Here is a 107,198-nt window from a genome sequence, read left to right as displayed (position 1 = left end):
AAAGTTTGTCGCTATGTTAAGTCTATGGGATTTTTCGGGCACTTTTTTGCCCCTGGGGCAAACACCGTACCCCCGATCGCTTATAAAAGTCATAGCACACGTGTCCTCAATAGGCCGTTCGATTTGACACCTCATTCGTGGGTCTACGCCAAACGGTGCGGGACGAGTTAGGTGCCGAAGTTTTGTACGGACATATAATAATAAAAAGAAAAAATAAGTATGTGAGATTACAATAGTGATGCTTTGCAAGCACCACTAATAAGTATGGCGAATAACAATAGTGATGCCTTTGCCTTTGGCAAGCACCACTAACTAGATAGGTACATTTCCTGAAGAAAATGTGAGTGGTGCTTGCCGTGGCAAAACTCGTCAAATAGCATGTTATAACTTGAAAAGAACAAAAATTATGGTCATAAATAAATCAACCCAGAAGTCTGTATGATTTTCTGGTGCAGAAATATGTGATTTGTTACTCGGTTGCTAGGGTAAGCCCATGTGGTTGCTATGCAGTTACCAAGGTAATACAATACATGGCTCCTTTCCATCCTGAGTGAAATAAGTCAACCCGGAAGTCTCTACTATTTTCTGGTGCAGAGGTATGAAATAGTATTCCCAAGCTATTTTTAATAGAATAACAGTTAAGCACACTGATGGAATGAAAGTAGAATTTTTGGTACTAGTTAATGTGCAATATCAAATATCAGGCATGAAATAGGATTTACAAACTATAATAGAATCGTTAAGCAAAAGGACAAACCATCCCATATTCATCCAAGGAGCTGCCCTCAAGGCAGGGTCACGAGAATTATTATTTTTTTTTAAAAAGAGCAATTTCCACAGTGAACAGTGTGGATTGGGTGAGTGTAGTCTGACACTTTTAGCAGGCTTTTTTAGGGGTCTTGATGTTACTGACTGAAGGATAAAGAAAGGGTTCCAGTTGTCAGTGATGAAAATAAAGATCTGTCATTCCATTTGAATGGCATAAGGTCATACACATCTACTTAAATATAAAAAAAATATCCAACTTACTTTGAACAATGGTCTTCAGGAACATGTCTCTAAAACATGCTTTATCCCCTACACCAGTCCAGGTTGTATTGATGGAAAGGTGATTAGAGAAGATACTCTGGAGCATTCGCTACACGGTTGTCTTTAGGTCCCTCCCACATTTGATTGCCAAAAACCGAAGCTGAAAATACAAAAAAAACATGTTACAAATTACATTTCTCTGAAGCTTCTCATAAATTTTAAATGTGACAGGCTGTGGATTCAGACTGTAGAATATGCAGTGTACAATCTTAATTTTACTTTTTAGATTACCCTATGGCATTATAAACGAAATCAGCACACTTACAAATCATTGCTGGAGCTCTTTATCCTGCCTCAAACTGTTGTCAAGCAACGCCAAATCTTCCTGGGTGTCTAGGGGGAGTAACAGATCCCCTGGCAGGGATAACTCTCCAACAGACACATTGGCACTGAAATGTTGCATCATAGTGTCCATTTTGTTGTCCATGCTACGCGCAACATCACAAACGTCTTCAACATTGTCCCAACTTGCTTCACCTGCTCTTGAAGTGAGCCGCAGTCACCTGGGAAGTAACAATATATTGATTGATTAGCAATACACTAAATATAATAGTAATATAATATAACCACAATTATCATACCAGTAACTTTCCCTGTAATTTCTATCCACAGTATGTTATGCATGGCATACAAATTCATAATGAAGGACCCTTATGAGAACATCAATTCAATTAAATTTTTTTTCTTTGAAGCAGAATATTTGTTTGTAAAAGGGGAGGAAAAAGAAAATAATGAAATATTGGTATACAGATTTTGGTTGATATATCATACTGTACAGTGAAATTTGCTATTGTTATATCCCTACTCACCTGAAGGACTGATAGATCAGGCAAATCTCCAGTCAGGCCTTTGTAGAGTGTGCTCCTTTGTAGAATATAAAACTTTCATGAGTGGGAAGTGGCATATCCACAGGTATTTTAATACTTATTTATATAACTTGTTCACAGTTTAATCATGATAGCCTAATACTTATAACACAAGATTGCATCTTAAACGAATGACTGAGTTGAAAACTTGAATAAGAACGCATTTTACCCGGAGGGGACCAGCTAGGGAAACTTACCTGCCTACAATAACTATTTTCATTTGATTTGAGTTACATTAAACATAAATAACCTTAGCCGAGTCCCCAGGAACATCGGGCTATTAAAGTAACAAGCCTATAACTGCTGTCTTATCAATTCTAGCTTCACCATACACTCAAACTGTGAGATTTCTCTGCTTTCCTCATGGACCTGTAGCACAATGCCCTGACAGTGACTTCACCTGTGCCCTGATCTTTATTAGAAACTGAGAGGAGAGCAAGTTAATACAATTGATTTTACAATTATCACAAAAATTAACAAACAGTTTGCTTTACAACTAAGAAAAAACAAGCTTCTATACTAACGTTACATTAAAAATTAACAAGTGGCGAACTAGCTTAGCCGCTATCTGCCGGCACACCACATTAGATTAAAATACTTACCCTTGTAGTTGTGCAGATAACTCAATATGTAGAGTTTAAAGCCCTTGTCCCTCTTGCTTGTCGGAGCAGGGGACCCAGGCATCAACAATGTGATGAACATCGCTGATGCTTATTTTCGGAAGATCCTGGAGACATCGAGTAAAAACAGACATTTTGGGCGACGCGCAAGTAAACCGGAAACAGATATGCAGACTTCTGGCGACAGTGGAAGTTCGTCACTACGCTTGTGCACGTAGGCTATTCAGTACTTCACAGTTCACAGTCTTTGTAATGTGTTTTAGCAATACATTTTTAACATTTATAATGTGTTTAGATTTTTTTTTTTATTGCCTTTACAGGGACTTTAACACTTTCAAAAACATTTGTACAGGTCATAATTGCAAATGAATCCCTTACCTGTAAAAGGTAAAATAACAAAAAAATCAAGGTTGGAAAAAATTTATAGACATAAACAACATTTTTGCGCAACTGTGAAACCAGAGGATAATTTAGCTTTTTCACTGAGTTTATCCTTCAGGTCAAAACAGGGATTTTCATGTTTATGATAGATATTACCATGGTTGCAAATTAATAAAAAAAAATATAAGTATACCCAAGATTTTGGCCATGTTGCAGATGTCTTTCACTGTTCACTGATAGTCAAGCATTGGTGAAAAGTCTAACTTCATCAATTTATTCTGCTAAATTGTTCATACCATGAATTAAATATCTATTTTAAAACCTAATCAGAAAGATATTTATTGCCAAGTAAGTTTAAACTTTCATTTAAGCAAAGGAATTATTTTTGGTTTATTGGTGCATGTCTCAAATGTGCATCAATCAAAGAAATGTAAACAATTTTCACCTAAGTGCATAAACTAATTCAATATATTTTACATATATTACTGTATAATCGCTTCAGAGTTTCAAAGTAATTTAAATGTCATTTCCTAAACCTTACTTTATCATGGAATCAAGAGTCAAGTATCTGTTATAAACCCTAATGGCTTTGGAGAAAAAATAGCCAACATGGCTGGTCGATTTTGAGAGTAGAAATCCTCGTATTTCAAAGCGTCTTGCCGCCAGCCGGCTGCAGTCCATTAGACGGAGGCAACCGCCAGAAAAAATGAAGCAGTCGGCCCGCCAACTGTTTGCTGGCGGCATCTCGCAAGAAATGGGAGTGACGAATTCAGCGGCAAACATGTCATCCCCGCCAGTGGGACGCACCTATAGCCGATAGCTTAGGGTCGGCGGCAAAAAGAAGCAGTGCGGATATTTTTTGCTATCTGGGCCTACGTATGAACTAAATATTTACAGCGGAATAAAAAGCAGACTTATATTTTATGACATCAATGAGCAGTTTTGCATGACAGGCATCAACCATTTCAACATAAAGATGTTGATATTAACAAGAGAGAGAAAAAAAATTCTAGGTTACGGATGTAACCTCCGTTCCCTGATGGAGGGAACGAGACGTTGTGATGAAGCGACACTAGGGGTCTCTCTTGAGCGCCAAATATACCTCTGAACTATGAAAAAAGGCCAATGAGAAGTTGGCAGACAGAATTTGCATGTCCCGCCCCCGGACATACGGGTATAAAGGCGGGGAAAGACGTCTGTTTCATTCAGGATTTTTCTGAGGAGCCGGATATGGTCCGGCCACAACAGTGGCTCAGCGACGTGGCCAGGAGGACACAACATCTCGTTCCCTCCATCAGGGAATGGAAGTTACATCCGTAACCTAGACGTCTTTTTGGGGTAAAGTGACACTAGGGGTCAAATTTAAATCACGCCATGCGCTGAGCCGTGTAAGTGTACTGCTGACACGGGAGCTGGCAGGTACTTGACTTGCCAAAACGACCAGCTGTATCAGACCGCACGTACTCTTCCCCAATGCCCCATAAAGTTGTCGGAAACCCTTATAATTACCCTAGACAGGGGAACAAGATGACGCTTGCCAACATGGGAATGGGCCGAGCCTAGCCGGGCCTCTTTTCTCTCTATGTTTCTCGCATAGAGCAAAACGGCTGGGGCCGTTTTCCTCTATGCACATCGTGGGAAGGGGGTCTTACCCAGAGACCACACCTGCCCAGAGAAGGGGAGGTAAAAGTGGCGAAATACACCACATGGGCTTTTAGGTCACATGTGAGATGTGGCAGGTGGTAGATCCCGCCTCTTCGGAGGGAGGAGTTGCTACAGACACGGCTACCGGGGGACAGCGGGAACTGCCCAAAGGAGACGCATGTCCACTCGTAGGTACCCTAACCTGCGGAGCACCTATTCCAGTAAGGGGTAGATTTGAGTACCTGCAGTGGATTGGGTCGGCGAATTCCTCCGCCGAATTGCGGACCCACATGGCTAGGGAGTCGTCATCCAGGTAGCCGAGGGAAAAGGCGCTAGGTGCAAGCGATTTAATCCATCAGGGTGTTACAGAGTTCTACCAGCTCGGACCTGAGAAAACACGGGACGAGACTGACTCTACCCTGAGAATGTAGTATCTCGCAAAGGTATTAGGTGTTGCCCAACCCGCTGCTCTGCATATGTCTGCCAGGGAGGTGCCTCTGGCCAGTGCCCATGAAGACTCAACACTCCTTGTTGAGTCTGCTCGGACCCGCAAGTGGGGGGCACGGCCTGGGTGCGATAGGCCAGTGAAATGTCATCTACCACCCAATGGGAGAGCCTCTGTTTGGAGACAGCGTTCCCTTTCCGCTGTCCACCGAAGCAGACAAAGAGCTGCTCAGAACGTCTAAAGCTCTGCGTGCGGTCCAAGTAGGTACACAAAGCACATCCTGGACACAGCAATGAAGGGGCTGGGTCTGCCTCCTCCCAGGGCAGCGCTTGCAGGTTCACTACCTGGTCTCTGAAGGGGCGTCGAGGAAGCGTGTTTTGTCCGTCTTGCGCATCTCGACCAAGTTCAGCCACAGATGATGTTCCTAAACCACAACTGTGGCCATCGCATGCCATGCGCTGTGGCCTTCGTAGCCCTGATGGTGAGGTCGGACGCTGAGGGCAGTTCCTGCAGTACGTCAGGATCAGGACTACCCTCGTGTAGATCTTTAAGTGCCTTGGCCTGGTGGACTTGCAGGAGGGCCATGGCATGCAGGGCGGAAGCGGCCTGTCCGGTGGCGCTGTAGGTTTTAGCGGTCAATGATGACGTCAACCTACAGGCTTTGAAGGGGAGTACAGGGCGACCCCACCAGGTGGTGGCATTTTCGGGGAACAGGTGGAACGCAACCGCCCTATCCACCTGGGGAATCGCCATGGGCCTCTCCGCCGTCGAGGGTATTGAGAGTGGATGAGCGAGGGGCTTTGTGACGAGCAGAGAGGGGTGCTCTCCATGTAGTCATCAGCTCAATCCCATGGGAAGGAGCGACGTGGGGGAAAGTTGAAGGAAAGCCATGACCGCAACGTTGCTATGGTCATGTTCTCGCAGTGAGAACATGAACCATCCACAAACGCTGCCTCGGTGTGATCGCAGCCCAGACACACAAGACAGCACCTGTGGCCGTCTGAAGTGGAGAGCACTCTACCGCATCCAGGAAATACACAGGGGCGGAAGGGCATCTTTATAAAGACGCATCCTGAAAAGGACATTCAATGCCGCTGTGTATTGCTCTTTTAGAGAGAATTACTCTTTTAGAGAAAATCACTCTTTATACAACACTCTTTTAGTATTGTGCTGTCGAAGCGCCCAGGGGCAAACTGCACTTCCGTGCAGAGAAGGAGAAAGCCGCTGAAGTGTGCCGTAGATCCAACAGCAGTAATCACTCAGAGATGAGAGGACACAACGTCGAAGTGAGCGACAGACGGGGAACTTTCATTTAAGCATCTCTTCAGCAGGAAACCGTTCTAACGGTGCAGTTTTCAGGGTGCGTTGACCGGTGTCATGTTTCAACACAATATACGATGGTGTGGCCGCAGATGGCCGCCTCGGTGTGGAGCTCTCCAATTCTTTTGTTGTTTTTCTTTGTTTGTCCTATGTTTAGTAATCTTTTTCTAGTCAGTTTTACCAGGGACGAAATGCTGAACATTCGGCAGCACATACCAGATAATCTTTTCCCAGTTTTTGAATATTCAGATGTTTGCTGGACATTTTAGTCGGAGGCACAGCTGTGTTGTTTAAACACGCTACAAGACGCAGCGGCCCGTTCGAAGAGCACTGCCGAGCATTCATCTAGCGAATCTCCGCTCTCTTCCCAACAAAACTGAGGAACTACATCTCCTCACACGCACTAATATGGACTTCTCAAACTCTGCTGAACTGTGCTTCACAGAAACCTGGCTGAGTGAAGCCATTCCGGAGAGCGCATTTCATCTGCCGAGCTTCAAGCTGTTCAGAGCGGATCGCATCGCAGAGTTAACGGGGAAAATGAGAGGCGGTGGAACATGCTTTTACATCAATGAAAGTTGGTGTACGGATGTAACAACGTTAAAGAGGATGTGCTGTCCTAATCTGGAAGCGCTCTTTATTAACTGTAAGCCGTTTTCTTTGTTTATTCTGGTGTGTGTGTGTACATTCCTCCAAATGTGTCTGGAAACATAGCGCTGCAACAGCTGGCTGATCAAATCGTGCTCTTTATTAACTGTAAGCCGTATTCTTTGTTTATTCTGGTGTGTGTGTGTGTACATTCCTCCAAACTTGTCTGGAAACATAGCACTGCAACAGCTGGCTGATCAAATCAAAGACACAGAACAACGACTCCGTTATTATTATTCTTGGGGACTTTTAACAAAGCAAATCTCACACGTGAACTGCCCAAATACAGACAGCACATTACATGCCCCACCAGAGACACGAATATACTGGATCACAACTACACAACAATAAAAGATGCATATCGCTCTGTCCCACGTGCAGCTTTGGGACTCTCTGATCACTGTCTGGTTCATCTTCCGACCTACAGGCAGAAATTAAAATCAACAAAGCCAATTGTAAGGACTGTAAAGAGATGGACTAATGAAGCAGAGCTGGAACATAAACCCTGCTTTGACTTCACTGATTGGAGTACTTTTGAAGCTGCAGCTACAGACCTGGATGAGCTCACAGATTCTGTTACTTCATACATCAGTTTCTGTGAGGGCAATGTGCATCCCTACTAGGACATTTTTATCATTCAACAATGATAAACCATGGTTCACAGGAAAACTCAGACAGCTTCGTCATGCCAAAGAGGATGTTTACAGGGGTGGGGATAAGTCTTGTTACAATCAGGCCAGGAACACACTGAATAAGGAAATCAGAGTGGCTAAAAGAAGTTACTCTGAGAAGCTGAAAAACAAGTTTTCAGCTAACGACCCTGCATCAGTGTGGAGTGGCCTACAGCTCACTAATTACAGGACTTCTACCCCCAACCCTGTGGTGGACCAATGACTGGCGGACGACCTGAAAGTGTTCTACTGCAGATTCAAAAGGCCCAATCTCACACCCCACACGCACTCGGACCTTCACTTCACACAAACATTAACACGTCCTGCAACCCCCCTCCTCCTGCTACACAACCTGCACTCAATATCTGTGAAGACTATGTGTGGCGTGTCTTTCGGAAGCAAAGGTCAAGGAAGGCTTCAGGCCCAGATGACATCTAACCAGCGTGCCTTCATTCCTGTGCTAACCAACTGGCCCCCATCTTCACACAGATCTTCATAGATCACTGGAGCAGTGTCTAGTCCCATGCTGCTTCAATTATTATCCCTGTCCCTAAGAAAACAAAAATCATAGGACTTAATGACTACAGACCTGTTGCCCTGACATCTGTGGTCATGAAGTCATTTGAGAGACTGGTGTTGGCCCACCTGAAGGACATCACTGGACCCTTTCTAGATCCCCTTCAATTTGCTTATCAAGCAAACAGGTCTGTGGATGATGCAGTCAACATGGGATTGCATCATGTCCTGCAACATCTGGACAGACCGGGGACATACGCAAGGATCCTTTTTGTGGACTTAAGCTCAGCTTTCAACACCATTATCCCAGCTATTCTCCGGACTAAGTTAAACCAACTCCCTGTTCCCATGTCTATCTGTCAGTGGATTACCAGCTTTCTGACGGACAGGCAGGAGCTTGTAAGACAGGGAAATTTCACTTCCACCACCTTTACCATCAGCACTTGTGCCCTCCAGGGATGTGTGCTCTCCCCACTACTCTCCTCCCTCTACACCAATGACTGCACCATCAAGGATCCCTCAAGCTACTGAAGTTTGCAGATGACACCACTGTCATCATCCGAGATGACAATGAGTCTGCATATAGAAAGGAGGTTGAACGGTTGGCTGTCTGGTGCAGTCAAAACAACCTGGAGCTGAACACGCTCAAAACGGTGGAGATGATTGTGGACTTTAGGAGGAACACCTCTGGAACACTGTCCCCCCTCACCATTCTAAACAGCACTGTGGCAGCAGTGGAGTCATTCAGGTTCCTGGGCACTACTATCTCACAAGACCTGAAGTGGGAGACACACATTGACTCCATTGTGAAAAGGCCCAGCAGAGGTTGTACTTCCTTCGCCAGCTGAGGAAGTTCAACCTGCCACAGGCGCTGCTGAGACAGTTCTACTCGGCAGTCATTGAGTCTGTCCATTGCACTTCAATAACTGTCTGGTTTGGTGCAGCTATGAAATCGGACATCAGAATACTACAGAGGACAGTTCTGACTGCTGAGAGGATTATTGGTTGCCCCCTGCCCCCCCTTCAAGAACTATACATTTCCAGAGTGAGGAAAAAGGCTGGTAAAATCACTCTGGACCCCACTCACCCAACCCACTACCTTCTTGAACTGTTGCCTTCTGGCCGATGCTTCAGAGCTCTGAGCACCAGAACCGTCAGGCACAGGAACAGTTTTTTCCCTCAGTTTTTTCGCTATCCATCTCATGAACAGGAAAAATTGCCCCATTGAGCAATAATTATGGTCAATACACAGTTAAGTCTATTTATATTATCCAACATATCCACTTCTGCCACATTGCACTGTACATAATATACTGTATTTTTGTTGTTTATATAACGGATTTGAAATGGATTTACACTATGTGTGTGTATGTGGGTATACACAACATGTGAATACAACAAGTGAAGGTGTGTGTCTGAGTGTATGTACGTATATGTATAATTATTTATTTTTATTATTATTTTTTTTAATTATCTATGTCTTGCTGCTGTTTTTGTATTGTTGTACACTGGAAGCTCCTGTCACCAAGACAAATTCCTTTTATGTGTAAGCATACTTGGCTAAAGCTCATTCTGATTATGATTCAAGATATATAAGATATTAAATGAATAAATGTCGGTTTTTCCAGCCTGTTGTATTAGTTTTTATTTACCACCCCTTGTTTATTTTAGATACAGTTCCTATATATTGTTATTTACACAGGGCAAATATACTATTTATTAAATCAACTTTTATTATGTATAATTTATTAATGGGGATATAATTTATTACAGCTGACAGTTACGTGAACAAACAAGGTTTGAACATCAACCTTAACAAGATCAAATTGAAGTTAATGGCTTAACACTTCTGTGTACAAATATGAAGGCTGCTTATTGGATAATTTAGGTAAACGTCATATTATGCGACTACGCTTTATGGAGAGTTTACGACCTACTAGTTAAGTCTTGCCTTAAGAACAGGTGGTTCAACCAAATTAAGCACTGTCTTAATTACAAAATATCTAGTAGTTACTAAGCCCTTAGTGTGAACATTACGTCCCAACTTATCTAAGACCTTACACACAGCTGTCAGGTCATGAAGTCAACCCGGAAGTCTCTTCGAATTTCTGGTGCAGAGATCACATATCTCTGCATCAGAAAATCGTAGAGACTTCTGGGTTGATTTATTTCAATCAGGATGGCAAGGAGCCTTGATAAGTATCACTATGGTAACTGCTTAGCAACCAGATGGGGTTATCCTAGCAACCAAGTAACAAATCATATATCTCTGCACCAGAATATCGTAGAGATTTCCGGGTTGACATATTTTACTCTGTGGTGGAAGGAGGCTTGATAAGTATCACCCTGGTAACTGCCCAGCAACCAGACTGGGTTACCCTAGCAACCAAGTAACAAATCACATATCTCTGCACCATAAAATGGTAGAGACATCCGGGTTGACATATTTCGCTCAGGATAGCATGGAGACTCATTAAGTATCACTCTGGTAACTGCCTAGCAACCAGATGGGGTTACCCTAGCAACCAAGTCATATCTCTGCACCAAAACAACATAAAGACTTAATGGGACTCAGGGTAGCAAGGATCAATCTAGCTATCTATCTATCTGTCTGTCTGTATGTCTATCTATCTATCTATCTGAGGGTCAATATCTATCTATCTGTTTGATAGACTGAATGGTCTTGTGATCTTTAAACTTTGAAAACTACAAAAACTTGTAACTACATCAAACTAAAAACCTTCAAGCTTTTACAACTAATTCAAACTTTCATGCTAAGCTTTCTCAAGCCAACAAAGTTTGTACTCAAACTTTTTAATCTAGTTTTGTTATAAATCTTATCAGCGTCATATTACATGTCTCTCTCGTTTTCAAGAACCACTGAGAAGAATGTAGAAATTTCCTCGATTATTTGAAGGATTCAGTGTTCATGTTAAATAATTTGGTTGTCAAGACACCACACTAAAAATTTATTACACGCAGTCTGCGCCGTTTATTATAAAGAGAGTGCTCTCTTTACGTTGAATGCAATGTTGACACAAGTTACATATAAAAACGTCCTGTCATTTTAAAAGCAATAACCTAAACACACCGAGCCAGAAAAACACAGTTGTTTCACCACCTAAACAATATGATGAACTTAAGACGATTTCTTGTATGAAGTGTAGTTAACCAGTTAGCAATTAAGTTATATCAAGATGGCAATTTTAGCTAACAGTATGAAAAAATTAGCTAATCCTTAAAAAGCATAACTTTTACTTTAACGTATCCCAAAGTAAATAAATAACAACAAAACAAAAATAATACTTATGACAATAATTCCTGTACTGTCGGGAGACCAAATTACTATGTAATTAGGCACATGCCTAAACCAGTGCGTTCACGTCTGCAGTGCGCATGTGTGAGTCTGAGACTGCATGTCTGAGAGAGCATCTCAATGCGCATGTGTGAGTCTGAGAGTTTATTGCGTGTCTCAAATCGCCCAGTCATTCAATATTTCCTATATAGTTAATGGTTAATGATTTGTAGTGTTTTCTGTTTATATTTATGGGTATTTTGATTGTTTTATGTCCGTTTGGATGCACTCTACTATCTACTAAAGAGGTGAAATGTATTTTGAATAGGTGGAGCTTAAACAGTGTGACTTACTATCTTTCTCTTTCACTGCTCTGTGTGCAGGTAAATGTTTTTAATCATATAGTGTTTAAGAATTTACTCTGTTCATGTTGTTGTATTTTCTGTGTTAAGAAATATTGGGTACAAACCGTGTTGTATAAAATACTTAATTCATGGTTTTACAAAAAAATACCTGATGTTATTTCCATAAATTTCATACATTTATGAGTAACATAAAGTGGATGATGTAAACTGTGTAATCAGTTTTATACAATCTCAAACCAAGCCGTTTAAGAAGGAAAAGACATTTTACAAAGTCTGTAATTTTCCTGGAGCGATTATTACATTTCAGATTTGTTTTATTTGTTTACTGTTTTGTTAAGTACAATACAGTAAACAATGTTTACTGTGACATTGAGAGGAGCAAGGAGCCTGAAGAGAACTGCTGTGGGTGGAGCTTAAACAACAGTGTGACTTAATATCTTTCTCTTTCACTGCTCTGTGTGCAGGAAAATAAATTCTGCTATCATCCACGTTCTGAGTGAGTGTGCTGATGAAGGGTGGGACAAACCGGGTCAGAGAAAAAAAAAGGTCACATTGGTGCCGTGACTCAGGACTTCAGTCAAGGTGGTCGAAGATCATCTGAACATCGGACCAGCGGGCCTGTCTTCATTCTTCACTACACAGGACCTTTAGCTAAGCTTTAAAGTTATTCCAGGAATCAAAAAAAAAAAAAAGAAAGAAAAAAGCCTGGAAAGAGACTATTGAATAGACACTCTGAAGTGGTTTGATTTTATTACTGAATTCAGGTATCACTGCAATTTTTTTCTTTTCTAACTTTTATGCTCTTATTACCTGATTATGGAGCATGCAAGGTTAACTGGATCTCAGTATATGGGCACTCCAGTTATTGTTGGTCGAGGGAGAGGTCTGTTAGCAACACCAATTCCCTTCCTAGACATTAGCAATGGAATGGGGTTAGAAGCTAAATCTAATCCAGATTTTAATGAGAGCCCAAATTGTGTAAATTTTAGCAGTTCTGAAACTACACAGCCAATTAGCACATCAACTCCACTCCTTACCAGTGACATGATGAGTCAGACGGGTATCATAGTGCAGCAAGTAGGCCTGCAACTGGCAGACAGTATTATTGAACATTTGAATTTGCACAGTCAGACAGAAGTTACATCTAAGCATACTCAAAATAGCCACAATAGTAGATACATGCCTGAGCAGAGCTCCACATCAAGTGCATCACAGATTCAAGTAGTGCGCCAGAGAGAAGTTAAAGATCCTCCAATTTTCAGAGGCAACGCATCAGACACTGTTACACTCGATGAGTGGGTGGAGCTCATGGAAAACTTCATAAGAAAGGGATTTCTGCCTACTGAAGAGCAGGGTGAAGAAATTTTAATCCACCTGAGAGGCAAGGCCAAAGATGTTGTTAAAGTGGGGATGCTGTCTAGCGGTTTGAATATCAGAACAGATCCTGATGCAATTTACACCATATTACGTAAGCATTTCAGTTGCCAACAGTATTCTCCTATCCCATTGCAAGAGTTCTACACTACTCTTCCAGAACCTCAGGAGGATCCCTTTGATTACTGTTTGCGCCTGAACCGTACTGTTGACATCACAGCTGAGTGTCTAAAACAGCAGGGTAAGGTGCTAGACAATCAACTGATTGAAGTCACGTGTTTGTTCATTAGAAATTGTCAAAATTCAGATCTAGCGCTGACCTTTCGTTCAAAAACCATTGACAAACTGACAGCTTATGAAGTGCAAGAGATCCTAAACGAGTATCATTCAGAGAAAAGTCTCAGAGCCACGGGACAAGGAAATAAGCCAAATTAATGTGAAAAGAAAATTTCTACGAATGAGATGCGTGTAAGTCCTGGCCCATGCCCAGTGAAAGCTGAACAGGATTCGCTCCAGTCAAAACAGTCAGAAAATATGGCTTTGGAAAAGGTGATTGATATGCTGGAAAGAGTTCTGATGAATAATAGTGGTAATGCACAGGCAAGCAAGGAGGACAGGAAGAGAAGCAGCATGTCTAGAATTCCATGCTTGAATGAGGCACCATGCTTGGTGTGCAAGGACATCTCACATTCTGCTTTTACTCACTGTAAAGCCAACAGGCTTTGTTTCCAGTGTTTTTCACCTGACCATCCCAGAAACCGGTGTCCAAAGGAAAGGAAGAATGCTCCCACAGGCAACCAGCAGTCAAACTAAATGATCTACGTGTGAGGGCGGATCACGTAGATCTTGAGAATGAAGCTCCCATATCCAGTTTTGATGATATGAGGGATTATGAGTCTTTATGTGAAATGTTCAGTGATGTAACTTCGGACAAAACAGTCATCTTTCCGGGTGTTCAGAGAGTTCCACAAGCTGATAACTTGTTTTACACATCCGTTTCAGTTGAGAATCTCATTCTTAAAGCTTTAATTGATAGTGGATCAATGGCATGTACTCTTAGTGAGTCTGCTGAAGAAAGGTTGTTGAAAAGTAACCCAGACATGACAAGCCAGTTAGCACAAGATATTGTCATTGTTGGTTGTGGTGGCCATCATGTTGCCCCTACTGCAGTGTATGATCTTAAAGCTACAGTGTACGGCTGCTCCATGGCAATTCCTGTTTTGGTTGTGCCTGGGCAGACTGAAGAGATGATTTTGGGCACAAACATCATAAAGAGACTCCTGATGCAATTGAGAGAAACTAACGGTTACTGGAGGCTCATGTCTAAGTCAAGTAATAATGAGAGTGATGAGTGTTGTATGTTTCTATCCCTTTTCTCAAATGCTGAAAGGTGGAGAGGTGAATCCATACCTGAGAAAGTCGGTACCGTAAAGTTACAAAGGAGTGTGACGTTAGAGCCACAAACTGAACATCTAGTTTGGGGTAAGCTACCTCAGTCTTCTGTCTTGTCAGTTGGCAGCACTGTTATCATGGAATCAACCGAGTCCAGATCGAGACCAAGGCAAATATTGGTCGGGAGGGTCATAACACCACTATGGGGAGATGGTTCTATCCCCCTGAAAGTCATCAACCCCACTAATCAGAGAGTTGTGTTGAAGAGAAATGCAAAAATAGCTGACGTGTCACCTTGTATTGCTGTGCAAGATTTGCAGCTACCGAAAACAGATTCAGTCAAATCTGCAGTGTACTGAGGAACCCTTACCACCTAGATCCAGTGAAGAGATGAAGCATGTCTTGAGTGAATTGAACCTTGGTGAACTTAATTTGGAGTCATGTGAAGTATCAGCCCACTGGAAAGATGAGATGTTGCACCTTATTGAGAAGTATGAGTCCGTTTTCTCAAGAGACAAAATGGACTGTGGAGAGGCCAAATGCGTTGTCCATCGGATTAACCTCACTGATGACAGACCCTTCCGTTTTCCATACAGGCGCATACCACCGAGCCAGTATGCCAAACCGAGGACAGCATTAAATGAGATTGAGGAAAAAGGAATCATCTGCAAGTCACATAGTGACTATGCGCCCCTCTCGTACTAGTTTGGAAGAAGAATGGCGATCTCGGGATCTTCACTGACTTCAGGTGGTTAAATGCGAGGACTGTCAGAGATGCCTACCCATTACCACACCAGTCCGATGTGTTGGCTGCATTGGGTGGCAACACGTTCTTCTCAACTATGGATCTTACCTCAGGGTATTATAATGTTCCCTTAGAGCAGTGGTTCTCAACCGGTGGGGTGCGCCCCCCCACTCTCCCGGGGGGGCGCGAGTAGGCTACGATGGAAGGGAAAAAAAAACTGGAAAAAAATTTTTTTGGGACACATTTTTTTTATCACTAAACTACTGTCATAAAAAGTTATAGTTTTGTATATACATAACTCCTGAATAAAAATTTAAATGTGTTTGGACTGATTTTAAAAAAAAAAGTTTTGAACAAATTTGATTGGTTTGTCGATAGTAAGCGCAAATGCAGGTGATAAGCATAAGCGGTTTCATTAAGCAAGTCATTGAATCTTTGAATCAACCGATTCGTTCACAACACTGAATCATTCAAAACATGATTGAGTATTGCTGTGAGATGCGCTATGCTAAATAAATAACAATACATTGTTGTAACAGCAATATCTCCAAGTTTTGTTTTTCACTGTAAAAATGTCATGATTTTCCAATGCAAAGAGAGTGCCGCCAACTTTTCCCCCCACTTCAAGCACTGATTATAACACAAACAAATCATCCTCCTGGCGGCTTTTTTTTTTTGTCAAAAGCGACAAATCCAGCGACTTTTACTGGTGTTTTTGGAGACTTTTGTGGTGTTTGGAGACTCGAAAGCACGAATCACTCTGCAGTTAGGCCTACTGTGCTCAACGAACAGCGGGTGCTGCCGTGAGCTCCTCTCCCGTCCAAAAGCACTCACAGGCGGTCAGTCTCTCAGTAGCCTCGCGCAGCAGTCAGAGCAGAGAGGAGACACACACCCCTCCGCGTCCAGGCTGCAAATGAATCGCGCATGCGCATATCTGCCGACGTTCCCGCCCTGGCTTACAGAGCGGGGTATAAATGTAAATGTTCACTCACTCTCACACAAAAATAAATCACTGCATTTAAATTGACTCACGACATAGCTTTCCATTCACTCTAGTCTAGTCTCTTGCCAAGTTCGCTTGTGCCAGCTCTCGCTAGTCTTATCAATCTCGATTTACATAGGCCTTTACTACAAAACCCCAACATTCTTTTTAAAGACTAAACCCACAAACATTCTTTTTTAAGATTAGATCAAATCTCAGCCCTAGCCAGTATTTTTTTTTAACTGCTAGGCTACACTTAGCTAAAACTACCCACACGACTAAGACACATACACACACACACTGACGAGGACTACAATCGTTAAGTATTAAAATAAAATCTGAATTGTCTGCAAAATAATTATTTTGTTCGTTTAATTAAAGATTGTGCCTAAGTCCCGACTGATTAGCCCCTGATACGTCTCTCAACATACACCACACACACAGTTACATATTGCCTAAACTTTATTGAAAACACATAAAAATTGAGAAAATTCTTGTGAGGACCAACAAGCCAACCGACGCACCACCAGCTGCAAAAAAGCTTCGAAGGTACGATGAAGCATACCTGCAATTTGGGTTTACAGTCACGGCTGATCTGAGACCTCAGTGTGTCGTGCGTGCCGAGGTGCTGGCAAACGACAGTATGAAGCCCTGCAAATTAAAAAGGCACCTCGAAACAAAGCATGCTGGCATTAAAAATAAACCAGCTGAATATTTTAAAAGAAAGCTTGATGGCCTCCATCAGCAACAGGCAACCATTTCAGTGCACAGCACTGTGTCTGTGTTGGGAGGCATCGTATGTAGTGGCCAAAAGGATCGGTAAACTGGGTAAACTGCATACAATCGCCGAGACTCTCATTTTGCCGGCAGCGCAAGACATGTGCAGAATAATGATAGGTGATAGTGCAGCAGCCAAACTCTGTGCAGTACCACTGTCCAATGACACAGTCGCTAGGAGAATTGTAGACATGTCCAATGATATCAGAGAGCAACTGATAGAGTTCGTAAAAAAGAGTCCTTACTATGCGCTGCAGCTGGACGAATCCACTGATATTGCTGGGCAGGCACAGCTCCTCACCTATGTCAGGTATCTGCGGGACAAGGCGATTGAGGAGGATGTCCTGTTTTGCCGGCCTCTTCAGTCGCACACTACAGGAGAAGCCATTTTCAGTGTCCTTGATATTTTTATCCGTGAAAATGGTTTGACTTGGGACCGATGCGTTGGCCTATGCACGGATGGTGCGCAGGCAATGACGGGGCGTGAGCGTGGCCTAGCTGCTCGCGTTCAGCAAGTAGCTCCACTTGTGAAATGGACACATTGCATGGTCCATCGCGAAGCACTAGCTGCTAAAAAAAAGACTGAAGGAACTCTTTAGCTCCTGCCCTCTTTCGTCATTCTGGGCAGCATTGATGCAGGAATACCCTGAACTCTGTGACGTCGCCTTGAAGATTCTCCTTCCTTTCGCGTCGACATATTTGTGTGAGGCAGGATTCTCAAAAATGACTGCACTCAAAACGAAATACCGCAATCGTGCACAAATCGAGGATGATTTGAGCTATGTTTATCAAACATTGAGCCAAGAATTGAGGATCTTTGCAAGGCAAAGCAGGCTCAGGTCTCACATTAACATCACCTACCAGCAAGCTTCTGTAAAAAATGCAGATGATGCCTACTATTAGGCCTAGTAATAATAACAATAATAAAGCATAAATTAATATCAGAGGTCTGGTGCCAATTCCCAATTATAGCAATAGCCTGGTAATGATAATAGGCCTACTGATGATGATCATAATAATAATAATAACAACAATAAAGCATGTAACCTCATAATTATATAGCAATAGCCTAGTAATGATGATAGGCCTACTACTACTCATAATAATAATAATAATAATAATAATAATGCCTGCAAGCTCACATTAGAAGTCTGGTGCTACTGCCAATTATAATAATAATAATAATAATAATAATAATAATAACAACAACAACAATAAAGCATGGGGCGGGTCGGGGGGCACTTGCAAAAGGTTGAGAACCCCTGCCTTAGAGGAAGAACACAAAAAGTACACTGCATTCTCTTCCCCATTTGGTCTCCATGAGTATAATAGGCTTCCTCAGGGTCTCTCTAATAGCCCAGCCACTTTCATGAGAATGACGATGTCTATTTTTGGAGATGAGAATTTCAGCAGCGTTCTCTGTTACCTTGATGATTTGATGGTGTTTTCCCCTTCTGAGTCAGTAGCCCTTCAACGCCATGAAATGGTCCTCTTGCGGTTGGCACATCACAATATAACGTTGGCTCCAAAGAAATGTTTTTTCTTGAGACGATCTGTGAAATTTCTTGGACACATTGTATGTGAAGGGATTAAGACTGATCCTGGTAAAGTTGAGGCAATTAATAATATTCAAGCTTCTGATTTGATGGAACCCGATGGAAAAACACCATATCAGAAAAAGATCAGGTCCTTTCCTTTCTATATTATCAACATTTTATTGAAGGATGTTCAGCAAAAGCTAAGCCTCTATTCAAGTTAACATCAGGGGCCGGTTGCATAAACATAGCCATTAACTTAAGACTGCATCTAACAATTAGTTTTGACTAGCTAAAGACGCCATAGAAAGCCTGTTGCATAAAACAAGCTCACAGTTGTCTTTAGTAAGACAGTCTAATTTGCATTGCATTGTGGGAAAAATAAGACACTGAACATCTTTAAAAAAATGGCCGACAGTGGACGCTCAATAAATTTTTTATTCGCTGAGAATATTTGCTTATTAGAGGACTACAATGCTTCAAAATGTATTTTAATGAACACAATTAGTGATTTAACCCAAATAATAAAAAACACAACATTTTGTTACCATTTTTGAAGTCAAAGTCTTCAACCAAGTCTCAACTCAAGCCCTTTCAGCCCCCACTGGCTCAGCTGACAGTTATTTTCATTGGCAAAATGGAATGTAAACAAAATTTAGCCTGAGGTGTGCTGTCTTAGATTTTGGTCTTTAATTAGACTGATCTAAGTTTTATGCAACTGACTGAAAAAATGAAGACCAACATTTTAGACGACTAAGTAGTAAGACTAGTCTAAAACAGTTTTATGCAACCGGCCCCAGGTTCAGTCAAAAAGATTCCTGTCACGAAAGGACGCAAACCAAGAAAGTTAGTTACCTCAAACTTTCTCCAGCTGATTGGACAACTGATTGTGATGAAGCTTTGCACGCCCTAAAATTAGAACTAACAAGAAATGTGACATTGGCTCACCCAGACTTTAACCAACATTTCATTTTGGCTGTAGATGCATCTTTTGATGGAGTGGGAGCTGTATTGTCGCAAGTTCTGCCAGGTGAAGAGATTGCCAGACCTGTAGCCTTTGCAAGCAGAACTCTGTCTCGCTCACAAATTAACTATCCAGCTCACAGGTTAGAGTTCTTTGCCTTAAAGTGGGCTATCTGTGAGAAGTTTAGCCATTTGCTGAGAGGACGGCACTTTACGGCATGGACTGATAATAATCCTCTTACATATATTCTGACTAAGCCACGGCTTGATGCATGTGAACAGAGATGGGTGGCAAAACTTGAGTCGTGAGCCATTTGTCCAGTCTTGCATAGGACATCGCCTTATCACTGAACCATACCTGTCTCTCTTGAAAGATGTCAGTGGTGTTGTTGACAATTCTATCCAAGATGCTTTCAAGTGCACAAGTAATCATCAGGTGGTGCAGAAGGGTGGCAAAGGTTCTTGTGACCCAAACAGTGATGGACTCTTGCCTTCAGGTTCTTCCGGGAGCCAGGAAGTTTCTGCGGTGTTGGCAGCACATTCTACTGGCAGCTTGGGTGAAGTAACGGGGACAGTACCAGCCATCTCACAACCGCAACAGTTAAGCCCTTCGTTGCAGCACAGCAACATTGTTAATGAGCAGGACAGCACCTTGTGTTGGATTCGGTACTATATTGAGAGATGTCGGAAACCATCTAAGAACGAACAAGCAAAGGAATCTACAAGTTTGCGGAGATTGTTGAAACACCACGATAAACTGGTCATCTGTGATGTGTGCAAGGTGAAAAGAGATCCGAAGCTGAACAAGAAACTGCACCTGTTTGTTGTACCTGCTTCTTTAAAAACACAAGTCCTCCATGGAATCCATGATGCAGCAGGACATCAAGGACGTAGTAGAACACTGTCACTAGCGAGACAACGATTCTTCTGGATTGGAATGAGAAAAGATATTGATGATTATGTGAAGAATTGTTGTCGCTGTGTGGTTGGTAAAACCTCAGAACCCAATGCTTGTGCTCCGTTAGAAAGTATCGGAACATCAGAGCCACTTGAGCTGGTCTGCATCGACTTTTGGTCGGCAGAGCTCAGAGAGGACGTGCTGATTGTGACAGATCATTTTACAAAAATGACTTCTTTCTAGTTTATGGATTTCGCAAGAGAATTCATTCTGACCAGGGGGCTAATTTCAAAAGCAAGCTAATCAAGGAACTATTGACCATGGCGGGTGTAGACAAGTCACACACAACACCATACCACCCCATGGGTAATGGCATTGCTGAGAGGTTCAATAGGACTCTTGGAAGCATGATCAGAACATTGCCTCCTAAAACAAAATCAAAATGGCCACAGATGCTACAGCAACTTCTGTTACAACTGCACGGAACATGAGACAACGGATTTTGCGCCATTCTTTCTTATGTTTGGCAGACTTCCTCGTGTCCCAATTGACATCCTGTTTCAAAATGTGCTTCTAAATGAGGATGTGATGGATTTAAAGGATTTTGTGTCCAAGTTGAAGAATGACTTGCGTGAAGCTGCACATATAGCACAGGTGCACACTTTAAAAGAACAGGAACGACATGGCAGACATTACAACAGGAAGGTGAAGGGATGTCCACTGGCTGTTGGTGATAGAGTGCTGGTTGAGACAGAGGTGAACGAGGTAGAAGAAAAGTTGCTGACAAATGGGAGTCATCTCCATATGAAGTCATGAGTGTGTACCCTGATATCAATGTTTACAGGATTTGGTCAATCAACTCCGACAAAGTGAGGGTAGTCCATAGAAATCTTTTGTTACCTGTGAACTTCCTACCGATTGATGAACAGGATCAAAGGTACGATGACGTGAATTAAATTGTTCAAGAAAAAAACAGAGAAAACATTGTCAGAGAAAAAAACAAAGGTCACAAGTGCACTTTATTTCAGCAGTGAGTGAACTAAATGAGTGAGCGATTTCAGACGCTGACGTAAATTCCATGCGTCAGAGAGCACAGGGAGCTGTCGCAGACATTTTTATGTCATGATCAAATTCATGAAACCACACAGGTGAAATGTTCATCTCGATATTAAATATGGGAATTATGAAGGCAACGTAGGTTTCTTGATTGGCAATATTTTGTTGTTGGCCAAACATTTTATACACAAGTGTGTGTATGTATATTTATGCATATATAATTCCATTTTATAAAAGTGTGTATGTATATGTTTTTCTGTGCATACCCCTGGCATTCTGTTATATTTTTGCATTAATAAAAAATGAATCACAACACAATTGATCTTTTCACAACTGTTCATTTGTTATGCTTATTAAGTTAATGATAAAGCAAAAATACTTGAAATTGTCATGTTTATGTATTTTTTTATTAATATAATTGAACGGTTTACTTTACGTCATTAATGATAAAAAAGGATGCAAACGCTACTGTTCTACAGTTTTAATTTTTAGTTTATATAAAAGTAAACTAGCAACAAAAACTAACACAAGTGCACGAGCACACATTTTCACGTGGTTCTTGTCCTCCACCCGAGCCCGGAGGAAAACTTGGTGCAAACAAACTGTATTCTTTCTCATAATAAAGAAATTGTGTAAAATTATGTTCTATGAAACATTTCACAACAGATTTGAAATGTTCAAATAATTTTCAAAAACTGGTTTAATTGTATAAAAAACAAAGACAACAAATATAAATTTGTATACATTAACATTTTCATGCAAAATTATGAAGCCTCAAATTAAATGTATGTGTCTGTATTTTATAACATTAACAGTATATGAGTGTCCACTGTCCTGATTCTCCAACTGTGAAGTGAACAGATTGCATCAAGTTATTATTTTTAATTGTTATTATATTATGAGAATATCCTAATACATTCACTTTCACTACTTCATGCAACTGAATTTATTTTATAATCTTTGCTCTAAAGCTGATAAGTGTGTAATTTCCCACCAAGGAAAATTGCTAAAATATCCATGTTTTTATACAAACATCAGAAGAGCCAACCAAGCATGTTGTCCTGAATGTGTGCCTAAAACAATATTGTGCCACTGCTGCCACAGTGCAAGCGTTAGACCTTAAGGTAAGGTAAGGTATAAAGAAAAGATAAAAACATTTAGGCCATGTGGCTTGGATACTACAGCATCTAATGCCATTTTATAGCGTTATGAGGAACAGACAAAATTATCTATTCATTGAAAATCTTGCTTTGCACCTTAAGCCTGTTTTTTTGAGTTTGCATAGTCACTTTACCCTAGAGTCTACATTCTAATATATGTATGTACAAGAACAGCTTGGATGCTGTACTACATTTTTATGTTCCATGGTGAAACAATCCTTAAAACTGTGAGAAATCTTTCGATTGCAAATAGCATTAAAATGAACCATCTTACAACCCATTTTAATTTTTGAGAAAAAGAGAAAAGTGCAAGAATATTTTGAACAGATTAAGACTAATTTAAACTGAAACACTTTTTATAAAAATAAAACTTGTAATTGTAATATGGTAATTTTGGTCAAAGTTACACAACAGACATAGATGACTAGTATAAATAAATATCACTGACTGCTCGGGGAAGGTTATGGAGTTAAAATCACATATGTGCATTAAGCCTTGCCAATATGCCAGTAAGTCATCGCCCACCATGTGGTAAACATCCATGTTGTAATTAAAACTTACCCTTGTTCCGCAAACTTTAAGGTCCCTGCAATGCACTCAACACCTTAATAGACACCTTTGGATGCATCTTGTGGCATGCCTCTAAAAATATATTTTTCATAAATCCTTTGTTTGCATCAAAATAAAAACTTTTAAACACTTTTCACACCTGAGAATTTTAACCCAAGGTCATTCTTTTTTCAACTGACAGTACAATAACACCGTTTTTACACTGTGCAAGGCAGATTGCACATGAGCTTGAGTTGGTCTACACTGGCACATTGATAAACTTTTACATATTCTTCTCTCCCTGTTCTTGCCTGTACTTTTCTGAATCACTTTGGAACCTCGTATTGTTATCACTTCTCTTGTTATTGCTGATAAATAGCTTGTTGGATTTGGATAAAAACTTCTGTTAAATTTGACAATTCTGTTGATTTTAATTAGGTTGTGAATTTTTTTATTTACTTGCTGCCCATTTATGCCAGGACACTCCTGTAAAAGAGATGTTTAATCTCAGAGAGGTTATCCTGGTTAAATAAAGGTTATAATAAATAATTGTACATTTACATAAAGCACAGACAATCAGCTTTGAACTTAAATTTTTTAAGGCAACCGGTTTCCTCCAATTTTTTTTTAAGTAATGTGTACTTAAAAATTCCAGCACTTTTATTTGAAATGAACTTCACTCAAGTTATAAGTTCAATACACTAAATTCTAAGTTTATTTAACTTGAAATAATTTGTAATATCAATTGATCTGTCCAGCTACTCCACTTAGTTTCTTAAGTTAAATTAAGTTTATATAAAAAAAAATAATTAAACTAGATAATTAAATAAAAAAAAGCAAATAACAAAAGTACATTCTTTTTCTGTTTTATTTCAATTTAGAACGTTTCATTTGAAAATACAACAGACAGCAATACAGTCAAAGGACTTGCCAACTTCAAGTTTCAGAGATTTCCAACCTTTGTCTCTATGAAACGGTGCACAACAGTAAACTTTCAAACTAACCACCAGGTATTTGGAGCAGAGGTATAACTATTGGGAAGCTCGTTTTACACGGCAAGCTGATTTTTCAAAGAATGAATTTTGGGTGTCAGCTCACCTTTTCCCAGGTTGAGCATTACCTGCAGAATAAAGGAGAAGGTGTTTTTCATGCACTTGGGTTAGTTCAGGTGCAGGGCATAAATCAGTCCGAAAAGGACACAGAAGGCCAGAGGCAGGTTGGCCAGTTCACCCATCACCAAACTCCCTTCCAAGAAGATCCCCACTCTGGATGGGTTTAGTTGAGGACTTTCTTGATCAACGTAGAGGATTTCCACTGGAGTCTGACTGTACAAGTCCTTGTCAGTTACATCCTAACAGAGAAAGAAACAGATAGATAATGCCATGTTGTCCACCAAAATTTACCTCCGACTGTATAATGAAAAGCACCATACAATATGAACTGCACGAAAACTAATTATTAAAAGGACAATCCCAGTCTTAAATTGACTTTCATCAACTGCCATATTTGGATCTGTACATTACAAGAACTGACTGCAAAACTGTGCACCAAATATGGTTTTGTAGATTAGCACTAGAGGTCGACCGATTAATCGGTCGGCCGTGGAATGCACGCTGCCCCTAGAGTCATTTTCCAGCAGAGTGAGCAGACCTCAAGGAAGGAGTTAAGTTCCTTGGAGAAAACAGTAAGGATTAAATTTGTATAACTTCTTTATATTTAATTAAAAACTTTTGATATGTTACTGCCAACTTCAAGAAAAAACGCGACAAACGCGATAGGTGACATGACGTTCGGCTACTTAGGATATTGATAGCGTAGTTGAAGTTGCATTATCACAGCAGAAGGGTGGCTATCATGTCACAATAAGTAAGCAAGAATTTTGCAATTACAGACAGCGAATCTGAGACTTTTATTTGTTCGGTTTGTGTGTCTTATATTTGAGAGGGTTGTCACTCAATGCAGAGAAATAAGTAATAAAAAAATATACCAACGCACTATAGGCTATTGAAGGACTGGCTTGGACGTTATCGGTTCTGCTGTCGGTACTGGAGAAATTAAGAAAATACATTTAATACTGCTATAAAGAGAAAGTTATTTTATCTCGCCAGCCATTTCTATGTATAATAATATGAAACCATTTGTCTGTGATGCAATTTAGCTATTCGCAGTCAGAGAGAGAGAGAGAGAGAGAGAGAGAGAGAGAGAGAGAGAGATCGATCTCGCTGACGTGGTGCAACAGCGAGATCTGTGATATTAGTCCGATTTTATTTTAGATTTCACCTTCCAAAGATTATAAAAAGAATATTTATACATAAGCCGCATTCTGTCTAGCACAACTTCCTTCCCTTCACAGCGGTGCACTGACATTTCTCCCTAAAACTCAAACTTAACGTCAGAATCAGCACGATCGTTGGTTGTTGTAAAATGCTACTGTTGCTAAATTGCGGGACGCGTTTAATAATAAAAAGAGCGCAAGAGATACCGTTCCCAAGGCGGCGCGCACAACGAAACACACCGCAAAGAGACAAGCAAAGTATAGGCTACTTTGGGTTTCATGTGCGCGTCTAAACGATCAAATATACACAAAAATATGTCAAAACGACCGGCTTGGAGATTCACTTAAACACAGTTTATGTCTTAAATGGACGTAGTTATGGAAATAGTTGGGAGAAAATATGCTGCATCAGGAGCCTATTAGACTCGGTCTTAAAGGGGAAGCAGTCTAATGAACATGCTGACGATTGAGCTATTACTGCTAATCAAACATGTAGCGTCTGGAGGAATCAATGAAGGATAATCATTAACTCAGCAGATTCATGAATACAAAGAACTCCCTGTAAGACCACCGAAATAGCACCAGCTAGCCTGTGATAGTACAATGAACTATTGACAGAGAACCCTCGTGGTGCTTCCTAAAAACCCCCGCACATGTGACACCCTCGTGTTTTACAATGTGAGGAAAGCCATGTGAGACTTTGAATGTAAAAATGTGTGTGTCTTCCATTTAAACCTAAAAATGCTTATTTTTAAAGAAATATGTCTAACCCCTGTACGTTGTGTATTTCTGCTGTATATCAGAAACGTTAGAATTGTTTCGTTGTGTAGTTTAAACTCTGAGGCTTTATATTTAATAGCCTGAGAGTGTATATCTACTTTTAAGGGTACCAAATACATTTTTCTTGGTATCAAATTAAACCTTATGATTTGTCCTAGCTGAATATGAATATAAGATCACCTTAGAATTGTGTTCTGCTATGTTTTACCATCTTTTGAGTTATTCAACCCAAAGCCGGACCCGGTCATGCAAATGAGCCTTGACGGGACAAAGGACCCCCTCTCATGCCCAAAATAAGGGAGATTTTTACGACCTCCAAAAGGAATGTGCAGAGATTGCTGACGCTCACTTAATTCTTACTGAGAAGGAGAAATGAACCCTTTTAATCCTATATATTCTATATATATATATATATCCATGTGATAAATGTATTGACATGTATCTAATGTCCCATCTCATGATTTCCCTTCATGTTGTTTGGTCTATGTTTTCTCGCAAACTCTAATGGGTTAATGTTTCAGACTTTGCATACTATGGTTAACCGAAATCATATGTGTGGCACATTTGGGCTCTATAACTTGGTATTTTGAAGATCGAAATGACTGTGTACAGGATATGTCGATAAAAACAACATATTAGTATTACAAGAATATTTCCTAGTTCTAAGAGGAGCACTCTTAGAACAAAGAGCAATAAACCAAATTCCCGCCTGGAACTTCCACCCTTCTTATTGGTCGAGCCAATGAGAGGTGGGACACGTTTTCTAAGGTTATAAATTGCATCCTCTCTTACCCTTCGCTCTCTTACTCTTATCTCTTTTTGCTGCCCCCACTTCATCTCACCTATTCCCCTGGGACGCTCCCGGATCTCAAGCTTTCTTACATCTCTTTTTACTTCCCTACTTCACTTCTTCTGGATCTCGTCAAGCCATATTACCCTCTCTCACGTCTTCCCCCGATCTTCTGCAACCCTCCGGAACGCTCAACAGTCACCCTCTAAGACGCCTCGAGTTTCCAGCAAGCAAACCACGCTCTGGAAACACCGAACCGAAATCCTCCATCTCAAGAACACCACGAGGACACGATACCCACGCAGCCTTGCTCAGCCACGCAAAAGGTCCTTTTGTGCAAGTATTATTCCATTGAAATTCAAATGCATCACAGTGTGTAATTTCCTTGCTGGCTTCAAAGGGTTAATTGTTGTAATAAGTTTGCCATACCTCTAATAATTCTTTACTTTCCCTTACTGTGTTTATTTTGCTTATTTTATGTTTATTTTATGTTACATGTATGTCTGTCAAGTGTAGTGATATATCATAGTGCCTTATATTAAAATCAATTATACGCTGGATTGTCTGTGTTTGTTGGTCATAAAGCAAAGCCTCTTTAATGTGCGATTTTAAGCTACGAGCTGATATTATCAAAGTAAGTTAACGTGCTTTTGATGAATAAGCTTATAACTAAGAATAACCCTTCTGGAGAATTGATCAAGAGTATCGAATAAAGTGGTTCGGCGGACGAACTGACTGGTTGCGGTAGCCTACGGGTCAATTCCATTAAGGTGTTATTAAAATGTATATAGCCTGTCTGCATATGATGTATATCGATAATTAATTATAATTCATTGTGTTTAATTATCTATATATATTTGAAGCAGACTCTTGGACTATATAAGCCCTTTTTGGGGCGTTTTCATATGTATTGGTATCTGGGTCACACCGTATGATTAATCATTGATTACGATCATTGGAATTAATTGTACATTCCCCAAACCTGACCTGCATACCCTACAAACAACAAAAAGGCAAAGAGAAAATCACTTACAGCTCTTGAATGAATAACTTCTGCATTAATAAGCATTAATCTATCTATGATAAACTATGCAGTGTTATTTTACAATTGATTACTTTATTAGATTTCTTTTTAGACCACACCTGAACAGTAATGTTAGTAGACCTTCCTGAAATTAAATCACTGTGCCTATATAACGTTTATCTTTGTGTAATATATATATATAAACACTAACAAAAAGAACTGTTAAGAATACCATTAAAGTACCGGATCGATAAGCAGTATCGGTAAGAGTAGTAATACCATTAAAACCTTAATGATACCCATCCCTAGTTATGCCTGTGCTGCTCTTGGATGCTCTGAATATTGGATTACGTGTCTGGATTGCCCCTTAATTAAAGCTGCATTTGGATCTCAACCTTCGTGTCTCGGAGCAGTTCGTAACACCTGCTTTGTTTATTTAATATATTTGTTATACATTATTTATACAATATGTTTTTTACATTATACATTTTTAATTTAAGTGTACAAGTGCAGATTTGTAAAGTGTTCAATAAATGTATTTGTTGAGAAATTTTGTCTATCTTAAGTAATTATTTGTGTTACATTTTATCTTTCAAATAAAAGGTTCAAATAAGAGGTTAAAAACAAGCATATATCGGCCAAAATAAATCGGCAGCAATAATCGGCCATCCCGGATTTCAAAAGATCGGCATCGGCCTGAAAAAAACAATATCGGTCGACCTCTAATTAGCACCTATGGAGAGTTTACCCACTTTTAGCCTCAGTCACGCTCAAAAGATGTGGAATAACTGTTCTCAGAAACTTCTATGTTGCCATGCAACATTTTTGAGAATCATGTGACTCCAAATACATTTGCTTAAACTACTTTACTGTCACCAGTGGAAAGTTTTGCAGATGTCTTTGGATCCCAAACTGAAACAGGAGTTTTGAGTACACTTGTTGGCATAACCAGGATTTAACAACAAGCAGACCCAAAACTCATCTACAAGACATATGTGTAAATTCCAACTGGTGACAGTAAAGTAATACAAATTAGGCAAATGTAAAGGGAGTCATACACCATAAGTTTCTGGAAGCAGTTTTTCAAATCTTTTCATCACAACTGTGACAATGGGAAAGTTCTCCTGAGCTGCCAAGCTAACAAACCATTTTCAGTGCACAGTTTTGCAACCAATACTTTTAATGTACATATCCAATTATGGCAGTAATGTCCTTCAACTTCAAAAAACATGAAACAAAGTTTTTCCTTTCATTTGTACTGCAACAGCAGAGAAAAGAAAAAAGGTAATTTGAGCCCATTTTTACTGAATTTATAGAGAAATCTTTTCAGTTTGTCATGTCAAGTATCAATAATACAGATATTCAAAAAAGCATTTAGTTAAAATTTGCTTGGCCATAAATAAAAGTCTGGGAAAAACTGAATGCTGATAAAATTACTCTGAAAATTAGTTGCAGACAGTCTTCACTAATGGCTTAAAATGAAAATAAATCAAAATAACTATGTACCTGCATCATTTACAACAAATTAATTACTTACGGAGCAGGTCTTGAAGGCGGCAGAAGGATCATCCCCCAAAATGACCGGCAGTCCCCGAAGACAAAGGCAGCTATTGTCTGTTGGCTCAGTGGTCTGGAAGATAGTGCACATATTGTACAACAGTTTGCTAAGGATACTCACATGTATTAATTAAATTCTCAAACATCCCCAGAATTCCTTACTTTCCAGTCCTGGAAATTTGCAGTGAAGTCAAAGGACAGGACAAGAGGAGATAACACAGGGGGAGACCGGATGCAGCGGAGGAGAGCAGACGTGTGTTCGTGAGCTCTCGGTGGTGGTACCTAGCATCCGCCTTTATCCTGATTTAACCTCTCATCACTTTAATTTGTTCGCAAGAGGCAAAGCCATTAAGAACACATATGGCAAGCTACGATCTTCGAAAAGAAAGAAAACTACAACTCAAACTTTGCGACAACTCCACGCGGTAACCACAAGAAACATGGCGGACGGGGAAAAGGAAACATCCTTCAGCAAACTTCGACGCTATTCAAGAAACTAAAGACGACCTCACAAAGCATATTGACAAGAAAACAGCCGACATACAAACAACATTAACGAAAATCGAGTCCTCACTCTCCACACCGGCGGAACAGGTAGAGGAGATACAGACACGAGTGAGGACAAATGAAGACAATATCAAAGATATTGGAGAATGAAATGGAGAAACTGATAATCTCAAAGACAAAACTGACGACTTAGAAAACCGCAGCAGGAGGTCTAACATTAGGATAATAAAGGTGCCGGAACAAGCAGAGGGTCGTGATACTGTAGGATTTTTAGAAAAGTTTATACCGCAAATCCTGGGTAATGAAAACTTCACCTCACATGTCACCCTGGAAAGAGCACACCGCATCGGGAAGAAGTCTGACAGACCGCGGCCCCTCATCGCCAAATTCCTGAACTTCAGAGACAAAGAAAAAGCCCTTAGACTGGCCAGAAGTAAAGGAGAGATGACATACGAGAACAAAAGGATATCGTTTTATCCAGATTACAGCGCAGACCTGCAGCGTAGTAGAGACGAGTTCCGTGACGTGAAGCAGATACTGTGAGAGAAGGAGATGGAATACGCGCTGATTTTCCCAGTTCAGCTTCGCATCAAACATCTGGGAACAGTCAAGTTTTTTTCCACTCCAGCCGAAGTGCAACGCTTTTTGAAAGATCTCCCAAGCGAGTAGCATAAAGCTAACTAAAGTGTCTGCAGTACATAGTCCACCGTTATAGACACTGATGAGAAGGGTTGTGATTCAAGTTACGACATGATAGCCTAATCCTGTTATATTCAAATGTTCAAAATAATTGGGACCATGGCTGATGATAAACTGTTGACCCTGCGTGCAGGCTAATGAACGTGAAGTTGGGGTTTACACTATAATGGTAGAATGGGATCACACCTCATTTAACCAACTTATATTTCTGCCTTATCTCTAATATTGTAAAATTGCAAACTTTTTCATATACAAACTGTTATGAGTGGTTAGTTTTTCATTACAGCAGTTGCTGGAGCCACCTCTGTTGTTTAAGAGAGTTACCTACCTAATGTGTTTTTGTTACAGGGGTTTTACTTTAATGTTTTTTTTTATTATTATATTTATTGTAGGTTTTCAGACAAATAGACAATACAATCACAGGACAGAACCAAACACAAACACACACACAAAAAAAAAACTCATTCAGTTGGATTCAAATGTGCAGAAAACCACATCACCAGGCACAGGCAAGGAAGGTCAAAACAGATGTTTGCCTAGTGAGACATTATAAACCAGGTGAGATTGTACAACTTGACCACATGAGATATACATAGGTATCTTTACATTAAAGAGGTCAATGGAAATAACAATAAAATCCTTATAAAAAAACAATTTAAAAAATGAATAGAAAAACATATTTAATAGCTTCATCATTGTTGATTTTTAACAAGTGATTGAAAAGAGGCCTCCAAGAGGCTTCAAATTTCTCTCTTGTCTTTCCACGTGCAGAGTGGAGGAAAGTTCTGACAACCAAAACTTGAATAGTGGCTTCGAATTTTTCTTCCACACGCAGAGTATAGATTTTTTGGCAATCATCAAACCATACTGTATAGGCAGTCGGGTAGCATTATTAAGGCGCAGCAAAGAGGCAGACCAGCCAAGAATGGCAATAGCAGGATCCAAGGGAAGCTCACAAGCATAAGCTTCAGAAAGAAACTGAAAAACTTCTGACCAGAATTCACCCAGTTTTGGGCATGCCCAGAAGAGATGACCAAGAGAGCCCTCCGTAGACTCACACTTATTGCAGAGAGGGGAGATAGTAGGATAGAAAGAATTAAGTTTAACCCTTGAGTAGTGTAATCTGTGCAACACCTTATACTGAATAAGTTGGTGCCTGGCATTAATAGAACAGGTGTATATATTTTTAAGACATTTTTCCCAGTCCTCCTCAGAGAGCTGAACATCTAGTTCCTCTTCCCAAACGTTTTTCAGATGAATAGTGGAAAAATCTAACTGACTTGTGAAGAAGTCAACAAATTTTGTAACTAACTTTGGAATGTTGGGAACGCAAGTAAGCAATTTATGTAATTCACTATCGGCTGATAATATTTCAAAATTTGGCACAGTGGAACGAACATCATTTCTAATTTGTAGGTATCTAAAGAAATGTGAAGCAGGAAGGTCATATTTCTCTGTTAGTTGAGTGAATGTGGCAAAATTATTGTCAATATATAAATCTCTCAAGGTAAGGATTCCTTTTCTAGCCTTTTCTGTGAACACTGGGTCTAATAGTGAAGTTTTAAAGGCATGGTTACGACAGACAGGAGCAAGAAAAGAGGTATTTGGCAATTTAAATGCCTTATCTGAAGCCATATTCTAAGAGAACTATTAATCATAAAATGGGATCCTACTGTGGCTTTAAATGTCGCTGGGACAGCAAAAAGTAATGAGGAGATTGATGAATTTGAGGCACCTTGCTCAATCATAGGCCATGAAGGGATATCAGTTGAGGGACTGTCGGGGTGCGGGTCCTGCCAGTAAGTTAAGGCTCTACAATTGGCAGCCCAGTAGCAATGATAACGACCTAGGCTTACACACGTGTATTTTAGATATTCTGTGTGCTTTGAAGCCCCAGACAAAAGGCCAGGAATATTTATCCAAGAGAGCCACCTCACTGACTCTGAACATTTAAACTGCGCAGAGACTGGGTGGGTAATGTTTTCTATTCTTCCTACTCAAAAGCAAGAGGTGTCGCCTTGCTCATTAATAAACATCTGAACTTTAAATTAAATTCAGTTGAAAAGGATAAAAACAGCAGATTTTTGCTTGTAGATTGTGAAATAAATAGGAACAAGATATCCTTAGTGAATATATATAGGCCCAATTATGATGACCCGTTGTTCTTTAACAATCTGATTATGAAACTGGCGAAAATTGGGGCTCAATGTGTTGTGGGTGGAGACTTTAACTTGGTCTTAAACCCTCTTTTGGATCGATCATTACACAAAACATCTTCACTATCAAAGGCGGCAATAGCACTAAACCAAGGTATGAAAGACATAGGCATAATTGACGTGTGGCGAAATCTTTATCCAAACCAGAGGGATTTCTCTTTCTTTTAACCTATGCATAATACACACTCTAGAATTAACATGTTCCTGGTGCCACTAGCTATGATAGCCACAGTGATAGAATGCTCCTATCTAGCAGCTACCTTCTCAGATCATAATCCCATCAAATTCTCCTGGTTGACTGATACTCCACAGCCCACAACCCGCAGGTGGAGATTCAAAAATTACATGTTGAAAGACCCTGAGTTTATTTCATATATGACTACTAATATTGAAATATTTCTTGATGCCAATACAAATTCCTCTTCACATGCCAACATTTGGGAAGCTCTTAAAGCCTATATGAGAGGTCAAATTTTATCATACAGTGCCCACAAGGTAAAACAAATTAGAGAGAGACTAACCAAATTGGAAAGAGATATTAAAAAGCAGGAACAGGAATACATTGCCACCAAAAAGGAAGAACACCTTAACACACTAACAAAAACAAGGATGCAATATAATAATCTATGCACTAGCAAAGAGGAAGCAGCTATGGCCAGAACTAGATATCACTATTACGAATTCGGGAACAAAACAAGCAAACTCTTGGCTTGGCAAATTAAAAAGGAAACATCTGATAAATGTATACACTCAATATTAACAGAGGATGGCAGACTCCTTGATAATTCGCCATCTATTAATGCAGAATTCAAACAATTTTACGAAAATGTATATAAAACTGGGCAGGATGCTGATAATATTGGAGCAAAAAGGTTCATGGATGGAATAACTCTTCCCAAATAGCAAGATGAGGATAGAGATATGCTTGATGCAGATATATCAGAAACAGAGGTACTCCAAGCCATTAATTCTTTACAAAATAACAAGACTCCTGGGCCAGACGGCTTCCCTGTCGAATATTATAAGGCCTTTTCAAAAAAATTATTAACTCCACTCACGAAGATGATTAAAGAAGCTCTAGAAAATAAAAAATTACCAGACTCATTGGAAATCGCAACAATCACACTGCTTCCAAAACCGGGCAAGGACAAACAGAAATGTGACTCATACAGACCCCTCAACCTCTTAAACGCAGACTATAAGATACTATCCAAACTAATTGCTCTCAGACTGGAAGACGTTATACTAAAGATAATACACGCTGACCAAACAGGTTTTGTTAAAAACAGGTATGGAGCAGACAATGTGCGACGACTGCTCCACATACTGAACACCGCTAAAAAAAAAATCAAAATCCTATGCTAATAATGTCTATGGATGCAAACAAAGCAGTTGACAGGATCGAACCAAGCTTTTTATTTCGGACTCTAGAGGCTATGGGCTTTGGAGAGAAATTCACTCAATGTTAAAACACTTTTTAATGCCCCCAAAGCTAATATTTTAACAAATGACATTCTATCTAACACTTTCCTCATTATCCAGAGGGTGCAGGCAAGGATGTCCAAGCTCCCCTCTGCTCTTTGCACTTGAACCATTAGCTATTGCCATCCGCTCTAACACCTCCATAGCAGGAATTAAATTTGGCACAAATGAACATAAACTTCCTCTGTACGCAGATGATCTCCTATTATATATAACTGATCCACAAACATCAGTCCCCCCTCTATTAAAATGCCTCAAAGAATATAGTGCAGTCTCAGGATATACATTAAATTACACTAAAAGCGAGATCTTACCACTAAATACACAGGACAATAATATTAGAGCTCTCACCGACCCATTAAAATGGTGCAGCACTGGTTTCAAATATTTGGGTATACAAATTGATAAATCGGATGAACATATATTTAAACAGAATTATATAAAACTATTGGAACAAACCAAGCTTAACCTTCAAAGATGGATTGATCTTCCATTGTCTCTCACAGGCAGAATTAATACTATCAAAATGAAAATTTTACCTACGTTTATTTATCTATTTCAATGTCTCCCGATGAATGTTCCCAAGAGTTTCTTCAAAGAACTTAACAAAATTGTAACTCCGTTTATATGGCAAAGAAAAAAACCCTACAGTCAAACTCATTTCTCTACAGGCTCCATATTCAAGGGGAGGACTCAACTTACCAAATTTTAGGAATTATTATCTTGCTTCACAGTACAGATCGATTTGGCTCTGGCAGCATGCAGAGAACAATGAGGTTAGATGGGTCCCAACAGAACAACATGAGATGAAGTCTATGCCTTTAAAGGATATTCCATTCATAGGCACAAAAAAATGTTTAGCCACACTCACAAACAACTCAATAATACTTAACACATTTGCTGCTTGGCAAGAATCTCACTCACTTATCGATACAAATATTTCTTTTCTTAGAAGGGCACCTTTGTGGGGTAATCCCAACCTCTCACACCACATAGCTGAATCAGTGTTGCGGGGATGGAAGGAAAGAGAAATCCAAACAGTTGCTGACTTATACGTTGATGATACATTTGCTAACTTCCAACAACTAAATGAAAAATTTTGCCTTTCCAAAAATAGTTTCTTCAAATTCCTACAAATTAGAGACTGGGTTAACGAGAAATCCAAAGAAACATTCCCATATATCCCAAAAGAAACTCCTCTTGAAACCCACCTATGTAACAAATTACACGGATCAGCAAAAGGAATAATATCTTCTATATACGGTATCATCAATGGAAAGTTACTGATTTATGATAAAACATCTACTAAAGGGAAATGGGAAAAAGATCTAGACTGTATTTATGAGGAGGCAGATTGGCGTCATCTATTGGAACAAGCACAGACTGCGCTAACCTCCACAAAACACAGGCAAATTCAATTTAATATATTCCATAGGACATACTACACCCCCTACAGGTTACATAAAATTGACAGCAGCATTTCCTCCAAATGTCAGAGATGTAAAGTGACTGATGGTGATTTTATACACATGCTATGGAGTTGCCCAATGATAGAAGAATTATGGAAACGTGTCACTGAATTAACCTCAAGGGTAATAGGAAGTCAAATTGAACAGGACCCAAAACTATGGATCCTGGGGGACACAAGTTCTATTAATGCTAACTACTACAAGAAATACTTTATCTTACTTGCGAGCACTGCAGTAAAAAAATGTATTCTGATTAACTGGAAATCTGAAAATTCACCATCAGTAAGACATTGGATTAATGAGCTTATATCTTACTGCACACCTGAAAAGATATTATATAATGTGAGGGGGAAGCATGCAGCCTTTAGAGAAATCTGGGGCCGCTTCATAGACATTCTGCCTTCTCTGGAAACTTCCTCATTGATGCATTTGTTGTGAGTAATGTGTAGATTTACATAGGTATGTATGTATACAAATGGGGGTATGTATAAACTGTATATTGACTGTTTAGATATATATAAATGAAAGGAAACTGAGAACCATACATGGGAAGAGGGTGGGGGGTGGGATGGGTAAGTTCGTGCAATATTTGTGTTTTTGTTTTGTATTGATTTTATTTACTTAGCATTTTTTTTTTTTCTTCTCTTGTTTTATCTTCTGATGTTTAAAATTGAAAATCATCATCCTTGTAAGGTGTGTTTGTAGGGTTATACATGTGTATATTCCTTTTGTTAAATACGACTTTCAATGTATCAAAATGTGGATCCTTCCTACACACAATTAACATCTTGTAAGAGCTTCTGTTAATAAAAAATAAATAAATAAAATAAAAAAATAGATGACACAAAAGGAAAGAAAAGGGAGAGGACAAAAGGGTAAAGGAAAGAAGAGTTGAAACAAGAAAAGGGGGAGAGCAAAGTGGAGAAGACAAATGAAAATGAGAAAAAAAGAGACAGAAGATGAAAGGAAGAGATTTAAAGGGATAGTTCACCCAAAAATGTTATTTCTGTCATCATTTACTCACCCATGTATCATTTCAAACCTGTATGACTTTCTTCTGTGGAACACAGAGAAGACATCTTTAAGAACGTTGATAACCAAACAACATTGGTGCCCATTGACTGGCATTGTATGGACCAAAAAAAACACGAGACATTTCTCAAAATATCTTCTTTTGTGTTCCACAGAAGATAGTCATACAGGTTTGGAATGACATGAGGCTGAGTAAATGATGACAGAATGTTTGGGTGAAATATCCCTTTAAGAATGGAGACAAGAGAAGAGGGGTAAGGAGAGAAAAGAAGAGATGAGAAGAAAGGAGAGAGAGGAAAGGCAAAGGAGATGAACAGAGATAGGGAAAAAATGGACTAGACTTACGTAGACAAGTCAACCCACCTTTGTCTAACGTAAAAGCTCAGACAGAAGCTTGGCGGTGAGGCCTTTCTTCTTCCTGAAGAGGTCCATCAGGCTTGGAGAGAAACGGTCAAGTGCATCAAAGAAGATCTGTCTGAGAATTTTACTCACCACTTTGTTGAACTCGTAATAAACCTGAAGCATAAAACATAGCAAATCATGTATAAGCCCATGGTCAAATGACCCCATCTATGACACCCAACACTACATAATTTGGGGCACACAATGTTAACCACTCCCAGATGTGCGTGTGTGTGTATATACATTCACCTAAAGGATTATTAGGAACACCTGTTCAATTTCTCATTAATGCAATTATCTAATTAACCAATCACATGGCAGTTGCTTCAATGCATTTAGGGGTGTGGTCCTGGTCAAGACAATCACCTGAACTCCAAACTGAATGTCAGAATGGGAAAGAAAGGTGATTTAAGCAATTTTGAGCGTGGCATGGTTGTTGGTGCCAGACGGGCCGGTCTGAGTATTTCACAATCTGCTCAGTTACTGGGATTTTCACGCACAACCATTTCTAGGGTTTACAAAGAATGGTGTGAAAAGGGAAAAACATCCAGTATGCGGCAGTCCTGTGGGCGAAAATGCCTTGTTGATGCTAGAGGTCAGAGGTGAATGGGCCGACTGATTCAAGCTGATAGAAGAGAAACTTTGCCTGAAATAACCACTCGTTACAACCGAGGTATGCAGCAAAGCATTTGTGAAGCCACAACACGCACAACCTTGAGGCGGATGGGCTACAACAGCAGAAGAACCCACCGGGTACCACTCATCTCCACTACAAATAGGAAAAAGAGGCTACAATTTGCAAGAGCTCACCAAAATTGGACCGTTGAAGACTGGAAAAATGTTGCCTGGTCTGATGAGTCTCGATTTCTGTTGAGACATTCAGATGGTACAGTCAGAATTTGGCGTAAACAGAATGAGAACATGGATCCATCGTGCCTTGTTACCACTGTGCAGGCTGGTGGTGGTGGTGGTGTAATGGTGTGGGGGATGTTTTCTTGGCACACTTTAGGCCCCTTAGTGCCAATTGGGCATCGTTTAAATGCCACGGCCTACCTGAGCATTGTTTCTGACCATGTCCATCCCTTTATGGCCACCATGTACCCATCCTCTGATGGCTACTTCCAGCAGGATAATGCACCATGTCACAAAGCTCGAATCATTTCAAATTGGTTTATTGAACATGACAATGAGTTCACTGTACTAAAATGGCCCCCACAGTCACCAGATCTCAACCCAATAGAGCATCTTTGGGATGTGGTGGAACGGGAGCTTCGTGCCCCGGATGTGCATCCCACAAATCGCCATCAACTGCAAGATGCTATCCTATCAATATGGGCCAACATTTCTAAAGAATGCTTTCAGCACCTTGTTGAATCAATGCCACGTAGAATTAAGGCAGTTCTGAAGGCCAAAGGGGGTCAAACACAGTATTAATATGGTGTTCCTAATAATCCTTTAGGTGAGTGTATATATATATATATTTTTTTTTTTTTTTTTTAAAAGATGCCTCTGTGCTCTTTTCGCTGCACCTTGATACACATGCAAAGGCTAGAATATACACTGCTTTTAAAGTTACAGTATTTATAAGGCACCTGACTTTATGGTTTACTTTAAATGTGCAGTATGCAGGTGAATAAAGTAATCAGCCTCAGAACATGACACAGCAAACCCACATAACAGAAAGCAAAACTTAACTGGTACCAGATTCATTTGGTTGCTGATCTGGAGTTTTGGTGTAATAACAGTACTTTTAGTGCATTTAGTGATTTGAATGTACATAAACATTTCTGATGTTAACAAGGAAATTGTTCCATTCTTCCATGTTTGAGCCTAACATTTTTAAAAAGCTGTGCTCTCTTTTCACAGTTATAAGAACAATAATTCCAAAGCATCTCTTCCTGAGACCTGCAACACAAAACAAGTTAGTTAATCATAGAAAAGCCTGTTAGAGAGCTGGGTCATTCTTCAATTGGGGTTAATGAGAGGCAGAAATTGTAACAATGCTTTTTTGTTTTCTTTTAATAAAATGTATTGCTATGCATTTAAAATTAGTTTAATATTCTATATCAATTAAAATTGAAGCTTAATAACATTTATATTTTTAAATAATTTGAATCAAACATTGGTGAAACACTTATGTCTATGGTGTTACCAATATTTGAAGTAAAATTTTGATTTATTCTAAATAAACAGGCATATGCAACTTTAGGTAATAATTAATAAATAAATAAATTACTTTAAGGACTCAGTTTCATTGATAATTTAAATATCATTTTTGAAATAAATGTTTAATTGTTCATCTTGTACCCTATTTTTGCCAAAGAAGAGTTGTTTTTTTTTTTTATTGTATATACATTAAAAAAAGGCAGGAAAAATGGTCTGTGCTAACTTAAATATTTTTATATTTAAAAATACAACATTACTGGTATATTGTCTGTGGAGTTACTATAGAGTCTGTGGTGTTACCAGGAAAGACTGTAACACCACAGACAGCAACACCACAGACAAATTAGCCTAAATCCAGACTTTTCTAAAATGGAGGCTGCCATCATGATGATTTCAAGATCAGAGGACATTCTAGAAATATTAATAAGTATGCATTTATCAAATTTTTTATTAAAATATGTAAAATCTGCAAGTTATCAACATAACACCACAGACACTAATAAAGTGCAACACATGAAATTGTCAGGAATTTAGCTAACTTTAAGAAAATGAATAAGAAAGAATGTACTCACCATGCACCCCTCAGATCAACCAGCACCTGCAATGACCTTTACACACAGGAAGTAGTCCAAACAGATTTCCCCCTTTTCTTAAAGGGGCGACATCCATTGATGTAACACCACAGACATGAATTTGGGGAACACTACTTTTTTCGTGAATATTACAAAATATGTATTTTTTAAAACAATTTAATAAAGTTGTACATGTTAAATAAAAACTATATTCATATAACCACTTCTTTTTGTTAAAAATGTTATATTGTTGTAATTAAATTCCATGATATCTCTCTGAGATATGGTGGGAACATACATATTTTGTTATAAATACAATCTCTCAAACTCAATTAAATATGTATTTTAAAACTAAAAATTATCTATTAATAGTGCACAAATTGTGTTTATCCTACAGAATACAAAAATGAAAACATTTTATAATTTATTGGTATTTACAGTTCATTTCAACTGTTGTAAAGTAGAGGGACACCACTTGCCACCACAAATGAAGAATGACCCAGCTATGAACCAAGATAAAACGAGTTAAATCCAGTAGCTACGGTTTTTGTATTTGAACCATTAATTAACTTTTTATTTCAATCAATAGCAGTGTCAAAATACAATGTGGTCGCTAACGTTAACTTAAATGCACCAGATTCAGTAGACCGATGGAAACGCGTCGTCCGTCGCCGAGCAGGTGTTTAAGCGCGCCAGGGAGGAAAGTAACAAGCTAACAGATGACAAATCTCTCTAACAGACGAAAAATGTCTGTCAAAGTCACCGGGCGGGGGTTTAAGCGCGGTTGTGTCCGCCGCACGCGAAAGATAAAAGTAACTAGCTAACAGTTGAAATATGTCCCGTCGAACAGTTTAGAACAAACTTTCCAACTTCTCACCAACAGCTCCTCGAATTCGCACACACTTTTGCAACCACGAGAAAATGGCGTTGCCCGACTCCTCAGCAGCTAACCAGCGTCAGAGACGTTAGTGTGGGGGATGGGCTGGCGAGGTGTGCGTTCACATTCCCAACGTGCATTGCCTCAATAATCTGCCAATCGCTGTATTCTGTTAAAAGATCCAGCCGCTAAGTTCGACAACAATATAATATAATACTGAATGTATTTTAATATATTTTGCGGATCTAGCAGTCGTCTCCACAGTAACGTATGCAGCGCTGTTACTGTAATGTAGTAATTAGTTAAAAAATAATGTTTTACTTTTAAACATGACTTCAAACACTACTAAACAGTATTCTGTTGCTTGAGAGAACTTTCAAATACCCAGGTGCCTAGAAATATTTCTGGTGCCCTTTATTCTATTTATTAATTGAGTGACTCAGTGGTGATGGGGTGCTTCTATGACAACTGCCTGGGTCACTTGGACTTCACAGAAAATTAAATAAAACCAACTCTGCCTGTATTACTTAGGTCACTTGGGGTAGACTTCAAATGGAATAAACTCCTACAACAGTAGCGGGGCTAGTAGTGAGCCCAATATGTGACTTCTTAGTTGCAATGAAACTTAACATCGACAGCCTCCTATGCGCGTTCATGAGAGAAGCTCGCAGAGCAGGTGTACATCAGCTAAACTTATGGACAGCGCTCTGCACATGGATTAAGGTCTGTGCAAGTGTGAACAAGCTTCTCTCATGAACATGCCAAGTAAACTGCTAATGAATAAGGAAATGGTCTCTCAGCCAAAACTGCTTCGGTATTAAACTACTTGAGTCGTATAGATTACCTTTATTCTGCTTTAATATCCTTTTAGGAGCTTGAATGTTTCGGACCACACAGATTTACATTGTATGGACAAAAACTCCTCAATTATCCTTCCTTTTTGGCTGGATCACTGTAGAGAAAAAATATAAATATGAAAAATTAGTGTCGAGACTAGGGCTGCACGATTTGGACAAAAAGTCATATTGTGATTATTTTGAAATGTATTGCGATTTGAACTGCGATTATGATGGTAATGTTTTCCACATGTTCAACTGCAAAAAGTCTACTGGGGTTTTCACACTTGAGCACTCTTAAAAAGAACCAAACTGAGACCTTTTTTCAGATCAACCACAAACAAACAAATATATAATCTGTGAAACAAAGTCTTCTTCATATCCAAATGTTACCATCCACCGTGTACCTGTTTGTCCATTTTGTGACAGGATCTCAGCCCACTAATCATCATCATCATTAGTTTTTGAAACACAGTCAACTTGAATATTAGGGATGCTCCAATCAGGATTTTAACATCCGATACCAATCTCCAATTTTCTTTTCATCTCATCAATCGATGCTGATCATTTAACTTTTAATCAGCAGCTGTCAAAACTGGTTATATGTAAGCTTTCTGCTCAATATCACCGTTAAATAAATTTCCCTGTCAGTAAAACCATAGTTGTTGCCTAGTGTTTGCTGTCAGTCAATAATTCAGTATACACAAAATATAAATTTTACTCTTTATTCTAGGCCTTAAAAACTAGTAGGCTTATATAAACTATTCTTTACTGTATATAAGATAGTCCTAAAGAATGAGGCTTAATGTCAAACTGAAGTTGAACTGATAAACCATTGGTGTATTAAATTTAAAGTGAAAATGTGTATTAGTTTGTCACCACTGCATTTTAATTATTTGTATTCATTATTTTATTATATTTAATTTAGCAATGCACTATATTATAGTAACTAAATATTTGATATAGATTTATTATATGTATGTTCCTTCCTTTTCATTTTGTTGGATGTTGGTAACATTAGTTCCCTGTAATAAGGGCGACACGCTCTCTTGTGAGGGAAACAAATGACAGGAGACTGAAGAGATGTTTCTGGTCTCTACATGTGTTACTGTTAATGCTGTTTGCTCAGCAATAATTTAATAAAGATGTTAGAATTACAGGTGAAACTCGAAAAATTTGAATATCGTGCAAAAGTTCATTAATTTCAGTAATTCAACTTAAAAGGTGAAACTAATATATTATATAGACTCATTACAAGCAAAGTAAGATATTTCAAGCCTTTATTTGATATAATTTTGATGATTATGGCTTACAGCTTATGAAAACCCCAAATTCAGAATCTCAGAAAATTAGAATATTGTGAAAAGGTTCAGTATTGTAGGCTCAAAGTGTCACACTCTAATCAGCTAAACACCTGCAAAGGGTTCCTGAGCCTTTAAATGGTCTCTCAGTCTGGTTCAGTTGAATTCACAATCATGGGGAAGACTGCTGACCTGACAGTTGTGCAGAAAACCATCATTGACACCCTCCACAAGGAGGGAAAGCCTCAAAAGGTAATTGCAAAAGAAGTTGGATGTTCTCAAAGTGCTGTATCAAAGCACATTAATAGAAAGTTAAGTGGAAGGGAAAAGTGTGGAAGAAAAAGGTGCACAAGCAGCAGGGATGACCGTAGCCTGGAGAGGATTGTCAGGAAAAGGCCATTCAAATGTGTGGGGAGCTTCACAAGGAGTGGACTGAGGCTGGAGTTACTGCATCAAGAGCCACCACACACAGACGGGTCCTGGACATGGGCTTCAAATGTCAAACGTCTTACCTGGGCTAAAGAAAAAAGAACTGGTCTGTTGCTCAGTGGTCCAAAGTCCTCTTTTCTGATGAGAGCAAATTTTGCATCTCATTTGGAAACCAAGGTCCCAGAGTCTGGAGGAAGAATGGAGAGGCACACAATCCAAGATGCTTGAAGTCCAGTGTGAAGTTTCCACAGTCTGTGTTGGTTTGGGGAGCCATGTCATCGGCTGGTGTTGGTCCACTGTGCTTTATTAAGTCCAGAGTCAACGCAGCCGTCTACCGGGACATTTTAGAGCACTTCATGCTTCCTTCAGCAGACAAGCTTTATGGAGATGATGACTTCATTTTCCAGCAGGACTTGGCACCTGCCCACACTGCCAAAAGTACCAAAACCTGGTTCAATGACCATGGTATTACTGTGCTTGATTGGCCAGCAAACTCGCCTGACCTGAACCCCATAGAGAATCTATGGGGCATTGCCAAGAGAAAGATGAGAGACATGAGACCAAACAATGCAGAAGAGCTGAAAGCCGCTATTGAAGCATCTTGGTCTTCCATAACACCTCAGCAGTGCCACAGGCTGATAGCATCCATGCCATGCTGCATTGAGGCAGTAATTAATGCAAAAGGGGCCCAAACCAAGTACTGAGTACATATGCATGATTATACTTTTCAGAGGGCCGACATTTCTGTATTTAAAATCCTTGTTTTTTATTGATTTAATGTAATATTCTAATTTTCTGAGATTCTGAATTTGGGGTTTTCATAAGCTGTAAGCCATAATCATCAAAATTATATCAAATAAAGGCTTGAAATATCTTACTTTGCTTGTAATGAGTCTATATAATATATTAGTTTCACCTTTTAAGTTGAATTACTGAAATTAATGAACTTTTGCATGATATTCTAATTTTTCGAGTTTCACCTGTATACCCCATCTTGTATTCTGCGTTATTATTATGATACCTGTGCCTTGCTGGGACGGAGATGCTGCTACCGCAGATAATAATGAAAAAACGCTTCACGCAGGACGGAACAGAACTCTGAGCACTTCTGTTACTCTTAAGTATGAGAGGTAGTTGTGGAGCACAGAGCCTCTCTGAAAACACTGCAACAATGCTCTAACTTAATATAGACTGGGCAGATCAGCACAAATAAACTTTGAAGGGAGCAGACTATTTATTTATTTATCGCACAAGGTCATATCGCGGTTTCGATTTTATTTCGATTAATTGTGCAGCCCTAGTCGAGACCCACTTATTGTGCCCTAACCTTAAAGGCATGCACAGAATTCCAAAACTCATACAGTATATTGCCGTTTTATTAACTGAAGAGTACAGGATTGAGATTTTGAAAGAAAAATTCCATAAAGATGAACAAATCAATTATTTTGTCACCTCTCTATATATTTCTCTCTCTCTCTCCATTAAATTAAATTCAAAGTGGCTTTATTGGCATGACTGTAAACAATACAATATTGCCAAAACAGAGGTTGTGTAAAAACAGAACTACACCTTAATCTTTAATTACATTTAGTTGAACAATTTAACAAATATAAAAATAAATACAAAAACAAGATCAGAACTGCTGAAGACCACAGTGTTTAAATAACTGAAGACCACTTACACATACATTTAAATACACACATAAACTGAGGGTCACTGTGGTGACACACCATCTCTCTCTACCAAAAAAAGTGCGCAATTGTATTGTTTCTCGGTAAATTGTAATTTCACTACTACGGATGTTACAGTATTTATGAAAAAGACTGAACTTTTAATTTAGAAATATAAAAAAATAAAATAAACATCTGCTATATGCAGAATGTCTAGCAAAATCAGTTTTACAAAAACAACTGCGCAAACCACCAACATAAAATGGAGCCCAAATATTAATAGTCCTGATAAGGTGGGCGGGAACATTTTTAAAAATGCTTACCGTCTATGGCTCGTTGCAACATTAATTAATTTATTTTTAATAATTTGGGTCATTCCCCAACTAAAACTATAATGTTTATTTTTAAATCTCTGAATAGGTATTCAAATGAAGTGCACTAAATATAACAAAGTATGTACGCTAGATTTACAATAGACTATCCTGCTAAAAACTTGTAAAATATACTTTCAAACATGAAATACACATTAAGGTAAAACAGCCGTGAACTTGGTAATCAACAAAACAAATAGTTCATAATGATTAGGAAAAGTATAGCCGCCCTTACATTTACCTGTTGATACAATGATCATCAGACTGAACTACTGTTGTTTTCGCCCGCAACTGCGCAATCGCGCTCAAACTGAAATGGTTAAGATTAAGATTAGTGAGCTGTTCTTTTTGAACGGATGTGTGTGGATGGACATGCTTCAGAATGCTGAATAAACTGCTTTTGTGAGGAAACAGCTCATCACTTGAACGCCTTTCCGATAATCTTTAATATATATTAAACAATCGTTTTGAATTTACTTTTAACTGCTGTTTTATAAGAGAAGTCGCGGATAATTTAGACGTGTCAGTTTAAGACCCATTTATTTGAATATAGCATATATGTAGCTAAGGTTAAAGAGGTGATCTTCTAAATGTTAAATAAGACCAAAAAAATTGCTCTAGAGATTAAGAAAATAAGGAAAAGTTCATTGTAATTTCCACTTCCTCCTAAGGTTAAAGAGGTGATCTTCTAAATGTTAAATAAGACCAAAAAAATTTTTTTTATGTGATTGTGTATTTTGTTAAACGGATATAAAAAAAATTAGATAAAGTGTGTGTGTGTGTGTGTATATATATATATATATACACACACACACACAAGGAGTGTGTGTATAGGAAGTGGAAATTACAATGAACTTTTCCTTATTTTCTTAATCTCTAGAGCACCAAATTCCTTAAGCACATATTTCCATTTTACAGGGTTCTGCCTGTAAAATAATATTTGTAATTACCCTGTTGTTACATTTATTGTCACAAAATTCAGTTCCTTCTATGCAGAGTTGCCTCAATTCCGGGGAGACTTTAGAGTACGCTCGCTCGCTCTCTCTCTCTCTCTCTCTCTCTCTCATTTCAATGCATTTTATATTTCTGACAAAAACATTCCATATGGCCATTCCATTTTATTTACAAATTTTTTTTTACATTTAATTTGTATTTACACAGTTTATTTTTTTTATGTGAATAATGTGAATTGTCAATTAACAATTCCTAGCAACAATATTTTAATCAGAGAATGTCCCTGAAAGAAAGTTAACATGTTTAATATATCACCTCAAGGTCAGGTCACATTATGAAACCATGTTCACTGCATGACCTTTTAAATAATGATGATTAAAAGGACATTCCGAGAACATTGTAAGGTTCCCCCCAAACTATGTAAACACACAATTATTTTTAACATCATCATCCTGTCTAGTATGCTGTGCAGCTCTGTGTTCAAGCTCTTGTCATTTCAAGACTGGACTACTGCAACACTCTCTTGGCCAGCTCTTACGAGAAATTACTTGTGATGTTCCTCATTTGTAAGTCGCTTTGGATAAAAGATTCTAAGAATGTTCTCTTAACTTTATGAGAATGTTTATCAGTAATTCGAAAAATCTTGAGGATGTTCCACGAATTCTGTTTAAAGTATATTTTTCCCTATTCTTCTGTTGTTAATAACATCAAAAGGAGGTTTCAAGAATGTTGTTCTAAGAATGTTTTCTCCCAACATTATGAGAACATTCAGTTTTTCATAACATCATATGGACTTTCCAATAACATTGTTCTAAGAAAGTTTTTTAGAACGTTATGTGAACGTTTATCAAACACTTATAACGTCATAAGAACGTTCCATGAACATTATTTTTTAGAACGTTTTATCATAACATTTACAGAATGTTAGCGAAAGTTCATGGAAAGTTCCCTGTTAGCTGGGTAACAATATACATTCAGCTGAAAACGAAATAACTTTAGAATAGATCCATTAAACTCCTGGAAAATTTCTTACAGGATATTTAAAAACTAAACTTAGACTTCAGTTTTTAGTTTACAGTTGAATGTATTTTGTCTACATAAGATAAACTAATAATAGATAGTGTTCAAAGTTGATGTTAATAATACACTGCTGTCATTGGATTATTTGTGTATCTTATGTTTTATATATATATATATATATTTATTTTTTTAAATATCCAGAAGAATGGTTTACACATTTAACATATTTTACCATAACACATTGCCTTACAATATAGATTAAATTATTTTAATGATAACAAATTTAAGTCATTATTTTTAGTTTGGGACCCCAACTCCTTGAACTCCTGAAACCACAAATGCCTGTGCTCAGGTTGTACCTGGATGGGACAAGTGACCTGAGGCCAGACTTTAGGCTTACAAGACAATCCCTGACCTACCTCATAACGACCCTCAGTGAGGATCGTGACCATGGATGGGGCTAAGATCTTGAAATTTTGGTCTTTACTTTTTGGCTGGCAAGTGCAACTTCTTACCGGGTTGTTTACAGAGCATTTGAAATACCCCGTTCGACAGTGCACATGATTGTTCACAAAGTCACAAAAAAGATCCTCCAGATCAAACAAAGTCACAAAAAAGATCCTCCAGATCAAACAGAGAGTAATCCACTTCCCATCTCTGCAGGAGCTTGAGGAAATCAGTGCTGGCTTTGCAAACCTGGCTGGCAGTCCTGTCTTTGGTGCAGTTGCTGGGAGCATTGATGGTTGTCACATTAGAATCAAGCCACCATCTGCTGATTCTATGTGCTACTTAAACAGAAAGCCGTTTTATTCCATCCAGCTACAAGCACTCTGTGACCACCAAGGAAAATACCTGGACATTTTTGTAGGTTATCCCAGATCCATCCATGACTCCAGAGCGCTCAAGAACAGCCCAATCTACACTAAGGCACTGTACCCACCAGAGGATACACATTTTAGGAGATGGAGGTTACCCCTGCCTTAGCTACCCAATCTCTTATTACAACATACAGAGAGCCACTCCAGAATGGAAGTCAGCGTCATTTCAACTACCACCATGCAAAAGCTCGGTCAATAATTGAGAGATCATTTGGCAGTTTGAAAACACAATGGCGATCCATCGTTTTCAAGGCCCTTGAGGTTAAGCCAGTCTTTGCTCCAGAGGTCATAGCTTGTTGTGCTGTGCTGCACAACATCTGTATCACAAATGGGGACATCACGGAGCCAGATGAAGACCAACTAAGCAACGATGACCCTGATGACCAGCATATAATAGACCCGCAGAGTGCTGAACAGACAAGAGACCACTTAGCTGCAGCCGTCTCTGCTCCAGATTTTTATGATCTTCCTCCAGCCCTACAACATCATGATTATTTATAAAATCTGTTTCTATAAATTACTATTTACTAATCTAACATAGTTATTATATAGTTAAACTATGAATAAAGATGTAGGGTGTTTGTTGGTATAAATCATCTCGTGTAAAATAAAAAGAACAAACATGACTCAAATCAAACTTTTTATTCTAAATGTAACTAAATTTTATCCACAATTTTCTCAAGAATTGAGAGAAGTCTCTCCTCCCTCATCTCTTCTTTTCTCATTCTCTCCTCTGCCCTCTCAGCCTCAATCTCTAAAAAATCCAGAACAGAGTCTCTTCTCTGTCTCTTTGCTGACCCTGCATCTCCACTCCCTCTCATGTCCGCCTGCTCTAGGTCCTCTGGTACTGAATCAGGGGAACTCACAGCAGCAACAATGGAGTTTTCCTCTGATAAGGCAATTAGGATGGGAGGCTGGATGGATGTCCTCTCACCTATTGCCTCAACCATGTTCCTGCAGTGGATTACCCCGATTCAGTCCCAACTCCAGTAGGTGGCTTCCTTAGCTCTTTAAAATGATTTAGAAAAAGAATGATACATTTTCATATATAAAGGCTCAGACAGCATAAAGTCGTTCAGTATGGTTTTAAAAGAATAGTTCACCCAATAATTATAATTTGCATTTACTCACCATTAAGTGGTCTCAAACTTGTAAGACTTTCTTCCATGGAGCACAAATAAATATTTGAGAGATATGATCTGTTTATCTCCATACAATGCAAGGCATGAAGGCAGCAAAAGGTTATGCATAAGACTTTCTAATAGCTTTTTGATTAGAACAGACAAAAAATAAATAAAAAAATAACTCCTTTTCACTCTAAATCTTGACATTAGCTCTAGATTTCAAGTTTGATTACACTTCCTGACACTATCTAGCATTCAGAAGACATAGTTTTAACCATTGGAGTCATATGTATTACCTTAATGCTGCCTTTATGTCCTTTTTGGAGCTAAAAGATTTTGTCACCATTCACTTGCATTGTGTGAACAAACAGACATCATATTTCCATTAAAATATCTTTGTTTGAATTCTGTGGAAGTCATAGGAGTTTGAGATGACATAAGGGTGAGTGAATGATGAGAGAATTATTAAAGATGATCATTGTTGGGTGAGCTATTCCTGTAATTCAATGCATGATAGTGAGCATACTACTATAGTCTAAAGTGTATATTTCCCATTAAAACTAAGCAGAATAAAATAACTTAAGACAATGTTTTTGTGAAGCACCTAATGACTTTTGAACAGCACTGAATATATTACGAAGATGGATTTACCTTGTATGTTTTCTTCAAGTTTTCCCACTTTTTGGCAGCTTTGGCAGGGGTTACCACACCAAGCAACCCCAACTCTTTCAGAACAGTTCTGTAGCGCATGTAACAAAAATATGACTAATTACACATCAACTGAAACTTAACTCTACTAATTCCTGAGGAAAGTTATCTTGAAACTCACTCCCATCCAAGCTGGGCTGCGTTCCTGCATCCAGAGAAGAGATGCCCATTGGCCATCCGGCTCATTATGATACGTGTTACGTCTTCATCCGTCCTTAAAACAATAGAAAATCTTCGGTACATATATGTGTTTGCGAATACAGTAGTTACATGTGATAATTGATATATGTGAACAATCAAACAAATTATCATTTGCTGCGTGAAATCTCGACCGTAAAAATACTAGTTCCGAGTCAAAAAATGCATTTAAGCGGAGTTAGTGGCCAATCATAAATTAATCCATCAATATGTATAATTTTACTTCGTTATATTTATTTGTATTAATACAATTCGTCCCCTTGGAATTATAAGGTTCTATCTGACATTTTTGTCAAAATTGAGTTATTCACATATTCTTATTCTGTGACAACTTATTTACATTATGTGATGTTTTTTTTTTAAGTTGTGTACATTCTGGGACTTTTTATTGAAAAAACAAAACAGTTCTATCTACAAAGTCGAACTCTAACTTGGCTCTATAAGGTTCTATCTGCGTTAGCCAATCAGCACTTTGAATGAAAAGAAGAGGACCAATCAGGATCAACTTTATATGTCGTGTCGCCGGCTTTTTCCTTGAATACAGAAAAGATCGCAGAAACAAAATATCTGAGAGGATAATGGCACGCAACGCAAAATTTTTAAGAAACCTCAAGATCGACAATGAAATACTCTACTCCAGGCCACTCCGCAGTGCAGGAGATGCACAGCCATATTGAAAAGGCAATGGCAGTGTCTGAATTCTATTCACTACTGTCTTTCTTGCGCATTTTACTGAAGGTGAACAGGAACAACCCATATGAAATCATACAGATGAAGAGAATAGATTTCTATGCCTTTCAGGCATGTTCCAAGCTGTTTCAGTACAAACAGGTTCCATTTTTTGAAGTGTCACAGCTTGTGTTTGATCAGTGTCCATATACTCTTCATTACACAAAATCACATGCAGAGCCAAGAGTTAAAGTAGACATTTACATCCATTTTACCCAAACCAAGGGTACTCCCCAAACAGAGCATCATCTCAGAGGCGAAGATGAGTGACATTAAGTCCATGTTTAAATTCATGGCACTAGCAGATAGAGAGTATTATAAGTCTGTGTTTTAAAAAATGAGTCACAGGGAGTATTATAGTTCTGTGTTTTAAAAAATGAGTTTGTGATTTTTTTATATAGTCAGTGTATAATTTTTCAATGTATATTAAACTTAATGAATTAATTTGCTGAAGCATGTCTGTTTTCTTGCAGATTTTAAAGTCTTAAAATGTCTTAATTTTTACAATATTAAGCATTAAAGGTCAAATAGTCAACAACTGAATTCATGGGGTCTTAATTACAACAATAAACGTTACCATGTTATTTCAGCCATACTGATGTCTAGAGAGAAAGCCATTTTACCTGGCCCACTTTAGGTGGAATAAAGTCCTGCTCAGACATATTACAGTAGCTGCTTTCTGTCTAAACAAAAGAAAAATTAAAGTAACAATTTCTGCAATAATGTAATTACTCAACAAATTGGTACCAAAAATTAACTGCTCTGGACAAAATATTTAGACCTACCTTGCTTAAATTGAAATGTCCTAAATGCATGAAAGTGCTAAAAATATTAAATAAATGTCATTATAAAGGATAACATTGTACTTTCTAACACATATTGAGACATTGTTACAACATTCATTTTATATTTAATGTTCAAATAATGTTTTGGCAGATAGAACCTTATAATTCTAAGCGAAAAGTGTGTTTTTTTAGAATTATAAGGTTCTATCTGCATTTGACCCATTCCAAAAATCCCCATTTACAAATTTGAGAGGATTTTGATATTGTATATTTAGAATACATATAGGGTCCCTGTTATTTTCATGTTTGAAAGAAACTTGTTCCCCATATAAATTTTCCTATATGTAATGCAAAATCTTTAAAGCTCAATATCTCAAAACTGCTCAGAACGCAGATAGAACCTTATAATTCCAAGGGGACGAATTGTTACTTACATTTGTAAAAGTTGCCGCCTCTAGCGTTTGCATCCGCCATTTGCATTTTTTTTTTGCACTCAGCCGCCGTCTCCGCGTTGGATTATGGGAAATAGGGATTGGAGAGAGCATAGACATTTTTTATTTTTTTTAAATTGCAATATTATCAAACAGAACAAGACGATACATACAAGAAATATAAACAATCTTTCAAAACAAAAGAGAAATTATGGTTCAGAATACATTAAGAGAGGAAATGTGAAAGAAATGTAAATATATTCAACAATAGTCTAAAAAGAAAAGAGAGTAAGAGAAGAAAAACAAAGAAAGAAGCGGGCACAAAAGAAAAAAACATTAAGAGAGAATATTAAACATGGCACAAATTCTGGATGTTTTCATTGCTTTCTTGTTAACAGAAGTTGAAATTGTATTTAAATACATCTTCAATTCTTTGAAAAAGCTAAAGTGGGGTTTACTTTTCATATATTTACATTTATGGATATGAAACTTTCCAATATATAAAAGAAGGTTTATACAAAAACATGCATTCATTAGATTCTTGTCTTTAACATAAAATCCAAAAAGAATGTGTCTATATAGCATAGACATATGTCTATGGGAGAGAGTACATCGAATCAGATTGCATTGTGGGTAAGAATGAGTTAACAAATTTTAAGTGCAGTAGCACCCAGGACAAAATTCGTTTATTATCTCAGTTTGGACAGCAGGCTGTAGGAAAAACTCAGTCGTTTGTTGATTTTTCAAGTCAGTGCACTCCCACTTACTTGCACACATCTACAGTGTATTTTGAGTTTTGCAATTTACACTAATACACGGTTTAAAAAACACATTCACAGCACTGTGTGGCTCAGGATGTTTTTCTGATAAAAAAAAATATTGTGACGTGTGGAATGCTGTCTCTAATTGGGAGAAATGTGCAAATGCAAGATTGGCTATGAGAGCAGCCGGACTTGATTGCCTCCACCTGGGTGTTGTGGCGGAAAGGAGTCAAGTCCATTTTATTTGTATAGCGCCTTTCACAACACGCATCGTCTCAAAGCAGCTTTACAGAAGATCAGGCATTAACAGACGATAAAACTAATGTCGATGAATCATCATCATCATCATCATCGTCGTGTAATTAGATAAAATACGATTGTTTTCGTGTTAAAAAAAACAAGTAATTAAATAATAATTCTATTAATAACCCCCAGTGAGCAAGCTGAAAGCGACTGTGGCGAGGAACACAAAACTCCATAAGATGTTGATTAATGGAGAAAAATAACCTTGGGAGAAACCTGATAGTGGCCTTTATTGGTATCAGACACAGCCAAAGGACATGTGTGACTTCGTTGGCCGCTGGGAATCACCCTCTCCTGCACTTCATACCCCCAGGGAGTGGTCTTGCCGATCCAGGACAAGGGAAGTGTTTTAAATTATTCTATGTAATGTTGTATGGATGTATTGGGTGCGCAGTGATTATAGCGTGAATGAATTGAATGGGACTAGTTCACTTGTTGAGTTCAACGTGTGCTGTGCATCGCTGACTCTTTGCCGCTACCATCCCAGTATTTGTATTGCGACCTGGATTTTTTTTAATCTGCTTATGTTCTTTATGAAATAGTCTGGGTGGTTGTGTGATTAATCTTCTGGCATTTGCAAGTAATGAGATTTTATATGAATTTAACATCTCCGTTTAAAAATAAATAAAAAAATGATCGGCTAATTTTAATTTCACCAACCTGGCGTGATAAAATAATTTTTCATTCATAGTGTAGCACACCGAATGTCCAAACTTTATTTCCCTCTCATATTTGGTGCGGCTGAAGTCCGCGATGTAGGAATACTAAAAAAAATTATAATTATGGTTATTCCGTTTGTAAATTGTGAAAAAGTGCCGTCTCCTGCAGGGAAAAACACCAAAACTGAAGTAGGGGAAAGTGGTGGCTTCGTAGGCTATTCATTGTCAAGTGTCAAATTTACTGCTATATTATACATGACAAAGTTAATTAATTTTATTGACAATAGTTTAGTTTATTTTCTGTTTATTTTAATTAGATCAGATACATTTGTTGGTATCACGGATCCACCTGACCTTCCCAATCCCACCTACTAATCACCCTCAGCTGCCTCCAATCACAATGTCAATCAGCTCCTCTTTATAACCTTCCACTCTTCCTTCATTCTTCATCTGGTATCATCGCAGTATGCAGACTTACTTAACCGCTTATTAAGTTTATTCCAAGTCTCCTCTTCTGCATCTCCTTCCCTTAGTGTGATTCTCCAGCAAATACAATAACCACCATCAAGTACTGTTGTCTGTTCCTGAATCGATTTGCTAATTTTTTTACTCTCTTGCTAATTGCTATCGGTGTTTGTTCCAATAAATACCAAAGATGGGTTCATCACCATCTTTGAGTCTGGGTTACTGTCACAGCTAGAGGGGGATTTTGCACTGCAATATGGTCCTGTTACAATGTGCCCCACACCTGTTACATGTTGTAACATTTCACTTTCCTTTTCTCCAGGTAGATGGTGAAAAATGTAAAAGCTGTATTCATAAAGCAAGACCACCTATTTGTACCAGACATGCGTAATTTCCACTATAATTTTCACAAATTATTGTGGAAAACGAAAAATACTTTTAAACCCCAAGTGAATTTACACAAACTTAGAAAACCAAAAAGTGTTACTTTGTGCCCTGCAGTGGCGGCCTGTGCATTAAGTCTAGGCCTTCGGTGCGACTCATGCTATTAAGAATACTGTTTCACAATGAATATGACACCATATGCCAATATCATTCATTATGTGGCAGTCAACTAATAAACCAATAGACATTTTAAAAACCCGGCCAGGCATGAAAGCCAGAAACATGGAGGTCTAATACCAAGAAAAAGCTCTCATCTAATAATTGCGATTTTAAAATTTTGCTTGCAATAAATTGTTTCGTCAGGGTACATGGTTACTTTTCAAAACTTGATCCGTCGCTGAATGCTCGGGTATCCTAATTTACCCTTAGAAAACTCCTGATGTTGCTATAACAATGCAAACAGCACTTACCAATTTGCTTGAAGTAAAAATCAGCCCTCATTTCCGGTTTAATTAATCAGTTGCTCAATCATGCAGAACATCTCAGGTTTTTTAATCCATAAGGATCTCTTTCTCTATGGGAAAAACAGCAGTTATGACGTCATGAGTTTGCGATGACATTTGTAGAATGTCGGCCATGTGAAAATACAGTAGGTAGGCTAAAGACCCCCTTACATAAGTAAAACAATGCAGATACAGTAAAAGTTTACAAGTTTTGAAATGATTCAATATAGCATTTTAGGTGACTAGCTCACCATAGCTCTTGCAACCTTACAACTAGGGTTGCAACAGAATGAGATTTTCACGGTACATAACGTCTCAGAAAATGGAGAGATGAAACTAATATGTTTCATGGAATTACACTACTATTATTATCAGTTACAATGACCCTTAAAGGAGTGAAAACAGAAGGGTTTTTTTGGGGGCGTTAAACTAAATCTTTATTATTTAATCTTGAAAAATTATTTAAATTGAAGTATGTGTAAAAGTTAATAAAGCTAACCGAAATTTAATAATAAACCGAATTATAAACATGATAAAAAATAGCTTGTAACTATAACATGCTAAATAACTAAAGCATGTTGTGGAGCGGAGGGGGGCGGGGCCGGAATATCTCGCGTTCGGTCCCCAATCTGCCTTATGAGGCGCGTGAGGGATAAAGGCGGCCGGTGACGATGGTTCGAGAGAGAATTATGGGCATGTCCGTCGTGTGTGTGTGTGTTTATGCTTTTGGTTTAAGTTTTCATTAAAATTATGATTTATGTTGACAAGCCGGTTCTCGCCTCCTCCTTGCCCATCCTTAACAGTGTTACATTGGTGCCGAAGCCCGGGAAGGAGGAGGGATGCCCGTCGCAGAGACCTCGACACTGCCATCTGCCGGGTGACTGAGTAGCCCGACTGCCCGCGGGGCGAGTGGGGACTGGATTCCCCGACCTCCTGGAGCGATTGAGCCGCTGCCAGGGGTGGAGGAGTGCCCTGCCATCCCCCAGAAATGCGGAGGGGGTCGAGTGAAGACCACCGTCCGTGAGGGAAGGAGGGAAGTAATTCCCCGATTGCCTGGAGTGGTAGGGCCGCTGCCAGGGGCGGAGGAATGTCCCCAGGTGCCGCCAGAAAAGCGGAGGGGCGTTCTGTCCGCTGGGGGTCGGAGAGTTGACTCCGGTTCGCCCGGAGAGGAGCGGCTGTCGTCCGCCAAAGAGAGTGGAGTGTTCGAGGACCACGCGACGGTACATCAGAGAACCGGTGAGTGAGCTGCTTCTCACTCTCTCGCACCGTGTTGGCCTTTTCCCTCGCCTATTTTTTTTTTTTTGTTGTTTTCCCCCCCTGTCTCCTCCCAGGTCGAGGAAGGCGGGATGACCACACGGGACACAAGATACACCCCGCCCCAGGGATGGGGGGTGGGGGGGGGTGTACGTCATGCCGGTGGCACCCTGGCCTGAGATTACGCCGGGAGGAGTGTGGAGCGGAGGGGGCGGGCCGGAATATCACGCCCGGTCCCCAATCGGCCTGATGAGGCGCGTGAGGGATCAAGGCGGCCGGTGATGATTGTTCGAGAGAGAGAATATTATGGGCATGTCCGTCGTGTGTGTGTGTGTATGCTTATGCTTTTGGTTTAAGTTTTCATTAAAATTATGATTTGTTGACAAGCCGGTTCTCGCCTCCTCCTTGCCCATCCTTAACAGTGTTACACATGTTAATTTGCATGTTTGCATAGCATGTTAAATTAACTACTAAATGGAAAAATGACATCAGCTGTGTGAGCTTTTAAAGTAGTGTCCTATGATTATTAATAATTAACATATATTGTGTGTGTGACAGTGCAGCCAGACTGCTCCTGTCTGTACTTTTTAACTCAGTGGTTCTCAACTGGTTTTGCTTCAGGACCCAGATTTTACATTGGTGGGTCTCCACTTGATTTCCATAGTAAAAACGTAACCTGTATTTAACGTATCCTGAGTCGCATTTCCGTTTTATATTGCATAGATTTGTTCATGTTTTTAAAGTACAATGACATGCATCAAGAACTATATTTTTGTTGTTGATGTCAACAACAAAAGCGACAGGAAGTTTTCTCTCCCCTTTTAAAACTTAGAGAATATTTACTTATGAGCCTTTCAAACAGAACATGCATATAACACAGGAGGAAAGGCTCCTCATTACCACTTTTACGTCAGTGTAGCTAGTCTTAAATAATAGTAATAACAAATTATATTATTTATGAAAAAATAAATACTAGCAGCACACATCTTGGAAACTTTAACTTCAACTGTCACTTGATAAAATGAGGTCTAATAATTCCCCGTCTGTCGCTCACTTCGACGCAGGGGTCTCTCTTGAGAACATCGTGCATCTCTGAACTTGAGAAAAGGCCAATGATAAATTGGCAGACAGAATTTGCATCTAGCACCTTACCCCTCCACTGAGGTGATCATTATCCCAGGAGACCCCACTAACTCTGCTCCCTGGATGACTCCTCCCTAGCCCTCTGGTCTGCAAATTTAGCGGAGGAATTCCCCGACCAGACCTACTACGGCAGAGGTGACCAACCCTGCTCCTGGAGAGCTACCATCCTGCAGAGTTTAGATCCAACCCTAATCAAACACACCTGAAACAGCTTATCAAGGTGTTTAGGATTACTTGAAAATGACAGACAGGTGTGTTGGAGCTAAACTCTGCAGGAAGGTAGCTCTCCAGGAGCAGGGTTGATCACCCCTTCCATACACTAAAATAAATCCCATAAAATTTACGGTAAACGGGCAGCTGTGGTTGCCAGAAATCTACCGTAAAAAATACGGTGAACATTCTTTTTACGGTATACTAAAAGTGAACTGTAAAATTTACTGTAAAACTTGCAGTTTTGGTTGCCATAATTTGCTTTTCATACCCTTTTTTTTTTTTTTTAAATACCACAAGTTTACATAGTAAATACATACTTTGGACAACCATATTCTTAAAACAGCAGTAAAATAATGTACTCCCTGTTGGCTTCAACTTGCAGAACAAACATTTTGAATAATTGCAATCTTTACCAGAAAGCCACACACTAAATAACCTGAACAAGACTGCACACCACTCTATTAACAGAATGGATTAATCATGAACCAAAAGCTTGGAAAGCATTAACATAATGCTTTTTACAATCTCAGATGCACAAAACAACTTCCTGTAGGAACATTTTAATATATAAATTGAAAGGCCATGAAAAGCATAACAATACCAAAAAAAAATCAAATAATTACTGGTAATAGTACCAAAAGTACAATCAGTTTCTAAGAGGACAGGACTCACATTTAAGTCGTTTTTCGACATTCAAAGTTCAAGCATCTTTCAGTGTAAATCCAGATAACAAGGTTGTAAAACATTCTCAGTGCCAACTTAATCTTCAGACATCTGTCAAAGTTTTTGTCCAACCTTAAACTGCTCTCCATTCATGATCAGCAAGGTCTGCTATGAGTGTAAGGACTCAGGGGTTCACTGGGAGCTGTTTGTTTTTCCTCTTCAACTTTGGTGCCCTTCTCTGGGTTTATGCTGAAGAAGCACCTTAAAAAGATAATTGAATGACTGAATTTGTTGCTCATAAATATACACTGATTACAGTTCCAAACATGTATGAATTTCTTCTGTTGAACGTGTTACTAAAGAGTTACTGGTGCCCATTGACTTCCATAGTATGGGAAAAAATGACTATGGAAGTCAATAGGGACTAGAAAATGTCTGGTAACCCATATTTTTCAAAATATCTTGTGTTCAGCTGAAGAAATCGGTTGGGAACCTCTTGAGAGTAAATACCCAGCAACCATTTGGACATTTAATGACCATTGAAAAGACGTCCCTCTGACACGTCTCATCATGGTTGAAAAGTAGTTCCAAAATTAAAGTTATGAAACGTATCTGAATGCATTTTTAGGAAGTGTTCGTTGTAAAATTTTTACTGATTTATGTCGTCCTACTGCAACTAGTTTTGGCCAGGGACACGACGTTGCCGTCGAACCAATGTTTGCTGGGTAATGACAGAATTTTAATTTTTGGGTGGAATTTTTACCATTTCTGTAACACTTTACAATAAGTTAACAATTACTCACCCTCAAATCGTTCCAAACGCGCAAGACTTCAGTTCATCTTCGGGACACAAATGAAGAATTTAATGAAACCTGAGAGCTTTCTGTCACTCCATCGACAGCTATGCAAATACCACTTTCAAGTACAAGACATTAAAGCAATCATGTGACTCCAGTGGTTTAACTTCAATTTTATGAAGCAACATGAGTGCTTTGTTTGGGCAAAAAACAATTTACCACTTTATTTACAAAAATATTGATCTGTAACACTTGTTAATGAGAGCATCATGACACGTGTGTTGTATGGATGCGAGAGCAGACATTGTGTGAATAATCATTTTTTTTTTAATAAGTTTATAGACCCATAAATTATGCTCTTTTGCACAAACGAAGCAATCGCGATGCTTCATAAATTGAGGTTAATCCACTGGAGTCACATGGATTACTTTTAATGATGTTTTTACTACCTTTCTGGACCTTGAAAGTGGTAGTCACATAGCTGCCAATGGAGTGACAAATATCTCCCATGTTCCGAAGGACAGTAAATTAATGACAATTTATAGAATTAACGTTACTTTCAACATTAGTTAATGTGCTGTTAACTAACATGATCGACTGTATTTTTCTTACAAAAACAAAGATTAAATACTGTTACAAATGTAACTCCCATTGTTAGTTCATGTTAGTATGTAATTCCCATTGTTAGTTTGTACATTACCTAATGTTAACAAATGGGACCTTCCTTTAGTGTTACCACAAATTTCATTTAAAAAAATGGTTTAATGCCTACCTTTGCATGAACTCCAGAGTAGAACCCAGTTCAAAAGAAAACAAAGAATGTTAAAACCGTAGTAACTGCCAAACATCGCACAATTCTACATTCATCTCTGCATTGTGCATGGAGTTGTAATCTTTTGGTCGATACTCAGCATGAGCAGTTTTGATGTGTAGCAGGAAGAGCCTACAGACAAAAGCAAACAATAAAATGTCTGTCAGCACAATGAGATTAAAGCTCCAAAATATATTAAAACCATTCACCACCAGCCATTCTGACGATGTAACTGAATTAACTGTAACTTCCCTAGTTAACCCAAAAAAATGAAACTTCTGTCATTTACTCACCCTCATGTTGTTCCAAACCTGAATAAATATCTTTGTACTGCTGAACACAAAGGAAGTTATTTTGAAGAATGTTTATAACCAAACAGTTGTGAGGCACCATTGACTCCCATAGTATTGTTTTCCTGGAAGTCAATTGTGTATACATTTTTATTTTTGGGTGAACTATACCTTAATTTTTTTTATATGACACAATTTTATTCATTCAAGCTTTGGTTGTCTTGAGGGAAATCTCTGCACTTCAGTATTTGGCCATCTGTGCAATCACAAAGATCAGTATAGTTTTTTTTTTTGGCAGGTCCATCAAAATGCAATTCTTCCAAACCTCTGAATTTAACAGACACTTCAATGTCTCTTTCACAGGTACATATTATGCAAATTCCTGTCCGATTCTCATCTCTACTTAAAAGTATATGTGTTACAAACGTTTCAAATAAAAGACATCAGAGCGAATTAGTTTATTTCCAATGTGAGTTTATATATTAAAAGGATAAAAGTTACCATCTAGACAGCCAACAGGTCTAATGTGGAAGATATGAAAATAAAATAAACACAAAAGCTGTATTCAAATAACTAAAACAATTATTGAAATTCAACTTTAGAGAATTCGTTTATTTGTGCTTACCAGACTGATTTCGAGTGGAGAAAAAAGTCATTTCAGCAGCTCGCCGTGGTCGGTGTATTGATGCTTGCTTGCTGTCTGTTCCAGAAATACCGCCAGTTCAAGTTCAAAAGGAGCGAGAACACGTCTCGAGCGCTGATTAGACAAGTCTAAAGGCAATAACTTTAAAACATAAAATGCCTAATAAAAATATGGTTTCTTTATATTATGCAGCGTCGTGGCACATATTGGACAACTAAAAATCCAATAAGAAAATAAAGCCTGAGCTTCAACACATAAAATTATTCTTTTCAACATTTTATTAATGATGCATTACCATATGCAATACGATGCATATGGACAATAAAATAAAGACTGTAAAACATGTCACACATTGCATGTTATATCAATTTAATAATAACGAATCATAAAGTCATGTAATCTAATTAATGAGAGAGACCAGGGCAGGCGTAAAATTATTTCTTTTCATAGAGGTGCACACATATTCTTGTTGACATATCATTGTGATTTATTGTTAAACACAATGGGAAAAACAGTTCTAACAGCATGCATCTGTAGTGTAAACAGTGATTTACCGTTTAGTGTTTGTGTACTTTACTGTTGTTTTAAGGGTTTTTACGGTAAAATAATGCTATCAAATTTATGTTATCAGACTGTGCGAATGGTGTAAAATCGCTTGAATATTTAAACTGGCAAGCATTTAAACGCATACAACCAACAAACCTTCGTGAAGATGCAAGCAAAAATGATCTCGCCTGTGCTACGCAAACATTTATTTGAGTTGTTTTGCCATTTGGTGAGTTGAATAGTGTAAAATCGCTTGAATGTTCAAACTGGTAAGCATTAAAACACACAATTGACATACCTTCGTGCAGACGCAAGCAAAATTCATCTGTCATCCAAGTCTGGAGCTCCACCCGCTAGTAGACAGAATTGCTCCATTAGAGAGATTGCTCCAGTAGAGGTGCATTTGGTAGACAGTTACTCCAGTAGAGGGAGAGTCTTTTCTCAGCCAATGTAAGTGAATGGGATTTTACTTGTAGACCGTATTTATCGCCATCTGAACCAAAAAAGTTTATCTTGGTTTCATCAGACCACAGGACATGGTTCCAGTAATCCATGTCCTTCGTCTGCTTGTCGTCTTGTTTGCCAATTTGATGCAGTGTGCAGCGTATGGTCTGAGCACTGAAAGGCTGACCCCCCCACCCCTTCAACCTCCGCAGTAAAATATTATTTGGGGTTCAGCCATATGCTCGAGGCAACATTTAAATAAATGTCAGAATTTAACTCTTTGGACACTTTTGACCATATGAGTGCAAATGCAAGACAACAGGGTGTAACTTTTCAGATTTGTTTGATAAAGGCTTTGCAATGGCGAAATAGGGGCAAGAACTTCCTGTTCAATACAAAACCAGGGAGGGGATCTCTCAGGAGGAAGCCACCAATGAGCCAAATGTCTGAGACTGAATTCTAAATAAAATCTTAGGTAGGCCTAGCCCACCTTTGTCAATCGGCATATGCAATTTACTGAAATGTAATCTGGGACATTTACCATTCCAAATGAAGGACTTCGCTATGCTATCAAATTGCTTGAAATAAGAGATGGGGACATCTACAGGGAGTGATTGTAGCAGGTAATTGAATTTTGGAATGCAATTCATTTAAATAACATTTAACCTTCCCAATCATAGATAAATGTAATGAAGCCAACCTGCCCACATCACTCAAAGCTTTTTATTAAAGGGTCAAAACTGACTAACTAAATCACACAAATTTGCTGGGAATAAGATGCCCAAATACTTAATGCCCTGTTTGGGCCACTGGAAGGTGCATGGTTGAAAAGCCGACCGGGAAATACGCTGTCAGAGCCACAGCTTTGGATTTAGACCAATTGACTCTGTAGCCTGAGAATTTAGAAATGGAATTAATAATTCTGTGGAGGCAAATCATAAATCTAGTAGGGTCGGAGACAAATACTGTCGTAACACCAGTTCCCTGATGGAGGATTGGCATACGGGTATAAAAGGGAGCTGGAATGCGAATTCATTCAGGTTTTGAAGTGAGGAGCCGAGACAAGGTCCCGACCATTACAGCTGTGTAGGTACAGCCTGTGGCAAGAGGGGACACAATGTCTCGTTCCCTCCATCAGGGAATGGAGGTTACGACAGTAACCGAGACGTACCCCTTCTGTCACTCTACACTAGGGGTCCCTATACAAAATGCCACATGGCTGAACTGTTACACGTGAACTGCCAATGCAGGTGTAGGCAAGCTACTGTGAGTGTAGGAACTATCACTATCCAACCCTGTCACGCTGGTTGGCCAGAACCATCCGACTCGGCTATGCAATTAAATTCGAATGGCACCAACCCTAGTTCCGCGGCGTTCACTTCACGTCAATGAAGGATGAGTGCGCCGCCGTCCTGTGGGTGGAGATTGTGGTCCTTCTGCAGAAGGGTGCGATAGAGCCCGTCCCTCCTGCCAAGGTGAGGCAAGGTTTTTTCCCAAGAAGAGCAGTGGGTTGTGGCCAATCCTGTACCTGTGAGTTCTGAACCGTGCCTTACACAGACTCCAGTGCAAGATGCTGACGCAAAAGCACATTTTGACATGCATCCGGCTTCAAGATTGGTTTGGGGCGATAGACCTGAAGGACGCGTACTCCAGCTGATTTGGTGTCAATTCGGCAAGGCACAGGTAGACCTGTTCACCTCCCGGGGATCCTCCCACTGCCCGCTCTGGTGTGCCTTGATGGGAGCTCCCCTCGATGGAGACGTGCTGGCACACAGCTGGCCCCGTGGGCTGCGCAAATATGCATTCCCGATATTGTTTTTTTTTCAGGCCGATGCCGATCTTTTGAAATCCGGGTCGGCCGATGGCCGATTAATGCTGCAGATTTATTTGGGCTGATATTTGCCCAATATGTGCTTGTTTTTAACCTCTTATTTCAACCTTTTATTTGAAAGATAAAATGTAACACAAATAATTACTTTAGACAAAATTTCTCAACAAATACATTCATTGAACACTTGACCAATCTGCACTTGTACACTTAAATTAAAAATGTTTAATGTAAAAACATATTGTATAAATAATGTATAACAAATATATTAAATAAACAAAGCAGGTGTTACGAACTGCTCTGAGACACGAAGGTTGAGATCTAATTAATTAAAAGCTTTAATTAAGGGGCAATCCAGACACGTAATCCAATATTCAGAGCATCCAAGAGAAGCACAGGCATAACTAGGGATGGGTATCGTTAAGGTTTTAATGGTATTACTGCTCTTACCGATAGTGCTTATCGATCCGGTACTTTAACGGTATTCTTAACGGTTCTTTTTGTTATATATATATATATATATATATATATATATATATATATTTTTAAACAAAGATAAACAAAAGATAAACAATTACACAAAGATAAACGTTATATAGGCACAGTGATTTAATTTCAGGAAGGTCTACTAACATTACTGTTCAGGTGTGGTCTAAAAAGAAATCTAATAAATTAATCAATTGTAAAATAACACTGCATAGTTTATCATAGATTAATGCTTATTAATGCAGAAGTTATTCATTCAAGAGCTGTAAGTGATTTTCTCTTTGCCTTTTGTTGTTTGATTCGCAGTAATGGCTCCATCGTCAGCATGTTTATTAGACTGCTTCCCCCTTAAGACCGAGTCTAATAGGCTCCTGAGTCACCATATTTTATCCCAACTATTTCCATAACTACATCCATTTAAGACAGAAACTGTGTTTAAGTGAATCTCCAAGCCGGTCGTTTGAAATTTTTGTGTATAGTTGATCGTTTAGACTCGCACATGAAACCCAAAGTAGCCTACACTTTGCTTGTCTCGTTGAGGTCTGTTTCGGAGTGCGCGCCGCCTTGGGAACGGTATCTCTTGCGCTCTTTTTATTATTAAACGCATCCCGCAATTTAGCAACAGTAGCTAGACTGCATTTTACAACAATCACCGATCGTGCTGATTCTGACGTTAAGTTTGAGTATTAGGGAGAAATGTCAATGCACCGCTGTGAAGGGAAGGAAGTTGTGCTAGACAGAACGCGGCTTATGTATAAATATTTTTAGAATCTTTGGGAGATGAAATCTAAAAAAAAATCAGACTAATATCACAGATCTAAAGTGTAACCAGGCTACATTTGAATGTTTAGTTCTGTCACTCATTAAGCAGGGCTCGTGTTGTGCTCGCTGTGGCACCGCATGAGAGAGAGCTCTCTCTCTCTGTCTGCGAATAGCTAAATTGCATCAGACAAATGGTTTCATATTATTATACATAGAAATGGCTGGCGAGATAAAATAACTTTCTCTTTATAGCAATAATGTATTTTCTTAATTTCTCCAGTACCGACAGCAGAACCGGTAATGTCCGAGCTTACCAAAGCCAGTCCTTCAATAGCCTATAGTGCGTTGGTATCTTTTTATTACTTATTTCTCTGCATTGAGTGACAACCCTCTCAAATATAAGACACACAAACAGAACAAATAAAAGTCTCAGATTCATTGTCTGTAATTGCAAAATTCTTGCTTACTTATTGTGACATGATAGCAACCCTTCTGCTGTGATAATGCAACTTCAACTACGCTATCAATATCCAAAGTAGCCGAACGTCATGTCGCCTATCGCGTTTTTTCTTGAAGTTGGCAGTAACATATCAAAAGTTTTTAATTAAATATAAAGGATTTATACAAATTTAATCCTTACCGTTTTCTCCAAGGAACTTAGATCCTTCCTTAGGCACTGGAAGAGGTCTGCTCACTCTGCTGGAAAATGACTCTAGGGGCAGCGTGCATCATACATGTTCCACAACAACAATAGGCTGCCCACAGATGCGCCTGCCTAATAATCGGCTTGATATACTTGGATATTGGCCGATGCTGATTATGTTAAAAAATGCAAAAAAAACGGCCGATTAATCGGTCGACCTCTAATCGGGTTTTGTGCAAAAAGTGTTGATCTGCATGGATAGCTCTATTGTTTCTATCGCCAATAATGCAAGGTGATGTCTCAGTAAAAACAGCATGAAAAAGTCAGTTTCTCACATCATATTGGAGGTTGACCGCACAAGCTATCTAGCTCAATACCGAATGGACGGCTAGTCTTAAACGGGAGAGGTTATGGTGCCTGTGAAATAGATGTCAGAGTACAAGGGATCAGAAACAGAGTCAGGGAAGCGTTTACACTTTCTAGCTGACTTGGGACCAGTGCGAGAATGGCCAGCCATACCCAAAATATAAAGAGTAACCGTGTTAGTGTTACTGCGAGTATAAGTCATTTGAGAAATAGAAAAAAAATGCCATTTTTTTTTGCGTCTCTTGCTCCTGTTTGTAATCGACAAAGCTGTCAAACGGGACAATTTGCAAACGTGCAAAGGTCTTTTCACGTTTTAATATTTTGCAGTGTATTCAACATCTACGTTCAAAGAGAGAGGTCCAATATGCAATGGATCCAAAATAATTACCGGTGACCTGCATATTTTCTAGAAATAACTAGCATTATTACTACAAATAAATGTTTCGTACCTAAAACCTTTTGACTTTCAATAGAAAATATAGACAACACATGTTAAAGAACGCTCTTACCTTGCAAAAATCGTCTCAGTTTTTAATTTGAAGTAGTAAGTCCAACACCGGAGTAAATCTCCCGTGATTTCCCCTGTCTCCTCCCAGAAAAAAATTTATTATTCTTGCCCAGTAACCCCTTAACCAATCACATGTGCCTTTAGCGTATATTGTCATGAGTATCTGGGCAGATTTCAGAAATAAAATCGGTGATTGGACGGCGAAGACAAGGAGACAGGAACCATGGGAAGAATTGTTCCCAAATTTGAACGCTCCGGCTGGAAAGGGTTAAAGGTTCTTAAAGATTGCATCCGCACCTCAGTTGATGTATATATATTGAGTGGGGACACATTGTTTGCATTTTTTTTTTATGAGATTCGACTGCAAAAGACCTCAACCAACTCCTGAACTCAGTCCCCGCCCATTCTGGACTCAGACCTGTTGAAAATCATTCAACACGTGAGCTTGGATGCCCTCTATTGGACATTTCTTGTAATTACTACAGATAATTAATAGACAGTGGATTAAACATGTTTTTTCTTGTATTTTTACATTTCAATTTATATTTTTACTATATTTTATTTAAAGTTTAATGTTAATAAACATATTTATTACATTTTATATAAAGTTAAATTATGCCAAATACCACAAAACACATGAATATGCACAAAAATAAATGACTACATTTTATGCATTGCCATGCCAACAAAATTTAAGCTATCAAGAAACCCTTCAGAATTTAAAATGTGCAATGCCTTGACATTAATCTGTATTTTTTTTTGGAAGCAATTCAGGCGAACATAATAGGGATTTGTCAACGTCTGTTAAACGTGACACACTTCCTTCCGCCAGTTGGTGGCACTACGACCGTGACCCACAATCAAAGTGATCAGCCCGGAAGGACAAACTTTTGGCTCAATTTTGATATTTCTAATTATCTGCATGCAGAAGATATGAGACTTTTCCTTTTTCCATTTTTTTACGTTAATTTGTCGCTTCGCCATGGCAACACTGTTCGATATAAAAGAGCAAAGTTCAAGTGCGGGCAACATTATGGTAATGAGCTGTGACACGGTTCAGCGGCAACCTATTGGAATATAGAAGTGCTCCGCTCTAGCAAAGTCTAGAGAACACAACAGTGTAAACTTTGGTTCCCACCAAACATTAGTTCGAAGGCAAAATGGAGGAGAAACTGATTATTGCCATGGCGGGTTTTCCCGTAATATTTGATCCGTCCCTGTTTGCTTGCAGGGATATAAGTAAAATGTTAAAAACGATGCGTGGACAAAGGTGTCTGAAATTTTGGGTGTGCTAGGTGAGTTGATGAAGCGGTTATTATGGTTTATATAATATTATATAATAATAGATTAAAATATTTCATGAGGATATACAGCTACTTGAGATATGTCATCAAAAAGTTACCGCTCGACATGTCTGGATGTTTTGAGGCCTCTTTAAATATAGTTAACAAAACATTCTGAACGAATGTTGCCGCCTATTTCAACCACATCAGAGTGTCCACGATTTTTCCATAGCGTTGTTGGCAGGGCAGCCTGAGGGAATTTTGACGTTTTCTAGCATTTTTACATTTCAGTTGATATTTGTACCGTTTAATTTATCGCCATGGCAACACCGTCCAATATATCAAAAAACCCTCAGCAGCTTAGCATTATTACTACAAATAAATGTTGCGTAACTAAAATCTTTTGACTTTCAATAGAAAATATAGACAACACATGTTAAAGAACGTTCTTACCTTGCAAAAATCGCCTCAGTTTTTAATTTGAAGTATTAAGTCCAACACCGGAGTAAATCTCCCGTGATTTCCCTCTGTCTGCTCCCAGGAAATATTAAGGATGACTGTGATTACGATACATTTATTATTCTTGCCCAGTAACCCCTTAACCAATCACATGTGCCTTTAGCTTATATTTTCATGAGTATCTGGGCAGATTTCAGAAATAAAATCGGTGATTGGACGGCGAAGACACGGAGACAGGAACCATGGGAAGAATTGTTCCCAAATTTGAACGCTCCGGCTGGAAAGGGTTAAAGGTTCTTAAAGATTGCATCCGCACCTCAGTTGATGTATATATTGAGTGGGGAAACATTGTTTGATTTCAACTACGCCAGAGTGTCCACGATTTTTCCATAGCGTTGTTGGCAGGGCAGCCTGAGCTAATTTTGACGTTTTCTAGCATTTTTACATTTCAGTTGATATTTGTACTATGTTTTATTTATCGCCATGGCAACACCGTTCAATATATCAGAAAACCCTCAGCAACTAGTATCGTCAATGTCTTTGCATGATGTCAGCCCTCATTTGGTGCCTGTACCATTAAATCCCTGGGAGGAGTATTTCCAATTCCTCAGTATGCCTTTTTCAAACAATCCAAAATGGCCAACTTCCTTTTGGGCAGAACCTATGACTGTGAGTGCGAAAGTTGTCCGGCTTGATGAGATCTATGTGTGTACAAAGTTTGGTAACTGTACCTCAAAAGGGATGTGCTAGATAGCCCCTGAACATGCCCATGATCTAGGTGGCTCGAAGAGTCCATTCTGCATCCATCAGTCATATGAGAAATAGAAACAAACAATACATACACATTCATATATACACTCACTTAAAACAGCAGAATCTGCGCGAGTCAAAATCATCTCTCTCTCGCTCGTGCATTTAGCACCTGACTGTTGAGGTTAGTGTGAGCGTGTGCAGGGAAGCGCATTTTACGTTATTTACGATGTTACACGTATAAACCTTCATAAACCCGTTAATCCGAAACGCAAATGCCATTATTTTGCGTCTCTCGCTCCTGCTTGTAATCGACAAAGCGGTCAAACGGGACAATTTGCAAGCGTCCAAAGGTCTATTCACGCTTTAAAATTTTGCAGTGTATTCAACATCTACGTTCAAAGTGAGCGATGCAATAGATCCAAAATAATTACCGGTGACCTGCATTTTTTCTAGAAATAACTAGCATTATTACTACAAATAAATGTTTCAGTAACTAAAACCTTTTGACTTTCAATAGAAAATATAGACAACACATGTTAAATAACATTCTTACCTTGCAAAAATCGCCTCAGTTTTTAATTTGAAGTAGAAAGTCCAACACCAGAGTAAATCTCCCGTGATTTCTCCTGGGAGGAGACAGAGGGGAAATCACGGATCGACTGTGATGATGATACATTTATTATTCTTGCCCAGTAACCCCTTAACCAATCACATGTGCCTTTAGCTTATATTGTCATGAGTAGGGCAGATTTCAGAAATAAAATTGGTGATTGGTAATTGGTATATATTGAGTGGGGACACATTGTTTGCATTTTTTTGAGATTCAACTGCAAAAGACCTCAACCAACTCATGAACTCAGTCCCCGCCCATTCTGGATTCAGACATGTTGAAAATCATTTAACAAGTGAGCTTGGATGCCCTCTATTGGACATTTCTTGTAATTGCCACAGATAATTAATAGACAATGGATTAAACATGGGTTTTCTTATATTTTTACATTTCAGTTGATATTTTTACTATATTTTATTTAAAAATTATATTTTTTACTATATTTTATTTAAAGTCTAATGTTAATAAACATATTTATTACATTTTATATAAAGTTAAATTATGCCAAATACCATAAAACACGTGAATATGCACAAAAATAAATGACTACGTTTCATGCGTTGCCATGCCAACAAAATTTAAGATATCAAGAAACCCTTCAGAATTTAAAATGTGCAATGCCTTGACATCTATTTTTTATTTTTTTTTGGAAGCAATTCAGGCTGAACATAATAGGGACGTCGTCAACGTCTGTTAAAAGTGACACTTCCTTCCGCCAGTTGGTGGCGCTACGACCGTGACCCACAATAGTCACATCAAAGTGATCAGCCCGCAAGGACAAACTTTTAGATCAATTTTGATATTTTTAATTATCTGCACGCAGAAGATATGAGACTTTTCCTTTTTCCATTTTTTTATGTTACTTTGTCGCTCGCCATGGCAACACTGTTCGATATAAAAGAGCAAATTTCAAGTACGGGCAACATTATGGTAATGAGCTGACACGGTTCGGCGGCAACCTATTGGAATATAGTAGTGCTCCGCTCTAGCGAAGTCTAGAGAACACAACAGTGTAAACTTTGGTTCCCACCAAACATTAGTTCCAAGCCAAAATGGAGGAGAAACTAATTATTGCCATGGCGGGTTTTCCGTAATATTTGATCTGTCCCTGTTTGCTTACAGGGATATAAATAAAATGTTAAAAACGATGCGTGGACAAAGGTGTCTGAAATTTTGGATTTGCCATTATATAATAATAGATTAAAATATTTCATGAGGATATACGCTACTTGTGATATGTCGTCAAAAGTTACCGCTCGACATGTCTGGATGTTTTGAGGCCCCTTTAAATGTAGTTAACAAAACCAAGCATTCTGAACGAATGTTGCCGCCTATTTCAACTACGTCAGAGTGTCCACGATTTTTCCATAGCGTTTTTGGCAGGGCAGCCTGAGCGAATTTTGACGTTTTCTTGCATTTTTACATTTCAGTTGATATTTGTACTAGGTTTTATTTATCGCCATGGCAACACCGTTCAATATATCAGAAAACCCTCAGCAACTTAGCATTATTACTACAAATAAATGTTTCAGTAACTAAAACCTTTTGACTTTCAATAGAAAATATAGACAACACATGTTAAAGAACGTTCTTACCTTGCAAAAATCGCTTCAGTTTTTATTTGAAGTAGTAAGTCCAACACCGGAGTAAATCTCCAGTGATTTCCCTCTGTCTCCTCCCAGGAAAAATGAAGGATGACTGTGATTACGATACATTTATTATTCTTGCCCAGAAACCCCTTAACCAATCACATGTGCCTTTAGCTTATTCTGTCATGGGTATCTGGGCAGATTTCAGAAATAAAATCGGTGATTGGATCGGCGAAGACACTGTGGTAGGAACCATGGGAAGAATTGTTCCCAAATTTTTAAAGCTCCGGCTGGAAAGGGTTAAAGGTTTTTAAAGATTGCATCCGCACCTCAGTTGATGTATATATTGAGTGGGGACACATTGTTTGCATTTTTTTATGAGATTCGACTGCAAACGACCTCAACCAACTCATAAACTCAGTCCCCGCCCATTCTGGACTCCGACCAGTTGAAAATCCATTCAGCAAGTGAGCTTGGATGCCCTCTATTGGACATTTCTTGTAATTGCCACAGATAATTAATAGACGATGGATTAAACAATGGTTTTCTTGTATTTTTAAATTTCAGTTGATATTTTTACTATATTTTATTTAAAGTCTAATGTTAATAAACATATTTATTACATTTTATATAAAGTTAAATTATGCCAAATACCACAAAACACGTGAATATGCACAAAAATAAATGACTACGTTTTATGCGTTGCCATGCCAACAAAATTTAAGATATCAAGAAACCCTTCAGAATTTAAAATGTGCAATGCCTTGACATTAATCTGTATTTTTTTTTTTTGGAAGCAATTCAGGCTGAACATAATAGGGATGTCGTCAACGTCTGTTAAAAGTGACACACTTCCTTCCGCTAGTTGGTGGCTCCCATATATCCCATCCCAAAATTGGCTCAATTTTGATATTTCTAATTATCTGCATGCAGAAGATATGAGACTTTTCCTTTTTCCATTTTTTTACGTTAATTTGTCGCTCGCCATGGCAACACTGTTCGATATAAAAGAGCAAAGTTCAAGTGCGGGCAACATTATGGTAATGAGCTGTGACACGGTTCAGCGGCAACCTATTGGAATATAGAAGTGCTCCGCTCTAGCAAAGTCTAGAGAACACAACAGTGTAAACTTTGGTTCCCACCAAACATTAGTTCGAAGGCAAAATGGAGGAGAAACTGATTATTGCCATGGCGGGTTTTCCGTAATATTTGATCCGTCCCTGTTTGCTTGCAGGGATATAAGTAAAATGTTAAAAACGATGCGTGGACAAAGGTGTCTGAAATTTTGGGTGTGCTAGGTGAGTTGATGAAGCGGTTATTATGGTTTATATAATATTATATAATAATAGATTAAAATATTTCATGAGGATATACGGCTACTTGAGATATGTCATCAAAAAGTTACCGCTCGACATGTCTGGATGTTTTGAGGCCTCTTTAAATATAGTTAACAAAACATTCTGAACGAATGTTGCCGCCTATTTCAACCACATCAGAGTGTCCACGATTTTTCCATAGCGTTGTTGGCAGGGCAGCCTGAGGGAATTTTGACGTTTTCTAGCATTTTTACATTTCAGTTGATATTTGTACCGTTTAATTTATCGCCATGGCAACACCGTCCAATATATCAAAAAACCCTCAGCAGCTTAGCATTATTACTACAAATAAATGTTGCGTAACTAAAATCTTTTGACTTTCAATAGAAAATATAGACAACACATGTTAAAGAACGTTCTTACCTTGCAAAAATCGTCTCAGTTTTTAATTTGAAGTATTAAGTCCAACACCGGAGTAAATCTCCCGTGATTTCCCTCTGTCTGCTCCCAGGAAATATTAAGGATGACTGTGATTACGATACATTTATTATTCTTGCCCAGTAACCCCTTAACCAATCACATGTGCCTTTAGCTTATATTTTCATGAGTATCTGGGCAGATTTCAGAAATAAAATCGGTGATTGGACGGCGAAGACACGGAGACAGGAACCATGGGAAGAATTGTTCCCAAATTTGAACGCTCCGGCTGGAAAGGGTTAAAGGTTCTTAAAGATTGCATCCGCACCTCAGTTGATGTATATATTGAGTGGGGAAACATTGTTTGATTTCAACTACGCCAGAGTGTCCACGATTTTTCCATAGCGTTGTTGGCAGGGCAGCCTGAGCGAATTTTGACGTTTTCTAGCATTTTTACATTTCAGTTGATATTTGTACTATGTTTTATTTATCGCCATGGCAACACCGCTCAATATATCAGAAAACCCTCAGCAACTAGTATCGTCAATGTCTTTGCATGATGTCGCCCTCATTTGGTGCCTGTACCATTAAATCCCTGGGAGGAGTATTTCCAATTCCTCAGTATGCCTTTTTCAAACAATCCAAAATGGCCAACTTCCTTTTGGGCAGAACCTATGACTGTGAGTGCGAAAGTTGTCCGGCTTGATGAGATCTATGTGTGTACAAAGTTTGGTAACTGTACCTCAAAAGGGATGTGCTAGATAGCCCCTGAACATGCCCATGATCTAGGTGGCGCCGAAGAGTCCATTCTGCATCCATCAGTCATATGAGAAATAGAAACAAACAATACATACACATTCATATATACACTCACTTAAAACAGCAGAATCTGCGCGAGTCAAAATCATCTCTCTCTCTGCTCGTGCATTTAGCACCTGACTGTTGAGGTTAGTGTGAGCGTGTGCAGGGAAGCGCATTTTACGTTATTTACGATGTTACACGTATAAACCTTCATAAACCCGTTAATCCGAAACGCAAATGCCATTATTTTGCGTCTCTCGCTCCTGCTTGTAATCGACAAAGCGGTCAAACGGGACAATTTGCAAGCGTCCAAAGGTCTATTCACGTTTTAAAATTTTGCAGTGTATTCAACATCTACGTTCAAAGTGAGCGATGCAATAGATCCAAAATAATTACCGGTGACCTGCATTTTTTCTAGAAATAACTAGCATTATTACTACAAATAAATGTTTCAGTAACTAAAACCTTTTGACTTTCAATAGAAAATATAGACAACACATGTTAAATAACATTCTTACCTTGCAAAAATCGCCTCAGTTTTTAATTTGAAGTAGAAAGTCCAACACCAGAGTAAATCTCCCGTGATTTCTCCTGGGAGGAGACAGAGGGGAAATCACGGACGACTGTGATGATGATACATTTATTATTCTTGCCCAGTAACCCCTTAACCAATCACATGTGCCTTTAGCTTATATTGTCATGAGTAGGGCAGATTTCAGAAATAAAATTGGTGATTGGTAATTGGTATATATTGAGTGGGGACACATTGTTTGCATTTTTTTGAGATTCAACTGCAAAAGACCTCAACCAACTCATGAACTCAGTCCCCGCCCATTCTGGATTCAGACATGTTGAAAATCATTTAACAAGTGAGCTTGGATGCCCTCTATTGGACATTTCTTGTAATTGCCACAGATAATTAATAGACAATGGATTAAACATGGGTTTTCTTATATTTTTACATTTCAGTTGATATTTTTACTATATTTTATTTAAAAATTATATTTTTTACTATATTTTATTTAAAGTCTAATGTTAATAAACATATTTATTACATTTTATATAAAGTTAAATTATGCCAAATACCATAAAACACGTGAATATGCACAAAAATAAATGACTACGTTTCATGCGTTGCCATGCCAACAAAATTTAAGATATCAAGAAACCCTTCAGAATTTAAAATGTGCAATGCCTTGACATCTATTTTTTTTTTTTTTTTGGAAGCAATTCAGGCGAACATAATAGGGACGTCGTCAACGTCTGTTAAAAGTGACACTTCCTTCCGCCAGTTGGTGGCGCTACGACCGTGACCCACAATAGTCACATCAAAGTGATCAGCCCGCAAGGACAAACTTTTAGATCAATTTTGATATTTTTAATTATCTGCACGCAGAAGATATGAGACTTTTCCTTTTTCCATTTTTTTATGTTACTTTGTCGCTCGCCATGGCAACACTGTTCGATATAAAAGAGCAAATTTCAAGTACGGGCAACATTATGGTAATGAGCTGACACGGTTCGGCGGCAACCTATTGGAATATAGTAGTGCTCCGCTCTAGCGAAGTCTAGAGAACACAACAGTGTAAACTTTGGTTCCCACCAAACATTAGTTCGAAGCCAAAATGGAGGAGAAACTAATTATTGCCATGGCGGGTTTTCCCGTAATATTTGATCTGTCCCTGTTTGCTTACAGGGATATAAATAAAATGTTAAAAACGATGCGTGGACAAAGGTGTCTGAAATTTTGGATTTGCCATTATATAATAATAGATTAAAATATTTCATGAGGATATACGCTACTTGTGATATGTCGTCAAAAAGTTACCGCTCGACATGTCTGGATGTTTTGAGGCCCCTTTAAATGTAGTTAACAAAACCAAGCATTCTGAACGAATGTTGCCGCCTATTTCAACTACGTCAGAGTGTCCACGATTTTTCCATAGCGTTTTTGGCAGGGCAGCCTGAGCGAATTTTGACGTTTTCTTGCATTTTTACATTTCAGTTGATATTTGTACTAGGTTTTATTTATCGCCATGGCAACACCGTTCAATATATCAGAAAACCCTCAGCAACTTAGCATTATTACTACAAATAAATGTTTCAGTAACTAAAACCTTTTGACTTTCAATAGAAAATATAGACAACACATGTTAAAGAACGTTCTTACCTTGCAAAAATCGCTTCAGTTTTTATTTGAAGTAGTAAGTCCAACACCGGAGTAAATCTCCAGTGATTTCCCTCTGTCTCCTCCCAGGAAAAATGAAGGATGACTGTGATTACGATACATTTATTATTCTTGCCCAGAAACCCCTTAACCAATCACATGTGCCTTTAGCTTATTCTGTCATGGGTATCTGGGCAGATTTCAGAAATAAAATCGGTGATTGGACGGCGAAGACACTGTGGTAGGAACCATGGGAAGAATTGTTCCCAAATTTTTAAAGCTCCGGCTGGAAAGGGTTAAAGGTTTTTAAAGATTGCATCCGCACCTCAGTTGATGTATATATTGAGTGGGGACACATTGTTTGCATTTTTTTATGAGATTCGACTGCAAACGACCTCAACCAACTCATAAACTCAGTCCCCGCCCATTCTGGACTCCGACCAGTTGAAAATCCATTCAGCAAGTGAGCTTGGATGCCCTCTATTGGACATTTCTTGTAATTGCCACAGATAATTAATAGACGATGGATTAAACAATGGTTTTCTTGTATTTTTAAATTTCAGTTGATATTTTTACTATATTTTATTTAAAGTCTAATGTTAATAAACATATTTATTACATTTTATATAAAGTTAAATTATGCCAAATACCACAAAACACGTGAATATGCACAAAAATAAATGACTACGTTTTATGCGTTGCCATGCCAACAAAATTTAAGATATCAAGAAACCCTTCAGAATTTAAAATGTGCAATGCCTTGACATTAATCTGTATTTTTTTTTTTTTGGAAGCAATTCAGGCGAACATAATAGGGATGTCGTCAACGTCTGTTAAAAGTGACACACTTCCTTCCGCTAGTTGGTGGCTCCCATATATCCCATCCCAAAATTGGCTCAATTTTGATATTTCTAATTATCTGCATGCAGAAGATATGAGACTTTTCCTTTTTCCATTTTTTTACGTTAATTTGTCAGCTCGCCATGGCAACACTGTTCGATATAAAAGAGCAAAGTTCAAGTCGCGGGCAACATTATGGTAATGAGCTGTGACACGGTTCAGCGGCAACCTATTGGAATATAGAAGTGCTCCGCTCTAGCAAAGTCTAGAGAACACAACAGTGTAAACTTTGGTTCCCACCAAACATTAGTTCGAAGGCAAAATGGAGGAGAAACTGATTATTGCCATGGCGGGTTTTCCCGTAATATTTGATCCGTCCCTGTTTGCTTGCAGGGATATAAGTAAAATGTTAAAAACGATGCGTGGACAAAGGTGTCTGAAATTTTGGGTGTGCTAGGTGAGTTGATGAAGCGGTTATTATGGTTTATATAATATTATATAATAATAGATTAAAATATTTCATGAGGATATACGCGCTACTTGAGATATGTCATCAAAAAGTTACCGCTCGACATGTCTGGATGTTTTGAGGCCTCTTTAAATATAGTTAACAAAACATTCTGAACGAATGTTGCCGCCTATTTCAACCACATCAGAGTGTCCACGATTTTTCCATAGCGTTGTTGGCAGGGCAGCCTGAGGGAATTTTGACGTTTTCTAGCATTTTTACATTTCAGTTGATATTTGTACCGTTTAATTTATCGCCATGGCAACACCGTCCAATATATCAAAAAACCCTCAGCAGCTTAGCATTATTACTACAAATAAATGTTGCGTAACTAAAATCTTTTGACTTTCAATAGAAAATATAGACAACACATGTTAAAGAACGTTCTTACCTTGCAAAAATCGTCTCAGTTTTTAATTTGAAGTATTAAGTCCAACACCGGAGTAAATCTCCGTGATTTCCCTCTGTCTGCTCCCAGGAAATATTAAGGATGACTGTGATTACGATACATTTATTATTCTTGCCCAGTAACCCCTTAACCAATCACATGTGCCTTTAGCTTATATTTTCATGAGTATCTGGGCAGATTTCAGAAATAAAATCGGTGATTGGACGGCTAAGACACGGAGACAGGAACCATGGGAAGAATTGTTCCCAAATTTGAACGCTCCGGCTGGAAAGGGTTAAAGGTTCTTAAAGATTGCATCCGCACCTCAGTTGATGTATATATTGAGTGGGGAAACATTGTTTGATTTCAACTACGTCAGAGTGTCCACGATTTTTCCATAGCGTTGTTGGCAGGGCAGCCTGAGCCGAATTTTGACGTTTTCTAGCATTTTTACATTTCAGTTGATATTTGTACTATGTTTTATTTATCGCCATGGCAACACCGCTCAATATATCAGAAAACCCTCAGCAACTAGTATCGTCAATGTCTTTGCATGATGTCAGCCCTCATTTGGTGCCTGTACCATTAAATCCCTGGGAGGAGTATTTCCAATTCCTCAGTATGCCTTTTTCAAACAATCCAAAATGGCCAACTTCCTTTTGGGCAGAACCTATGACTGTGAGTGCGAAAGTTGTCCGGCTTGATGAGATCTATGTGTGTACAAAGTTTGGTAACTGTACCTCAAAAGGGATGTGCTAGATAGCCCCTGAACATGCCCATGATCTAGGTGGCGCCGAAGAGTCCATTCTGCATCCATCAGTCATATGAGAAATAGAAACAAACAATACATACACATTCATATATACACTCACTTAAAACAGCAGAATCTGCGCGAGTCAAAATCATCTCTCTCTCGCTCGTGCATTTAGCACCTGACTGTTGAGGTTAGTGTGAGCGTGTGCAGGGAAGCGCATTTTACGTTATTTACGATGTTACACGTATAAACCTTCATAAACCCGTTAATCCGAAACGCAAATGCCATTATTTTGCGTCTCTCGCTCCTGCTTGTAATCGACAAAGCGGTCAAACGGGACAATTTGCAAGCGTCCAAAGGTCTATTCACGTTTTAAAATTTTGCAGTGTATTCAACATCTACGTTCAAAGTGAGCGATGCAATAGATCCAAAATAATTACCGGTGACCTGCATTTTTTCTAGAAATAACTAGCATTATTACTACAAATAAATGTTTCAGTAACTAAAACCTTTTGACTTTCAATAGAAAATATAGACAACACATGTTAAATAACATTCTTACCTTGCAAAAATCGCCTCAGTTTTTAATTTGAAGTAGAAAGTCCAACACCAGAGTAAATCTCCGTGATTTCTCCTGGGAGGAGACAGAGGGAAATCACGGACGACTGTGATGATGATACATTTATTATTCTTGCCCAGTAACCCCTTAACCAATCACATGTGCCTTTAGCTTATATTGTCATGAGTAGGGCAGATTTCAGAAATAAAATTGGTGATTGGTAATTGGTATATATTGAGTGGGGACACATTGTTTGCATTTTTTTGAGATTCAACTGCAAAAGACCTCAACCAACTCATGAACTCAGTCCCCGCCCATTCTGGATTCAGACATGTTGAAAATCATTTAACAAGTGAGCTTGGATGCCCTCTATTGGACATTTCTTGTAATTGCCACAGATAATTAATAGACAATGGATTAAACATGGGTTTTCTTATATTTTTACATTTCAGTTGATATTTTTACTATATTTTATTTAAAAATTATATTTTTTTACTATATTTTATTTAAAGTCTAATGTTAATAAACATATTTATTACATTTTATATAAAGTTAAATTATGCCAAATACCATAAAACACGTGAATATGCACAAAAATAAATGACTACGTTTCATGCGTTGCCATGCCAACAAAATTTAAGATATCAAGAAACCCTTCAGAATTTAAAATGTGCAATGCCTTGACATCTATTTTTTTTTTTTTTTTGGAAGCAATTCAGGCGAACATAATAGGGACGTCGTCAACGTCTGTTAAAAGTGACACTTCCTTCCGCCAGTTGGTGGCGCTACGACCGTGACCCACAATAGTCACATCAAAGTGATCAGCCCGCAAGGACAAACTTTTAGATCAATTTTGATATTTTTAATTATCTGCACGCAGAAGATATGAGACTTTTCCTTTTTCCATTTTTTTATGTTACTTTGTCGCTTCGCCATGGCAACACTGTTCGATATAAAAGAGCAAATTTCAAGTACGGGCAACATTATGGTAATGAGCTGACACGGTTCAGCGGCAACCTATTGGAATATAGTAGTGCTCCGCTCTAGCGAAGTCTAGAGAACACAACAGTGTAAACTTTGGTTCCCACCAAACATTAGTTCGAAGCCAAAATGGAGGAGAAACTAATTATTGCCATGGCGGGTTTTCCGTAATATTTGATCTGTCCCTGTTTGCTTACAGGGATATAAATAAAATGTTAAAAAGCGATGCGTGGACAAAGGTGTCTGAAATTTTGGATTTGCCATTATATAATAATAGATTAAAATATTTCATGAGGATATACGCTACTTGTGATATGTCGTCAAAAGTTACCGCTCGACATGTCTGGATGTTTTGAGGCCCCTTTAAATGTAGTTAACAAAACCAAGCATTCTGAACGAATGTTGCCGCCTATTTCAACTACGTCAGAGTGTCCACGATTTTTCCATAGCGTTTTTGGCAGGGCAGCCTGAGCGAATTTTGACGTTTTCTTGCATTTTTACATTTCAGTTGATATTTGTACTAGGTTTTATTTATCGCCATGGCAACACCGTTCAATATATCAGAAAACCCTCAGCAACTTAGCATTATTACTACAAATAAATGTTTCAGTAACTAAAACCTTTTGACTTTCAATAGAAAATATAGACAACACATGTTAAAGAACGTTCTTACCTTGCAAAAATCGCTTCAGTTTTTATTTGAAGTAGTAAGTCCAACACCGGAGTAAATCTCCAGTGATTTCCCCTCTGTCTCCTCCCAGGAAAAATGAAGGATGACTGTGATTACGATACATTTATTATTCTTGCCCAGAAACCCCTTAACCAATCACATGTGCCTTTAGCTTATTCTGTCATGGGTATCTGGGCAGATTTCAGAAATAAAATCGGTGATTGGACGGCGAAGACACTGTGGTAGGAACCATGGGAAGAATTGTTCCCAAATTTTTAAAGCTCCGGCTGGAAAGGGTTAAAGGTTTTTAAAGATTGCATCCGCACCTCAGTTGATGTATATATTGAGTGGGGACACATTGTTTGCATTTTTTTATGAGATTCGACTGCAAACGACCTCAACCAACTCATAAACTCAGTCCCCGCCCATTCTGGACTCCGACCAGTTGAAAATCCATTCAGCAAGTGAGCTTGGATGCCCTCTATTGGACATTTCTTGTAATTGCCACAGATAATTAATAGACGATGGATTAAACAATGGTTTTCTTGTATTTTTAAATTTCAGTTGATATTTTTACTATATTTTATTTAAAGTCTAATGTTAATAAACATATTTATTACATTTTATATAAAGTTAAATTATGCCAAATACCACAAAACACGTGAATATGCACAAAAATAAATGACTACGTTTTATGCGTTGCCATGCCAACAAAATTTAAGATATCAAGAAACCCTTCAGAATTTAAAATGTGCAATGCCTTGACATTAATCTGTATTTTTTTTTTTTGGAAGCAATTCAGGCGAACATAATAGGGATGTCGTCAACGTCTGTTAAAAGTGACACACTTCCTTCCGCTAGTTGGTGGCTCCCATATATCCCATCCCAAAATTGGCTCAATTTTGATATTTCTAATTATCTGCATGCAGAAGATATGAGACTTTTCCTTTTTCCATTTTTTTACGTTAATTTGTCGCTCGCCATGGCAACACTGTTCGATATAAAAGAGCAAAGTTCAAGTCGCGGGCAACATTATGGTAATGAGCTGTGACACGGTTCAGCGGCAACCTATTGGAATATAGAAGTGCTCCGCTCTAGCAAAGTCTAGAGAACACAACAGTGTAAACTTTGGTTCCCACCAAACATTAGTTCGAAGGCAAAATGGAGGAGAAACTGATTATTGCCATGGCGGGTTTTCCGTAATATTTGATCCGTCCCTGTTTGCTTGCAGGGATATAAGTAAAATGTTAAAAACGATGCGTGGACAAAGGTGTCTGAAATTTTGGGTGTGCTAGGTGAGTTGATGAAGCGGTTATTATGGTTTATATAATATTATATAATAATAGATTAAAATATTTCATGAGGATATACGCGCTACTTGAGATATGTCATCAAAAAGTTACCGCTCGACATGTCTGGATGTTTTGAGGCCTCTTTAAATATAGTTAACAAAACATTCTGAGCGAATGTTGCCGCCTATTTCAACCACATCAGAGTGTCCACGATTTTTCCATAGCGTTGTTGGCAGGGCAGCCTGAGGGAATTTTGACGTTTTCTAGCATTTTTACATTTCAGTTGATATTTGTACCGTTTAATTTATCGCCATGGCAACACCGTCCAATATATCAAAAACCCTCAGCAGCTTAGCATTATTACTACAAATAAATGTTGCGTAACTAAAATCTTTTGACTTTCAATAGAAAATATAGACAACACATGTTAAAGAACGTTCTTACCTTGCAAAAATCGTCTCAGTTTTTAATTTGAAGTATTAAGTCCAACACCGGAGTAAATCTCCCGTGATTTCCCCTCTGTCTGCTCCCAGGAAATATTAAGGATGACTGTGATTACGATACATTTATTATTCTTGCCCAGTAACCCCTTAACCAATCACATGTGCCTTTAGCTTATATTTTCATGAGTATCTGGGCAGATTTCAGAAATAAAATCGGTGATTGGACGGCGAAGACACGGAGACAGGAACCATGGGAAGAATTGTTCCCAAATTTGAACAGCTCCGGCTGGAAAGGGTTAAAGGTTCTTAAAGATTGCATCCGCACCTCAGTTGATGTATATATTGAGTGGGGAAACATTGTTTGATTTCAACTACGTCAGAGTGTCCACGATTTTTCCATAGCGTTGTTGGCAGGGCAGCCTGAGCGAATTTTGGCGTTTTCTAGCATTTTTACATTTCAGTTGATATTTGTACTATGTTTTATTTATCGCCATGGCAACACCGTTCAATATATCAGAAAACCCTCAGCAACTAGTATCGTCAATGTCTTTGCATGATGTCAGCCCTCATTTGGTGCCTGTACCATTAAATCCCTGGGAGGAGTATTTCCAATTCCTCAGTATGCCTTTTTCAAACAATCCAAAATGGCCAACTTCCTTTTGGGCAGAACCTATGACTGTGAGTGCGAAAGTTGTCCGGCTTGATGAGATCTATGTGTGTACAAAGTTTGGTAACTGTACCTCAAAAGGGATGTGCTAGATAGCCCCTGAACATGCCCATGATCTAGGTGGCGCCGAAGAGTCCATTCTGCATCCATCAGTCATATGAGAAATAGAAACAAACAATACATACACATTCATATATACACTCACTTAAAACAGCAGAATCTGCGCGAGTCAAAATCATCTCTCTCTCTCGCTCGTGCATTTAGCACCTGACTGTTGAGGTTAGTGTGAGCGTGTGCAGGGAAGCGCATTTTACGTTATTTACGATGTTACACGTATAAACCTTCATAAACCCGTTAATCCGAAGCGCAAATGCCATTATTTTGCGTCTCTCGCTCCTGCTTGTAATCGACAAAGCGGTCAAAGCGGGACAATTTGCAAGCGTCCAAAGGTCTATTCACGTTTTAAAATTTTGCAGTGTATTCAACATCTACGTTCAAAGTGAGCGATGCAATAGATCCAAAATAATTACCGGTGACCTGCATTTTTTCTAGAAATAACTAGCATTATTACTACAAATAAATGTTTCAGTAACTAAAACCTTTTGACTTTCAATAGAAAATATAGACAACACATGTTAAATAACATTCTTACCTTGCAAAAATCGCCTCAGTTTTTAATTTGAAGTAGAAAGTCCAACACCAGAGTAAATCTCCGTGATTTCTCCTGGGAGGAGACAGAGGGAAATCACGGACGACTGTGATGATGATACATTTATTATTCTTGCCCAGTAACCCCTTAACCAATCACATGTGCCTTTAGCTTATATTGTCATGAGTAGGGCAGATTTCAGAAATAAAATTGGTGATTGGTAATTGGTATATATTGAGTGGGGACACATTGTTTGCATTTTTTTGAGATTCAACTGCAAAAGACCTCAACCAACTCATGAACTCAGTCCCGCCCATTCTGGATTCAGACATGTTGAAAATCATTTAACAAGTGAGCTTGGATGCCCTCTATTGGACATTTCTTGTAATTGCCACAGATAATTAATAGACAATGGATTAAACATGGGTTTTCTTATATTTTTACATTTCAGTTGATATTTTTACTATATTTTATTTAAAAATTATATTTTTTACTATATTTTATTTAAAGTCTAATGTTAATAAACATATTTATTACATTTTATATAAAGTTAAATTATGCCAAATACCATAAAACACGTGAATATGCACAAAAATAAATGACTACGTTTCATGCGTTGCCATGCCAACAAAATTTAAGATATCAAGAAACCCTTCAGAATTTAAAATGTGCAATGCCTTGACATCTATTTTTTTTTTTTTTTTGGAAGCAATTCAGGCGAACATAATAGGGACGTCGTCAACGTCTGTTAAAAGTGACACTTCCTTCCGCCAGTTGGTGGCGCTACGACCGTGACCCACAATAGTCACATCAAAGTGATCAGCCCGCAAGGACAAACTTTTAGATCAATTTTGATATTTTTAATTATCTGCACGCAGAAGATATGAGACTTTTCCTTTTTCCATTTTTTTATGTTACTTTGTCGCTTCGCCATGGCAACACTGTTCGATATAAAAGAGCAAATTTCAAGTACGGGCAACATTATGGTAATGAGCTGACACGGTTCGGCGGCAACCTATTGGAATATAGTAGTGCTCCGCTCTAGCGAAGTCTAGAGAACACAACAGTGTAAACTTTGGTTCCCACCAAACATTAGTTCGAAGCCAAAATGGAGGAGAAACTAATTATTGCCATGGCGGGTTTTCCCGTAATATTTGATCTGTCCCTGTTTGCTTACAGGGATATAAATAAAATGTTAAAAACGATGCGTGGACAAAGGTGTCTGAAATTTTGGATTTGCCATTATATAATAATAGATTAAAATATTTCATGAGGATATACGCTACTTGTGATATGTCGTCAAAAAGTTACCGCTCGACATGTCTGGATGTTTTGAGGCCCCTTTAAATGTAGTTAACAAAACCAAGCATTCTGAGCGAATGTTGCCGCCTATTTCAACTACGTCAGAGTGTCCACGATTTTTCCATAGCGTTTTTGGCAGGGCAGCCTGAGCGAATTTTGACGTTTTCTTGCATTTTTACATTTCAGTTGATATTTGTACTAGGTTTTATTTATCGCCATGGCAACACCGTTCAATATATCAGAAAACCCTCAGCAACTTAGCATTATTACTACAAATAAATGTTTCAGTAACTAAAACCTTTTGACTTTCAATAGAAAATATAGACAACACATGTTAAAGAACGTTCTTACCTTGCAAAAATCGCTTCAGTTTTTATTTGAAGTAGTAAGTCCAACACCGGAGTAAATCTCCAGTGATTTCCCCTCTGTCTCCTCCCAGGAAAAATGAAGGATGACTGTGATTACGATACATTTATTATTCTTGCCCAGAAACCCCTTAACCAATCACATGTGCCTTTAGCTTATTCTGTCATGGGTATCTGGGCAGATTTCAGAAATAAAATCGGTGATTGGACGGCGAAGACACTGTGGTAGGAACCATGGGAAGAATTGTTCCCAAATTTTTAAAGCTCCGGCTGGAAAGGGTTAAAGGTTTTTAAAGATTGCATCCGCACCTCAGTTGATGTATATATTGAGTGGGGACACATTGTTTGCATTTTTTTATGAGATTCGACTGCAAACGACCTCAACCAACTCATAAACTCAGTCCCCGCCCATTCTGGACTCCGACCAGTTGAAAATCCATTCAGCAAGTGAGCTTGGATGCCCTCTATTGGACATTTCTTGTAATTGCCACAGATAATTAATAGACGATGGATTAAACAATGGTTTTCTTGTATTTTTAAATTTCAGTTGATATTTTTACTATATTTTATTTAAAGTCTAATGTTAATAAACATATTTATTACATTTTATATAAAGTTAAATTATGCCAAATACCACAAAACACGTGAATATGCACAAAAATAAATGACTACGTTTTATGCGTTGCCATGCCAACAAAATTTAAGATATCAAGAAACCCTTCAGAATTTAAAATGTGCAATGCCTTGACATTAATCTGTATTTTTTTTTTTTGGAAGCAATTCAGGCTGAACATAATAGGGATGTCGTCAGCGTCTGTTAAAAGTGACACACTTCCTTCCGCTAGTTGGTGGCTCCCATATATCCCATCCCAAAATTGGCTCAATTTTGATATTTCTAATTATCTGCATGCAGAAGATATGAGACTTTTCCTTTTTCCATTTTTTTACGTTAATTTGTCAGCTCGCCATGGCAACACTGTTCGATATAAAAGAGCAAAGTTCAAGTCGCGGGCAACATTATGGTAATGAGCTGTGACACGGTTCAGCGGCAACCTATTGGAATATAGAAGTGCTCCGCTCTAGCAAAGTCTAGAGAACACAACAGTGTAAACTTTGGTTCCCACCAAACATTAGTTCGAAGGCAAAATGGAGGAGAAACTGATTATTGCCATGGCGGGTTTTCCCGTAATATTTGATCCGTCCCTGTTTGCTTGCAGGGATATAAGTAAAATGTTAAAAAGCGATGCGTGGACAAAGGTGTCTGAAATTTTGGGTGTGCTAGGTGAGTTGATGAAGCGGTTATTATGGTTTATATAATATTATATAATAATAGATTAAAATATTTCATGAGGATATCACGCTACTTGAGATATGTCATCAAAAGTTACCGCTCGACATGTCTGGATGTTTTGAGGCCTCTTTAAATATAGTTAACAAAACATTCTGAGCGAATGTTGCCGCCTATTTCAACCACATCAGAGTGTCCACGATTTTTCCATAGCGTTGTTGGCAGGGCAGCCTGAGGGAATTTTGACGTTTTCTAGCATTTTTACATTTCAGTTGATATTTGTACCGTTTAATTTATCGCCATGGCAACACCGTCCAATATATCAAAAACCCTCAGCAGCTTAGCATTATTACTACAAATAAATGTTGCGTAACTAAAATCTTTTGACTTTCAATAGAAAATATAGACAACACATGTTAAAGAACGTTCTTACCTTGCAAAAATCGTCTCAGTTTTTAATTTGAAGTATTAAGTCCAACACCGGAGTAAATCTCCCGTGATTTCCCTCTGTCTGCTCCCAGGAAATATTAAGGATGACTGTGATTACGATACATTTATTATTCTTGCCCAGTAACCCCTTAACCAATCACATGTGCCTTTAGCTTATATTTTCATGAGTATCTGGGCAGATTTCAGAAATAAAATCGGTGATTGGACGGCGAAGACACGGAGACAGGAACCATGGGAAGAATTGTTCCCAAATTTGAACGCTCCGGCTGGAAAGGGTTAAAGGTTCTTAAAGATTGCATCCGCACCTCAGTTGATGTATATATTGAGTGGGGAAACATTGTTTGATTTCAACTACGTCAGAGTGTCCACGATTTTTCCATAGCGTTGTTGGCAGGGCAGCCTGAGCTGAATTTTGGCGTTTTCTAGCATTTTTACATTTCAGTTGATATTTGTACTATGTTTTATTTATCGCCATGGCAACACCGTTCAATATATCAGAAAACCCTCAGCAACTAGTATCGTCAATGTCTTTGCATGATGTCAGCCCTCATTTGGTGCCTGTACCATTAAATCCCTGGGAGGAGTATTTCCAATTCCTCAGTATGCCTTTTTCAAACAATCCAAAATGGCCAACTTCCTTTTGGGCAGAACCTATGACTGTGAGTCGCGAAAGTTGTCCGGCTTGATGAGATCTATGTGTGTACAAAGTTTGGTAACTGTACCTCAAAAGGGATGTGCTAGATAGCCCCTGAACATGCCCATGATCTAGGTGGCTCGAAGAGTCCATTCTGCATCCATCAGTCATATGAGAAATAGAAACAAACAATACATACACATTCATATATACACTCACTTAAAACAGCAGAATCTGCGCGAGTCAAAATCATCTCTCTCTCGCTGCGTGCATTTAGCACCTGACTGTTGAGGTTAGTGTGAGCGTGTGCAGGGAAGCGCATTTTACGTTATTTACGATGTTACACGTATAAACCTTCATAAACCCGTTAATCCGAAACGCAAATGCCATTATTTTGCGTCTCTCGCTCCTGCTTGTAATCGACAAAGCGGTCAAAGCGGGACAATTTGCAAGCGTCCAAAGGTCTATTCACGTTTTAAAATTTTGCAGTGTATTCAACATCTACGTTCAAAGTGAGCGATGCAATAGATCCAAAATAATTACCGGTGACCTGCATTTTTTCTAGAAATAACTAGCATTATTACTACAAATAAATGTTTCAGTAACTAAAACCTTTTGACTTTCAATAGAAAATATAGACAACACATGTTAAATAACATTCTTACCTTGCAAAAATCGCCTCAGTTTTTAATTTGAAGTAGAAAGTCCAACACCAGAGTAAATCTCCCGTGATTTCTCCTGGGAGGAGACAGAGGGAAATCACGGACGACTGTGATGATGATACATTTATTATTCTTGCCCAGTAACCCCTTAACCAATCACATGTGCCTTTAGCTTATATTGTCATGAGTAGGGCAGATTTCAGAAATAAAATTGGTGATTGGTAATTGGTATATATTGAGTGGGGACACATTGTTTGCATTTTTTTGAGATTCAACTGCAAAAGACCTCAACCAACTCATGAACTCAGTCCCCGCCCATTCTGGATTCAGACATGTTGAAAATCATTTAACAAGTGAGCTTGGATGCCCTCTATTGGACATTTCTTGTAATTGCCACAGATAATTAATAGACAATGGATTAAACATGGGTTTTCTTATATTTTTACATTTCAGTTGATATTTTTACTATATTTTATTTAAAAATTATATTTTTTACTATATTTTATTTAAAGTCTAATGTTAATAAACATATTTATTACATTTTATATAAAGTTAAATTATGCCAAATACCATAAAACACGTGAATATGCACAAAAATAAATGACTACGTTTCATGCGTTGCCATGCCAACAAAATTTAAGATATCAAGAAACCCTTCAGAATTTAAAATGTGCAATGCCTTGACATCTATTTTTTTTTTTTTTTTGGAAGCAATTCAGGCGAACATAATAGGGGCGTCGTCAGCGTCTGTTAAAAGTGACACTTCCTTCCGCCAGTTGGTGGCGCTACGACCGTGACCCACAATAGTCACATCAAAGTGATCAGCCCGCAAGGACAAACTTTTAGATCAATTTTGATATTTTTAATTATCTGCACGCAGAAGATATGAGACTTTTCCTTTTTCCATTTTTTTATGTTACTTTGTCGCTCGCCATGGCAACACTGTTCGATATAAAAGAGCAAATTTCAAGTACGGGCAACATTATGGTAATGAGCTGACACGGTTCGGCGGCAACCTATTGGAATATAGTAGTGCTCCGCTCTAGCGAAGTCTAGAGAACACAACAGTGTAAACTTTGGTTCCCACCAAACATTAGTTCGAAGCCAAAATGGAGGAGAAACTAATTATTGCCATGGCGGGTTTTCCGTAATATTTGATCTGTCCCTGTTTGCTTACAGGGATATAAATAAAATGTTAAAAGCGATGCGTGGACAAAGGTGTCTGAAATTTTGGATTTGCCATTATATAATAATAGATTAAAATATTTCATGAGGATATACGCTACTTGTGATATGTCGTCAAAAGTTACCGCTCGACATGTCTGGATGTTTTGAGGCCCCTTTAAATGTAGTTAACAAAACCAAGCATTCTGAGCGAATGTTGCCGCCTATTTCAACTACGTCAGAGTGTCCACGATTTTTCCATAGCGTTTTTGGCAGGGCAGCCTGAGCCGAATTTTGGCGTTTTCTTGCATTTTTACATTTCAGTTGATATTTGTACTAGGTTTTATTTATCGCCATGGCAACACCGTTCAATATATCAGAAAACCCTCAGCAACTTAGCATTATTACTACAAATAAATGTTTCAGTAACTAAAACCTTTTGACTTTCAATAGAAAATATAGACAACACATGTTAAAGAACGTTCTTACCTTGCAAAAATCGCTTCAGTTTTTATTTGAAGTAGTAAGTCCAACACCGGAGTAAATCTCCAGTGATTTCCCCTCTGTCTCCTCCCAGGAAAAATGAAGGATGACTGTGATTACGATACATTTATTATTCTTGCCCAGAAACCCCTTAACCAATCACATGTGCCTTTAGCTTATTCTGTCATGGGTATCTGGGCAGATTTCAGAAATAAAATCGGTGATTGGACGGCTGAAGACACTGTGGTAGGAACCATGGGAAGAATTGTTCCCAAATTTTTAAAGCTCCGGCTGGAAAGGGTTAAAGGTTTTTAAAGATTGCATCCGCACCTCAGTTGATGTATATATTGAGTGGGGACACATTGTTTGCATTTTTTTATGAGATTCGACTGCAAACGACCTCAACCAACTCATAAACTCAGTCCCGCCCATTCTGGACTCCGACCAGTTGAAAATCCATTCAGCAAGTGAGCTTGGATGCCCTCTATTGGACATTTCTTGTAATTGCCACAGATAATTAATAGACGATGGATTAAACAATGGTTTTCTTGTATTTTTAAATTTCAGTTGATATTTTTACTATATTTTATTTAAAGTCTAATGTTAATAAACATATTTATTACATTTTATATAAAGTTAAATTATGCCAAATACCACAAAACACGTGAATATGCACAAAAATAAATGACTACGTTTTATGCGTTGCCATGCCAACAAAATTTAAGATATCAAGAAACCCTTCAGAATTTAAAATGTGCAATGCCTTGACATTAATCTGTATTTTTTTTTTTTGGAAGCAATTCAGGCGAACATAATAGGGATGTCGTCAACGTCTGTTAAAAGTGACACACTTCCTTCCGCTAGTTGGTGGCTCCCATATATCCCATCCCAAAATTGGCTCAATTTTGATATTTCTAATTATCTGCATGCAGAAGATATGAGACTTTTCCTTTTTCCATTTTTTACGTTAATTTGTCGCCAGCCATGGCAACACTGTTCGATATAAAAGAGCAAAGTTCAAGTCGCGGGCAACATTATGGTAATGAGCTGTGACACGGTTCAGCGGCAACCTATTGGAATATAGAAGTGCTCCGCTCTAGCAAAGTCTAGAGAACACAACAGTGTAAACTTTGGTTCCCACCAAACATTAGTTCGAAGGCAAAATGGAGGAGAAACTGATTATTGCCATGGCGGGTTTTCCGTAATATTTGATCCGTCCCTGTTTGCTTGCAGGGATATAAGTAAAATGTTAAAAGCGATGCGTGGACAAAGGTGTCTGAAATTTTGGGTGTGCTAGGTGAGTTGATGAAGCGGTTATTATGGTTTATATAATATTATATAATAATAGATTAAAATATTTCATGAGGATATCACGCTACTTGAGATATGTCATCAAAAGTTACCGCTCGACATGTCTGGATGTTTTGAGGCCTCTTTAAATATAGTTAACAAAACATTCTGAGCGAATGTTGCCGCCTATTTCAACCACATCAGAGTGTCCACGATTTTTCCATAGCGTTGTTGGCAGGGCAGCCTGAGGGAATTTTGGCGTTTTCTAGCATTTTTACATTTCAGTTGATATTTGTACCGTTTAATTTATACGCCATGGCAACACCGTCCAATATATCAAAAACCCTCAGCAGCTTAGCATTATTACTACAAATAAATGTTGCGTAACTAAAATCTTTTGACTTTCAATAGAAAATATAGACAACACATGTTAAAGAACGTTCTTACCTTGCAAAAATCGTCTCAGTTTTTAATTTGAAGTATTAAGTCCAACACGGAGTAAATCTCCGTGATTTCCCTCTGTCTGCTCCCAGGAAATATTAAGGATGACTGTGATTACGATACATTTATTATTCTTGCCCAGTAACCCCTTAACCAATCACATGTGCCTTTAGCTTATATTTTCATGAGTATCTGGGCAGATTTCAGAAATAAAATCGGTGATTGGACGGCGAAGACACGGAGACAGGAACCATGGGAAGAATTGTTCCCAAATTTGAGCAGCTCCGGCTGGAAAGGGTTAAAGGTTCTTAAAGATTGCATCCGCACCTCAGTTGATGTATATATTGAGTGGGGAAACATTGTTTGATTTCAACTACGTCAGAGTGTCCACGATTTTTCCATAGCGTTGTTGGCAGGGCAGCCTGAGCCGAATTTTGGCGTTTTCTAGCATTTTTACATTTCAGTTGATATTTGTACTATGTTTTATTTATCGCCATGGCAACACCGTTCAATATATCAGAAAACCCTCAGCAACTAGTATCGTCAATGTCTTTGCATGATGTCAGCCCTCATTTGGTGCCTGTACCATTAAATCCCTGGGAGGAGTATTTCCAATTCCTCAGTATGCCTTTTTCAAACAATCCAAAATGGCCAACTTCCTTTTGGGCAGAACCTATGACTGTGAGTCGCGAAAGTTGTCCGGCTTGATGAGATCTATGTGTGTACAAAGTTTGGTAACTGTACCTCAAAAGGGATGTGCTAGATAGCCCCTGAACATGCCCATGATCTAGGTGGCGCCGAAGAGTCCATTCTGCATCCATCAGTCATATGAGAAATAGAAACAAACAATACATACACATTCATATATACACTCACTTAAAACAGCAGAATCTGCTGCGAGTCAAAATCATCTCTCTCTCTGCTCGTGCATTTAGCACCTGACTGTTGAGGTTAGTGTGGCGTGTGCAGGGAAGCGCATTTTACGTTATTTACGATGTTACACGTATAAACCTTCATAAACCCGTTAATCCGAAGCGCAAATGCCATTATTTTGCGTCTCTCGCTCCTGCTTGTAATCGACAAAGCGGTCAAAGCGGGACAATTTGCAAGCGTCCAAAGGTCTATTCACGTTTTAAAATTTTGCAGTGTATTCAACATCTACGTTCAAAGTGAGCGATGCAATAGATCCAAAATAATTACCGGTGACCTGCATTTTTTCTAGAAATAACTAGCATTATTACTACAAATAAATGTTTCAGTAACTAAAACCTTTTGACTTTCAATAGAAAATATAGACAACACATGTTAAATAACATTCTTACCTTGCAAAAATCGCCTCAGTTTTTAATTTGAAGTAGAAAGTCCAACACCAGAGTAAATCTCCCGTGATTTCTCCTGGGAGGAGACAGAGGGAAATCACGGACGACTGTGATGATGATACATTTATTATTCTTGCCCAGTAACCCCTTAACCAATCACATGTGCCTTTAGCTTATATTGTCATGAGTAGGGCAGATTTCAGAAATAAAATTGGTGATTGGTAATTGGTATATATTGAGTGGGGACACATTGTTTGCATTTTTTTGAGATTCAACTGCAAAAGACCTCAACCAACTCATGAACTCAGTCCCGCCCATTCTGGATTCAGACATGTTGAAAATCATTTAACAAGTGAGCTTGGATGCCCTCTATTGGACATTTCTTGTAATTGCCACAGATAATTAATAGACAATGGATTAAACATGGGTTTTCTTATATTTTTACATTTCAGTTGATATTTTTACTATATTTTATTTAAAAATTATATTTTTTACTATATTTTATTTAAAGTCTAATGTTAATAAACATATTTATTACATTTTATATAAAGTTAAATTATGCCAAATACCATAAAACACGTGAATATGCACAAAAATAAATGACTACGTTTCATGCGTTGCCATGCCAACAAAATTTAAGATATCAAGAAACCCTTCAGAATTTAAAATGTGCAATGCCTTGACATCTATTTTTTTTTTTTTTTTGGAAGCAATTCAGGCTGAACATAATAGGGGCGTCGTCAGCGTCTGTTAAAAGTGACACTTCCTTCCGCCAGTTGGTGGCGCTTCGACCGTGACCCACAATAGTCACATCAAAGTGATCAGCCGCAAGGACAAACTTTTAGATCAATTTTGATATTTTTAATTATCTGCACGCAGAAGATATGAGACTTTTCCTTTTTCCATTTTTTTATGTTACTTTGTCAGCTCGCCATGGCAACACTGTTCGATATAAAAGAGCAAATTTCAAGTACGGGCAACATTATGGTAATGAGCTGACACGGTTCGGCGGCAACCTATTGGAATATAGTAGTGCTCCGCTCTAGCGAAGTCTAGAGAACACAACAGTGTAAACTTTGGTTCCCACCAAACATTAGTTCGAAGCCAAAATGGAGGAGAAACTAATTATTGCCATGGCGGGTTTTCCGTAATATTTGATCTGTCCCTGTTTGCTTACAGGGATATAAATAAAATGTTAAAAGCGATGCGTGGACAAAGGTGTCTGAAATTTTGGATTTGCCATTATATAATAATAGATTAAAATATTTCATGAGGATATACGCTACTTGTGATATGTCGTCAAAAGTTACCGCTCGACATGTCTGGATGTTTTGAGGCCCCTTTAAATGTAGTTAACAAAACCAAGCATTCTGAGCGAATGTTGCCGCCTATTTCAACTACGTCAGAGTGTCCACGATTTTTCCATAGCGTTTTTGGCAGGGCAGCCTGAGCGAATTTTGGCGTTTTCTTGCATTTTTACATTTCAGTTGATATTTGTACTAGGTTTTATTTATCGCCATGGCAACACCGTTCAATATATCAGAAAACCCTCAGCAACTTAGCATTATTACTACAAATAAATGTTTCAGTAACTAAAACCTTTTGACTTTCAATAGAAAATATAGACAACACATGTTAAAGAACGTTCTTACCTTGCAAAAATCGCTTCAGTTTTTATTTGAAGTAGTAAGTCCAACACCGAGTAAATCTCCAGTGATTTCCCTCTGTCTCCTCCCAGGAAAAATGAAGGATGACTGTGATTACGATACATTTATTATTCTTGCCCAGAAACCCTTAACCAATCACATGTGCCTTTAGCTTATTCTGTCATGGGTATCTGGGCAGATTTCAGAAATAAAATCGGTGATTGGACGGCGAAGACACTGTGGTAGGAACCATGGGAAGAATTGTTCCCAAATTTTTAAAGCTCCGGCTGGAAAGGGTTAAAGGTTTTTAAAGATTGCATCCGCACCTCAGTTGATGTATATATTGAGTGGGGACACATTGTTTGCATTTTTTTATGAGATTCGACTGCAAACGACCTCAACCAACTCATAAACTCAGTCCCGCCCATTCTGGACTCCGACCAGTTGAAAATCCATTCAGCAAGTGAGCTTGGATGCCCTCTATTGGACATTTCTTGTAATTGCCACAGATAATTAATAGGCGATGGATTAAACAATGGTTTTCTTGTATTTTTAAATTTCAGTTGATATTTTTACTATATTTTATTTAAAGTCTAATGTTAATAAACATATTTATTACATTTTATATAAAGTTAAATTATGCCAAATACCACAAAACACGTGAATATGCACAAAAATAAATGACTACGTTTTATGCGTTGCCATGCCAACAAAATTTAAGATATCAAGAAACCCTTCAGAATTTAAAATGTGCAATGCCTTGACATTAATCTGTATTTTTTTTTTTTGGAAGCAATTCAGGCTGAACATAATAGGGATGATCGATCAGCGTCTGTTAAAAGTGACACACTTCCTTCCGCTAGTTGGTGGCTCCCATATATCCCATCCCAAAATTGGCTCAATTTTGATATTTCTAATTATCTGCATGCAGAAGATATGAGACTTTTCCTTTTTCCATTTTTTTACGTTAATTTGTCAGCTCGCCATGGCAACACTGTTCGATATAAAAGAGCAAAGTTCAAGTCGCGGGCAACATTATGGTAATGAGCTGTGACACGGTTCAGCGGCAACCTATTGGAATATAGAAGTGCTCCGCTCTAGCAAAGTCTAGAGAACACAACAGTGTAAACTTTGGTTCCCACCAAACATTAGTTCGAAGGCAAAATGGAGGAGAAACTGATTATTGCCATGGCGGGTTTTCCGTAATATTTGATCCGTCCCTGTTTGCTTGCAGGGATATAAGTAAAATGTTAAAAGCGATGCGTGGACAAAGGTGTCTGAAATTTTGGGTGTGCTAGGTGAGTTGATGAAGCGGTTATTATGGTTTATATAATATTATATAATAATAGATTAAAATATTTCATGAGGATATACGCGCTACTTGAGATATGTCATCAAAAGTTACCGCTCGACATGTCTGGATGTTTTGAGGCCTCTTTAAATATAGTTAACAAAACATTCTGAACGAATGTTGCCGCCTATTTCAACCACATCAGAGTGTCCACGATTTTTCCATAGCGTTGTTGGCAGGGCAGCCTGAGGGAATTTTGGCGTTTTCTAGCATTTTACATTTCAGTTGATATTTGTACCGTTTAATTTATCGCCATGGCAACACCGTCCAATATATCAAAAAACCCTCAGCAGCTTAGCATTATTACTACAAATAAATGTTGCGTAACTAAAATCTTTTGACTTTCAATAGAAAATATAGACAACACATGTTAAAGAACGTTCTTACCTTGCAAAAATCGTCTCAGTTTTTAATTTGAAGTATTAAGTCCAACACCGGAGTAAATCTCCGTGATTTCCCCTCTGTCTGCTCCCAGGAAATATTAAGGATGACTGTGATTACGATACATTTATTATTCTTGCCCAGTAACCCCTTAACCAATCACATGTGCCTTTAGCTTATATTTTCATGAGTATCTGGGCAGATTTCAGAAATAAAATCGGTGATTGGACGGCTAAGACACGGAGACAGGAACCATGGGAAGAATTGTTCCCAAATTTGAACGCCCGGCTGGAAAGGGTTAAAGGTTCTTAAAGATTGCATCCGCACCTCAGTTGATGTATATATTGAGTGGGGAAACATTGTTTGATTTCAACTACGTCAGAGTGTCCACGATTTTTCCATAGCGTTGTTGGCAGGGCAGCCTGAGCCGAATTTTGGCGTTTTCTAGCATTTTTACATTTCAGTTGATATTTGTACTATGTTTTATTTATCGCCATGGCAACACCGTTCAATATATCAGAAAACCCTCAGCAACTAGTATCGTCAATGTCTTTGCATGATGTACGCCCTCATTTGGTGCCTGTACCATTAAATCCCTGGGAGGAGTATTTCCAATTCCTCAGTATGCCTTTTTCAAACAATCCAAAATGGCCAACTTCCTTTTGGGCAGAACCTATGACTGTGAGTCGCGAAAGTTGTCCGGCTTGATGAGATCTATGTGTGTACAAAGTTTGGTAACTGTACCTCAAAAGGGATGTGCTAGATAGCCCCTGAACATGCCCATGATCTAGGTGGCGCCGAAGAGTCCATTCTGCATCCATCAGTCATATGAGAAATAGAAACAAACAATACATACACATTCATATATACACTCACTTAAAACAGCAGAATCTGCTGCGAGTCAAAATCATCTCTCTCTCTGCTCGTGCATTTAGCACCTGACTGTTGAGGTTAGTGTGAGCGTGTGCAGGGAAGCGCATTTTACGTTATTTACGATGTTACACGTATAAACCTTCATAAACCCGTTAATCCGAAACGCAAATGCCATTATTTTGCGTCTCTCGCTCCTGCTTGTAATCGACAAAGCGGTCAAAGCGGGACAATTTGCAAGCGTCCAAAGGTCTATTCACGTTTTAAAATTTTGCAGTGTATTCAACATCTACGTTCAAAGTGAGCGATGCAATAGATCCAAAATAATTACCGGTGACCTGCATTTTTTCTAGAAATAACTAGCATTATTACTACAAATAAATGTTTCAGTAACTAAAACCTTTTGACTTTCAATAGAAAATATAGACAACACATGTTAAATAACATTCTTACCTTGCAAAAATCGCCTCAGTTTTTAATTTGAAGTAGAAAGTCCAACACCAGAGTAAATCTCCCGTGATTTCTCCTGGGAGGAGACAGAGGGAAATCACGGACGACTGTGATGATGATACATTTATTATTCTTGCCCAGTAACCCCTTAACCAATCACATGTGCCTTTAGCTTATATTGTCATGAGTAGGGCAGATTTCAGAAATAAAATTGGTGATTGGTAATTGGTATATATTGAGTGGGGACACATTGTTTGCATTTTTTTGAGATTCAACTGCAAAAGACCTCAACCAACTCATGAACTCAGTCCCGCCCATTCTGGATTCAGACATGTTGAAAATCATTTAACAAGTGAGCTTGGATGCCCTCTATTGGACATTTCTTGTAATTGCCACAGATAATTAATAGACAATGGATTAAACATGGGTTTTCTTATATTTTTACATTTCAGTTGATATTTTTACTATATTTTATTTAAAAATTATATTTTTTACTATATTTTATTTAAAGTCTAATGTTAATAAACATATTTATTACATTTTATATAAAGTTAAATTATGCCAAATACCATAAAACACGTGAATATGCACAAAAATAAATGACTACGTTTCATGCGTTGCCATGCCAACAAAATTTAAGATATCAAGAAACCCTTCAGAATTTAAAATGTGCAATGCCTTGACATCTATTTTTTTTTTTTTTTGGAAGCAATTCAGGCTGAACATAATAGGGGCGTCGTCAACGTCTGTTAAAAGTGACACTTCCTTCCGCCAGTTGGTGGCGCTTACGACCGTGACCCACAATAGTCACATCAAAGTGATCAGCCCGCAAGGACAAACTTTTAGATCAATTTTGATATTTTTAATTATCTGCACGCAGAAGATATGAGACTTTTCCTTTTTCCATTTTTTTATGTTACTTTGTCGCTACGCCATGGCAACACTGTTCGATATAAAAGAGCAAATTTCAAGTACGGGCAACATTATGGTAATGAGCTGACACGGTTCGGCGGCAACCTATTGGAATATAGTAGTGCTCCGCTCTAGCGAAGTCTAGAGAACACAACAGTGTAAACTTTGGTTCCCACCAAACATTAGTTCGAAGCCAAAATGGAGGAGAAACTAATTATTGCCATGGCGGGTTTTCCGTAATATTTGATCTGTCCCTGTTTGCTTACAGGGATATAAATAAAATGTTAAAAGCGATGCGTGGACAAAGGTGTCTGAAATTTTGGATTTGCCATTATATAATAATAGATTAAAATATTTCATGAGGATATACGCTACTTGTGATATGTCGTCAAAAGTTACCGCTCGACATGTCTGGATGTTTTGAGGCCCCTTTAAATGTAGTTAACAAAACCAAGCATTCTGAACGAATGTTGCCGCCTATTTCAACTACGCCAGAGTGTCCACGATTTTTCCATAGCGTTTTTGGCAGGGCAGCCTGAGCTGAATTTTGGCGTTTTCTTGCATTTTTACATTTCAGTTGATATTTGTACTAGGTTTTATTTATCGCCATGGCAACACCGTTCAATATATCAGAAAACCCTCAGCAACTTAGCATTATTACTACAAATAAATGTTTCAGTAACTAAAACCTTTTGACTTTCAATAGAAAATATAGACAACACATGTTAAAGAACGTTCTTACCTTGCAAAAATCGCTTCAGTTTTTATTTGAAGTAGTAAGTCCAACACCGGAGTAAATCTCCAGTGATTTCCCTCTGTCTCCTCCCAGGAAAAATGAAGGATGACTGTGATTACGATACATTTATTATTCTTGCCCAGAAACCCCTTAACCAATCACATGTGCCTTTAGCTTATTCTGTCATGGGTATCTGGGCAGATTTCAGAAATAAAATCGGTGATTGGACGGCGAAGACACTGTGGTAGGAACCATGGGAAGAATTGTTCCCAAATTTTTAAAGCTCCGGCTGGAAAGGGTTAAAGGTTTTTAAAGATTGCATCCGCACCTCAGTTGATGTATATATTGAGTGGGGACACATTGTTTGCATTTTTTTATGAGATTCGACTGCAAACGACCTCAACCAACTCATAAACTCAGTCCCGCCCATTCTGGACTCCGACCAGTTGAAAATCCATTCAGCAAGTGAGCTTGGATGCCCTCTATTGGACATTTCTTGTAATTGCCACAGATAATTAATAGACGATGGATTAAACAATGGTTTTCTTGTATTTTTAAATTTCAGTTGATATTTTTACTATATTTTATTTAAAGTCTAATGTTAATAAACATATTTATTACATTTTATATAAAGTTAAATTATGCCAAATACCACAAAACACGTGAATATGCACAAAAATAAATGACTACGTTTTATGCGTTGCCATGCCAACAAAATTTAAGATATCAAGAAACCCTTCAGAATTTAAAATGTGCAATGCCTTGACATTAATCTGTATTTTTTTTTTTTGGAAGCAATTCAGGCTGAACATAATAGGGATGTCGATCAGCGTCTGTTAAAAGTGACACACTTCCTTCCGCTAGTTGGTGGCTCCCATATATCCCATCCCAAAATTGGCTCAATTTTGATATTTCTAATTATCTGCATGCAGAAGATATGAGACTTTTCCTTTTTCCATTTTTTTACGTTAATTTGTCGCTCAGCCATGGCAACACTGTTCGATATAAAAGAGCAAAGTTCAAGTCGCGGGCAACATTATGGTAATGAGCTGTGACACGGTTCAGCGGCAACCTATTGGAATATAGAAGTGCTCCGCTCTAGCAAAGTCTAGAGAACACAACAGTGTAAACTTTGGTTCCCACCAAACATTAGTTCGAAGGCAAAATGGAGGAGAAACTGATTATTGCCATGGCGGGTTTTCCGTAATATTTGATCCGTCCCTGTTTGCTTGCAGGGATATAAGTAAAATGTTAAAAACGATGCGTGGACAAAGGTGTCTGAAATTTTGGGTGTGCTAGGTGAGTTGATGAAGCGGTTATTATGGTTTATATAATATTATATAATAATAGATTAAAATATTTCATGAGGATATACAGCTACTTGAGATATGTCATCAAAAAGTTACCGCTCGACATGTCTGGATGTTTTGAGGCCTCTTTAAATATAGTTAACAAAACATTCTGAGCGAATGTTGCCGCCTATTTCAACCACATCAGAGTGTCCACGATTTTTCCATAGCGTTGTTGGCAGGGCAGCCTGAGGGAATTTTGACGTTTTCTAGCATTTTTACATTTCAGTTGATATTTGTACCGTTTAATTTATACGCCATGGCAACACCGTCCAATATATCAAAAAACCCTCAGCAGCTTAGCATTATTACTACAAATAAATGTTGCGTAACTAAAATCTTTTGACTTTCAATAGAAAATATAGACAACACATGTTAAAGAACGTTCTTACCTTGCAAAAATCGTCTCAGTTTTTAATTTGAAGTATTAAGTCCAACACCGGAGTAAATCTCCGTGATTTCCCCTCTGTCTGCTCCCAGGAAATATTAAGGATGACTGTGATTACGATACATTTATTATTCTTGCCCAGTAACCCCTTAACCAATCACATGTGCCTTTAGCTTATATTTTCATGAGTATCTGGGCAGATTTCAGAAATAAAATCGGTGATTGGACGGCGAAGACACGGAGACAGGAACCATGGGAAGAATTGTTCCCAAATTTGAACGCTCCGGCTGGAAAGGGTTAAAGGTTCTTAAAGATTGCATCCGCACCTCAGTTGATGTATATATTGAGTGGGGAAACATTGTTTGATTTCAACTACGTCAGAGTGTCCACGATTTTTCCATAGCGTTGTTGGCAGGGCAGCCTGAGCTGAATTTTGACGTTTTCTAGCATTTTTACATTTCAGTTGATATTTGTACTATGTTTTATTTATCGCCATGGCAACACCGTTCAATATATCAGAAAACCCTCAGCAACTAGTATCGTCAATGTCTTTGCATGATGTCAGCCCTCATTTGGTGCCTGTACCATTAAATCCCTGGGAGGAGTATTTCCAATTCCTCAGTATGCCTTTTTCAAACAATCCAAAATGGCCAACTTCCTTTTGGGCAGAACCTATGACTGTGAGTGCTGAAAGTTGTCCGGCTTGATGAGATCTATGTGTGTACAAAGTTTGGTAACTGTACCTCAAAAGGGATGTGCTAGATAGCCCCTGAACATGCCCATGATCTAGGTGGCGCCGAAGAGTCCATTCTGCATCCATCAGTCATATGAGAAATAGAAACAAACAATACATACACATTCATATATACACTCACTTAAAACAGCAGAATCTGCGCGAGTCAAAATCATCTCTCTCTCTCGCTCGTGCATTTAGCACCTGACTGTTGAGGTTAGTGTGAGCGTGTGCAGGGAAGCGCATTTTACGTTATTTACGATGTTACACGTATAAACCTTCATAAACCCGTTAATCCGAAGCGCAAATGCCATTATTTTGCGTCTCTCGCTCCTGCTTGTAATCGACAAAGCGGTCAAACGGGACAATTTGCAAGCGTCCAAAGGTCTATTCACGTTTTAAAATTTTGCAGTGTATTCAACATCTACGTTCAAAGTGAGCGATGCAATAGATCCAAAATAATTACCGGTGACCTGCATTTTTCTAGAAATAACTAGCATTATTACTACAAATAAATGTTTCAGTAACTAAAACCTTTTGACTTTCAATAGAAAATATAGACAACACATGTTAAATAACATTCTTACCTTGCAAAAATCGCCTCAGTTTTTAATTTGAAGTAGAAAGTCCAACACCAGAGTAAATCTCCCGTGATTTCTCCTGGGAGGAGACAGAGGGAAATCACGGACGACTGTGATGATGATACATTTATTATTCTTGCCCAGTAACCCCTTAACCAATCACATGTGCCTTTAGCTTATATTGTCATGAGTAGGGCAGATTTCAGAAATAAAATTGGTGATTGGTAATTGGTATATATTGAGTGGGGACACATTGTTTGCATTTTTTTGAGATTCAACTGCAAAAGACCTCAACCAACTCATGAACTCAGTCCCGCCCATTCTGGATTCAGACATGTTGAAAATCATTTAACAAGTGAGCTTGGATGCCCTCTATTGGACATTTCTTGTAATTGCCACAGATAATTAATAGACAATGGATTAAACATGGGTTTTCTTATATTTTTACATTTCAGTTGATATTTTTACTATATTTTATTTAAAAATTATATTTTTTTACTATATTTTATTTAAAGTCTAATGTTAATAAACATATTTATTACATTTTATATAAAGTTAAATTATGCCAAATACCATAAAACACGTGAATATGCACAAAAATAAATGACTACGTTTCATGCGTTGCCATGCCAACAAAATTTAAGATATCAAGAAACCCTTCAGAATTTAAAATGTGCAATGCCTTGACATCTATTTTTTTTTTTTTTTGGAAGCAATTCAGGCTGAACATAATAGGGACGTCGTCAACGTCTGTTAAAAGTGACACTTCCTTCCGCCAGTTGGTGGCGCTACGACCGTGACCCACAATAGTCACATCAAAGTGATCAGCCCGCAAGGACAAACTTTTAGATCAATTTTGATATTTTTAATTATCTGCACGCAGAAGATATGAGACTTTTCCTTTTTCCATTTTTTTATGTTACTTTGTCGCTCGCCATGGCAACACTGTTCGATATAAAAGAGCAAATTTCAAGTACGGGCAACATTATGGTAATGAGCTGACACGGTTCGGCGGCAACCTATTGGAATATAGTAGTGCTCCGCTCTAGCGAAGTCTAGAGAACACAACAGTGTAAACTTTGGTTCCCACCAAACATTAGTTCGAAGCCAAAATGGAGGAGAAACTAATTATTGCCATGGCGGGTTTTCCGTAATATTTGATCTGTCCCTGTTTGCTTACAGGGATATAAATAAAATGTTAAAAACGATGCGTGGACAAAGGTGTCTGAAATTTTGGATTTGCCATTATATAATAATAGATTAAAATATTTCATGAGGATATACGCTACTTGTGATATGTCGTCAAAAGTTACCGCTCGACATGTCTGGATGTTTTGAGGCCCCTTTAAATGTAGTTAACAAAACCAAGCATTCTGAACGAATGTTGCCGCCTATTTCAACTACGTCAGAGTGTCCACGATTTTTCCATAGCGTTTTTGGCAGGGCAGCCTGAGCGAATTTTGACGTTTTCTTGCATTTTTACATTTCAGTTGATATTTGTACTAGGTTTTATTTATCGCCATGGCAACACCGTTCAATATATCAGAAAACCCTCAGCAACTTAGCATTATTACTACAAATAAATGTTTCAGTAACTAAAACCTTTTGACTTTCAATAGAAAATATAGACAACACATGTTAAAGAACGTTCTTACCTTGCAAAAATCGCTTCAGTTTTTATTTGAAGTAGTAAGTCCAACACCGGAGTAAATCTCCAGTGATTTCCCTCTGTCTCCTCCCAGGAAAAATGAAGGATGACTGTGATTACGATACATTTATTATTCTTGCCCAGAAACCCCTTAACCAATCACATGTGCCTTTAGCTTATTCTGTCATGGGTATCTGGGCAGATTTCAGAAATAAAATCGGTGATTGGATCGGCGAAGACACTGTGGTAGGAACCATGGGAAGAATTGTTCCCAAATTTTTAAAGCTCCGGCTGGAAAGGGTTAAAGGTTTTTAAAGATTGCATCCGCACCTCAGTTGATGTATATATTGAGTGGGGACACATTGTTTGCATTTTTTTTATGAGATTCGACTGCAAACGACCTCAACCAACTCATAAACTCAGTCCCTGCCCATTCTGGACTCCGACCAGTTGAAAATCCATTCAGCAAGTGAGCTTGGATGCCCTCTATTGGACATTTCTTGTAATTGCCACAGATAATTAATAGACGATGGATTAAACAATGGTTTTCTTGTATTTTTAAATTTCAGTTGATATTTTTACTATATTTTATTTAAAGTCTAATGTTAATAAACATATTTATTACATTTTATATAAAGTTAAATTATGCCAAATACCACAAAACACGTGAATATGCACAAAAATAAATGACTACGTTTTATGCGTTGCCATGCCAACAAAATTTAAGATATCAAGAAACCCTTCAGAATTTAAAATGTGCAATGCCTTGACATTAATCTGTATTTTTTTTTTTTGGAAGCAATTCAGGCTGAACATAATAGGGATGTCGATCAGCGTCTGTTAAAAGTGACACACTTCCTTCCGCTAGTTGGTGGCTCCCATATATCCCATCCCAAAATTGGCTCAATTTTGATATTTCTAATTATCTGCATGCAGAAGATATGAGACTTTTCCTTTTTCCATTTTTTTACGTTAATTTGTCGCTCGCCATGGCAACACTGTTCGATATAAAAGAGCAAAGTTCAAGTCGCGGGCAACATTATGGTAATGAGCTGTGACACGGTTCAGCGGCAACCTATTGGAATATAGAAGTGCTCCGCTCTAGCAAAGTCTAGAGAACACAACAGTGTAAACTTTGGTTCCCACCAAACATTAGTTCGAAGGCAAAATGGAGGAGAAACTGATTATTGCCATGGCGGGTTTTCCGTAATATTTGATCCGTCCCTGTTTGCTTGCAGGGATATAAGTAAAATGTTAAAAACGATGCGTGGACAAAGGTGTCTGAAATTTTGGGTGTGCTAGGTGAGTTGATGAAGCGGTTATTATGGTTTATATAATATTATATAATAATAGATTAAAATATTTCATGAGGATATACGCGCTACTTGAGATATGTCATCAAAAAGTTACCGCTCGACATGTCTGGATGTTTTGAGGCCTCTTTAAATATAGTTAACAAAACATTCTGAACGAATGTTGCCGCCTATTTCAACCACATCAGAGTGTCCACGATTTTTCCATAGCGTTGTTGGCAGGGCAGCCTGAGGGAATTTTGACGTTTTCTAGCATTTTTACATTTCAGTTGATATTTGTACCGTTTAATTTATCGCCATGGCAACACCGTCCAATATATCAAAAACCCTCAGCAGCTTAGCATTATTACTACAAATAAATGTTGCGTAACTAAAATCTTTTGACTTTCAATAGAAAATATAGACAACACATGTTAAAGAACGTTCTTACCTTGCAAAAATCGTCTCAGTTTTTAATTTGAAGTATTAAGTCCAACACCGGAGTAAATCTCCGTGATTTCCCCTCTGTCTGCTCCCAGGAAATATTAAGGATGACTGTGATTACGATACATTTATTATTCTTGCCCAGTAACCCCTTAACCAATCACATGTGCCTTTAGCTTATATTTTCATGAGTATCTGGGCAGATTTCAGAAATAAAATCGGTGATTGGACGGCGAAGACACGGAGACAGGAACCATGGGAAGAATTGTTCCCAAATTTGAACGCTCCGGCTGGAAAGGGTTAAAGGTTCTTAAAGATTGCATCCGCACCTCAGTTGATGTATATATTGAGTGGGGAAACATTGTTTGATTTCAACTACGTCAGAGTGTCCACGATTTTTCCATAGCGTTGTTGGCAGGGCAGCCTGAGCTGAATTTTGACGTTTTCTAGCATTTTTACATTTCAGTTGATATTTGTACTATGTTTTATTTATCGCCATGGCAACACCGTTCAATATATCAGAAAACCCTCAGCAACTAGTATCGTCAATGTCTTTGCATGATGTCAGCCCTCATTTGGTGCCTGTACCATTAAATCCCTGGGAGGAGTATTTCCAATTCCTCAGTATGCCTTTTTCAAACAATCCAAAATGGCCAACTTCCTTTTGGGCAGAACCTATGACTGTGAGTCGCGAAAGTTGTCCGGCTTGATGAGATCTATGTGTGTACAAAGTTTGGTAACTGTACCTCAAAAGGGATGTGCTAGATAGCCCCTGAACATGCCCATGATCTAGGTGGCGCCGAAGAGTCCATTCTGCATCCATCAGTC

General features: G+C 38.4%; 2 long non-coding RNA genes across 17 annotated transcripts; both read right to left on the bottom strand.

Moving 5' to 3' along the window:
- Positions 1-827: 827 nt before the first annotated feature.
- On the bottom strand, positions 828-1,954 carry LOC127637442 (uncharacterized). The gene is made up of 4 exons (XR_007969750.1): positions 1,899-1,954; positions 1,355-1,592; positions 1,030-1,189; positions 828-912 (listed from the first exon to the last, which is right to left on the bottom strand). It is a non-coding gene; the product is annotated as an uncharacterized LOC127637442 (long non-coding RNA).
- Positions 1,955-24,161: 22,207 nt separating this feature from the next.
- LOC127637441 (uncharacterized) lies at positions 24,162-104,713 on the bottom strand. Of its 16 annotated transcripts, XR_007969734.1 has the most exons (21): positions 104,642-104,713; positions 102,993-103,065; positions 102,416-102,482; positions 97,712-97,778; positions 93,015-93,081; positions 83,616-83,682; positions 78,917-78,983; positions 74,215-74,281; positions 60,491-64,390; positions 59,725-59,761; positions 58,931-59,182; positions 55,616-55,719; positions 52,577-52,646; positions 52,143-52,179; positions 51,981-52,040; positions 50,552-50,644; positions 50,374-50,461; positions 41,984-42,091; positions 37,486-37,638; positions 29,698-29,790; positions 24,162-24,642 (listed from the first exon to the last, which is right to left on the bottom strand). It is a non-coding gene; the product is annotated as an uncharacterized LOC127637441 (long non-coding RNA). The 16 variants fall into 16 exon arrangements; XR_007969749.1 differs by lacking the exons at positions 74,215-74,281; positions 78,917-78,983; positions 83,616-83,682; positions 93,015-93,081; positions 102,416-102,482 and having other exon boundaries at positions 58,931-64,390; XR_007969748.1 differs by lacking the exons at positions 74,215-74,281; positions 78,917-78,983; positions 83,616-83,682; positions 97,712-97,778; positions 102,416-102,482 and having other exon boundaries at positions 58,931-64,390.
- Between the last annotated feature and the right edge of the window lie 2,485 nt (positions 104,714-107,198).

This window comes from Xyrauchen texanus, chromosome 45, assembly GCF_025860055.1.
Source record: "Xyrauchen texanus isolate HMW12.3.18 chromosome 45, RBS_HiC_50CHRs, whole genome shotgun sequence".
Classification (NCBI taxonomy): Eukaryota; Metazoa; Chordata; class Actinopteri; order Cypriniformes; family Catostomidae; genus Xyrauchen; species Xyrauchen texanus.
Note: the sequence above shows the minus strand (reverse complement) of the source record. Positions and strands in the feature narration are given on the sequence as shown.